The sequence below is a fragment of the Chenopodium quinoa genome, unplaced genomic scaffold (genome assembly GCF_001683475.1).
Source record: "Chenopodium quinoa cultivar QQ74 unplaced genomic scaffold, ASM168347v1, whole genome shotgun sequence".
Lineage (NCBI taxonomy): Eukaryota > Viridiplantae > Streptophyta > Magnoliopsida > Caryophyllales > Amaranthaceae > Chenopodium > Chenopodium quinoa.
The window spans coordinates 3787237-3909132 of NW_018743175.1; the positions used below are offsets into that span (position 1 = coordinate 3787237).

At 33.3% G+C, this 121896-nt stretch overlaps 12 protein-coding genes and 1 pseudogene across 17 annotated transcripts; 6 read left to right on the plus strand and 7 right to left on the minus strand.

The window, feature by feature from the left end:
• Positions 1 to 14459: 14459 nt before the first annotated feature.
• On the plus strand, positions 14460 to 17233 carry LOC110732554. The gene is made up of 4 exons (XM_021912508.1): positions 14460 to 14693; positions 14828 to 15028; positions 15695 to 15910; positions 16425 to 17233. The coding sequence occupies exons 1-4, from the start codon at positions 14691 to 14693 to the stop codon at positions 16728 to 16730; spliced, it is 726 nt and encodes a 241-aa protein (XP_021768200.1). The 5' UTR covers positions 14460 to 14690; the 3' UTR covers positions 16731 to 17233.
• An 8177-nt stretch (positions 17234 to 25410) lies between these two features.
• LOC110732556 (protein TORNADO 2-like) lies at positions 25411 to 28925 on the minus strand. Its single transcript, XM_021912512.1, has 2 exons — positions 26804 to 28925; positions 25411 to 25869 (listed from the first exon to the last, which is right to left on the minus strand). The coding sequence occupies exons 1-2, from the start codon at positions 27299 to 27301 to the stop codon at positions 25558 to 25560; spliced, it is 810 nt and encodes a 269-aa protein (XP_021768204.1). The 5' UTR covers positions 27302 to 28925; the 3' UTR covers positions 25411 to 25557.
• Positions 28926 to 28930: 5 nt separating this feature from the next.
• Positions 28931 to 33997, plus strand: LOC110732555 (RNA-binding protein CP33, chloroplastic-like). 3 transcript variants are annotated; one of them, XM_021912510.1, is made up of 4 exons: positions 28931 to 29416; positions 29550 to 29648; positions 32319 to 32612; positions 33408 to 33538. In XM_021912510.1, the coding sequence occupies exons 1-4, from the start codon at positions 29033 to 29035 to the stop codon at positions 33417 to 33419; spliced, it is 789 nt and encodes a 262-aa protein (XP_021768202.1). In that variant the 5' UTR covers positions 28931 to 29032; the 3' UTR covers positions 33420 to 33538. The 3 variants fall into 3 exon arrangements, with proteins under 3 accessions (XP_021768202.1, XP_021768203.1, XP_021768201.1); XM_021912511.1 differs by lacking the exon at positions 33408 to 33538 and adding an exon at positions 32728 to 33239; XM_021912509.1 differs by having other exon boundaries at positions 28935 to 29416; positions 33420 to 33997.
• Positions 33998 to 45355: 11358 nt separating this feature from the next.
• On the minus strand, positions 45356 to 59743 carry LOC110732855 (annotated as a pseudogene).
• Positions 59744 to 61111: 1368 nt separating this feature from the next.
• Positions 61112 to 62399, minus strand: LOC110732856 (RING-H2 finger protein ATL29-like). Its single transcript, XM_021912856.1, has one exon. The coding sequence runs from the start codon at positions 62003 to 62005 to the stop codon at positions 61112 to 61114; it is 894 nt and encodes a 297-aa protein (XP_021768548.1). The 5' UTR covers positions 62006 to 62399.
• Positions 62400 to 63387: 988 nt separating this feature from the next.
• Positions 63388 to 68382, minus strand: LOC110732557 (cinnamoyl-CoA reductase-like SNL6). 2 transcript variants are annotated; one of them, XM_021912514.1, is made up of 5 exons: positions 67776 to 68382; positions 67434 to 67597; positions 65115 to 65282; positions 64656 to 64990; positions 63388 to 63912 (listed from the first exon to the last, which is right to left on the minus strand). In XM_021912514.1, exons 1-5 carry the CDS (start codon positions 67906 to 67908, stop codon positions 63789 to 63791), a joined length of 924 nt encoding a protein of 307 aa, XP_021768206.1. In that variant the 5' UTR covers positions 67909 to 68382; the 3' UTR covers positions 63388 to 63788. The 2 variants fall into 2 exon arrangements, with proteins under 2 accessions (XP_021768206.1, XP_021768205.1); XM_021912513.1 differs by having other exon boundaries at positions 65091 to 65282; positions 67776 to 68374.
• Positions 68383 to 72767: 4385 nt separating this feature from the next.
• LOC110732558 lies at positions 72768 to 78119 on the plus strand. Its single transcript, XM_021912515.1, has 4 exons — positions 72768 to 73202; positions 74021 to 74156; positions 77417 to 77502; positions 77583 to 78119. Exons 1-4 carry the CDS (start codon positions 72864 to 72866, stop codon positions 77721 to 77723), a joined length of 702 nt encoding a protein of 233 aa, XP_021768207.1. The 5' UTR covers positions 72768 to 72863; the 3' UTR covers positions 77724 to 78119.
• Positions 78120 to 80754: 2635 nt separating this feature from the next.
• LOC110732559 lies at positions 80755 to 82207 on the plus strand. Its single transcript, XM_021912516.1, has 3 exons — positions 80755 to 81259; positions 81545 to 81717; positions 81855 to 82207. The coding sequence occupies exons 1-3, from the start codon at positions 80816 to 80818 to the stop codon at positions 81958 to 81960; spliced, it is 723 nt and encodes a 240-aa protein (XP_021768208.1). The 5' UTR covers positions 80755 to 80815; the 3' UTR covers positions 81961 to 82207.
• Positions 82208 to 84067: 1860 nt separating this feature from the next.
• LOC110732561 (RNA-binding protein 34-like) lies at positions 84068 to 89711 on the plus strand. Its single transcript, XM_021912517.1, has 6 exons — positions 84068 to 84955; positions 85051 to 85109; positions 86390 to 86459; positions 86576 to 86707; positions 86799 to 86927; positions 88986 to 89711. The coding sequence occupies exons 1-6, from the start codon at positions 84272 to 84274 to the stop codon at positions 89496 to 89498; spliced, it is 1587 nt and encodes a 528-aa protein (XP_021768209.1). The 5' UTR covers positions 84068 to 84271; the 3' UTR covers positions 89499 to 89711.
• A 520-nt stretch (positions 89712 to 90231) lies between these two features.
• On the minus strand, positions 90232 to 93874 carry LOC110732562 (uncharacterized membrane protein At4g09580-like). Its single transcript, XM_021912518.1, has 4 exons — positions 93260 to 93874; positions 91275 to 91545; positions 91019 to 91189; positions 90232 to 90740 (listed from the first exon to the last, which is right to left on the minus strand). The coding sequence occupies exons 1-4, from the start codon at positions 93457 to 93459 to the stop codon at positions 90615 to 90617; spliced, it is 768 nt and encodes a 255-aa protein (XP_021768210.1). The 5' UTR covers positions 93460 to 93874; the 3' UTR covers positions 90232 to 90614.
• A 9526-nt stretch (positions 93875 to 103400) lies between these two features.
• On the minus strand, positions 103401 to 107328 carry LOC110732564 (zinc finger BED domain-containing protein RICESLEEPER 2-like). 3 transcript variants are annotated; one of them, XR_002513500.1, is made up of 4 exons: positions 106995 to 107328; positions 106238 to 106418; positions 104127 to 104179; positions 103401 to 103693 (listed from the first exon to the last, which is right to left on the minus strand). XR_002513500.1 is itself a non-coding variant. In XM_021912520.1 (3 exons), exon 1 carries the CDS (start codon positions 105224 to 105226, stop codon positions 104585 to 104587), a length of 642 nt encoding a protein of 213 aa, XP_021768212.1. In that variant the 5' UTR covers positions 105227 to 106231; the 3' UTR covers positions 103401 to 103693; positions 104127 to 104179; positions 104283 to 104584. The 3 variants fall into 3 exon arrangements, 1 of the variants encoding a protein (XP_021768212.1); XR_002513501.1 differs by lacking the exon at positions 104127 to 104179 and having other exon boundaries at positions 106995 to 107317; XM_021912520.1 differs by lacking the exons at positions 106238 to 106418; positions 106995 to 107328 and adding an exon at positions 104283 to 106231.
• A 185-nt stretch (positions 107329 to 107513) lies between these two features.
• Positions 107514 to 109735, plus strand: LOC110732563 (inositol-tetrakisphosphate 1-kinase 1-like). The gene has a single exon (XM_021912519.1). It carries the CDS (start codon positions 108234 to 108236, stop codon positions 109239 to 109241), a length of 1008 nt encoding a protein of 335 aa, XP_021768211.1. The 5' UTR covers positions 107514 to 108233; the 3' UTR covers positions 109242 to 109735.
• A 9494-nt stretch (positions 109736 to 119229) lies between these two features.
• On the minus strand, positions 119230 to 121395 carry LOC110732565 (transcription factor MYB39-like). The gene is made up of 3 exons (XM_021912521.1): positions 120857 to 121395; positions 119802 to 120575; positions 119230 to 119384 (listed from the first exon to the last, which is right to left on the minus strand). The coding sequence occupies exons 1-3, from the start codon at positions 121120 to 121122 to the stop codon at positions 119381 to 119383; spliced, it is 1044 nt and encodes a 347-aa protein (XP_021768213.1). The 5' UTR covers positions 121123 to 121395; the 3' UTR covers positions 119230 to 119380.
• Positions 121396 to 121896: the final 501 nt, after the last annotated feature.

Consider the following 121896-nt stretch of genomic DNA (forward strand, 5'->3'; position numbering starts at 1 on the left):
TTGTCATGTGTGTAATCCTGTATATTCTTTGAAGGAACTTCATTACAATTTACAAAGTTACAATTGCTTTGTGAACGGCATAAACTTTCACTTTATTTATTTAATCAAGCATTAATCAAGGGGTTAGAAAAAAATCTTCACCTATCAACTCATATCAACCAAATTACTAATCACTCCGTCCCTTTATTAATATCCGGAATGGAGCTTGATAGAGGATAATGGGGCCTACTAAATTTGTCCACGTTATTCCATAAATCGACTCTTTCTTTTAAAATATAGTGCACAACATGAGACTCTCGTATTAATCATATATATTACACAATGTAGAGGAATGATTTTCTTATATATTATAATAACTTTCAACTATAGGAATCTCACTAAGCAACGCATTTTTTTTATCCCACTCTATATGAGTTATAACTAGTTAAAGCAATTTCTACATTTTGTTAACAATGTGCATATTCAAATACACAAAATATTTTATTCAATTCTCTTTCAATTTCAGCCATAGAAATAGTCAATTTTGTGTGTGTATGTGTGTGTGTTTTTTTGTGAGATGAGTGAATGAAGGAATTAGTCAAATAATTATCTTTTGGTCTTCTTGAATTATAATAGTAACTAGTTATGTTGATTGTAAATAGATAATTACATATATGTAACTAATTAAATAGGTTAAATCATTCATTATCGCATTGACAATGTAATTAACAATGACGATTCCCTTCAACTAAAGAATTAATAAATAAAAACAATGATGAATGTACTCATACTCCCTCCACTGTAATTTATCATCCCATCCATTCTGAATCGATTATATGAGGACAAAATCCAAACGAAAGCAACAAAACGGTATATATGGTAAATTTAAAGACTTTCTCACACGGAATAAAAATTAAGGCCTTATTTTAATCAAGAATATGTCATTTTTAAAGGCTTAAAGCTAGTCATAATCTCAAATGCCAGCACACTAATCTACTTACTAATGCAAAACGATACCTTCTAGTACAATACAAAAGGTTATTTTATTAAAGAGGGCAAGAGTAGTTCATCAAACATTTTGCTTAGGGAAATTAAAAATATTAAAGAAGAAAGGTACATTTGATACCAAATAAAACCTAATTAAACAGATTTAGCATTTAGGTCATAAAATACGGAAGGGATTCCCAAGCATCATGCTTGATTATATCATGTTTGTGAGCAATATAATCAGTGGATGTATGTAGTCAGTCCAAAATCAGTGACATAAGCTTACTTTAGTCAATTAACTTTATATTAATTTATTTCCTTAATCATAGTTTTATATTTTTTATAATATGGTTGAAGTTTATTATTGGTTGCTTTTATTTTAGTTGATGCCTTATGCGGAATGCACCCGTTGTCATCATGGAATTTGGACCGCCAAAAATAAAATGAAGAAATCATATTTACTGGTAAAAATCATCAATCTCAACATTTTTGTTTATATCAGTACATTATTGTTTTTGTGGGAAAAATACAATGGGAAAATATCTTTTATGGGCAAATAATTGATTAACATATAGCACACAAGTTCTGAAGAATGAGAATTGGAGAATAAAGGTAGGGACTTATGACCAAAGATGACAATCCTCAATATGTCCTTATATTTAGCCGTATCCTCAATATGTCTTTTTGAAAAACTCTTACCCTCTAGCACCCAAAAACGGAAGGTTACCTTACTAATGCGTACGTACATTTATGTTATTTACAGGGATGAGTGGGGACTCTGCCTAGTGGATAGATTACCATATAACATAATTATATTTATTTATTTACGAGCATTGCAACTAAGATCAACTCAAATTCCGTTCAAAAAAAAATAAAAATTAACTCAAATTAGTATAACATAATTATATATATATATATATATATATATATATATATATATATCTCAAATATGTCATTAGATTACTTACATTGTAGCAATTTTTAAACATTTAAGTAAATTTTCTCAAGTTAGTTATAAAATTTATTATTATTTGTAAATTATAACAATTAGCACACATTACCTAGCTTCATACGCCGTATGAAATATTTGAGATTAGTATAGTGAAAATACATGCATAGTGATAATAATTATTTTTTGTATGATAAGAAGATGTCCTAACAGATCGAAACCTTATAGATCAGATTAATTCGATTTGGGATAGAGGGTACGTGGGGAATAGGCGGGAATGGTAAAGAAATCCCGGCCTTCAAAGCGTTCATTAACCATGTTGTTAGCGGAATTATATATATCCCACAACCTCATTAGACCAAGTACTACATAATAATGACAACAATAATGAAAAATGATGAAAAGAAGTCATATGTGAGGATACAAACATTACATTATACATACTATATATGAGCATAAATACGAGTACATATCTTTTATTTACCAACATCGCGTTAAAAAAGAGGCATTTATAAACACATCCTAAAACAAATAGGACTTTAACAGTACATGAAGTAGCACCTTTTCTCTTGTAAGAAACCATATTAGCCCAAGTTGGATACATTCATCATTGCATAATATACTTGATGATGAATAATGATACGAACTACTAACAAAGTACTCCATATCGGTTATGGTGGACAATTTTAGAGTAAATAATTGATTTTATGATGTCAGTTATATTATTTGTAAAAATTAAAAAAAAATATATATATATATATATATATATATATATATATATATTTAAAAAATCAAATTTAAGCTTTAACCTATCCACCAAGCCACAACCTACAGGAAAATGACCTAATACATGATGAAAATGTCGACTTTCAAGTTGTACAATTCGTGATAATTTTAAAATGAAAGCTATGATTTACGTACACTGAATCTTTCTCACTGATTTTAATGTTGCAGGTATTTTTTATTTTTTTTTATATTATTATATTCTTAATATGTAGGTATGTTTCTCTCAATCTTAGATGAAGCTTCAACGACAATAAGGTAACATTGCTTAAAAATATTCAATCAGCATGGTGTATAATATAGGAAAATTTTCGTGTACGTGATAATAAATAGATATGTTTTTAACTATAACAACGGAAATTCGATAAATAATTCTTAGTTTATTCGTTGCAGCTTTTATGAAAAAGATAATCTCTTCTTTTTTATTTATTTATTTTATTTTATTTATTTTTTTATAGAAAACAGGAAATCCCTAAATTTTTAAATGTGACAGAAAATCATAAAGTTAATTCATTAGTTTTACAGGGGTTACTTAGTTCGTGTAACAAGGATTACTTTGTTATTGTTATAGGGATTACTTTGTTATTGTTACAGGGGTTACTTCGTCAGTATTAAATGGGTTACTCGGTCAATATTATAAGGGTTACTCGATCAGTGTTATAGCGATTACTTTGTTCTTTTACAAGCGGCCACACGGTGTGATCAGCTGATCAGCCGCAAACAAGACGACAGGCTATTTTATTTTTTATTTTTTTTTTTAAAGACGACCGGCTAATTTGTTTTATATAGGTAAAGTATTTGTATTCTGGTTAGAATTGTATCGATAATTACCAACTAATTTTTGTAAAACAATAATTACTAATTAATTGTATTATTATCCTTATACTATGAGATAAGTATTATCCATTTAAGTAATTCTTATCCAGATAACCAATAACTTTCTAAGGTTTGTCTTTGTAAGCCACACAAAAAAAGTGGTACGAATTGCTCAACTCTATAGATCAACTAACCATTTTCATTGTAAGCTAAAAACCGATCCACCTTAAAAGGAGGAGGATAAATGGAAAAAAATGGTCACAAAATGCAAATGCCCATTCCATATACATGCAATGTTACGCATGTCAAAATATGCCATAATGACAGTATGAGTCCATGACACCAATTCAATCACACCATCATCATCCTCATCTCCAAGCATCTACTTGATCAAGAGATGAGACTTTATATCGGAATCTAAGTATCTTATAAACTCTTCTATATACAAATATATTCTATGATTCTATCCATATACCATATCTCTCCTTATCCGCAATTACATGGAAAATTGAAGATATTTAAGACACCCACCCCTTTTTTGTTTCACTTATAACAACATATGTACGTACTCTTATACGAAGTAAGTCAGCGCAAGATCCTCAAAATTGGCCTCCCATAATGTCATAAAATCAACTTTTTTTTATTAGGGTAATACCATATGCAGCTCAATATACTTCATTTTTAAGTATTAAGTTAGGAATTTGTAGACAATTCACGAGTAAATCGGTCTGATAAAATGTTTATTTATTGTCAATTCTTTTCAATTTTAACTTCTTATATGCAGCCCTAGGGGTTGTATATATCTTTTTTTTATTATTACTATTTTAATTTTTTAATAATTATTTTTAGAAAAAATGGTGAAGAAATTAGTTTTGAATAGGCCAAATTAAATTGGAGGATAACATAACACTTAAGTGCCACTATGTATAAGTGCCACATGTATATGTGTCACTGTTTTTAAGATAGAAACTTTAATGCCATTAGCAACTTCTACTCTTCTAGTATACAAGATAAATAACACAACTTCCTTGTTTTACACGTGATAACATATTATGATTATTATCCGATCCCCAATCTAGTCAAAAAAGTTTTTCCACCAAGTTATCCTCCTGCTCTTTTTACTACTTGTAAAAGTGTAAAACTATTGTGTTCCTTGTCTCTAATAATCACCCAATCAAATATTAAACAGTTTTATTTAAAAAAAAAAGAAAAAGATAAAATTCAAGGTTAGAGTTTATTAACTTCTTTTAATATATTTATAAATGCATTTGTTATTTTATATATAAAGATTTCATTATATAAATCACTTCTTATTGGTTTGTAACTACGGAGTATAATACATCACAAACTTATGAGAAGTAGTTTGGTTTGGAAATGGGGGTGGGTTTCGTACCTCTCCTAATTGGATGAGACCAATCATTGGACTAACCTAATTTCCAGGCTAATAATCCGTATCAAATTATTCACCTAGGATAATAAACATACCTTATTGGTCAACTTTTGAATTTATCATTAAATAACAATTACTTCTACCAGTTACATGGTACAAATAGTACGTTTTTCCATAAACGTATTTTATAATAAGTTGGTAATTCTCATGTGACTGTTGATTTCCTTATGTAGTCATTTTGTATACAAACGTAAATTGTTAAAAAAAAAAAAAAAAAAAAAAATTGCCACAATTTTATCTTACAATAGTAGTTTCAAAATGCCCTTACGGCCTTACCGTAATGTTGTAATGCATGAGGTAATCATTTGAAATATTTCAAATTTTATAAAGAATCATTTATTATATTTGTGTGATTGTGAGTATATGATTTGCATCTAATATGAAGATCATTTTTGAGGACTAAATGGACTTGTCCCCTATTATGAATACTTGTAGTTAAGATGTTGGTTAATATTCTAATTTTATAAAAATAGCTTAAAGGTTTTTCAAAATTTATCTACCCTGTTATGAAGATTTTGGAATAAGAGGGATCAGTATATATGTAATCACACTCCAATAATTTTAATTTATATGAATAAAATAGTCTAGTTCCTAATTTTGTTTTATGCTCCCATAATTAAAGATGTGGAGATTGATAAAATAATTAGGAGAAAGATAAAGGCAAAACAAATAATAATGAAATGAATCCACAATATATAGCGTGCAAAAAAAATATAAAAAAACCACGATCGACGAGCACCGAAATAATGAGAGTACAAGGTGAGTAGTATAAGAAAACTCTCACTATAGAACTCACAAAGGAGTAATACAAATTAGAATAGTGGATTCGTGGCAGAGGAAAGGTAGTAGATGGGTAGAAATTTATAAGGAGGTGAAAAGCATAAATAATGTATGGAGAGACACTCATCGAGTGTATAGTATGTATCGGAGTATTAAAGGATATGCAGGTGGATACATCGCTCCCAAATGATGCTCAACACCTTATATTTATAGGTGATGTACTCTTTAAATTGCCACATAAATCTGGTATCTTCATGACCATTCATCAATTCTAAATTCTTCTACAATTCTCCATCAATTTTCCCAACGTAGTATGGTTTTCTAGAAACAACCTTGAAAAACCTTCAGATGTTATAAGTTGGGCTTATGGAATTTGGGCCACACTAACCCAACAATGATTATTGTAGCCAAGGGGTTTAAGTGACGCGCTTGAGAAGCCATTATATTTGTAGTACCCACAAATTTCTAACCAATAGAACTAGTTGACATTCAATATTTTATACTTCCTCTGCTTTTTTTTAAAAAAAAATTTATTTTTATTGCACCATGAAGGGTTTCACGCTTGCCAATGCATTACTTTGGCTTTAAAAAAAATTTAATTATACTTTTGTAAAAATTATAAAAAAGTTGATATTTGAAAAATATATTTGATTATGTGAATAGTGTAAAAGTCCTTAGGGTGCAATAAAAGAAAAACGGAAGAAATATAGAAGATGGTTTATCAAGCATTTAATTAAATCTTGCCAAATATCAAAGTAATTATTTTCAAAAAAAATATTTATCTCAATATAGCTGTGGGAAATATTTTATAATATGCCTTATATAAAGCTTGTAATATAATCTAGTGTTTTGAGTTTTGACCCTACAAGAACTGTTACATTATAAAAGAAAATCTTTCATATACAGGGGCGGAGCTACGTTGGTGCACAGTGGTGCACGTGCAAACCAAAAAAAATATATATATATATATATAAAAAAAAAATTGAAAGTTCAGTTAAAAATAAATAATAAACCAATCAAAGTTATATGAAATAATAGGTCTCTTTGATGTTACCAGCTATTACACATACGCTGACACTCGCACATTCTCTCACATGCACGCTGGCACTTTCTTTATAAATGAAAAGAGACCAGTTACTTAACAACAGGTCTCTTTTTTTTTTTTTTTTTTTTTTTTTTTTTGTTTCCTTCCTTCTTCTTTTTCTGCTTCTATTATACCTTTATATGTGTGCATCCAATTGTAAATTTTTGTTGTTAACATAAAAAACTAAAAAAGTAGTACAGTAGAATCTATGATTTACAAACTATAAAATAAACATATACTAATAAGTTTTACACTTAAATAAACACGAAGTGTTACACTTTCATTTTTGACAAAAAAACTACATTTAAATATAATATATCTCTCCTCTCATGGTCCTTACCCAACCCACTGCTACTTTTTTATTATTATTTTTTTCTTCTCACATCCATTACTTTTCAATAAACTATTAACCCTACTATATTTCTTTTACAATTATTTAATACTCGAACTACTCCACTTATCTCTTATTATATTTAAGTCAATTATATTGTCTAAGCTATGTCCGGTCAAAGTGTAACACTTATTAAAACATGGAGGGAGTAGTATTATTTTTTTGTAACATGTTATTTGTAGTACTTTCGGCATGTAAGATGGATTTTTTAAGTACTAATTGATTGTAGTATGGATTTTTGTATCCTATTTTTGGATTAAAATCAATTTGGTTGTAATATAATTTATTTATTTTTTTATATTGTATTTTCACATGTAATCAATACTTGATGGTGACTCACCATCTTGGAAATTCTGGATCCGCCACTGTTCATATATACATATACAAGTATATGTATACACAAAACTATGTTTTCTTTTTAAAAAACAAAAACCCTGTATTCCCTCAAAAAACAAAAAAAAAAAAAAAAGAAAGAATCCTTTCCTATAAAACAAAACTAGTATAAGTCCCGTGCAAATGCACGATTTTTACAAAATTTTATTACGAATTACAACATTTAGTTATTACTACAATAATTAATTTTAAAAATGAATTACATTACTGAACATAATAAAATAACTTCATTAATATACAATACATTAACAATAAAATCAAGGTCAATACCCGTGCGATACACTTTTAATCCCACACTTTGATAGGCACATGGGTAATTTACTTGATTATTTGTTTAATTTTTAGTGAATGGTGGAGAATTTATTTTTTGTTTTATTAGTACAGTTATACGTACTATTGTTATGATTATAGTCAATGGGTATTTTTATCTAATATTCCTATAATATTAAACAAAACAAAAAATACATAGTTATGTATAAATATATAATTTGATTAATTATTTAGGATTGCGTATTTGTATTATATTTACAAAAAATGAGGTGCAATGTTAATAAAAGTATAGATTCTTTACAACTTCATTTATTTTACTTTTCACTGAAAATTGTTGATGGGTTTATTCTTGAAAATAAAAAACAAAGTACAACATATGTATTAGACAAAAAAGAATAATTTAAAGTCTTGTGGAAAATTAGTAAATTACTACTTTAATACCCAATAAAAATGGTAAGAAAGATATGAAAATATATGAAAGAAATTTGAAGTCAAATATAGAAGTTAATATTTGACACACACACACGCATAAAAAAAAACATTTAGGCGGGAAAATTTTTAATTAGAAGATGACTCTTGTCATCTCTAAATTCGCTTTTAGTATAAAGTTATAGATTCATGTTCATCCTTAATAAAAAGATAAGAATTTGCACGTGTATTATCCTTGAAGAACAAGGAAGTATAATTACGAAGTATATTTTTTGCCAAAACTCGAAAAAAGTTAATGGGCGGTTTGGTTGAAGTTCTTTGAATGAATGTGTTGGGCTATTTAAGTATGGACTCTCATACCTGTAGAATCTCATACCCACTTCTTCCCAAGGATTCATAATCCATACTACCACTCAAGTATGAGAATCCTAACCATGATTAAACCAAACAATTTTAGATTGGTATAGAATATAGAATTCATACCACTCAAATATGAGAATTCATACCAATTCATTCCAACTTAGTAAACCAAATTACCCCTAAATATCTTCAGACACAATTTATATATTTTCAAATTTGATATAGTGATTTGTGAAACACCCAACAAATCAAATAAGATCTTGCATGAGTAGACTTGCTCTTATAGATTTATCGAGATCTGATTTTATTTGTAGAATATAAGGCACTACTCTCTTTAGATTATTTTTAAGGAATTATAATTTTTTTATAAGGAGGTGAATGAAGTATTTTGTGAGTTGTTTGAAACTCTATGAAAAACTTCTACAGGGTAGTATAAAATTAAACCTTGACTTTTTTTTTAATGGACAATCAAACCTTGACTTGGAGAACAAGATGTTTGATTCTCTAAAATCTTTGAAATATATCCCATATACTTATGATATTATCGCCTTATAATAGAGATTAATTAATATAACACTATTAATTAATAACTTTCAATGTCTCACATCCAAAAAAAAAAAAAAGAAAAATATTCAGTGTCTCTTATAGTAATATCATCATAATGTCCAAGTAAATCGAAACTATACACTAATTTTTCAAAAATATTTGAAAGAAAAAAAAAACAAACAACCAATCTTCGAAGGACACTTTTTTTATTTTCTTATCATATCATATCATATTATATCACTAATAAATAAAGCCGGTCTCGCAGCCAGGCCACGAGACAGCGACACTTGGCATTCCAATATTTAGCCAAGTGTCGCGCCACACAAGCAACAAATAGGTATTACTGTGACACATATGATGCTAAGTAAGTAAATTTTGGATAGATTTTTTAAGATATAAATGTTGTATAGAGTTTTATTATCAATATAATTCTAATATTTCATTTATACAAATTTTATCATAACTTTTAATAAATATCCTATAACTAGATTCTATTTCTATCATTAAATTCGTTTTTAAAAGTTCTTTAAAATAAGATTCATTTATAATATATTTAATTTATTTTAAAAAATAGTGAATATGTAAAAATAAGTTCTAATCAGTAAAAATAATTTTAGTTTGCTAAAAATGCTTTCATTTCAGTAAAATAATTTAAGTTCAATAAAAATAATTTCAAGTCAATAATAACATGGATATTTATTTACAAATAAAACTACAAAAAGTAAACTATTATATAAATAAACAATATGATATTGTATGTTTAAATATTCTGCATTATAAAAAAGGATTATAGGACCGTATTTAACATTCAAACGAAAAAGCTTATCGTAAAATTTTATTAACAATTCGGGCATCGCCCAGGCACAAAACTAGTCACTAATATATAAAGCCGGTCTCGCAGCCAGGCCACAAGATATCGATACTTGGCATTTCTAGTTTTTCGCCAAGTGTCGAGCCACGTAGGCGATAAATATGTATTATTGTGACACATAGGATGCTAAGTAAGCGGATTTTGGATAGATTTTTTTAAGATAAAAATATTTTATAGTGTTTTATTATCGATATACTTCTAATATTTCATATAAACAAAATTAATTATAACTTTTAATAAATATCTTATACCTCATTACTAGGGGTGTACAAAAACTGGACCGGACCTGAAACCGGACCTGAACCGACCTGATCCGGACCGGACCTGACCCGGACCTGTTGATTCAGGTCCGGTCCCGGTCCTTAAAAATCAAGGTTCCCGGTTCCGGTCCGGACCCGGTCTAAACCCGGGGTTTTCAGGTCCGGACCTGAAACCCGGAAAAATTGTATTTTTTAAAAAAAAAAAAAAAAAAAAATTCAAAAATCAAAATTACGCTGCAACCCTAACAAACAGCTATCTGACTATCTCCATTCTCCAAGACTCCAATCTCCAAACTCCCTGGCTGTCTCCCCCTCTCCCTCACGCTCACTGTCTCCAGTCTCAGCCCAACGCGGCAACGCCCACCGCCGACACCTCCTGCCTTCCTCACTCTCTCAGGCGAAGCCCAGGCGCCCGCCGGCCACCGCATGAGACAGCTACTGCGCGATTTTCCATTTCTCCGGTAAGTTATTTTTGGGGTTTTTGGTGGTGAGATTCTAGAGCTTATCTTGAGATCTTGCTGGGCAACAAAAAAAGGAGAACTTTTTGAGCAGCAGAATAGCGAAGAACACCGAAGGAGGCTTGGTTGGGTTGTTCTCTGGGCTAGCGAAGCTGCTGCAAAGTAGCAGAGCAGCGGCGGTAAAGCAGTGCAGCAGCGGTGAAGCGAAGCAGCGGACGGAGAAGTCGAGGTGACTTAGCTGTGTTCTGTAATCCTTCATTTTCTACGGGAATTCAGAGGCTCTGCTTTGATTTTTCTGGGCTGGCAGAACAACGGATCTGTGAAGAAAACCACCTAAGTGAAACAGCAGCAGCGGTGAAGCCGTTTAGTTGGAGTGTCGTTCGTGGTTGCTCTTTCATTGATTTGGTATTCTGAATTTAATTGATTATTTACAACTTTTGCATGTAGAATTTCAATTAATGAGTACTTTGCTAAATTATCTAATTATGTTTGGGTATTTTGTATTCGAAATAATGAATTAAGGTTTTTTATTAAAAAAAAAAAAACGAAAAAATCACAAAACAGGTCCATTCAGGTCCAAACCTGGACCGGACCTGATTTTTCAGGTCTAGCCCGGAACCGGACCTGTTAATTCAGGTCCGGTCCCCGGTCCTCATAATTACCCAATTCAGGTCCCCGGTCCAAACAGGTCCGGTCCAGGTCCGGTCCGGTTTTGGACCGGTGTACACCCCTACTCATTACTATTTTCGTCATAAAATTCATTTTAAAAAGTTCTTTAAAATGAGATTCATTTATAATCAGTGGCGGATCTTGGACAAAAAGATTAAAGGGGCCGGGATTTAAATTTTTCACTCACGCTCAAAATTAATCACTATGTCCTAATATTTTATAAGTAAAATATGTTAATCTAAGTTCATTAACTAATTAATTGCAATAATTTACCGGGGGTCAGGCCCCAAATGTCCCCGGTGGAAGGTCCCTCTGTTTATAATATATTTTAATAAAAATAGAAAACCAGTAAAAATAACTTTTAATCAGAAAAAATAATTTTAGTTTGATAAAAATACTTTTAGTTCATTAGAAATAATTTAAGTGCAATAAAAAAAAATCAAGTTAATAATAACATAGATATCTAAATATTTTACATTATCAAAAGGAGTTATATGATTGTATTTGACATTCAAGCTAAAAAGTTTAGGACAATCCGGGCATCGCCCGAGCACAAAACTAGTTATTTGATATATTTAAATAAAAAATTTTATAAAAAAAAATTTCAAAATTTTCCCTCTTGATCTTGTAATATAAGAGGTACTGTAGCAACTTAACCTAATGGAATATTTAAGCATTTGACAAAAATTGTTGAAAAGTCTTACAGATTATTTATAGGCCATTAAGAATTAAAAAAAAGTTTATGTCACTATCGAGTTAAAGCATTATTTATGCCATAATGGTACTCCGTAATGATTTTTTTCAGGTAATTAATGACAATAGTGTTATACATTCCTCCTACATTAATAGTTTTATTCTACGTAACAATTTAGAAAATGTAAAACATTAGCCCTCTACCTCTCAAAAATGTATAGAAAAAAAATTGTAACTTTTGGTGTGCTATGCCAAAGTTGCCCTTTAGAAACATAGGCTACATAGCATTGCAAAAGTATAAATTATTGAATGCATTGTATATTTGTATTGGAATTCTTTGCGAGGGACCATGATACAGAAGCTAACTTGTCAAATTCATATCGCATTTAGCTTTTGAAAGTATCTTGTATAGTAGTGGAGACAAACAATATAAACATATTAGTTATGACTTTTCAATTTTATTCTCCTAAAAATATCATCAATTATTTAACTATAATGCATGTACATTTGCATTTACATTTAGGGCGATGAGTAATGCAGCAAACCACAAATCCAAATGCAAGTTGCTGACTTTGCTACATGAAATAGTAGTATAATGGTAATAGTGTCAAGAAAATAGGCCCATTAATAAAGAACTTAAAACTAGCTAGGAGAATAGGCAGGAAATGGTATATGTATATGTTTATACTTGAAGAAGTAAAATTCAAAGAATCAATTTTTTATTTTTTTGGTTAGGAAATTCAAAGAATCATTATTAAGTCCAAATGTGCATCATATTTCAACACATTATATGGTTTTTGTAAATAAAAAAGGCCATATTTATTTTACTACGTCAAAGTGTTTTATTTTGGTGATTATCAAGCATTAAATCAAGTCTTCGAAAATGAATTACCATTGTCTACATAACATAATTTTTTAAATGCCAAAATTAGAGTATACATACAAGCTACATCACTTAATTAAGAAATACACTCAATCAAATTATTAGTCTTTTTTCAGGGAATGGGGGAGGGAGAAAATTATAATATTGAATGACAGAGAATATATCAAAGGCCATATCCACAAAATCATGTGAAAGTAACTAATTATCATTAAGATATAAAGCTAGATTCCATTATGAAAACCAAACTCTACCTAAATGAATGGCTCATATGTATTGACTCAATATTAAACCCCTTGTAAAATTAAATTATAATAAATTAAATGTATATGAAATTCCAAATAAAAAGAAATCAACAACAGTACACAGTAGACCAGCAAGAAAATACAAAGTGTAATTATACTTATTTTTCTTTTATTTAGTATATTCTCTTCCATAGACTTCATCAATTAAACAAGAACTGTAGGCCCCACTTCATCATTTTGGTTCATTTCTTGCCTAAAAACCCAAAATTAATTAAATTTCAGGATATAATTATATATTTTCTCAGTTTCTTCGTGGTTGACAAATTTTGACTTTAAATTTTATTCACATATCTGAGTGCCAACATTTATTTACCTATAAATATTTATTTACATATTTTTCTTAGTTAATATTGTCAACATCTAAATTTGTAAAGTAAGGTTAAACCGAAAGAGCTCATCAATCATAACTAAGTATAGCGTGTGCATTGTGCGCTTTAGGTCATCTAGCCAAAACCCCTCACAAATCAAGCCGGCTCAAGTTAGCAGGCTAGACAATTTAGGAGAGTGTAGAGAATGTAATAGAATTTCATCCCCAAATTGTTACTAATGAGGATTGAACCTCAAGTATTTTCATTTCCACTAGACCAAGCTAAAGATTAATTTCATGATATGAATTATTAATGTGGAGGAAGTATATATGATTGTATAAATAGTGTATATTTATGTACTTACCGTTATCAAAACTTGAGCCGAATGCCAATAATTGAACACCTAATTAACCCATAACTTTCACTTAATAAGATTTTATTTTATAATATTAATATTACTCATAAATAATAGAGAAGTCACTATTAATAAAATTATTAGGATTGATAAGATCAAAGGACATGAAAATGAAATGAAACGAAAATAGTGGGTATATAAAAAAACAGAGCTAAGGTCGGTTCTTCTCATGACTTCCTTGCACAAAACGTATCTTCATTATTTTTTTTTCTTTCCTTTTAAAATTTCATCCTTTTTTTTTTATTTATTTTTCCAAAAAAACAAAATATTAAAATTAATTAATAAAATATTTAGGTTTGGTTCCGAAGCTTAGGGTTTAAAGAAAGGATAAGCACGACTCTTCTTCTCTCTGCTTTTATATAAAAACTTGATCCTACGCCATCTACCACCTTCTCCTTCTTTCATTATAATTAAAACCCTCTTCTCATTTTCTTTGCCTCCACTCTCTCTTTAACTCTTTCACTTCATTTCTCTCTCTAAAAAAAAAAACTCTCATTTTCTCTCTCCTAAACAAGAATTACAGAGTACTCTGTTTTTTTCCCCTGTTTTTCAAGCTGGCGATCGTTAATCAAGAATCTGCTGTTCGTGAGATTAAACCCAAGAATCGTAGAATCATGGTACATTTTTGTCCATTTTAATAATACCCTTTTGCGCAATTTCATTTTTATTCATCAATTTCATTATAAATGTAGGTTTTTTCTTTAATTTTTTTCGCTCATTTTTGTTTTTTGTATTGAAATTGTGAAAACAGGGTGCTGGGGGTCCAGAAGATGAAGATTTTACTCGATGGCCGCCATGGTTGAAACCTTTACTTCGTGAGAAGTTCTTTGTTCAATGCCAATTTCACGCTGATTCTCACAAAAGTGAATGTAATATGTATTGTTTGGACTGTATGAATGGCGCTCTCTGTTCACTCTGTCTCTCTCATCACCACGACCACCGTGCTATTCAGGTATAATTTATTCATTAAATTAACATTTAAAATTCCTAATCTCAGTTTTATCAATTGGGTTTTTCTGGGTTTTCATTAAAATGTTGTAAATAAATGGTGTTTTAAAATTTTAACGTATTTGGTGTTACATTTTGCAATTTGGGGTTTCCCTGTTTTATACTCAATTGAAGAAAAAAAAATGTAATTTCTTTAAAATTTTGAGTTCTGATTTCTGGGTTTTTGTGGATTGTCCATTATCAAAAATGGGTATCTGATAATTCCTCTGCAAATTAATAAAAAAAAAAAAAAATCCCTAATTTTCAACTGGGTTTTTTTCTGGAACATTGCATTTCGTGTGATAGTTTCAACAATTGTAACATTCTAAGGTATGACATTTAATAAATAAGACTAGTTCAATTTATTTCATCCAAATTTGTGCATTTTACTTTACCAAAAATAGGACTTTTTGGGTACAAACATTAAACTTTTCTCACATTTTAATCAAAGTAACTTTCTTGCTCTCCAAGCATTTACTCTGCAAATTTTCGTCAGTTTTTCTTGCTTACCCTCAACAAATAATGTTGACTTGTACTACTGTGGTTGGCTGCTCTGCCACCAAATATTCTCTCTCCTCTATAATTTATTTTTCTTAATTTAATTATTTATTTTTTTTAATTAATTTTACAGATTCGAAGGTCTTCATATCATGATGTGATTCGAGTGTCTGAAATTCAGAAAGTGTTGGATATAAGTGGAGTTCAGACGTACATTATCAACAGTGCTAGAGTTGTGTTCCTAAATGAAAGGCCACAACCTAGGCCTGGTAAAGGTGTCACCAACACATGCCAAGTTTGTGAACGCAGCCTTCTTGATTCCTTCCGTTTTTGCTCTCTTGGTTGTAAGGTAATTTTTATTATTCACATTGCTAATTACTCGTATTAATTAATCGCATTCATGTACATTATCTGTGCAATGCCGAAATTGAATTATTAGTTGTTGAATTGGATTAAAAACTCGTGTTATTGGTTTTTAAGGGTCCGAACCTAATTATGTACCTTGGTATGCCTACAATGGGTGTGGTTAATGAATGACTTTGGTATTGTATCATTGTGGATTTTATTGGTTTAATTAATTTTAAATGTTGACAATCTTTGTTGATTTGAAATGTGAACGGACTAAATCAATTTTGATACTCTAAAGCATTTTGAAATGGGGTTTCTTGGTTTTGATTTATTCAATAAAATTGATTGATTTTGCTACTTTTTATAATGGGTATTGTCTAGTCTTGATATGGAAAATGCACCAATATTGCATCATGAGATTTGATTTCTTTGCTTGTATAAATTTTAGTTTTAATTTTTATAATTTGATAAAAGCAATGGTTTTGATTGTGGATTTTTTTTTTTATTGTCAACAGATTGTGGGAACTTCAAAGAATTTCCAGAAGAATAAGAAAATCAAACGGGCAATGGGGTCAGATTCTGAGGACTCGTGTAGCACGACGAGCACGACCACGAGCCACCACCACTCCCCCCGCCGTGGTAGAAATGAGATGATGATGGACAGCCACAACAACTACAACAACTACAACAACAACAACAAAGTGGTGCAAAGTTTTAGTCCATCAACACCACCTCCAACAGCAGCTAGTTACAGGACAGCCAAGCGAAGAAAGGGTATTCCACATAGAGCTCCTTTTGGTGGACTAATAATAGAATATTAAAACTAGCTTTTAAGTCCTTAGTCTCTAAGATAATTACTCTATATATCCCTTTTTTATACTTGAACTAGTTTTTCCATAGTGGTCCACATTCCTAACGCATTGTGCTTTTTAAAAGCCAGTGTTAGGTGATCTTATAAAATCACCCCCCTTCTCTATATGTATATATAACAATGATGCAATAGAAAGTTGGAAATATATGGATAGAAATGCAAATAAATAAGAAGGAAAAAAAAATAAAAAAATTAAGTACTTGTGTGTAAAGAAAATAGGTGCAAATGTGCAATGGTAATAAAAGTTGGGTAGAAAATTGTAAACTACTATATAGGTATTGCAAATTAGTATGCCTGTTTTATTTTTAGCTTATATGGTGGAAAGTTAGGAAGAAATGTACATATTTTTGTTGTTTTTGTCTTGAAAAAGATGGGAAATATGTACTTATCTATATGTTGCTTGTATATACATGGAATTATGGAAAATATTGAATTTCTCTCTTTATGTTTTGATTAGTCTTTTAGTGACTAATAATCCTTCCGTTTAGTAATAATAGTTAAACATTCGATTTTATATTTTTCGAACTTTGATAATAATATATTAATCACTTATTTGATGTAAATATCACCGTATGTGTCATAATGTGTACATCTTTCATATATTGGTGATCAAAGTTTGTGAAGTTGACTAATAGTCAATATTGGATTAGTTTAAAGCGAGATAATAAATATCTTGGAAATGGTACTCATTGTCCTATCCAAATAATGGTGGGGTCCATGGTGGCTGACTCGTGGAATGTGTGAAGGGGTACGTGGCAAGTGTTGATTGGGAAGATGGTAAAGTTAAGTGTGTCTTGATTCGTGGAATTCGGGAACTTAATTAAGGTCGACCGCCTTGAGCAGCCAATTAATAATAGTGGTAAATTTGGTATCTATATTATGGGCCGTTAATTGGGCTTTTTTCTTTTTACCATTCACACTGGGCCCACTCTTAAGATGTTTAATCGAGAAGGAATGCGATGGAGTACTTATCCTTCCAATTTCATTTATGGCTAGTGGGATTTTTTTTTTTTTTTTTTTTTTTGTACATGTTGCAACTTGCTATCCGTATTTCGTTAGTGCTAGTTAATTTCGTTACAAATCACTTTCCATTTTGCCAAATTACTATTGACAATGACATGTGGATGTACCAATCAATTGGTTGTTGGTGCAATGTTGATTGGGAGTTGGGACTGCATTTGATAGAGAGGACCCGTATTTGATTCCCCACAACAGCAATTGGGAGAGATTTGGAACCTAATCACCCAAAACTAATCCCCCGAATCAGAATCAGCCCAAAGGGTGAATCGGGTGGAACACCAAAAAAATAAAAAAATGTCAATGTACCAATTGGTATGTTTGTAATTCACTCGATCGATCTCTTGATTGGTTGTTGGTTAAATTATTTGGTTTATCCGTAGGTATGTGTTTGAATAATCTGAGAATAATTTAGAGGACACTTTAATGATTTTGCTCGTTTATTTCATTTTCACTACATAACCTAAGCATGTTTGACAAAGTTTTTACGGTTCACTTGATGATACTAAAGTGTGTCATGTTAAGTTGAATGTCTCATCTTAGCGTCAAAACTTGTATTTAATTGATTTCTTAGGAGAGTCGAGGATATTGAATTGCATACACAACTAGTACAAAATATTCACATTAAACATGTACAAAATATTTGGAAGATTTAGAAGAATCTTTGACTGATAACAATATTGACGTGGGCCGTCATGCTAAATTGCTATTTACCCATGGTAGTAAAATCACGACCGTGTGATAAGATCACCATTGACCTGAAATAGAAGTTGAAGGTCATACTTTGTTTGCACCCATCTAAATTTAGAAATTCAAAAGATATTTATTGCGCACATGAAGAAGGTGGTTGATGTTGTCAAAGGATTGTTTTGTTTTAGCATCTTCAATGCTTGTGATTCTTTGGATATGGTCGAAATTGGTAAGTTTGGCAAAACATTAGTTGATTTTAGTGGATTAAAGTTTGATTAAATCAAATCTCTAGTGCTTATTTTTGGTAATTTGTCTATTAGAAAAGAGGCGTGGAAATTTGAGATCAATTTTTAAGTTCTATTAGAGTTAAAATTTGAGTTTTTTTCATGACAAATGATTGTGAAATTGAAACTTAAAAGCAATTTTATCATATTATTGTCAATTGGACTTACTTGCCAAAAGTGAATAAGAATAGACAAATAAGTTAGTAATATATTTTATGTTATGTTACTTACGCAATCATATAACCAATAATAATTTTTCTAGACAGACAAAAGAGAGCAAACAATTCATATATATTTAGACTCCTTACTAGTCTCCCATCTTGTCGCCTAATTAATAACCGTATTTTTACTCCTGTTTACGTAAGTTCCAAAAAATATAAGCTTTATATGAATAAAATTTTATTGCTAGATATTATACTTTTAAATTTCGAATTTTACAGATTTAAGTGTTGAGGATGAGAAACAATAAAGTGGATTAGTTACAATTAAACGATTCCTACATGTACGGTACACCTTCAACTAGAAATTAAAAATAGAGACTTAAGTGACAATGACAAAAACTCATAATTGTAAGGTGAGCTTGGCCTTTATATTTTGTCACTTAGCCTTAATAATGCATGACCCACTATACCTATGAAATGTATTATTAAGAGCTCACTTCTTAGAAAGTGCTAATACACCACAAAAAACAAAATATGAAAATTAAAAATAATTAAATAAAATAACAAAATTAAAACAACAGATAAAAAATCCTTGTCGACTTGAGGATTCTAGTGGGTTCACCCAAATGACACGATTAAGACCCAAATGTTGAATTGGATTTATGCCATCTCTAATATTTATATCTTTATTTATATTCTTCTTTATAATTGAAAAAAAGGTTGAATGACACGTAAACCGAATTTCATACCCTACAACTTTTTTTTTTTTGAATTTTATTTTCTCCTTTTAATTTGGATTATAATTGGTATATACGAAGTAATATCTTTTCATTTCATTTAAGGAGTACATGATTTTTAGCGTAAGTGAAGGAGGTTGAGCCATGTGGGAACCAAATTCTAGGATGAGTGTACTAGCTTATTTATGCTTTTGGTAGCATTTCAATTTTGCAATGCTATCCTTATATATGTTTATTAGTCGTCTCGATTCATCAATCACTAGTATTGTCATTCAAATACCGACCCTTTTAATTTGTCCACTATACATGTCAATTTTACATTATTCTCTCTTAAAAGTGTTATATATATATATATATATATATATATATATATATATATATATATATATATATATATATATATATATATATATGTTTCTCTTTAACTTCAACTTAAAGTTACAAAGTAAACCACAATTCTATTAGGGTAATATTAAACTAATAATTAAGTCAACTATTGAATGTTAAAATTTGTACTTGCTATCTTATTATTAACGATGCTATTCACTAATATTTTAGAGACAAATTCTTTTTATTTTTTAATAAACATATAATGCAATGGACATGTAAAAGTATGATCAACAAAATATAATTTGAGCTTAGATTATTATTATGGAGTAAACTAAACCTTGTCAAATATATTCTGTTCGAATTATAATTATTTTGTTAATAATAAATTTAAAGCTTTTTAATTTGTGCTCCGTATCTGTATATAATCATTAAGATCAGGATTACTTTTTCCTTTTGTGTATTTGTTTATGAAATTATGATTTTCCTATTCTCTTGGGTAAAAATATGAGCCTTGCACAATTTGTCCCTACACATATACGAAATATTTCTAAAAAATATCTTCCTATGTGTATGGAATCTAGACTCTTAAGTGCATGCTCTATCATCCTTCCTCTTTCATTTTCTTTAGTCTTTACCTTCAATGCTATGAGTACAAAATATAGGATCCAATCCCATCAATTTGGTCTTAGTCTGTTACTTGTTTTTACATAATAAATTTAGCGTACCTATAATATTAGGCGCATATATATATATTTGATAACTTAGCCTTTACGATATGCTAATGAAGTAGGATGACTCTTAAAAGTTAAAACCAATATAAACAAATACATACTAGCCTTTACGATATGCTAATTAAGTAGGATGACTCTTAAAACCAATATAAACAAATACATAGTGAATAAATACTACGTATAGAATATATTTTAGTTGCATCTAAAACACAAGTGTTCTTACATGTAGTGGTCGGTATTAGATAGAAATTGAGGGTTTTATTCAATTGCATTCAACTTATTATACTTCGATTTGGAAAAAAGAGTGTTGAATTAGGAATGAACCTTAAACCTATTAGAACATGTCTGATACTTATTTGACTCGCGATACACCAAGTACATGATGTGTAAACATTGTTTGTGTACGCTAATGATTATTGTAATTCCAACTTTCTATTCAAAGCATTATGCAAATTAATTCATTTAGGAGAATCATAATGTAAAAAATATGCAAGTATAATGAAAAGAACATTAAGCAGAATCATAATGCATATCATTCTTCCCATATGTAATAATTCAAGACTTAATAGCAAATCTATAATATTCTCATATTTATAGGGAGTAATTAATAGTAGTTGGACTAAACAAGTAAATTAAAAAAAAAAACTATTACAATATCAAATTACACACTTTAATTATTCTTGTACAAAAAGGTGAATGCATAGGCGATCGCAGAAGCTGCAGCCATGCTGTTAGTGGGCTATGTATAACCAAAATTATTTCTACTAAAAGCAATTAAATTATTAAGAAAGATATTTCTAATTTTTATAAAAATACTAAAAGCTTAAAAATATGCATCCTTTTATTCCCCTTAAAGATGCAATATGCATCATCCATCCCCTTCACAAAAGCTTCATGATTGATTGGACCTTTTATATATATAGTTAATTTATACACCATACCATATAGTATATTAAATATTTGCATAATATAATTAATATTATGTAGTTGGCGTATTATCATGTCATGCTTCTTTATAATTGTGTAACAAATTGGACCTTCACTTAAATTAAAAACATTCATTCATAATTAAAGAAAAGGACCCCACTAAAATGCAAGGTTTCAACTTTCAATTGAATAAAAGTCCCAACTACATCAACTTGCTTGCCTTAGCCATGATGTCAGTCAATTTATTTAGTTTCTGTCTTTTTCTTTTCTATTCTATTATTATTGAAAAAAGATTGTTTTTTTTTTGAAGGTTTTTCTTAGTGATAATATTCATAAATAAAGAAGCTTCATTTTGTTTGTTCATGCCTACACCATGCTGATGATGTATTCATTTTTCACCTTTGAAATTGAAATAATGGAGGTCGGCTAGATGATATCTACGGGTTGTGTCACTTGTGACTTGTGAGTATATATAGCAACATACTTGAAGCTAGGCCGTTAGTGTAATTATTTCGATGACACCGGTCGATAAAAAAAAATTGCACATTAATTGACTTGTATATGTGAATATGATTTTAAATAATAAATCGTGACGTATTATTTTAGTCCCTTAATAAGAAATTATCTCATTGTCTTTAAAAAGAAAAAAATAAAAATAAAATTGCGACACATACACTGTCGAAGCACAACTATTAAATGATCGAAGAAATTTAAATCAATTAATATGTACTTCGTAAAATTAAATAAATATTCTTCCAATAATACTCAAATTGTCGAATCTACAATTTAAAAAAGTAATATATGAACTAATTGAACATAGAGCAATGAGCCATAATAATAATATTAATAATGTGATTTAATCAAATGGTAAGAGAGTAGATTGCAAAATGCATAGTTACCTATCGTGCGTGGGACAATTTGACAGTTTAATTTGTGCAAATGATGAAGTAGCACCACTTTAAATTAATTAAAAATATGCATGCCATTTGCTCCATAATTCCTTAAAAATATAAACAATAATACACGTGATTACTTTACCTTAGTTAAGTTAATTATTACCTACGTATGTATGATAGTAATTTCATTGTATTGAACGATACTCGGCTTAATAGATGACATACAATGGATCTTGGTGTGTTCACTACTCTTTAGTGATGTCAAGTGAGCTTGCATGTACATGACGATCGATCTTCTATCTCTAAGACATTATGTGAGCAGATTTGATATCATTTCGATCATAATGAATAGCGAACTAACTTCGATATTTTATACGAGTTATTATTATATATTTTTCCTCAAAATAATAAATAACGACATTTCAATCCAAGATGTAATTAGACACCATATAAAAGTAGACAAAAGATATATAAACTTTAGAAGGAATTGAAGAACTATATGGTTGGAGGAGGGCCATTCATAAATAATAAAGTGATACTCCGATATACGGAGTAGTATTTAAATTGTTTTTTAATGCACCAGGAATCTACTTTACCATATCTACAGGTGAACAAAAATGCAGCATATAATTCATCAAATAGATTATAATTGAAATACTGTCTCTAATGAATTAAGGCCCCTTTATAATATTAATTAAAAATATAGATAAAAAAGTTGGTGGGTAGGGGAGAAAAAATGCCAAAAAAGCAGCAATGTTCCAAGTAGTCTATGACATTTAAGATTATGTTCTGATATTAATTAATTAATTATCATTAAGAGTAGCAAATTATTCAACCTTAGCTAACTTGATACAACATTATCCTAAATTATTAAATGAAAAAAAAATGTTTCCACCTAATATTTTGGTTTGGATAGAAACGGTTCATAGTTGATGAAATGGCATAAATGAGTTGTCAACTCAAAATTCATTAATTTGACTTTTATATTATCATGTTAGAATTATATATGTGGTTAGGGTAAAATCTGACGGCTGAATGTGTACTTACAGGAATATGGTTGGGAGAGGAACAGCTACTGTTATTTGCTTTGTTTTGGTGAGTATATGTCCATGTTTTTCGTTAGGTATTGTGAGTTTGTTAACTATACATATCGTCATCGATGTCATATCATATGCATCATATTCTTCTATATGATTTTATTGAATCAATACAATGTATCATATATGTACTAATCCGTCAATTAAATAATACACGATGTATATTACGGAGTACTATAAACGATCGACTAATAGTTATATCGAATTGTATCATTTATGGATAACATTTCAGGGTTTATAGCAATACAATCCAATTGAGTTTAGCCGTTGACATTACTCCTTGTGCAATTTTTTTGTAACACAATTTGACAGTAACCGTTGACCTTACTGGTGCTTGCAGGTGGAAGATATAGTCTGTATTGAATATGTAGCGTTGACTGAGGCAATACATTAACTAAAGCCAAATAGAAAGGACGAGTTGACTTATTCTGTTATTCATGGTGGAATAAATTGAATAGAGATAAGTGCGAAGTCATTAATTAAAGTCTAACCATTTCCGATAAATGAAATTTGCAGCATTATGGTTGATGCTCCCAAATACAAAGAATTATGCATCATTTCAAGAAATCCATTAGTTACTAGACTTAAGTTGTTCTAGGCTAAGCTACATTGAGTACGAAAACCAATGTCTTTGATTTATTATCCGTTCCAAATTAATGGTTACACTTTCCAATTCCCATGGAATTGGGGATTCTGGTCAAAATGTTTCAACCCCCAAACATGGAACACAAATTTGGTTAAGTAGGGTAACTCATGATAAATAATGTGGCCCATTATATGTGAAGAGGCCTCAAGCTCATTGGGCCAGATTAAAATCCCACGCTAAAAGCTCAGAGAGTAATGGCTACAAACAGAGTAATGTTGACTTTGTGCCAGGCCCAAAGACAGACAGGCTCAGCTTGTGAATTTGTTGAGGAGTAGTAAATAGGCAGGTTTGTATTTGCTTATTTTAGAAATAATCATAGCAAATTCCATCAAATCCTATCTTAAGTTTTTATTTGTGTTTATATATCATTAAATATTTTTAATTTCATATATACTTTTTCTGTTCTATTTATCTCCCCAATTTGACTGGGACAATTGTTAATGGTGCCTTTAATTATCAATGTGTATACGTTATAAAAAGTTTATATTTTTGTAAAAAAATAACCAACATAACTATGTAACTATGTTTACCTTATGTGTAAAGCACAAATATCAGTTAATGTGATGTATGTGTATAGTGTGATGCGTTTGGTTTAGTAGCCAGGCTAACAAACTAGATCCGACTAGCTAAGTGGCTAGTTTTATGAGCCTCTCCTTTAATTGGTTGGATTAGAGTAGCTTCATGCCTTCATGTACTTTTTTGCTCAAAATTAGTAACATTGCACTACATTACTCGTAAAAGAATACATGTGCATGTGTAAATGTATAATAATGCATACCATGTCCTCAAATTTTCTTAACGTTGTACAATAATTAGATAAGAGTCGTGTTTTCCTGGATGTAGTTTGCTACTTATATAGTTTTGTGTGTAAGTAGCAATTTCAACTTTAGAGCTAAATTCTCTAATGGTAACATATTAACATCATATAATAAGAACATATAGCTTAAAAAAACATTTGTTATCATCGAAGCATGTTCACCTTTAGGCGCCCCCCCCCCCCCCCCGCAAATTTCGTTATAGAGATAATCACCATTCTTTCAAAAAGTTTTCTTCTCAGTCTCCCATAAAACCCCACCACAAGAAAAGAATATTACACTTCTCCCACAAAATCTACGCAAATCTAAAACAAATACAATTAAAATTACAAATTTGAATGAAATTACAAGAAAACCATATCAAACAAACCATGATGTAGCTTAAACTAAACATAATATGTCCAATTAATCTTAATATAAAGCAAAGGTTTAGGTCACATATCTTACTATGTATAACCTTGCTTATATTTTCGGAAAATCTCTTCTGTTTTGGCATTCCTAAAAGCACAACAACCAATAAGATAAACACAAATAAGCGCGAATAGTGTAACGATTAAGATGATATTAGCCTTCCTCCATTGCCTTGCAATACTAGCAAGTAAACCAGCTTTACAAGATTCACAAGAGTAGCAAAGTTGGGTTTGGTCATTGTTCCATGCTAAGCAATCCATGTCAGCAGCAGTGTCAATTGGGCTTATCCAAAATGTTGGGTTTATGAATGTGTAACCACATGCTGTTGGTGGCTTGCAACATCCTGTCTGTATAACATAAAGTTTGGAATAACATCAGTGCTAAGTAAAGAATAAATTGTATTTGGGTAATTAATTAAGATTTCATTTATATATTGTAATACAATGTGTTAATGTGCATAGATTCTTATATAATGACATGAGAATTTGAGAAGTACTATGTAATAATATGTATGCAATGGGTTGGGGAATCTTCTGCCTTTTCTGCTTTTTAAAGATCTGTGTTTATAAATCATAGTGTTCTTAGCTTAAGGAGCTTAATTTGTCATTAGCATGCCTGACAGGTACTTTGTCCCCTGTATAAAGCTAATACAAATGTTTAATTTTCGTGAGCAATTAGCGATTATTATGTGATGATATATTTACTTACGACGATAGAGAGTTTGACCACATATAAGTCCAACAAGGTTACATTTTAAATGTGGAACCACTAATCGCAACACACATTTAGGTTATACTTCTAAAATAGAGCTTACATTGTCACTTACTTATCTCATATAATGGCTTAAAGTGTTTACTAATGCCTCTTTTTTCCCCAAAATTAACTCTTAAGTAATTTTCAAGATTAAGAAGAAACTAAAATAAAGGCTTTTCTTAAAGACGTTAATTTCTCAACTTTTGTATGGCTTGTAACAGGTTTAAAGTCATCACCACAACAATACATACAAAAGGTCAGATCTAAGTCACATTGGGGAAAAAAAAAAAAAAAAACTCGAGATATTAATCAAGATTAAGAACTCAAAAATGCAACATATATATCTTCATAATCAAGCATCAACAAATATTCTATGCATGCTTTCTTAACATATATGTTAATTAATTCTTCATGTCCACCTATATTAAGCTAGCTAATCATATAATTAACAAACTAAACACATGTAGTAGTAGTAATAATAATAGATATTTTAAGAAAAAAACTAGACATTGTGTTAAATAAAATTACCTGTATAGGAGAAAGAGGAGCATTGAAGAAATCTTGAGCCGTGGTATAAGTTTGGTTCAACTCAGGACAAACGCTAGTAGAGCTTAAACAATTCTTAATCACGGCCCATTTAAACGGTCCATGGACTCTCCGTCGAAGAAAACCGGAAAAACTATCGATGCGATACTCTAAGTAAGCCCGGCTAGGGGCCGGGTGACCGGACCCTCTAGAGGTAACCATGAACACAAAAACAACCAAAGAAGCTAACAAAATAATCATAATAAGCATACCAATAAGGTAAAAAATAAGTAAAGGAGCGTTACGCCAAAACCCGCCAACGAAACCGGCTAGGGCAACAATTAAGGTCAATGCACCTATAATAATAACCGGCCATTGTAAAATCTTGATACATGAATTTTCAGGATCACTAGCTAGCCATATACCGGTACCGATAATCGGTATTGCAAGGAGTATGCCTAGGAAGTTTATGGCTCCTATGACATTGTTGCTTAAGGCCATTTTATTATTGGTAAGATGTTTGAAAGGATTTGATTTTGTTGTGGAATAAAAATGGGGTGTTAATGTGTTATGAGGAGCTTTTTGGGTGCATGAGAATAGAAGCTTAGGTAATGTGTAAAAGGTTTGTGTTTGGGAATAAAAAGTCCAAGTATAATTGGATTTGATGTGCTTTTTGAAATTGAGATGAGCTTTTGTTCTTTATTGCCAGATTAAAGGGTTGAGATATGATGCCCTTTATTGTCCTCGAGATTGGAAACTTTGGAGCCCAGTTTATGAAGGAAATAGTGTTGTGTATTGGGGTCTACTCTAGCTAGGACTTAAGAGTACGACAAGATAGTAATGGGCTTCTTGGTTCTTCTTGTTTTGGATCACCTAGCAATCTGGCAAATGCTAGTTTGCAACCCATCTGTCAAGGATCTTGAGTACCCCGAATTAAAAAAAACTTGTGTATGCTTATTATTGGTTTGCTCGGGTTTATAATTAAAAATGCGTTTTGCATAAACTCATACTTTTTCCGGGTTGAGTCAGGTTGAGGCAGTGGATCAAGTTATTGATGATCCCTCTATTTCAAACTTTAAAGGGATAACAAAATTTTTTTATTTAATAAAAAAAGTATATAGTGTAATCACTATAATGATGATAGTAAGTCAATTGAGCATATTATTACACTTTTGCAACTGTCTCATCAATATTAGTGATATTTGCCCTCAAATCTTAACAAATGGAAAGATTATTTGTCAAAACATCTCAATTAGATTTTTTGAGTTAAAAACCAACTAACACGAGAACCTTATTTGCCCAAACCTAGGTCAAACCAAATAGAAATTAAACTCATAAACTAATTCGAGTGAGTTTGACTAGTTAAATATGCTATTAATATAACTTAAGAGTCTAAATCAACTCCGTATAATAACAAACATAATAAAAAACATACGTAGTAACACAAATGAAATGAAGATGTCAAATTTCACAAAAAATTTGTATCACAAATGCTTTGTATCGACTATACAATTTTAATCAAAGCAAGCTTATTGACTCAGACCCTTTCAACCATTTTGACATATCTATTCTATTTTAAAGACTTAAAGAGTACAAATGTACATTCGTTGAAACTTTTATCAATTGGACCTACTGAATTTTTTGTCTTGTGTGCAGCTGTATTAAGAACCACCCTTTTATCCAAACTTATGTGTCTCTTTGTAAGAAAAAAAAATCCTCCCTTAAAACAAGTAAACGCCGCGTTTAAAAGCAATTGAATTCCTAGGACTTGTTCTCTTCACCTAAAACAAGGAGATTTGGTCTGATTTTTATAAGGTCTGAGGTCTTATCTGAATTTTTATTAACTGATCTGATCTAATCTAATAATTTGACTAAACTTTGACCGCATTTTTATACTAATCTATAAAGAAAAACATCATTAAAATAGATCTTGTTATATTCGTCTCATTATGAACTTTTCAAATATGTAATTTTCATAATTTTTTGTAATACGCAATTAACGATATTTAGTGATAAGTAAATTATAATTAAAAGTTCTAATTTGATCTGAATATCTCTGATCTGATCTAAATTTATTAAAAAATAAAATAAGTATCTGAAACAAGTAGGAGAGAACCTGCCCCTAATAAATCTATGCGTTGCATTTTAATGACTACGACTCTATGAGCCAACAAAAATTTAGGAGAAGAAACACATCAAAAATCCAGGAGTTAAGGAAAAAAAAATAAAAAAATGAAGGTAGGATTATCAATGGAAGCAAGAGTAGCAACAACCTCTATCCTCTTCTCTCATCTCCACACTTCACTCCCTTCTCCCACTCTCTCTAAACTTCCATTCTTATCTAAATCTTCATCACCTTCTCAATTTCATCTTCGCATTTCCAATTCTACCCTTTCTTCTCCTCTTAAATTCCCCCTTTACCCCTCAAATACCCCCTTTACCAGGCCAAACTTTGAACTACAATCTGCAGTTGAAGCATTAGAGGAAATTCCCAATGAAACCCAGGATAATAATGTTCAAAAGAGGAAACTTTATGTGGTCAATTTGCCCTTTTCTCTGTCTTCTGATGATTTGAAGAAGGTGTTTAGTGAGTGTGGTACTGTCAAGGATGTTGAGGTAATTTCTTAATTTAGGGTCTGTTGAGAGTCGTAAAAGGCAGTGATGTAGACGGGGTTTGATTTTGGGTATTGTTTTATTTCTGATTTTTGACTCTGTTTGATGTTTTTTTCTTTGTTGGAAATTGTTTTAGTTGATTAGAAATAAAGATGGGAAGAACAGAGGATATGCATTTGTTACAATGGATTCCGGAGATGAAGCTCAGGTTGTTATTGATAAATTTCACTCCAAGGTATAAATTTTCTTGGGTTGAATTTTGTTAGTTTGTTACTTTGTTTAGAATTATGTATTGAATTTTTTGGTAGAATTGAAAAGAAAATTAAAACAATTGAAGTATGAAATTATTGCAATTGTGTAAGATTGGCACCAAAAAAGGGGTGGGAGGAAGAAGAAATATAGGGTGTGTAAGGGTTCCTATACATTCTTACACAATCTGGTGGGCGTTTGGTGTGTGGGAATGCGAATTTGAGGATTAGAGAATGTTTACTAGTAAGGTTTTAGTTGCATACATTATCCCCTGAGTGCGACCTTATGCCGGATAACTGGGTGTTGATAAATGATGATATTGTTGCTATAATGCTTGACGAGCAGAATTTAATATCACTGACATATAGGACATGAAGATGAGAAGATTATAGTTCTTGGAGTAATAGTATGGTGACCCATAATTAACAAGTGCAATATCTAGGTGATGAATTGTATAAAGTGTAAGTTGTGGAGATAATGGAGGAAGATATTGATTCTTTAAGAGGGAGCTCAAGCTCATGCTCCACACAACTTAAGAGCTTACAAGTTACAACTTTGCCTACCTATATGCACATTGTGTGTGTTTTACATGAAGTGGTAGGACTTATGTAAATTTCTACAAATACAGTTCTTCCATTTGGTTGTTCTGTACACGTGTGCATTGTTGAATATATTACGAAGTATTTTATATTTCTTGTTCTACCCCAAGTTCAGGAAGCATTCATGCATTCTTTACTTCAGTTCAGTCTTGAGACCACTTTTAATTGCAAAATATCTTCTCCACCTGTTTGCCTCTTCATTTCACTGACATCTCATGTCTAGTTTTTAGACATTAAATCTACAAAAGGAATTGAGTCGAGAATAAGTGCCAGATTGCAAGTGTGAACCTAGCCTTTTCCTAGATATTGTTCAAAAAATTACAATTAACTCCTTTGGTATGAGAATGATTATGTTTGAAGTCCAAGTCAGGAACTGAGGATGTTTTGTCAAGTGTGAATAGTCTAGTTATGTCATAGTATGATATGATGCCATGTTTTTTGCAATACTTTCATATGCACTTGGACTTCTTACGTACTAGGTTATTAAATTTTGTGAAAATAGTACGTAGTGTATGGATAAAAAGATAAATGAAATCCGTCATACAATAAATTGCTTCCATATTTGAATGGAAAGGTTGGGTAAAGTTTATTTTTCGTGACCAGTTGATTGTTGTGCAGTTACTAATTATTGAGGTTGCTGAATAAGGTTATTTTTAGAGTTTAGTTGACTTGCTCTGAGTTGGTTCAAGCAGCCTTTTATGCTGTTAAATACTCAACAATTATCCATGACCAATTGTGATTTACTAATTGTATTCAGAGATTTTAGTGTTAAATAATAAGTCCTGGATGACAGCTTTATGTGGTACCAGTGTTAATATAATCAGCTGCAACTCTGCTAGGGAAGCTAATAGGGGGCAGAGGGGAATCTGTGGATAATGTGGTTATATGCAGCATTATTGTCTGAAAGTCCTTTCTCACATACACAATTTTTTCGGTCAAAAAATAGGTCTAGTCTCTGATAAATTAAACGCAATAACATCTTATGGTAAGGTCGAAGAATTGCTACAGAAAATTTTCAGGAATGATCTAGTAGGTTTATATGTGTTCTATGTCAACCTAATATTCCATTGTTCATTCTGTGGGAGTATGGTCGAAGAGGGCAGACTTGAGTCCTAGAAAATGAATCTTTTTGCTACACAGGTTTTTTTTTTTTTTTTTTTATATTTTTTTTATTTTTTTTTTTTAATTTTAAATCTCTTTTTATGCATAAACTATTTCTGCATGTGAGTGCTTAGGCTTAAACGCCACAGCCAGACTGATTTTAAGGACTTAGCTATAGGTGGATCCTAGATTTCTGTCCATCTAAGGTACAGAAATGCAATGCTTTCTTTTGCAAATTGCTGCTGGGTGCTGCACTGAAGATCTTTGAACCTCAGATTTCTCTTTTTCCAATTTTCATATTAAGTATTGTACCAGGAAATGATCTGCTATTGTCATTTCAGAAAACTCTATCATCTTGTTTTGTGCAACGAGATTGTTGTTTTTGCTGTGGCTGTATAATTAATTTGGTTTTTCTCAATCCTCTGCACAGAAGTAAGATGTGGGAATGTGGGATTGATAGGCTAATATCAGGGTGTTGTGTACCAATGCATTCATAATTTTGGCAATGTGTTTTTTATTGTTTCTCAATCGTTCATCGAAAGTATTATTGTCAATCAACTCCTTATGTTTGGCCAGTAAGAGTTTACGACCTATTGAACTTAATATATCTGTATTTTCTAGTATGGCTCACTTTGATTAAATTTATAACTACTCAAGCTATCCTGGTTATATAAAAAGAATGATAACTTTTTCTTTGGAATCTAGCTGCTTTTGTCAACTGGCTATATGGCTGTTGGTCTTGGAAGTGGCTATACATGCTGTCAGCATTAGAAATTGTTTTCAAGAGATTATTTACCAATAGGACAGAAATTTAATCAGGTCCTATTACAAATAAATAATAAAGCTTGATTCATATTCATTGCAATAAAATGGATATTCACATTCTTATCTTATGTTGATACTCGTATTTCACTAATTAGTAACTACATCACACAAGTTATGCTTTTATGCTTCAGGAATTGTTTGGGAGAACTATTAGGGTGGAGTTTGCAAAGAGTCTAAAGAAGCCTCGACCACAACCTCCTGCAGTTCAACCTGTTAAAGAGACAGTATATAAACTTTATGTATCCAATCTCCAATGGAAAGTGAGATCCACTGACCTCAAAGAATTCTTTTCATCTGATTTCACTCCTGTTTCAACTAGGGTTGTTTTTGAGAGTACTCCATTTTTAAGATCTGCTGGTTATGGTTTTGTCTCGTTTAACACAAGGGAAGATGCAGAGGCTGCACTCACTTCTTTGGATGGGAAGGTAAATTATTTGTTCTGCTCTTGACCCTAATACGCCCTCTGTTTTAAATTAACAGTCATAGTACAAAGTTTTTGATTTTTAGGCTTTTTTTTTGTTTTCTTTTTCTGTCCATCAGATTTGTTAGATTCTTCCATTATATTGCCTGCGATGAATTTCAACCTGCATTGTGCCACTGTGATGCTCTTGGACTTCAGCTCTCCATTTGAGGCAAGTCAAGCAAGAGCATTTAACCATAATGAAGGCTGAAATGAATTTTAAGGCCAAAACCTTTTGCTTCTAGCAGCATGTGGCCGTGAAAATTTTTGATGTGCCTAAATCCAATGCTTTCATCGATTCATTGTAGTCCAATGCCATGCAATACGGAGGAATTAAGGGACTAGTAGCATCTTTTTTTTTTAATTTTTTTTTATTTAAGGAAATACGAGTGCAGATTGTTGCTATTTTTAAGCAATATAACAACTTTTTCTAGGCATCGCAACATAGTAAGAGTGATTATATATCTTCGGGGGCTTATGTTTGGGAAGCCAATCATAATAGGCTAATAGCCATTTGAAGCTATTTTTGTCATGCCTGGCTTGTTTCCGGAAATATATGAATAAAGTTGCATGTATCTATAGTTCTATACTCTATAGCCAGCTTCTTCCGATCCGCACTCCCCTTTTTTTTGGTGTACTTGATCAACTTTACCCCAGCGCTCAATTTTTTTTTATCTATAAACATGCAACAATGTTTATAGCTTTTGATGTTGAAGTAGTTTCAAGCTGCTTTTCTGCAAATTAAAATTTGATAAATTAGAATTTCATGTAGGAGCTAATGGGTCGTCCAGTACGCCTAAAATTCAGTGAGCGGAATAGTGATGGTGATGCTACAAATGAAGGAGAAGAAACAAATTTGGATGAATCTTCAGCTGTGCTTGGTGAAAAAGAACTATCCGAAGATCAGTCTGACAAGTCATAGAGAGAAAAATCTTCCACTTGGGCATGCTTGAACATTTGCGAAAAGAAAACCTTTTCTCCTTTTGAAGTCGAGATATGCAGTCGTGTTCACTGAGATCTGGTCTGTACATTTTTGCTCTATTCCATTATTTTTCTGTAGTAGATGCTTATGCAATCTATGTCATAATCTTTTATAACTCATACGCATTACCTTATATAAACCTAGTGTAGAACCTGTAATTGCATCCCAACTTTTCATAGGTATACAAGATATGTATAATTTTCTATTTATACAGACTTGTTGGGACTTGCAAGAAACACCGAATTTTCTGTATCCTCCTAAAGTCCTTATATTCATATGGGCAACGTTAGTCGGTTAGCCCTTATTCCAGAAATTGTAACTTGTTTTGCTTTCCTTAATCTAGTTCACTTCAGGATATAATTATTGTATGGCCAAGTGAGCATTTCCTATGTCTATGTACTCTATCTTAACTCTAGCAGATAGAACTATGGAAAATACATTTGTGGGGGATCAGGAATCTCACACTGCAGATTAGACTCGTAAATTCACGCACGCCTTTGTAGCTAGAAGTGACGAACGTGTCGTTGGGATCAAGTCATATTTAGGTAATGAGTAATTCGATTTGTTTTAGGTACTCAGAAGTGTACTGTCAAGTAGCTTATTATGGAGTTTAGAGTTCCCTATCTCTTGTTCTAATGTGTGTTGCCATTAATTACGTCGAGATGATTGTACTACCTATCGTTTATGAGGCGAAATTGTCGGTGACGTCTATGGCTCTTGGGTGAGGTTTTGTTACGGGCAACAATAACTATACTCAACCACATTCTTGGGTTTTTTTCTGGCATCCTTATCATTTCGCATTGAAATATATGGTTATCATGCTTATTAAATGTCTACTTTCCAACTATACTACATTAATGTGCAAGGCAGTTGTACCCTCGTGAGCTCTTCATCTCTCTCTTTCAGCTTCTCAGTTATGGTATATTATTTGATTAGACAATGTTTGCTTACATAAGTCTTTGGTGAAACCGTGTCACTAATTTTCTATTATGACGCATAAAATTAGCTTAAAGAAAGGTAAAAATATCACAATAGCGAGCTTATTCAAGTTATTTTAAATCGTCTCATACTAAAATTCTACTTGTGTAACCACTTTTAAAGTTTTGCGTATGCCTAACCATGTCACCATGTGGGCGTTATGTGGTAAACACGATTGGACAAAATTGTCTTTTTTTTTGTTGTTGAAGTTTTTAGAAGGCCATTAAAAAAAAAAAAAAAAATAAAAATAAAAATAAATAAATAATAATAATAATAATAATAATAATAATAATAATAATAATAATAATAATAATAATAATAATAATAATAATAATAATAATAATAATCGTATAAGAACACATTTTCTTTTGAACGAGCGTTCTTACTTAAGTTATACAAGTACTATTTTATTTTTTTTATTGACATTTTATTGGGCTCATTTTAATTTTATAAACTAGTGTGTGGCCCGTGTGATGCCTCGCGTTGCTAGTTTGTACTTCTTTAATTTGATAATTATGTTCGACTGTTTGTATAGTTAGTGTGTAGTCTAGACGTTGCCTCAGGTGTCACTTTTTTTTTTTTTTTTTTTTAAACCTCATTGGTATTTATTTTCTAATCTTGTGAAAAATAAATAAATTATATAACCTCTAATTTAGTTAATAAATGAAAGGAATATATAATGTTATGTGAAATTTAAAACATTAATTAAAGTTGGTTGAGATGGTAAATGTATTACCTTTATGTGTCGAAGATTACGGGTTCGAATCTAGCTCAAAGCATAATAATGAAAAAACGGAGAAAATGATAAAATTCATTGATTACTGACAAATTATTAACTCACTTGGTAAGTTTCTTACATTTGATCGTAGAGGTCTGGGGTTCGATTCCTACCAAGTGAGGGTGTTTTGGAGTAGACATTCTTTTACCCTCCCCTCTACTCCCAAGTGCCTGACCTGCAGATACTGGACTAAAAAAGCGTGAGGGTTGAGGTTTGATCAGGGTCTTTCTTATCAATTAAAAAATAAAAAATATTAATTTAATATACATAAGCTTTAATTTAAGAAAATTAGTTATAAAATGTAAAAATTACTAGTAGATGTAATTGATAAAATTTACTTATAGTAAAAAGAAACTAATTAATAGATAACTCGATTCAATCGGTTATGTTCAGTTATAATCAGCAATAATTGTATTCGTCAAATTATAAATAGTGATTTAGGTGAGTCAATTAACATTGACAAACAACACTAGTAGAAAAATAGAAATGAGCATCGAAGAATGAGCACCGGTTTTTAAAAACCGGTGGGCAAAAATACAATGGCACCGGTTAACTGATGCTTTTTGTTTTAGAAAATGAAAACCAAAAAAAGAAAAAGAAATGGCACCGGTTAATCGATGCCCCTTTAATTTTATAAACCCTATATACCCCTCTCTCTCTCATCCGCCTCTCTATGTCATGCTCTCCTTCTCTCTCATCTCTCGTTCTTCTCTCCTTCTCTCTCATCTCTCGTTCTTCTCTCCTTCTCTCTCATCTCTCGTTCTTCTCTGATCTCTCATTCTTCTTCCTCATCTCTCGTTGTTCTCTCATCTTCTTCTTCCTCATCTCTTGTTGTTCTCTCATCTCTCATTCTTCTTCCTCTTCTCAACAACCATCGGCCTTAGTCGAAGTTTCGAAACCAAGCACAACAACCATCGCCGTCGCCGCCGTTAATTATCCGAACCATGCAAGCATCAACCACCGTCATCAGAACCAAGCACAACCACAACCACAACAAACTTAAATGAATTTTCGATTAGAAAATCAGAAATTTGAGGTTAGGGTTTCTGGGTTCTTTAGCTTTGCGTTTTGGTTCAATTATTCATGTTAAATTGCCATGATTTTTTTTTGGTTTAATTGATGTAGTATGATCGAAGTTGCGGGTTTCTGGGGTTTTTTAGGGTTTCTAGGTTCTGGGGTTTTTTGGGTTTCTTTGGGGTTTTTTCGGTTTATGGGTTCTGGGTTTTTTTGGGTTTTTTTCGGTTTCTGGGTTCTGGGTTTTTTCTGGGTCCTGGGTTTTTCTGGGTTTCTTTGGGTATTTTTTTTGGGTTTTTTGGGTTTTTCTGGGTTTCTGGGTTCTGGGTTTTTTATAGGTTCGAAGTTTCTGGGTTCTGGGTTTTTCTTTGTTCTGAGTATTATAATTACTAGATCGTTCTGGGTTCTGGGTTTTTCTTTGTTCTAGGTTTCTACTAGATCGTTACAATTTTTTGGTTTTTATTGTGGGTTTTATTAATTTTGGTGTTTCAATTGATGCAGGTAGTATTCCTTCAGAATTTTTTTTTGATGCAGGTAGTAGTTTACGACTCCACATAGAAGAAGGATTCAAGATGTAGATTTTGGTGTTTTGTTGTTCATTGTTGCAGTTTTTTTTTTTAATAAATTGTAAAATAACAATTTTTTAGATGAATATATATGTGATCAATGTATATTACGATTTTGGTGTTTTGTTGTTCATTGTCTGCTGACTTTTAAGTGAAAAAATGCATTTTTTTTAAAAGGCATAATGGGCACCGGTTAACCGGTGCTAGTAACCACAAATTCGCATCGGTTAACCGGTGCTATTAAATAATATTACCACCGGTTTTGAACCGGTGCGACTTTCTTCTATTTTTCGCATCCCTCAAATGAGCACCGGTTTAAAACCGGTGCGAAAAGCCGGTTTTGAACCGATGCTCATTTCTATTTTTCTACTAGTGCAAACTCGTGTAAATGACAAAATGTCAACCAACGCTTTAATGATAAACACCCATAGAGATTAGAGGTACTTAAGAATCATCACAATTCAGACAAAGAAGGTCAAGAACACATCAAATTACCAAGCTAGAAAAGTACTCGTATTAGCCTATTAGGTAATATTCCTACAACTACCTACATTAAAATCAACACATCACAGTGATTATGCTATAACCTAGTGTATGGCCCGGGTAATTGTTTGTATAGTTAGTGTGTGGTTTGAGCGTTATCTCAGGTGTCACTTTTTTTTTTTTTTTTTTTTTTTTTTTTTTTTTATGTTTGTATTTATTTTCTAATCTTATGAAAAATAAATAAATTATATAACCTCTAATTTATCTAATAAATGAAAGGAATATAAAATGATATGTGACATTTAAAACATTAATTAAAGTTGGTTGAGATGATTAATGTATTACCTTTATGTGTTGGAGGTTACGAGTTATGATCATCTCAATAAGTACTACTACAATATATAAATTTTATAATATTTACCTATAGAGAATTAAAGTTATTAATGATTAAAGATTTAAAGGTCAAGTAATAAAGAACAAAGAAAGTAGTATAGATAAGTATTTCTCTAGCTCATCCATTCTCTTTTTCCCTTTTTTTTTTGGGTAATATTGCCGACTGAGTCTTCCCAATTACATATTGCCTAAAAGGCTAAAACTCCTAAAAGCTTAATATCACTATACTTTAGTGCGTGATTAGCCTCTTTTGCCTAATTGATACTATTGATTGGCGCTTTTTCTTGTCCTAGACAAGAACTAAAGATTAATTATGTAAGATAAGAAATAAAGTGAAGGAATATAACATCTAACTAGAAGAAATAGATCAATGTATTTATTTTGAGATTATGCAAGAATCATGTTGATCATTTGGTGTCAGTTTCAACCTAAAATCAATCTTTTTGACGTGGAGAAATTTGTGATTCTCTAGTATTGTCTATATAATAACATCATTATGACCTACACAAATTACAAGATAATGACTTTGTTTTTGTTTTTATAAATTGACTAGTTCATGAACGTAATAGCTAAAATGGTCCAATTTTTAAACCCACGAATTGAGCAAGTATGCACAAGTTTTGGATGGTTTTTAAGATTCAACTAATTTTGATGGAGATAGGACAAATTAAAGAGTGATTAATTGATTTTTAGCGGTATTTATTTCATCTTGGTTACCATGCATCTCCCATCTTCACTTAATTTCTTCTTTCATCATCTTTCTATTATAAGATTCATTAAGTAATTTACATTTGATGCTTTTTGATCACAACATTTGTACATTTCCTAGATTTTTCGGCTTATGTTTATCCCAAACGATCGATAGGTTTAAAAAGGGAATTTATTTATTTTATTTCTAGTTGTTAAAGGAAATTTTCATGGTAGAATTACTATATGTATTTTGTGTTTATTACATATGGCTAGATAATTCAATATGTTGAACGATTTTTCCATTTGCTCTCAGCTTCTCTATGCCCATTTACATACGGTTAAAGTTTCTCTATGCCCATTTGCAGATTGCTAGGTAATTCGTGTGGGTACAAAGCATGATCGCGGGCCTAGTATGGACTTCAAGTACTCCAACTTAGCTTGAATAAAGTTTGCTCGTAAGTGTCTCTTTAGTGTTTTTGCATAGTATAGTTTGTTGGTTGTCTTTGTTTTACCGTATATCTTTATTAGTACTCTTTGTAAAAAAAAAAAAAAAAAAGGTTTTTCTACCCGAGTGTCTCAAAGGAAACAACCAAAGGGTGTAGGGCCAATCTTGACTACTTCAAATCCTTACTCTTCAATAGTCACCAATCATGATAATTTAATTTGTGTACCTTTCATCAAAATGGTGCTGTTGTAAGTTGCAAGTACCTTTCGTAGGGATCGTTCTTGCAAATTCTAAACCTTATCAATAAATATGTAGATCATAAATGCACACGCCAAACAATTTATAACGACAATTTTTTTGTATAAAACTGTCTCTCAGTAACTCAATTCCTTGAATGATCTAACATCTAATATTCTTTTGGGACTGTTTATATTAAAGTCAAATATCACTTAAAAATTGGTATAAATTTAAAATTATAAACAAAATTAGAGTGATATAGGGTTGAAACCTGATATATAAAATCATGATAATGTGTACGGTTCAATTCAGGAATGAATTTTTATCCTCTTATTTTGATATCATGAGGCATGTTATGAGCCAAACTCGTCCCAAGGATCTGATCATTTGAACCTCATACCTTATGAATTTAAAGGTATTAGGTTTAAATTAATAATTCTATCAACCAAACATTTAGTACGGTCTACATTTTACATACGAAGTATATCAAACCAATACCTTGTACCAGAAGTCCATAAATCGAACCCTCCTACCCGTGTGCTCTCGTGGTAGATTTAAGTCCTGATTTATAGTTTCTATTTGCTAGATTCAGTAGTTCATAGTTTTATTTCCATTAATTGATGAAGTATATGTATACAAATTTGGTAAAGAGACATTAATGTTGTAACTTGATATATGTGGAAAAAAGAACCCTTAAAAAAGAAATAAAGGTAGCAGAAAATTGGACATTCTGATTTATATCCTCGATCTAGTCCATTAGGGCAGAATATCCTAACGGACATATATGCTGTAACGCCCACAATTCCACAACCAAAATATGGCTTCCAGCTCATTAATTATTCCATTTCTTTTTTTATTATCTACTTTCTTATAAGTATTGTTTGGGTCCAATTCATCCTAATTGGGTCAGTCCACAAATGATCCAATTTGAACCCCAAAGCAAGGTTCAATTCTCTAATCCATATGTCAAGTCATTCAAGGCCCAGTCAAGGTGGAAAGCCCACTTGGTCTAAGGTCCATTCATCCATTGAGCAAAGGTATAAAAGCCTTCAATTGTCTCTCTCTACATTCATTCAGAAAAAGCCTCAAGCAATTAATACTCTTGCATAGCTTTCTCTATCTAACACTGTACTGACTTCGACATCGGAGGGGTCTTCCTCGGCACAATCCCGAGGCCAGTTTACGTGTGTTTGCTGTGCAGGAAACCCTCGGCCCCGTCGTAACTTGGACCGAGATCAGTCTTCAACCCTAGAAAAGGGCCTTGTCGAAGGTCCTATTATTTTCATCGGAAACAATTTGGCGCCGTCTGTGGGGAGTGACATTCAAAAGCAAGCCAAAAATCAACCAATCTTAGCAAAAATGACTAAGAGCGGAAAGAGTACTAAGAAGAACGACCTTTCCTCTTCGAGAAAAGGTCCAATTATGGTGAGAAGGAATCCACCTATACCACCATCACCAGAACCTTCTTCTTCTTCTTCGAAAGCTCCCTCTTCCCCGAAAAGGGTAGCGTCGGAGAGTTCACCATCCCATCATACTCGCCAGCCGACTAGCTCATATCGGCCCAGTCAATCCAATGCAAAGAGTCCCCCTCCAAGTTTCCATTATCGGTCTCAACCTAGAATAACTCCTCAAACGGGGCCCTCCACGGAGGAAGTGGCACGTGCTGTTGCGGTCTTCATGGACCTCATGAAGGCCTAAGGAGGCACCTTTCCACCACCCCGTGACCACTCACCTCTTATGCCAAGAAACCTAAGACGGAGGACCGGCTAAGAGGAAAATGGACGAGCTCCATCCTTCAAGGAGCTCGGGGATAAATGGGAGGAGGACACTTGGAGGATCGAACGGGAGAGGAAAAAGAACTCTCAGTTCTTTAAAAACTCCAAAACTCGGGACTCCCGAAGTTACAAAAGCAGCAATACCACCTCCGCGTGGCAAGAGCCTGCTCGCCTAAACGTTCACGAACGTCTTGGCCCAAGGGAGGTGAGCGTGCATAGTCGCCTCACCTACCCCGAGGGAATTGAGCCTTATCTCGAGTCGTCTCATCCGAGGACAAAAACCACTTCAACCTCTTTGAGAGGGAGGAGCGAGGTCCCGTCGGTTAGACGTAAGGGAAAGGCCATGATGGTTCCCACCAACTCACCTTTCCAAAGCAGGATTTTGGAAGAACATGTGCCCACAGGGAAAATTCCGGTACACATAACTTATAAGGGTACTTCGGACCCGAAAGACCACATTGTCTCTTACGAGGGGCACATGTACCTAAACCCCAGGTCCGAAGCGACCTGGTGCAAATATTTCCCGACCACCTTAAAGGTGTTGCACAAGCGTGGATCACCAAGGGAGTAAGGGAAGGCTCTATAACCGGCTAGAAAGACCTTTCCAACAAATTCAAGAGCAAGTTTTCTACGGCGAATCACCGGGAGAAGACAACTGTAGAACTGATGAGTCTGCAGCAAGCGGAGGACGAGAGCCTCCGAGACTATCTGACTCGCTTCAGCAACGAGTCGTCCAAAATCACAAGACTGGACCAAGGGTTAGCCGTTTTCGCACTCCAAAACGGCCCGCAGGCAAGAAAGCTCCTTGACTTCATGGTCATGCATCCCCCGCAGACCTTGGAGGAAGCTCTGGATGCCTCGGATAAATATATCCGGGCCGAAGAATGGAATAAAAACAAATCCCAGTCTCAATCCGAGGCTGGGAAGATAAAAGGACAGCAGTTCAAAACCCAGGGCCAGAGGAAAGGGAAGGCGAAAGCCTTAGAACCATCATCAGCTCCTTGTCATCCTTGTCATTTCCGGAGGAACATACTCTCGGAAAGCATTAAAGCGCCACTTGAGGGGCTTGACCCATCAAGTAAATCATGCTGACATCCGATCACCCCACTCTCCGGTGCCAAACTTCATGTTCACAACTAAAGACTGTCGGGGGGTGGCATACCCCCATGATAACCCGCTGGTAATCGTTACGGGCATCGCGAACCACAACGTTTGGCGAACTCTCGTCGACGGTGGAAGTGGTGCGAATATCCTCTTTCGGAAGGCATTCGACCAGCTGAAGTTGGAGACCAAGCACCTGACTCCAGTACCCTACCCGGTATCTGGATTCAATGGTTCTTCAACATATCCTGATGGGAAAATTTCTCTTCCTGTCACCATCGGCAAAGACCGAGCAGCTCGGAATATCATGGACGAGTTTTTGGTTATGGACGTTCGGTCTGTGTACAACGTGATTATGGGGAGACCCATAACTCACAAGATCCAAGGAGTCGTCTCGACGTACCATCAGATGATGATATATGTCTCGGACGAGGGACGCTCCAAAAGAATTCAGGGCAGCCAAAAGGAGGCTCGAAGATGTAACTACCTCAAGCCATCCAAAAGTTTCCGCGACGACAGGGATGATGAGGAAGAAAGAGAAAAGGAACGATGCACAAAGAAGCCTAAAGGCTTAGGTGCTTTGGCCCAAGGCACCCCAACATAAGGAAAATCTTTTTTAGGAAAGAAAAAGCTAGTTCCTTATCTGAGCCGAAAGACTCAGAGCACCAGCCGAGGTCTGGGAAGCCTGCTGATATTAACAACAGGCCAGATTGTGAAGAGTCTAGTGCCAAAGCAATGGAGCTGGACCTGCAGACTGAGTCAATAGAGTTGACCGAAGGAGACCTTGAAAAATGTGTCAACATCGGGCTCGGACTCCATCCGAACTTCCGTGTTGAGCTTATCCAACTCCTTCGGGACAACCAAGATGTGTTCGCTTTCTCAGCAGCAGACATGCCCGAGATTGACCCGAACCTCATCTCTCACAAGCTTAATGTCGACCCCACCTGTTGACCGGCTAAGAAAAAGAAGCGGAATTACTTCGCAAATAAGAACCGAGACATCGCAGCCGAAGTAAAAAACTCCTGGAGGCAGGTTTCATTGAACCCTGTAAGTATCCGGAATGGCTGGTCAATGTGGTGATGGTTCAGAAAGAAAATGGCACCTGGAAAACGTGCGTTGACTTCACGGACCTAAATAGGGCCTGTCCGAAGGACTTTTATCCCTTGCCAAGGATCGATCAGCTAGTCGACTCAACAAGTGGGCATGCCCTGCTTAGTTTCATGGATACATTCTCCGGGTATCATCAGATCTTATGCTCCCCGATGATCGAGCAAAAACGGCCTTCGTTACGAGCGCCGGTGTGTATAATTACATAATGATGCCCTTCGGATTGAAAAATATGGGGGCAACATACCAAAGGCTGGTTGATCAGGTTATCACCGAGCAAAAAGGCCGCAACATGGAAGTCTATGTTGACGATTCAATCGTCAAAAGTAAAGAGGACAAAAACCATGTCGCGGACCTGGCCGAGACCTTCACCGCCCTAAGGAAACACCAAATGAAGCTAAATCCGAAGAAGTGTGTCTTTGGCGTGAAGTCAGGCAAGTTCCTCGGCTTCATGGTTAGCAAAAGGGGGATTAATGCCAATCTCGCCAAAGAGCAGGCAGTGCTCGACCTTCCCGAGCTGAGAACAAAGAGGGACGTTCAGCGTCTCACTGGGAGAATGACTGCCCTGTCCAGGTTCATTTCTAGAGCCTCGGACAAGAGGTTACCCTTCTTTAAAGCGCTGAAACTCCCAAAAACCAAAGAGCTCATTTGGGAAGACGAGCAAAAAGAAGACTTTAGACAACTCTGTGAACATCTAGGTCAACTCTTGACGTTGGCACGCCCTGCCGAAGGAGAAACTTTATACTTATATGTGGCAGTTAGCCTGGCCACTATAAGCGCGTTTTTGCTAAGGGAAGAAGAAAAAATTCGACAGCCGATCTACTTCGTCAGTCACACTCTGACAGATGCCGAGACTCGTTACCCCTTACTCGAAAAAGTTGCCTATGCAGTAGTGGTAGCCGCTCGGAAGCTGAGGCCCTATTTTGATTGCCATCAATTAGTGGTCTTAACTGATCAGCCGCTGGAAAAAGTCCTCGACAATGTTGAGAAATCTGGTAAGCTCGCAAAGTGGGCCTTCGAGCTCACTGAGTTCAGCATCAGCTACCAGCCGAGAGCAGCCATCAAGGCTCAGGCCTTGGCGGACTTCTTGGCCGAGCGTTTTTATCAAGAGACCCTAGACAAGGAAAAGAAAATGTGGACTGTTTTCACGGATGGATCCTCCATCGTAAATGGTTCGGGGGCAGGGGTAGTCATAATAAATAATGAAGCCGAATATGAAGAAGCAATCGCTGGCTTAGAGTTGTGCATAGCATTGGAAGCCAAGCATGTCTGTCTAAAGACAGACTCTCAGCTCGTCGTAAATCAGATCCGAGGTGAATATGAGGCCAAAGAGCCCTCAATGATAGCTTACCTTGCAAAGATCAAAACAGTTATTGCGAAGCTGAGAACCCTTGAAGTCGAGTTAATCCCAAGGGGTCAGAACGCACAAGCCGACGCACTCTCCAAGCTTGCAAGTTCAACTCTAACTAAGCTGAACCAATCTGTATATGTGGAGGTGCGCTGAGAAAGAAGTGTGGACCAAGAACCTGAGGTTTGCTGCGTCTCACATGAGCTGAGCTGGATGGACCCCATCCTAGATTACAAGCTTCGGGGAGAAATTTCCGAAGACAGAAACTTGGCCTCCAAACTGAAGAGAATCAGCTCAAGGTTCATCGTCTTTAGAGGAGAGTTGCTGAAAAAGTCCTTCTCAGCCTCACTACTAAAGTGTGTGGGACCAACAGATGCTGACTACATCCTTCGGGAGATCCACCTTGGCATCTGTGGAAACCACATTGGGGGAAGGGCTGTAGCCCACAAGGCATTGAGGGCAGGGTATTATTGGCCCACCATGATCCTAGATGCTAAGGAGCTGGTGAGAAATGCGAAAAATGTCAAAAATTCGCACCGTCATCCATCAGCCAGCTAGAGATCTTCAGCCGATCTTGAACTCGCTTCCATTTGCGCAATGGGGGCTGGATATCTTGAACTCGCTTCCATTTGCGTAATGGGGGCTGGATATCTTGGGGCCAACATTTCTTCGCCTGAAGATGATTCGTCCGAAGTTGACTCTACTTGAGCAGCCTCGGTTGGCTCTCCTTTGTTCTCTTCATCTTCATCGGACTACAGAAGAAAGAACAAGGGGGCAAAGAGTCATGTAAGTTTAAAAAAAAAAAAAAAAAAAAAAAAAGAAAAGTCTGGAAGTCTAACCGAAGTCTTCAGCTGGCGCTCGTCTTCAAAAGCCTTGTCTTCTTCGGCTTATTTCTCCTCTTCTGCCTGAGGATTAGCAGCAGGGGTAGAAGGTCCAGCACCGCTTCCAGAGGCCTCGGTAGCCTTTTCCTCCCTCACAGTAGCAGCAACAACAACAACTTGTTCTGCGGGGCTCAAAAGGAAGAAGGGGTCACGCTTCTTCCACCAGACCTTCTGCGCCTCGTATTCAGCAGCGCTGACTATTTTGAAGCTTAGTCTTGCGCAGAGAAAGGGGTCGGTTAGAGGACTCGGTTATGTCGAGGGCATTCTTCGTCACCTGCCTTGCAGCGTTGATCCCGAGCCGATTGTAGTTAATACCACAATTTCCTTCGTGCAGCACTGAAATGCCGAAATTCAAAGGTTAGTCAGCAAGAAGAAAACAAGCAATAAAAGGAAAAAGAGAAAAGCAAAGGCCTTCGGCCTCAGTCGAACTCTTTATCCCCTTGGTATTTTCGGCTGAGGCCGACAACAGCAAGCATCTTCTCTTGGAAGATATAATGGTAGCAGGGCAGCCAAGTTGTGGACACTTGGGCCTTTCGGCCCGTGCCCCTTGGGTTATTCTTCTTATCGATGAGAGTCAACAGCTGCTTCTCCTGATCATCGAACTCGACAGGTCCGATGCTCCTCATCTGGGTATCAGGTTCGCTCAAGTACCTCGGCCCCCCAAAATGGTTCGGATGGTCCTCTTCCAAAGGCGTCCGAACCCAAATCCATTGGCCCCACCAATCCTTGTCCAAAGTATCATTCGGCCAGGTGGTGAGGTGCCCCCCCTATGGGTCTCAATTCGCCACCAGCCAGTGCCATGATGTTCGTCTGATTGTTGGTTCGGCACCAGCTTATGGAGTTTCCGAAAAACATGGAGGCTCGACACGAAGCCATAGAAGAGGCACACCCAGAGGAATGTCATCACCCTTCGGATGCTGGCAGGGGTCAATAGGGACAACGAGATGTTGTACCCGTTCAGTACTTCAACCACAAAGGAGTGCAGGGGGAACCAAAGCCCGAACTGCAGCTGCCGAGTATACACCCCGATGTACCCTGGTGGGGGGGGGGACGATGGATTCTATCCTCAATAGTGGGCATTCGGCACCAATAGGAGTATTCCTCCATTATGCCGTAAAAGATCTTAATTTGCTCGGCAAAATGGTAGGGGGGACTCTCATTCACCCACTAGTCATAGGGAGGGGTGGTCATCAGCCCGAAATTCTCAAGGACGTTGCCCCATTCCCTTGCTCCAGGGGGCAAGTCCCAAGGTCCGGCCTCCCAGCTCCCGCTTTGGCCGGAGGTACTAGCCTCCCCCAAATCTCGGGGAGGTGCAGATGATAGGGGCACCGCAGGAATCGCGGCTCTGCTAGAAGAAGCTCCAGTCTCAGCCCTAGGACGAGAGTGGGGCCGCTCAAAGGCGGCATCATCTCCAGTGGTCGATTGCGTCGCGGAATCAGTTGAGGAACTTCCTCTTCCTCATTGGCTACCATAGGTCTCTTTCCTCGGTCTCGAGCCATTCTCTTCAAGAGAAGTTCGGGAAATCGGGAAAAAGGGGAATGCTCTAAAAATCAAAGAAATCCAATGAAACTTCGAAGAAAATTACCTTTGTCGAATGCAGAACTTGCCGATCTTTGAATTCGGGGAAACAAATTCTATCTTAAAGCTTCGGATTGCTGAGTATAAGTGGAAAAAGGAAATCGGGTTAGTAGCAAAGATTAGCGAGAAGCAAGTGTGAATGCGCGAAAGGAAATGAAGAGAAATGTGGGACAAGTGGCTTAAATACCTTCCAGAAACGGGAATTTCGAGAGTCCGTGTCACTAAAATCCCCACTAATTCCACTTCAATGATCAGCCGTTCATATTCTCCTATCATTAACTGCCCACTAAACCTTCCAAATTCCCTAATTATTCTCCCAAAATGACAGTTATTTGCATCAATAACTTCCAAAATTCAAATTCAAATTTCAATCATTTGCTTCCCTCCAATTTTGAAAGTCAAAACCTGACCCGTCATTCTTCCGATTCGGGTCTGGGGGGCAAGTTGTTTGGGTCCAATTCACCCTAATTGGGCCAGTCAACAAATGATCCAATTTGAAGCCCAAAACAGGGTTCAACTCTCCAATCCATATGCCAAGTCAGTCAAGGCCCAGTCAAGGTGGCAAGCCCACTTGGTCTAAGGTCCATTCATCCATTGAGCAAAAATATAAAAGCCTTCAATTGTCTCTCTCTACATTCATTAGAAAAAGTCTCAAGCAATTAATACTCTTGCATACCTTTTTCTCTTTAACACTATACTGACTTCGGCATCGGAGGGGCCTTCCTCGGCACAACTCTCGAGGCCAGTTTACGTGTGTTTGCTCTGCAGGAAACTCTCGGCCCCAACCCCTCGGCCCCGTCGTAACTTGGACCGAGATCAGTTTTCAACCCCAGAATAGGGCCTTGTCGAAGGTCCTATTGTTTTCATCCGAAACAAGTATAATTATTTGATAAATATGGCTGAAATTAAATTATCAACGTATAGCATTGCTTATTATCAAGAGTTGCAACAATATATGCAGTGGAGAATAAATTGGTCAAATCCAATTCGATGAGTTGCAACGATACTTGCAAAGTTGTATTGGCCACTAGCTATATGGATTATAAATGGAGGTGCCGAGGTGGAAGATAAACAAATACTTTTATATCATATATATTGGATTGAGTTCGAATTATATTCAGGCGATAATGACATTAGAACCTGATTGAGGTTTAATTATTTTTTGAGGTCTATTTATTTGGTTGCAAACTTGCAATTCACTTTATGCTTGAAATCTTGACCATTAACTAAATTGCATCTTAGAGTCGTTGAGTCAAACTCAACAGTACCCTAGCTAGATCGATCAGATTTAACAAACGTGGTAGAGCGATAAGGTTTGCATGCTAATACGGAGTATTAATCAACATGAGATACCCTAATTTCATGCAATGTAGTCCGAATGTTTGACCTCAATGTGTACACAAAGCTTGACTAAAACTTGTTGACTTCAAGTGTCTTAACTTGAAAACTTTTCAAGAAATTATTTAGACATACATAATTTCCTAAACAGAAATATGCTGCATGTATAGTTTTTTAAATAGAGAAAATTATTTATTTTACAAAAATTACTCCAAATGTTTTAGCATAGAGATAAAAGGGTATTCGGTTTTTTATCAAAAGAAATTGCAGATGAATATTATTTAAAGCAATTTCATTATAATTTGTTGTATGACCAAAATCGACTTATTTTATACTTTAGGGGTAAAAATTCATTTTCTGGCGAAAACGTTTGATATCTTAAAATTATCAATGTGAGACGATCTCACTCACCCAAGACTTCTATATACAAAGTATAAAGATCATGAAGAAATGTTTGCTAGAAAACTCTAAAGATTATATAAAATGCCAGTTCAACCTTTTATATACTCCTATAGCCCTATGCATATTCAGAAATTTGCAAAAAAATATGTTTAGATAAAAAATTCATATGCATTTAATTATAGGGTTATTAATTTCTATTTGTGGTCCTATTTCTAAAGGCATCCTATGCCTGGGCCGCCTGGCCTTCAAATCTTGGAGTATTTGACAATATTTTCACCTTCTTTTTTCTGCCTCTTTAATTTCTAAACAATTTAGTTTAGGCATGCTAATTAGATTAAAGAGATTCTTTTTATTTTTTCATTGCCTAATTGTGGGACATGTATAGTAATTGGGGATTTTTTTTAAATAGTTGTGTAGAATGTTATATACACGGAGCTGACATTCCTTAGCACTAACATTTTGATCTGTGGTATTTGTTTAACCATATATAAGAATTCATGTGACAAATTGGACCATTTAGAGAGGTGGATACTTGATCATGGTGAGTGTGGAGATTATGAAGAATCATTTGCTTTTAGCAACATTAACTTACTATTATTAAGAGATTATTGACCTCTCGCTCATTTGATTTAATCTCATGTCATCATGTGCATTTATTCTTAAATTATACTCGTATCTCAAAGACAAAAATAGAATCATTTATTCTTAAATATACGTTTAGATATTTTAAAAAATTGTCACGTGAGATAGGTATATCGCCCCTAAAAACTCATAAGCTAAGATTTGATTAATAGGTATATCGCTCCTATAAACTCATAAGATTTGATTAAAGTTATGTATTGCAATTTTTGCAAGTTATTTGAGTGTTGCTGATAGAAATTAAAGAGCTAGGCCTTGAGAGTGTTGAGTGTAAGAAAGTACAAGAAGCAACTCAATTAGCGTAATAATTGGTTTTGCTAATCATCGAACTTTTCGTGTATGACTATATATATGAGTAATTAATTAGAAAGATAAGTTTTGTTAAACATTTAAAAGACATGTAATTTCTAGACCAATTGACATAGCATAATTAATTATGATTGTATTAGGGGAAAAGCAGAATCAAATCAGAGAGCTGACTTTTATCAAGTTCATTAATTATATTTTTAAGGCAAATTATTATTCTTTTAAGACATTTTTATGATTTAATTGCTCCTTTTAATACATAGAAGTTATGAATAGAAGGTTTGAATCATGAAAGAATATATGCTTGTTGCTAGTGGGATCAACAATTCAACATACTTTCGGCAAATAAATCATCTTAATTAAATTATTATTCCTGATGCACTTTCTTGCTGAATTCCGTGTAATTAATTAATGTGATCAAATTTACTACTGTAGTTAGTGTGTTAATTAAGTTTTGTTTAGTCATTTTAGTAAGGCAAAAAATATATATAGCTTGCATTATCTTGTTCCATCCTAATATAGACTAATGAAAATGTGAAATACAAGAAGTATTAAATTTTAATTTATTATTGTTCAAAGTTGATAAGGTTGAGACAGTAAATTCTTGATTCTTTGGATAGAACAGAGGATATGTACATGTGGATATTAGGTAGTATCTCGTCCTGTTTTTTTGGAGTTGTAGGTACTTTGAGTGTAAAGTAAAATATGTCTATAATATGCTTCGTTTACTCTTTTATTTGAGGATTGGACATGGTTATTATTTTGTATTGTAACGAAATTGTAACTACTAAGTGACACAATTAGAGAGTTATATAAAATTATGTGTCGATGATGTGATACAATATGATATAAGATTGAGTGTAAAAGCAAAAAGTTAGGAGAAAAATAACATTAATAAGCAACCTACTAGTTAGTATCCCAATACTCAATCAATTTTTCCAATTATATGCATATTCAATTAGCTATTTTGCATTCTTTGTTGAACTAATTACAAGAAAATGTGGGAGGGAGGTTTGTTTGTAATTGACACTTCATAGGTTTATTAACATGATATTGTAATGTTACGGTAGTATCTTAATGTCTTAAAATGATTGTAGTGAAATTTTACATGGTTGTACGTAGTTGACGAGGCGTGCAGATGTAGTACCTATCTATTGATAATGAAATCAATTTATTTATTGATTAGTGCAAAGGGCATAAAAGTAAATTAAAGCTTCACAACACAATTCTGGCCCATTCTTCCCAATTATCATAAAGAAGATTGCCCTCATGGGCCATGCTACATTCTCCACTTCATACACAAATAAATATGGAGAAGTGTACAATATTTGGGAAACCACAAAACAAAGACATTGATTACTTTAATGAATTCTCAACTATCACTAACCTTAGTCAACAAAATTTCTACCCTTCTCTTTCTTTCTCAAAAGAAATGCTAAAGTAAAGCTAAAAAAAGAACAACAACACTAACAAAATAAATAAAACAAAAGTATTAGATATAACACCTTACTACATAGTCACTTCTCATAATAGTCCTAAGATGTTTATAAATTCACATCATTCTCACCTTCAAAGGAAACTAAAATTCAATTTTTATAACTTTCAGTTGTCATCACAGTAACTTTTAATCCAACATATTCACATGCTAATCTTAATTCTTATCAGCACTCTGGCTTGACATTGTAGTTTTTCCCAATCCTTGGAAAATTTCACATTGCATTTCATTTTCAGTTTTTCATGATTAACCAAAATATTTATATAACACGGAATTCATTGCTTTAGATTATTGTGATGTAGCAGGAGAAAAATAGTTTTAAGGGTTTTTTAAATTTTCATTAAAACACAACTTGGTGCGAAAGGAGAATATCTATCACGAATAGGAGGGAAAATGCCCATTTTATGTATATATCATACAATATCTACTACTTCCTCCGTTTTTTTAGTTGCATCACTTTAGTTTTCACGGACTCACAATTTTTGGAGTAGAGAGAAGAAATAAGCAGGGCCCATGTGGTAGGAGAGAGATAGAAAGAATTTAATAGTTAAAAAGGAAAGTGATGCAACTAATTTAAAACTTCCTTTTTAGTAAAGTGATGCAACTAAAAAAACGGAGGAAATATTAGATTCTCCAAAAATTCAAGTAATTGTGTATTATAAATATAGATATTGTCTCCCTCCATTTCTAAAAGTTCTTCCTATTCAAATGTACATGTCTGTCAATACACATCTTTGATCATTAGTATCTCTAATTAAGTATTTAAAAAATATTCAAATTTGATATTCTTCAAGTATTCATTGAGACAAATCAAACAAGACCCCACATAACTATTTTTTCTTATATAACTGGATATAACTTTGAAATACTTTCAAACTGTGAGTAGGCAAGATTCTAAACAGGAAGAACTTTTAGAGAGAGACTAGTTTTTGTAAAAGATTATCATAGATAATTTCACCCTTTTATAGTGAAGTGCAACACTTAAGAGTTTAGATAATTGAAAGAGGTCTGAATAATTTATTGTTTTTCTGATTAATCAGTGGGAATATTAAATTTGAAAAAATATCACCAGATTTGTCATATGTTTGAAAACATATTACTATGTCTAGCAAGAGATCTTCTAAAGCATCATAAAAATCAAGGTTAGGGCATGAATTTTGTTCTGCCTCAGATTATTAAAAGCTATAAACTATAGACCCAGTTTACAAAACTAATGATATTGTGGCTGAAGAAAGATGGAATGATGTGAACCTTAACAAGCCTCAAGCTTACCGCATGCATGAACTATGGGACACACTGTTATGTAAATTATGAAAACCTTTAGATAATCATGTAGATATTCCCACAAGGAAAACATACCTATAAGAATGAACAGACCTAGAACCCCACAATATTGTGGATGAACATTGATTGCCGATGTCAGAAGTGAGATTGCAGCAAGAGTAAAAAAAGAAATTCCAGTGCACACCATATTCTCCCACATGGACCTAAGATGACAAAATGACAGATATATGTTACAAAAATCTCTTCAACTAAAAAACAACACCAATGCATTGTATATTCAAGGACATGTTTTACAGGGCCACACTGTCAGGACTTCTTATACATCTGCAGAGAGTAGTCAGAGACTCTCAATCTGAGGTTACTAATAATAAATCGCTACTGATTATCTTTTAATTGAATATGGTTGTCAAATGGGAAAATTAAACCATAACAACGAAAGACAAAAGTCTTATTAATCTTCACCTGATAATCCACTCCTGAAGTTGAAACGAGACGAGCAAAACCCAACAAGATCAGTGGACAAGTAGACTGAAGGGCAGTCTTCCATCCTCTGAGTAACAGTAATAAAATCCAAAGGATTACAATCTAAAATTTGTTCTAGTTAGGTTAATATACTAACAAACATGAGTAATAACAAATACAAAGCAAACAAAATGGATGCCACATATGTCAAGCATAAAAACAACAAAACCGACTCACCCTGAAAATACGTTACGAGCGTGCCGCGAAACTAAGGCATTAGCCACCACAAATGATCCCACTCCTAGATCCATCTGATACAATCATATCAAAAGGGATAAGTTACAAAGGACTTTAAATTCCTATATAATTCATTTTTTAGCATAAGGATAATTAGTGAATATTGGCCGATCAAAAGTAGACTAGACAGAAAGAAACAGTATATAAACATTGCAGTATCTCACAAAAATTTAAAAGCCGAAGGTACTCCCTCTGTTCCATGATGCACTGTTCTAAAACAAATAGAGAGGCTCTGAAGGCAACAAGGAGTATAGGTCACTAAGTGACAAGGAGAATACAGAAAGGCCTTGATTACAAAAGGCATTGCATTTATCTTCTTATTCTATTTCAAGATGTAAATACTACCTCCAATCACTAAACTTAGAACCAAAATTCTTCCATGGTATTTAAGGGCTGCAATTAGCAGGAAATCCAAAAGACCTTTCCCATAAAGATCACCCCAACTTAGTAACCAAAACAGATATTCTGAAAAGATATTTTAACAACCATTTCTTTTCAATTCCAAATTTGTGAGTCGATTTACTAAAAGGTAGAAAAGATTCTTACCCAGCTGGTTCCATAGGTCTCCGTCTTTGCGTATTTTCGAGGAAATATTTTGAAGTCAACAGCAAGTATACATATACATGTAATTATCATCTGCAATAATCATCCTTGTGAGACAAAAGGGACCTTATGAGAACATAATCATACAGTAATTAAGCTTCATCAAATAATTACACTTAAACAAGGTGAAAATTTTACCATGGAAACTCTAAACGATGATATACTTTTCCTTACTGTATCACAAGGTTGCTGGCTTCCAGAAGAAGATAATGTATATCTGCCCATATGCACACAGAACATTAAAAGGTTATAAATCATCAAATTCATGCTGCACCAATAATTTATGCTATTTTGCATGACATAAGAATTAAGAACTACCTTTTGACTAGCATACAGAAAAGAAGAAATAATGTCAGCAGTAGTGTTACTTTATGTATCCATTCTGACAAAACCTGGGATCAAAACAATCTTTTGTCAAGTTGACTCATCCTTCTGTCACAGAACTATTATATAATAATGTGTACAATCACTAAACATATATCAAAGCATATAAATGCGAGATTTCAACCATCTGGAAATGAAACAACATAAAAGTTTTACAACCCCATTCAGAATCCAATTGCTGCGAGAAATCACAGAGATGGGAATTTGATGCATTCTCTATCCCATTGTTTTGTACTGTTTCAAAGATTTCACAATGCTAAGAGCAAATGTAAACTAATTTCCAAACTAAAAGCCAAACAGCCTAGTCTTAAGCAAAACAATTTGCATGGACATGGACTCGTGAACAATAAACATAGAGGAAATCATTAGCACACAGATGATTCTTGCACTGCAATTCCCCAAGCATTAATATAAAACAGGCCAAATAAATCACTTACCCTCTATGATTTTCCATTTCTGCACTTTGTACAGTAAATTCTTATTACAGAGGTCTACTTTGATATTTATTTCAATTTACAAAGTACATCTACTTTTTGACTTCAACAGTTAAGGGGTCCATGATTTGCTAGTGCTTCACTTCTTGAAGATGAAACAAGAATAGAGGAGAACGGGACTAGTGCAGGATATAGACTTTCTATAGTGTAAGTGTACCAAACAAATTTAACTGTTCCCCGATATTCTTTCACAGTGAAAATTTGTAAATAATAGGTATAACATATAGCATAGTAGCATACATAATATAGGGTTCTATAACTTAGTAGTGTTGTTAGCAATATATTTTCATATTCCTCAACAAGTGATTGTTTGCATAAAAATGTTACTTGCATAACTTGCTCACGTAAAATAAAGTATAATACTTATTTACTTTGGTAAAATATACTTTCTCCGTTTCATAAAAATTGCAACACTTTGTCCAAAAGCTCTCACATTTTTAGTCAAAGTGTTGTAATTTTTCTGAACGGAGGTAATAATACTTATTTATATATTTTATTACATAAAAAGGGGGGAAATAAAAAATAATATGTGATGATACTCCATCAATAATGACTATTCTATTCTTGTTAATAAAAATGAGATGAGATGAAGTTTCAATATTAGGTTATGGATATTTTTCCATCTTGAGTTAAAAAGGCTTCCATTCATTCATTCCATTATGAATGAAAAATTGTAATCAATAATCCAAATTGAACATTGAATGGTGTTGAGTAACAAACACAACACCAATATACTACCTCCGGTTTTTATTTGTTGCAACAAAGAGTAATATATGTGAGACATAAAAAATTCATTCGTTGCAACAAATAAAAACCAGAGGTAGTATTATTATAGTATAATATAAAATCAACAGCATAATGGAATTTTGCAGTAAGTAATGAATTTGGGAATAATCAACAACACCAATGGAGATGAAGGATTCTTGACACCTTAATAGGAACCCATGATGTCAAGTTGGTGACTATTGGAAACATCTCTTGCAGCTCTTCAAAAATAGCCACATAACACCAAACACATTCTCAAGACTTTCTAGACCTATTGATAGACTTAATATTGTTCCAAACCAACTTATATGACCCCGAGAGACACCCCACACATTCACTTTACTTTTAGAAAAATATCCCGAAATAGGCCCAAAAGCATGGATTATAACCTTTAATTTTGGACAATTTTTTACTTTTTCGGACCCATAAATGAAACAAGTTGGGGTGCTTTCCATGAACCTCACGACGGAGGCCATTTTGGTGATTGAAACCGTCCACTTTACCTTTACACTATCTATTTAGCCATTTACGACTTACGCCTTCTTTGTTAACTCAAGACCATCACAAGACTTCATATGACTCACTAGTGGTCATATATGGTTCCAAACAACATAATATGACCTCGAGATGCATCCCCTACAATCCCAAGAGTTTATGACACCGAGTCTCGAAACCTACAAAATCTGTCCAGTTTCGCGTGTTTATCTCTAATTTTGGACAATTTTCGACTAATCTGGACCTGTAAAAAAAATAAAAAGGTGTTTCCCATGGGCCCCATGACACCACAAGAGGCCATTATGATGGTTGGAACCGTCCACTTTGTTTTTAAACTATCAAGCTATCCGTTTACGTACATGTATCCCCTTATTAACACTCAAGGCCCCACGGGTCTTTATGTGACATTGCAACCGACTAGTGGTCATATATGATTTCAAACTGCATTATATGATCCAAGGATTCATTCCCTACCATCCCAAAAGTTTTTGACACTAGGTCCCAAACCCTTCGAAATTAGTCCGATTTCGTGTATCATAAATTCTCACCTCATAACCCTTCAAATTAATTTGCTAATATAAATCCACCAGCAAGGTGAAGGATCTAAGTGTCATTTTGGTCTCAATTGATTAGCCAATTAATTTGCCTTCTTACATAGAGAAAATGAGAAATTTCAAGCATACATCCTCAAACCATGGATGAATAGTCTAAGGGCTTGTTTAGTTCACCTTATTTTTGCTTATCTGATATGGTATGGTCTGGTTTGATTTGACTAAACTTTGACCTTATGTGTACGATAATCTATAGAGAAAATATATATCAAGTGAGTCTTGTTAGATTCGTAATAATGTGTAATTTATTAATATGTAATTTTCATAAATTTTTTCATTACGAAATTGAAGATATTTAACGATAAAAAATCGCATATAAAACGATGATCTCTAAATTTATTTTTTCTGATTTGATCTGAACTTAAAAAATAAGTTGAACTAAACAAGGCCTAAAAAGTTCAAATAAGTTAAGCTAAGGGTTAATTAATTCTGATGAGATCAGATAAGAGTCAGTAAGTTCCAATAAGGTGTAATAACACCTTATATATGGTCCAATAAGATAAGATAAAATAAAGGTTGATAAATTTAAATAAGTTTAGATAAATTCAAATAAGATAAGTGTGGGATTAATAAGATAAGTGAAATTCAGGTGATGAAAACACATATGAATCTAACTTACAGTGTGAATTAAAAGTATGGGAACAACAATGAAGAGAAAATCCACAGCCATTGACACCATGTAGGCACTGGAATACTTTGCAGTAGCCGAATCACCATCATCTTTCTTTGATGACCTCTGCGATTTAATGGAACCTAAGAAAAGATCAGTCTTCTAAGCAGTTGCAACAAACAGTAAGTAAATTCCACACATAATGCAATTTCTAAAGCATAAGAATGGACAAATATGGATATACTTTTCATGTTGTTTACTAAGTAACCTCCTCACCCTTTGACAGGCAATAGTGCAATACAACAAAAAAAATGCGTCACGCAAAATTTTTATATTGAGATAAACATACTCCCTAATTAAAAGGAATATATAGCTGTAGTAGTGAACCTTGGTCAAAGATGGGAAAAATGAAAATAACAAAACTTCAGGAAAAAAACACAAATCAATGCTGCAAGGTTGAACTTAACTATCATGAAATGTATACAGAACAGAAACAGGAAGTCACAAATATGGATAAGATAAGCCATATGATCTTTTAAAACTTCATATATCACATATGAGAGAAACAATAAGAGCTTGTATCGTGCAGAACTAAGACCAGTACATATAGTGACATCCCAATGACCCCATCCCAATGATCCCATCCATTCTAATACAGGAAAATTTACTATGAACTATCAGCATATGCTGGAGGAAAAAATAATACATAAAATATCCTCATGTTATTTATCAAGTGACCAGGTTGAACCTACATCCTTGTTTAAGCTAGACCTCCAACTTCTAAAGATGAGAAAACAAACAACATGGGGAAAAAGGACTTTATAATAGCTATGCTTTTGGAGTTGGAATTATCTACTTGAAGTTGGAATTATCTACTAAACCGTCAAGGGCTTGATAAATGCAATGATAACTCAGAAGAAAGCAGGAGAAATTTGTTAAGCTCGATAACTAGGATACTTTTGGAAGTTTTAGTTCAAAGAAGGGTTCTGTCAATATAACTGGATTTAAGTGCTTGAAAATCCAAAGTTTCCTTCCAACCTAGCAGAGAGTATTTTAATTCCTATCTGACCATGTTCAACAACTAAAATTGGAAAGACAAATTTAGCATAATGTAGTGCCAAGAAAAGTTCTATAGACTGTGTTGTATACTTATGGAGCATAATCAACAAAGACAGCAATAGCCCAATACCTATAAACAGGCTCCCACCCTTGGCAAGTAAAAAGATCCGGTTACATGAAGTCCTTTAATTGCAATGTCCCACATACCTTTACCCAATGAGCGAACCACAAGCATGGAATTAACTTCAACCATCTTCTCACAATCTCAATTATCATTTTTCACTCCCTAAATATCATATCAAAAAAAAATCCAGAAACAGGATTCTCCTGCATCATATGTTCCGATACAGAGTCGTAGTAACTAAATTCATTTCAATAGTATAACAGAAACCCTAAATTGTTCTATTCATTGACACAACAATAATCCCAATTATTGCACAACAGAATTCAAATATTTACATAGAAATCAATCAGTAGCTAATTTTAACAGCTGCTGTAACACTTCAAAAAATATACCAGAAACGATGAAATCCAATTGCACGCCGAAGAAGCACAATAATCTGAGAATTAGTCAAAAAAAATGCAACAAATTCAATTAATTACTCCATTCCAAAATTGAAATCGTACAATAAGAAATCAACGAAGCAGAAATATTATAGAAAACTTACGGGAATCACGAATGAAATTGAAAAAATGTCGAGCAAAGATGATCCAGTTAAATTGCTAACAAACCTAAATTTGATACACACAATAATTTACAAATCAATCAATTCAGATTATTCAAGGTTGAAATCAAAGGAGGAGAGAGTAAGTTGAAGAAGAGGTTAACTGCTCTTTGAGATGCTTGTTATGGTTAAATGACATTGTTGAAGAGAAATCCTCCATTGTTGATGTTGAAAGGAAATGCTACTGTTCTTCAAGTTTCTGCACTTTCTTTTGGTAGTTGTATCACGAGAAATTCCCATATGAAAATGTATACAAGTATTACTTATGTTCGAGTATCGAGGAAATGTGATTGTGCACTTGTCCTCGGTATCGAGAGGGAGTCCACTTTACGAGTATTAGAATATTTATTGTTCTATCTCAAAATTACTTCGTACATGGCAAAAGGAAGAACTTTCCTTATAACACCTCATATGCGCTTAACTCTATCATTTTTTTTTAACGTGGAATACTCAGATGTGTTGTTTAAAAAGATAGAACTCAACTATATTAGTATACTTTTATGGAGTATTAAGTATACTAATACAGTTTTTTTAAAAAAAAATATATCCTTAATGCAATATACACGTAAAAGTATCACAATGAGAAATGCACTTTACATATACAAGTACAAAATGCAATATGTAACTCTAAAAAAGATATCCAAATTTAAAAAAAAAAACGGATTTTTCATGAAATACCACTTAGTTTTTCCAAAATTCACCATATACCACACAAAATTTTTTAATTCACCATATACCACTGAGTTTATGTACATTAACACAGAATGCCATTTTTTCTAACTGTCGTTAGTCTGCCGTTAACGCCGTTAGTAATTAAAGTTAATAGTGCCACGTGGCTTTCACTTATTGGCTTTTAATAAATTCGTTTAATAATCTAATTAACTCTTAATTAATAAAAAAAAAATTATTTTTTATTTTTTCCCCTCCACCTTCATCAATGGCTGCCTCTTCCCCTCCACCTCCATCCTCCCCTGCCCTCTCTTTTTCCGGCAGCTCCCTCCTCCTCCTTCCCTCCCTTTTTTCCGGCAGCCCCCCCTCCTCCCCCTTCCCTCCCTTTCCCGGCAGCTCGCCCTCCTCCCTCTTCCAAAAACCCCAATTAACCCAAAAACCCCAACCCAGAACCTGTAGAAACCCCCAACCCGATCCCTATTCCCTAACCCATAAATCCCAACCTTTAAAATTGATAACTCCGGCACCGGCGATTCTCACCGATACGGTGGACAGTTTTAACGGTTGTCGGAGAAATCACCGGCAAAAAACGGCCGCCGTTAACGGTGGTCGTCTAAGGAGAGGGGCAAAACTATCCTCGGGAAACTCCCATAACCTCTCCCTGCCTCAATCTTAGTATTAAATCAGATAAACCCTAGATTGTGAAATTGATATTCAAAACAACAACTTAACCTCAGAAGCTGCTTCAATGGAAGATAGAAATATCAGAAGTAGATTCAATGGAGAACGTTAAATGCGCTTCGACGGGAAATTGATATTCAATGATTACAAACAATAACCATCTTACCTCAAAAACTGTTTCAATGGAGTGAGAGTAAGCTCAGAAGCCGCTTTAATGGAGAACTCAGATTGCGCTTCAATGGAGGAGGCGCATTTCATCAAACAGTTTGGGGGATAATTTTCCAGAAAGAAAAAATCAATTACACAGCCTCAAAGGGTCCTTTACATTTTATTTTTTTTTATTTTTTGATAATTAATTAAATAATTATTTAAAAGTTAAATAATTTAAAAGGCAACCAATTACAAGCTGCCACGTGGCACAGTTAACGTTAATGACTAAATGAGTTAAACGGAAATGGCATGTTGTGACATTTATGTTAAACTCAGTGCTATATGGTGAATTAAAAATTTTTGTATGGTATATGGTGAATTTTGGAAAAAAATTTATGTGGTATATGGTGAATTTTTGTGTAGTACTTTGTATTTCTGTGTGATATATAGTGCTATTTTATGTAGCAAAACATGCAAATCTTCTACACAATTGATAAAATTGATTATACAAATATAATCTAAGCCTACAATATAATCCTAAACTAATTAAGTGGCCAAAACTTGAAAGTAGACCAGAGAAACATATAAATTGAATGGTTATAATGGAGATAAATGGAATGGTGTAGAAAATATAGATTGTTATACGTTGTTAGCTACTTGTGCAAAATCAGAAATTTCTCCAAAAACCTGATGATTTCTTGGCGGTATGCTTGTATAATCTCCAATTGCAGTACAACTTAATGTAACAAAATGCCTGTTTGTGATGGTTTCTTTGATATACTTTGGTAATCTTAACGTATATTTATAGTCATCCTCTTTAGTCCTATTTCTGTATATTGAATGTCCGGTAGAATGTGATCTTGGAAACTTTTCACTTATGAACGGAACTTCTCCATTTCCCTTATCATCGAACAATATCCCTTCATCAATAGGCTCATCATCCTCCTTAATCACAATGCTAATCGCGTCATCATTATCCCTGGGATCATTTCCACCGACAATTTCATCTACATTATTGTTTCCGATACTAGTTCTTGTACTCTCAATGTTGGGAAGCCTCTCGGGTGATTGCCTCGTGTCTAAGGCATCAAGGTTTCTCCGACAAACCGGACATGATTTATGAGACTCGAACCACAAATCGATACACTCTTGATGGAAGACATGGCAACAAGTCGTCAAGAGTCTAAGGACATCATCATCATCAAACTCGCACAAGCATATAGCACATTCAAGGCCGTACTTGTCACGTCGATAATCTTTTACACTTGAATATGTAAATGTTGGAAATGAGTTTACAATGCTTAAGTCTAGGCCAGGAGGAGTAAGGCTAGCTGGATTAATAGGGGTTCCACTAGGAGTTTTCCTATTATTCAAAGAATTAACTATATTTTCTAGAAAACATCTACAAAAATATATGGAAAAGAAACCTACAAAGAACATGACTAATAGAAGTATGGTTAACACGAGTGAAACGGGTGGAGTAGGGTCTTGAGGAAATGGTGGTTCGGGAATAGGCGCATCCGACGTCGACATCAGCGTATTGATGATCAGAGGGTTTGATTATTGGCCGGAAATTTATTACTCCGGCCTCAACTTTTTGCATTTGAAATTTTTTGATTTAGATATTCTACCTTGATTGAAATTTTATTTTTTCTTCTTGTGTGAGACTATTTTGTGAGGGCTGGTTTGAGAAAAAAGAGAACTTGTAGAGCAAATATGCATGAGATTAGAGCGTGGGTTCCTTAAATAAAGGTTTGACATGTAATTGAAGTTGAAGTGTGTAAGAGCTATTACCTACCATTTGTGTTGAGCGAGTCCTTGTGAGAAGAACTAGGAAATTTGTTGAGGAGGCTTTAATTCATAAACATTGATTTATAATATAAGAATAATGACATTTTTATCAAGAGATTAGTGGTTAATAAAGAGTTTGGCGGTGTAAGAGTTAAGTCTATCACTTGATATAATTTAATTTCCTCAAAGTTGTTACAGAAGTATTGCAAGTTATTTCTACTTATAGAATACACTTACTATATTTGATTTATAAAAAGAAAAAGTAACCAACTATATGGGAAAATGGGATTGGTACATAAATTCCTCTAATCTAGAAAAGTTGTATAATTTCTCTTTAGGGGCCGCTTAGAATGCGGGTAATAAATTAAGGGGGTAATAAAAATCAAACTAGGTAAATTACAGTTAATTAGAGGTATTATTGTAGAGATCAGAGACAAGGTGTTTATAAATGAATTAAGGTTGTAGTAACATAAGAAAAGAGAGGGGTGGAGGAATCATTACCCTCAAAATGAGAGTAATAGGTTACCCACTCTCCCCCTAGTGTAACCTATTACCCCCACAATAAGGGTGTAATAGTTCCCTTTCTTCATCTATCACCACACCATCACCACTAGCTCTCCCTCTCCTATGTTTACTTTAATTTTACTTGGTTTGACTTTTATTACCCCCTTAATTTAATACTCCCAATCCAAGCACCCCCTTATAGGTTAAAGTTCAAATTTTAAGCAAGTGATGAGAATCGATTCCAAGATCACCTGGAACCAGGAGGGGAGCTCTAACCACTTGAGTTATCCCTTATATAAAAAAATACTTATTCATCAATCAAGCTAGTGGGTGGCGCTTACAATTAATGATGCACGTTATATGTCCAAGGAGGTTCCACCTCAAAAACCATATGGCAATGAGGGGAGTAAGCCTTTAGCATTATAAAGTTAACACAATTTTCTCTTCTTTTCAATGTGGAATACATATCCCAATACTCACTCTTACTTTTACACTTAATTAATGTAGGACAACATTCCACACTCATGATGTGGATTTTCTTATAGGCTCAACATATAAATTGAGCATAATAACAAAGTACTTTGTAATTAGATTTCGTAATGTACCCTTGAACAAAGGAATGAAAGGATTATCGTCTGATAAATTGATGTTTCAATTCATAACAATTAAGTTCACACAAACGTACACCAATATATGTAATACATGTATAATACTACCATATGGATCTAATATATTGTAGTTGATATTATATCATATTAAAATAATGCGCTAAAACTTAAAATCTACAAGTACTAAGAAAACCTATAATTATTAAGTGATGTACTGATGTACGTATCATCGCGTTGTTGCTCTGATTTACCTATATATATATGTGTATAGATATTATTTTTATTTACAACATAGGACCACTTATTTGTACTCCCTAGTTGTGTAAAAAAATAGAGTAGCTTGCGCTTTGATTTTTTGCTTTGAAGATGATTAATCTAACTTGCCAAAAGACCTTCTATATTAGGAAGTTTAATTAATTTGAAACTATAAGTTGATTCTGATCTTGATCAATAGGATGAGATTCGAATTCCACGATCGATTTCTTCAACTTCTCATTGCTAATCTTCTGTTCAATCATTTTGGCGTCATCTTGGAAACTATACACATATCAACATGGAAAAATTCTTGTTAGATAATTAAAAACTCATACTATTTGCCAATGTTAACGATAAAGAAGAAGATAGTCATCTCCTTAAAATTGGTACTGATTTTTTTTTTTTTTTTTGTGTGTGTGTGTTTAGAGAGTCGTAAGGGCGGGGGTGAGGGAAGCTCTAACCACTTGAGCTATCCCCCACTCTTAGTACTGATATTTATTATAAACTTGTTAAAGACAATTTGTTATTAAAAAGCTAATATATTATCATTGTTTTAACTCAAGTGATGAGACTATATGAGAGTCACGATGATATTAAATATGTTTGGAACATAAATTTTTTTATGTACGATTAATATTAGATGTGATTGTACTCTAACTCAATGATGAAAGTAATGGCAAAAGTCCACCTTGAATGTAATGGGAGTTCAATGTTTGGTATGTACTTCATTCATGTGTTAAGAATTCCTCAGTCTCCCTTTCAGATCATATGTTTCTAGTCAAGCTCTTTTGTAAAGTTAAATTAACATCATTCTTAGTAATGTTACATGTCCAAATCATGAATAATGATCAATGTCTTAAAAATGATAAGCGATGAAGTCGATGATATTGACTTTTCTTTTGTTATCTATTTCGTAAGTCTTATATATTGGCATGCAATACAACAATAGTCTTTTTATATAATGGTACTCTGTATTAACGTGACAAAAAAGGTTAATAGCGCTATTAATTAGATAGATTTTATACCTTTGGGCATGTACTGGTGTTGATGGCAACAAGATCTTAGCAAGCTGAATCGCATTTTCGGGGCGGTTAATGACATGATTAAAGCATAAGTAGCGTCCATAAGTTGAAATATCTTCAAAGACATGAATATGAGCATCCACCAAGAAGCTCAAATCAACGGTCACAAGCACTCCATCTTGGTACATCTCAGCCGCTCCTTTTAAGTAAGGGTGTCTAATGGTAAGATCGGGCCCCACCAACAAACCAGCGTTGATTGTTATCATGCTAATTCCACGGTCCATTGCCAACGCCCATGCACTCTTCTCCGCTAAAGTCTTTGATAATGCATGCCACAACTAAAAAGAAGAACAAAAATTCAATTGAATTTAGTACTACATTATATTGCTATTTGACCTTGAATATTCTTAAATCTAGATGAGTGTAATATATTCTTACCTTAAACTTACGACAAAAACTTACATCGCTCCAATGTCTCTCATCAAGGTCTGATAACATTGATTGACGATCTTCTCTCCAAAGAATGGTGGCGGCTGATGATGTGAAAACGACTTTGTCAATAGTGTCCAATTGTGCGCATGCCTCTAATACGTTTTGTGCGGCTCTCACCTCTGTGTCCACTGTATACTCCTGAAATTATAAAAATTAGTATATTAATTGTCAGATTCGTCACAATTGAATTTTGTTACAAAGGGGACTATTTAAATTATCAAAACTTAAACTTTAATAAATATCAATTGAGTGACTTTGAATTTGTAGTACTAGGATTTCTGAAGCGTTGACCAACAACCAATTAAGTAATGACCAGTATTATATACTATTATAGTATTAGACATTTTCTTCCCAAACAGAAAAAGCCCACCGAAGAGGACCATTCATGCTGAAATTAATAACATGAACAAATGGCTGAATTTTGATCCACAATTATGGCTGACATAAAAATTTAAAATCTTGTTATATATCCTTGTTATTTCCTAAAATTCCACAATTTGTTGCCAAAACATGCATGTATTTTCGCATTAAATGTCATATTTCGTAGTATATTAACTGCACTTGGGCACCCTCAAAACGACAATCACCTTAACTAAAAGTTGAGAACTTAAACTTACACACTCTTAAATGTTTGCTTGAATTGTATGTCGTAGACAATGAATTTTGAAGTGCATGACAATTAATTTGGTCTTTTTGATAGAAACTCATCCAAAACATTGATCGTATATTTATTTGTTACCATTGATATCTTTTACACCATTGTGCGCGATAAAGGGGTGTTAAATTTTATACCAATTTGATTCAATGACCATAAAATGATACAATACAAATACGTAAAATGAAAAGTAATCAAGAGTTGACCAATATACTTTTGTTATTATTTACACGGGAGTCATATGAAATTGTCTACTTGCGCACATTAAAATTTGAAAATAAAAGGGGCAAAAACTTGGAAACAATATAAATTGAATGCCAAATTAAATTGTATTCTTGATAACCATCTCTTTCATGGTAGATTATTCAATGAATCCAGTAGCTTTCATCAATGAAAGAAAGGTTGCAAAAGCATACACTCTAAGTTTGGTGCAGTGTTTAATCACATGCAAAAGCTAGGTAATATTTGTAAAAAAAAAAAAAAAAAATGTAAAAAAAGAAAGAAAAAAAAAAACAACAACTAGCTATGATATAGACATTGAATCATTTGATTGGATGATCATGTCATATAACATATGATATACATACTCCGTATTAATAATTGAATACACATGCAATGATGTGGAAAGGCATATAATATGGTTGTATCAAATTTATTGTTCCCTCTTACCTAATTTATCGGCTTTGTAGCTGTAATTGCCTTTTTTCATAAAAAGTTTCAAATTTTACTCCAATATTGGACTATTGATACTTCGTATTATACTATAGTCACTATACGACTATAAATGTATAATACATGTGATTAAGGTATACTTTCATTTCTCTTTTGCTCATTTATTTAGGCTACCATCCAAATTTACCTAGGCTACCATCCAAATCGAGTTACTTGCAAGTTGCAACTCTCTTCCACGCTTTCCATCCATATTTTAGGAGATATATAATGTATCGAGATGAATTTTGTGTTACTCCCTCTGTTCTTAGATAATAGTATAGTACTAAAGTTACTTTTTTCTTTTGTTCGATTGTCCTAATACTTCCAAACAAGTGGCCACTAAGCTTTTTAAAATTCTAGTAAGTTAAAACTTGAACTATTACCTTGACTAATACAAAGAAAGACAATAATTGTATGGAAGTAAAGGAACTATGGACGCTAGTAGCGAATTTAGAGATTGCTTGTATATCCATTCAAAAAAAAAAGAAAAAAAAAATTACTTGTATATGTGCATGGTAGGGTCAATACATGTTTGATTGATTTTACAAAGTCAATACGTCAATATTTGCATTCAAAATCTAAAATTCAAACTCTATAATATGAAATTTCTAAACATTTGACCCCACAATCCATAAGTTTATCGGCCCTTGGATATTAATTATTGCATGATATGACGCCATGTTGGAGTGAAGATATAAATTTTAAAAAATCCAAGGATAATTATAATATATATACCAAAATTCCCTTAAAAATTAACCCGCAATCTAATTTTTTATGATTTTGATTATATAAAAACTAAGGTGTTATATATCTAAACCATATACTATTAAAAATATAACTTGCTAATTATAGATAGGGTATAGAAAAATCTGGAATTGAAAAAAAAAAAAAAATACATAGAAAATGGGGAATAGTCAACTTACATCATAGACAGGTTGATCATATGGAAGTTCAAAATTATAGAACAAAGCAGAGCAACCTTTCAAAGCATCAAGAATACTATGATAATCAAAAAGATCACAATCATAAATCTTCAGCTTTTCATTTCCATGATCATTACTCAACCCCTTCAATCCTTTCAACTCACCTATAAAAATTTATCAATATGTAATCAATAATAATGCACCAACCAAAATATACAATGAACACAAGTTAATTAATCTCTTCGTTTCTACATGTTGTTCCTACTTCGACATAGTCTCTGTCAAAGTAAGAACAACATTTAGAGACAGAGCGAGTATAACACATTATAGCTAGCAAAATACCATGGGGTTGAACAGCAGCATGAACAATGTAACCACGTTGAAGAAGTCGCCTTACAAGACTAGAACCAATGGAACCAGAAGCATCCATAACACACACCGTGTTCGAAATAGGAATAAACGATGCAGGTGCCATATTTGAGTAATAATAATCAGATAATCAGATAGAGAAAAAAAGGATTAAGGATTGTTAATCACTTTTTTTGTATGTTGTTGGTTAAATATAGCTAAGAAAAGAGAGGGTTTATGTGTGTATATATTTATGTGTTGTGTGAGTTTGTGTATATCTCCAAAACTTAGAGTATAAATATAAATAATAAAAAATAGTGTAGAATTATAGAAGTTGGTTCAACATGAAAGATAGGCTATGTTTGTGCATATATATAAAAATATAAAGTATGAAAATATGGAAGGAGAAGAAAGGGAGAGCTGGCATTCAAAGAGTGTGGGTTGTGATAATAATATTAAGTAGTGGCGAAGGAGGTGGTTGTTAGAAGGGAGAAAGGGAGATGATGTGAAGGAAATAAATGTTATAAAATATGATTAGTGTTTAATTAGTCAACGTACATGGCTACTTAGGAGAAGAAGATTAGATGATGGAAAATAAGGTGGATGGAAGTTGGGAAGGGGAAGTTATTAATTAAATAAATAAAATAAGTATATTGTTATAGGAGTTAAGCTAATTTTGGGATGTAGAAGTTTGGTAGAAACGTGTGTTTGTCAAAGGAGCCACATTTGCAAGAAACCAAACTAAACCAAGCCTCCGATGTTTCAATTTTTGTGTAGGGACCGTTTTGTGAATCGGAGGATATGTTGTATGTATATGTATGTTGTAGAATATTTGAGATGTGTCTTAAGTGTGTTCGATAATTTATACTCCCTGTATTTTTAAGTGTCTCTATTTAATCGACACATACATTATTCATTATGAAACTTTAACTGATGATATCCTTAATTATCAATTATTTGTTAGACTGCTACTTATAATATCAATGCATCATTGAAATGTTACATGTTGTTTGAAGTGACTGTAACATATTGATAGCCAATAACGTTTGTCAATTTTAATGTAAATAACAAATTAATAATGCAATAACTAATTAACAACTTTATAATATGTATGTATAGCCTTAAATGACACTTATGTGATATAGCGGATCGGAGTATGAATCGTATTACTGTTACGACTTACGAGGTAGAACTAACCTAGCTACCAGCATTCCCTTAGTTGTCCGAGTCAATGTGCTTTCTTGCTAAGCTAGTGGCTATTAAGGGGAGTACGATGTGGGGCTTGATTGACAACTAGTTGGGTTTCAAATTAGCTAGCTTGGGTTAGGTAACGGGTTAAATGGGACCAAGAGGGCATTAATAGTTGATTATAATTCTTGACAGTATAATCAAAAGATTGAGACCTAACTAAATAACTATGGATGAAAATGAGGTGGGTCGAATGTCGCAAATTGCTTATTCTTTTGAATATGATAGTAATTTGTTTGCAACATTTTGTACTCAAAACTCTCTTTGCAATGCATGGTTAATGATTTTTATTTGTTTCTTTATTTCATCTTCAATATGTGTATAGATTTTAATCCTAGCTAAGTCCTCTTTTACCCTCTTTCAAAAAAAAAAAAAAAAAAAAAAAAAAAGGGTCCTCTTTTACCCATGAAAAAAAGGAAAAAGGACATTCTCTTGTTATAAATATCTCTAATTTACTATATCATCATTTTGTATAAAGGTAATATCGTAATAGAAATGAATAACATTAGTAAATCTATGTAATGTATTAGAATTTTTTCTCTAATCTTGACTTAAATTTAACACGGAATTGAACCATTCCTTTATAAAATTATTCGAAGAGAACTCTGTTCATCTTTATTACTACTACTTACAATTCATTATTCACTTGCCGATCTAATAAATTTAGAACCAATGACCATTTGCGATGACAACCACGAAGTACGTGTGGCACACATAGTAACAAGGCCTACAACTACAAGTCTACAACAACATACAAGGGTATGTAGTTTGGTAACGGGGGTTGGTTAGTTCCGTGGGAGGGATAACAGGAGAATAACAAATGATGCAATTTATTGCAGTGAGCTGGCCATATTGCCTACCAATTTAAAGATACACACCTCTTACTCTTAATTTACTCTCTTATAGTAGCTTTAATTTTACGGACAACAGAAAACAATAGCTGGCGTATGTTGCCCTTTGTATTTAGATCTCCTTCAATTTTGTTCAAGTACTATAACATCTTGAAATCATTAATTTAGTCACAACATTAAAAAGAGTAGTCGTACTTAGATTATATTCGTTCGTCATTGATGAAGTCATTTTTTGGTTGGTTTTTTTTGTTAAGAATAGCTTAACCGCATTTTCTCAAGATTAAGAGCATTTGGTATAATGTTGTCGTAGTAATGGCCGGAATCAACTAATTATATTGTTTCTATAGTAAACAAAGTACCTGCATTTGTATATCATACTTCTTCCGTTCTATTAATATTGCAACAAGGAAGAAATTACGCATCCCAAAGCACATTTTATATATATGCTAAATATCTATAATTGTGTAAGAGTAAAAATTATAAAAAGTTGATATTGTGAAAGTATTTTATGAGACGAATCCAACAAGATCCCACATGACTATATTTTACTTAACGTATAAATCATATTATATGGTCAAACAAGAGTGATAAATATTGTAAAAAGTCCGTTGTTGCAATATTAATAGAACGGAAGAAGTACAATTTTGTGTGTGTATAAAGAGAGGTTGAATCACAAAAGGTAAAGAAATAGACGAGATTATATGTCATACCATAAATATGTACCATCTCAATACCTTAACTAAAAGACAAATAAAGTGCATAAATCAATAGTTATTTTTAATTTGACGGTTTAATCTTAATTAAGGCTTAAATAAATATGCTTAAGTTTCTTTCTGTCAAAACTTTGCTTAAATATCAACCTCATCACCAAACCATCAAATTACACTAATAATATTCATAGCTGTTTGATATTGAACGTTATGCCTCTGGATGTGCATTAAACTATTAAAGTACTTACATAAATGTAAGAATTGAGGATATTTGAAAGTTTTGGTCAACATTGACTTTTGTTGTTTGTCTTCTTACCACGACTACTGCATCAGTATGACAGTATATGACTCGATCTGCATTGTTTTTAAGTGCCGTCTTTTACTGACTAGTCACTCGGTCTTCCCCCCAAAGTCCCATACCCATTTACTCCTCCAATTTTGGCTCACTTAATAATCGTATTGTAAGTTATTAATACAACTTGTAACTATTATTAACTATTCGTATCATTACAAAATATGAATTTGGTAATGTGTATTAATCATATTTTCACTAACAACATCAAGGTAGACAGTTATGTAGTTGTTTAAAAATTAAAATTTTACTAGTTTGTGTCATGCAACATTTTGTTTACACGGGACATCAAAGTACGTGTAATACTAGTATATATCGTGGATCATTTTTATATATGGAGTATTTCGAATCGTAATGCTATCATATCAGATCAATAAAATAATATCATGAACTAATTGACTCACAAAATAAATATAGAACCTTACCAACCACTTTTCCTATGCTTAGTCTCTAGCCTCTTACTAGGTTTACAATTTATTTTGTTGTCTACATCGTAAAAAATAGACTAATTTCAACCCATGATTTAGTTTAATTCACTTGTTGTTTTTTAACTTCAATAAATCTGTGCAATATAAATACAATTCGTCTTTCCTTGGTCTCTCTGTGATGGAGTCGTCATTTGTTTGTTTACTAGTTTGTTTCTCGATTTATCATTATAAAATTAGTTAATTGATCATTCAAATGATATCATGAAGAAATTGACTTACCTAATAAACAAATAAAGAAAAAAATAACCTTAACAACCACCCTTCCTTTGCTCGGTCTCCTCTTACTAGGTTTATAATTTATTTTGTTGTCTATATCGAAAGAAATTTGACTATCTTCGAACTTTTTTTATTTATTTCACCTTTTCTTTTTTAAATTATTGCGTGACAACCTTGACATTCAACCATCACAAGAGTCTGCACGACAGAATAACCATAGGTTCAAATTTCATCCATTTCTCCTTCGGGTGGAATATTTAGCAATCAAGGATTCATGAGTTTCAACATAGCTTAAGTTATGATGAAGTCGTAGTACATGTTGTTGGACTTACTAGGTATTATGATTGCTATGAACAATGGACCAATCAACCCAAGAATATTTGCATAGATTATATACGGGTTGGCCCATAACTCCCTATGGGCTATAACAAGCAATGGTCCAATATAGCAACTCAAATACCATATCCATTATCTATGAAGCTAACATATAAGAGCACTACTAATGGTGAGCTAAAAATTTGCTCATGGGCATTTTGAGTGGGCATAAAATTTGCTCATGCATTATAATGGTGAGCAAATGAGAAAAAGCCAAAAAATGCTCATAAGTATTTCTGAAAATGCCCAAGACTTGAGCATTTTTTAAGATGAATAGTGCTCTGGTGGGCCCCACAATTTGCAATGGTTATATTTTTTGTAATGCAAATTCTGAAATAAATATTTATTAAAAAATAAAAATAAAATTACAAACGGTCATAAAATATAATTCTCTATAAATAGACATGCATTTTGATATATTTTGGTATAATTTCAGAAATACCATAAATCCTCCATATTCTTTATTTTAACGATAAAAACGACACAAATAAAAAAAAAATAAGTTACACAAATTTAGACTAGTTTTTATTTATTTGGAGTAATATTGTTAAAATATAAATGAAATTAATAAATAAAGAAATGTTGTGTAGGAGAGAGAAAGTAATGGTGGGGTATTGAAAAAGTAAGAGAGAAAGAGGAGTGGACAAACATTTTTTTTGCTCACTATTGGGAGAAAAATTGTGAAAAAAATTGTGAAAAAAATTTACCCATCAGCAAAACAGATTTGTTGAGAGAGAAAGTGGGTAGAGAGACAGTGGGTGGGCATTTTTTTTTCCACCATTAAGATTGGTCTAACCGAAGAAAACCAAGTTCTATCGAAGAAGAAATCAATTGAAAAAAAAATGACTGCAAATTCAGAATCAGAACCTCAAACATCTTCATCTTCTTCCTCAAATTCAACTATATCAACAACAACAACAGCTGGTTCTTCTTCAACATCTGGTTTAATTTTGTCAAACACAGAAATTATACTATCTTTCCTCAATTCATCATCATCATCTTCATCAAATCTCCCTGAAAATCTCCGGCAATCTGCAGTTTCTCTCTCCTCTCAATCTTCCCTCCCTTATCAATCTCTGAGATCCATCTGGGTTGCCTCTAACCCCACTACTAGACCCTCTCTCTCTCTCCTCCTTCGCGGTTCTTCTTTCCTCTTCAACAGCCCTAAACCTCGAGAAAAGGTATCAGCTTTACTCTTCCCCTTAATTTTATTCTTTGAATTAGAGTTTTTCTGGGTTTTAAATTTTGCAATCAATTCAACCTTTTATTTTCTGTTTTGGTGATGATTGACTGATACTTAGATTGGGTGTAATAAACTATTAAATGTTTTTGGGGTGAAATTGCATTTTGTGGGCATGTTGGATATGATTAGTTATAGCTGTTCAAATTCTATAGTGTGTTTAGAATTAAGAAGTAATTGTTTGTTGAGTGTATTTTCCATGTTTTTGAGTTTTAATTATGATTGATGATGTTATTAAAGTAAATGTGTAACAAGTTCTAATTTTGTAGTTGGTATATTGATTATTCAGAAAAAAATGCAGACTATCTATTTTTGCTCTTATGAATTTTGATAATTGATGAATTAGTATCTCTTCCTACATTGCTGTCTCACTATTGATGGTGGTATATGTATCTTGATATATTAGTGTTTTTGCTGCATTTTTTAGAATTATTGAGTATGATGTTGATAAATCTATATAAATAATTTACAGTAATTTGAGGCCTCTGTTTAGGTGATTGGTTTCAGGGTGTGTATTCTGAATTTTTTATGATCATTGGATAATTGATGAAGGAATTGAAGTACTTGTAACAAGTTTTAGTTTTTCTGCTGTGATGCTTGAATGCTTGTACTTGAGTTTCATCTCATTTTCCCTAAAATACTTTGATGTTCTCGGGAATGATTAGAGGCTAGAGATTGGCGTGGCCAAGTTTATTTTATTCGTGTAGCTTATGCTGGTTAGATATGTGTCTGATGCTTGGGGATTTCGGTTATGTTTAGAGTGAAGAGCTGAAAGCAAGGTTGAAGAAGCTAGAGGAGTTAGCTGAGAGGAAAGCATATGCAGAGCTTGTGAAAGATATTACTCCAAAGGAGCCAAATGAGCCCTTTTCAACTTACAAGGACCAACTTGGATTTGGTATGTGGCTTCGAACTTTTACTTGCTTAACTCATGTTCTCTATTTAATTGTAGCTCAACCTGCATGCTAAAAATATGTCTATTGTAATTGATGATAACAAGATATTTGTTACAAACTTACGACGTGCTTTCAATTCTGTTAATGTCGGTTCCTTTTGTTTTCTCTCTTAAAAAAATATCTGGCAATTTTTGTGAAGTTGCTTGGTCAGATTTCGCCTTCAATTTGTTTCAAAGGTGTTAGGTTCTTCTTTGAAATGAAGTTGACACGTCAATTGGACTGGCCGACAGCCAAACCCTACTTTCTTGTGAACCTGTGATAATATGATGTACTAAAAGCTAGATTAGACTGATTTCTGTTTCAAGTCTCTGGAAAAGGAGGAGTTCCTTGATAGTACATTTGGTAGATTTACAAATGATTTGATATCTAGATAACTTCCTTGAGAAGTTCTACATATAAACAAATAGTTATGTCAAAGAGAAGATCCACTGTTGCTGGCTTGGTAGATCCAGCACTTGGCAGTATGCACCACCTGCCCCATTATTTACAATCTTCTGTACTTATCTTCAAATCTACCTATGGTTTCAGTATCCTACCAAGATTACTCGTTTTTCCTCATTCATACTGTGGATAAGTGTCTAACTACCTGCTTCTCATTTTGGTCTATGCTCAGTAAGTCGGTAGGGGTGAGCACGGATTGGATATTGGATATCCGATCCGAAACTGGGTTTCCGTTCGGATATCCGTATCCGAAAATTCCTATATTTGATATCCGTATCCTATCCGAAAATATTCGGACATCCGATATCCGGATATCCGAAAATTTCGGATCGGATACCTCGAATATCCAATATCCGGCCTTTTTAAAAAATATTCATTTAAGGGAAATTGATATACTAATTTAATCGCCAAATTTTTTTTGTTAAGGCAAATTGATATACTTAGTATATTGAAGTTGAGCCAAAAGCAAATTAAACAACTCCAAAAAATAAAAATAAAATTAATTCATTGCAACAACTAAGGAGAGGAACAAATAGATTAGAAAATTTTAAAATCAAACAATTAAATTCACCAATTACAAATCAAAGAAATTTTAAACTAATTGACATTGAGAAGAAGCAGAGAAGAGAAGCTGCCGGACCGCTGGCGGATGCGACGATGGTGTGCTGCGGGTTGAAGCTAGGCAATTGCGTAAATGGGTCGTGGCTGGAAGGAAGCCGTGGTGTTGCGGGTGTTGTTGCGTATTATCGTGGATGTTGATGGCGGTGGCTGGAGGGAAGCCATGATGTTGCGGATGTTTGTTGCAGATCGTTGTCGTGGGCCGCTGGTGGTTGCAGTCGTGAGGAGGGAAGCCGAGCAAGCTGTTGGTGGTTGTGGATGTTGATGGTGGTGAATTGAGGGAAATCAGAGTACAGAATTTTTCACCAAAAAAAAGATCTGATAGGACCATAGGAGAGAGAAGATAAAGAGAAGAAAGAGAAAAGAGAGTGAGAGGCGGTGGAGGGTTTGCGAAATTGGAGGGTTTTGATTTAGGGTTAGCTGGGTTTGGTATTTGGGCCTTTGGGGGTATTTAGGCCTCTGGGGTATTTAGGGTTTGCTGATTTGAGTATTTTTTCGGATTTTAGATCGGATATCCAATACCCAAAATTTAATATTTCGATATCCGAAACTGATTTTGGATCGGTTATCCAAAATTTTCGGATCGAATACGGATCGGATTTTCAGATAGTTTTGCTCAGCCCTATAAGTCGATAGTCATTATCATCCTTGCTACTGTGGTCAATGAGAAACCCATCCAAGGCTTTTTAGAATAACAAGTGACTACACAATTTGGATGCACATACTTGATCAGTCAATCTTGTGTAATGTGTACTGTAGGAATCGTCTTTTTTCTGTTTTCTGCAACATTTCTCTTCACTGTCTAATAACTCCTTTTAAGTTATAGGCAGTATGCAATTTCCTATAAACACCAATCCAAATTTGCCTCTTGTGCTTGTGCTGGAGTAAGGATTAGTCTTGATTATGAGTATATGACCTACCAGAATCCACTGAAGGCAAGATCCTCCTTAGGTCTTGAACTCCTGATGTTTTCCTATATGCTTGAGTGAGAAATTCAACTTCAAAAGGTATTCAGCTCCATCAAGCATTACCTCGCCTTTAAACCCTTTTTTTTTTTTTTTTTTTTTTTTGGGGGGGGGGGGGGGCGGGGGTTTCAAAATCTGAAATTTGGAGATTCATTTTCAAAGAATCCAAACAACGGTAAAATTTCAAGAGACATGTGATGTACAAAGTGTATATTTTCCAAACAATTGCTTCTTAGATTCTTAGAATGATCTTTATTCTTACATTTGCATAATAAGGCCTCGTTTGGTTGACATGAGAAATAAATTCCCGTAGAAAGTTGTATTTCATGGGAAATCATTTCCCCCAAATGAAATTAGAATGATCTTTATTCTTACATTTGCATAATAAGACCTCGTTTGGTTGACATGAGAAATAAATTCCCGTAGAAAGTTGTATTTCATGGGAAATCATTTCCCAAATGAAATTCCTAGGAATTTCTTTAACTTGTTTGGTTGTGCAATGGGAAGTTGGAATTCCCATGAACTTTGAATGACCAAGGGGGGGTTAGGTAATTCACTTCCTACATTTTGTGGGAAGTGGAAATTCCCATGAATTCCAACTTCCCCCATTTTTACTTTTTTATATCAACCAAACAACTATCCAAATTATAAAATCCCATGAATTTTAACTTCCCCAATTTTACTTTGTCAACCAAACAACCCCTAAGAATATCACTAACTTCAGCTGTTCTGCAAACTGGAAAGAGTTTTGGGCTCTGTTAACACTTTTATTCCTCTTTCATTGCTTGGCTCTTGTCCCTTTGATCGTGACTTCAATCTACCTCTGTTGCTTATATGTTTAACTTGGAAACAAATTAACTCCTCTAAGCTCCTACTCTGTTTTTTTTTTTTTTTTTTCCTTCTCCTATAGATTTTTCATACTACAAAAGAGAGTGGAAATACATAATGTTTGGTTAAGCTAGCTTGAATGAGAATGATATTTTACCAAAATGAAAGAAAACTGTCTCCGCATTATTATATCCATAATTTAACTCGGAAGTTGAACTATGAGCATGCTTCTTGTATTTCTTGTTCAGATTCTGCCTTTTTTAAAAAATATTATCAAGCATGTATCTGCTACTTGCTTGCTTGCATGTGGTTTAGATTTAGCTTAGCTAAGATCAGGTTATGTTTTGCAGGTTTACATGTCGTGGTCATAATGTTTACTGGTTACCTTGTTGGATACATTGCCTTCAGGGCATTGTTTGACCGTAACCCGATCATGGTAAGTTGATGGAACTTTCACATAAATTATGCTTATAATTGAAGTGAAATTGCTAATGGCAGGTGAATTTTTATTTTCAGAGTACTGCAGGAGGCATCCTAGGTTTGGTTCTTGGCATGCTTGTGGAAACCCTTTTATTCATCATTAGAACTACTGATTACAGTGAAAAATCATCTAAACCTCGCCCGCCTTCTAACTTGAAGTTCAAGAAAAATCAATAGGATCTTAGGTTGAGATTCCCCTCAGGCACGCCTCCTTCTCTTTCTCTTACTTGTGTTCCTCACTTAAAAGAGATAGGTGTTCTTGATTTCCATGTGTTGTTGTATACACTTTTTTCCCCAATAAATAAGGCTTATTTAATTGTACACACAACGGAGTATATAATTAAGCTAAATGTAGCTAGAGTCAAAGCACAATAGAACCTTCAGTTTCTTGTATACATTAAGAAGCCATATCAAAGTTTAAATCTTTACTTAGCTGAGAGGTTTTTTCAATCCTCACGGAGAAAAACTGATAAACTGCACATGTGTTTTGAAGATTGCGTTGAAAAATAGCGATTTTTTTTTTTTTAAAGGTTTATTGAAAGAAGCGGCTTTACCTGCCAATTTTAATTGATTTGATGAGCTTTCTCTAGTTTCAACTTTCAAGTAGCTCATGTGAGATTGTCTATTTTTTTTCAAACGAGTTTCAAAATCGTGTTTGGATCAATTTCGGTTCAATTCAAATCATTATCGTATATTTTCGTGTACAGCATAAACATGGATCGGGTAAGTTTTATCCTTGATCTCTTCAGGTGGGAGACTCGTAAATGCATGGGAATCGGGTAGCATGGCAATATCTTTTTTGTTGATCTTACAACTTTCTATAAATATAAATCATGTTTATTGTACCCTGTTTTGGAGATTGAAGAAACTTTTCAACTTGTTTGGTTGGGTTATGGGATTATGGAAAGTAGGTTATACTTTAGTATCTTGTCTAGAATGTCTACGGTCTTGCGATCGGAAATCTGTCATGTGATTATGGGTGAGTAAACTTCGCATGATCCGAGTCTTCACATGCACACTACAAAAAGTGTTATCGGGTTCGATGTACCTGTACTTTATAGCTAGATTAATGCAATCCAATCTTTTTTTTTCTAATTTAAAAGTAATTTAAGTAAATGTTTTTACTTACGTTAGCAAATCACTCTTGTTATGGACCAAAACAGGGAAGAAATAAGAGGTATTATAATGCTGTTAATTTCAATATCAATAGTTACTATACCGATCAAACTAGATATGGGAGTCATATTCAAAGAAAACAATCAATATCCAACACAAAGTTAATGAGAATTACCTAAACCTAATATGATCGTCACATTATTTGATAGACTAACCTGTTTATCATATTTTGTTATTGTGTATGTCATGTATCTCTATAAATTTGATTATAGTCCAATAATACAATTCGAAATAGGCACAAGGTATACGTCCACTCGAATAGACTTTGTCGAATTCTACCTGATTATGATGTACTTGGTAAGAGAGTGTTGTTTCTTGAATACGTTCATAAGGGGAATGGATCGGACCATAGTTTTGGTACCATTTCAATGAAGTAAGGACGCCGAGAATCCACTTGTAAGAAAACCATTTGCCATAGAAAGCAACCTTCAAAGTTTCTTTCGTCATAAAATTAAAAATTTGAAAAGACTTCCATTGTTGTTAACACTCTCAAGTAGCACCCACAATTTGGGAATATGGTAAAATCCAATTCTAAAAATGGCAATAGTAATGGCACAAATATGATTGTAGTGGGGACCTAAATAAGAAACCATAAAAGGGCACACAGTTTGGACATATATACATAATACAACAGTGATCGTACCATTTGTGCGGTTCATCTTTCTTTGTGGCGAAATCTAATTAGAAACCATAGAAGTGCACACAGTTTGCACTAGCATGTGTGCATGATTAGCTTTCTTTCTAGTGTTAGGTTTTTGGACAGTTTCTAAATTTAATCAATCTACTACATTGTCATTTGTCAACATACACATCGCAGAGTTTTGAATAGTTGAACCTAATGCAATTCTGCTTGACGGGCTTTGATTGATCGAATTAGGTTGTCTATCTAATCCTAATTAACCCAATCTTAAAACATATGTGTTCGACAATAACTTTTTAGATGAATTATTTCGACTTAATTCCCAGATACTATTTTATGACAATCAGGCAATGCATATACTCGTACATTTTAAGGTAGTCCATTAAAATTTTACTTCTTATTACAGTACCATAACTAGCTTCCAGACTGTCTTTTTGCAAAATTATGAAAATCAACTTCTTTTTTTTTATTTATTTTTGTTATTTAAATTACTATTTTGAATTATTTTTTATATTGAACCCATTAATGGCTTTAACAACTTGTATCTTATACTTTGTACCTAATAGTTAGTGCGCCAATTTAGTTGCAAACGAGTGAGTCAAGCAAAGAAGTAGAATGTTTATGTTCATTAATCTAATTATAATTGAATCAAAACTTTATCAAAGCTTTACTCTCTTCATTCAAACTTTACCCAAGACACTTTTAAGTTTGTACTGCTAGGTAAAATGAGTAATGAACTCCAAAATTTCCCTATGCAATGATTAAACTTAGACCATCTTCAATGGTGAGACTTTACTTTAGGTATCAAAATACAAAATGAGTTGTTATTTACATCCAATGGTTATACCCAATCCACTTCTCAATTTAGCAACTCATATGATACATAATTTCTCAATAGTGAAACTTTCTTTAAGTATACTAATTGTCATTGTTCAATATGACCCACTACATCCAATTAAATAAACAATTTAAAATTTTTACAAAAACATGAAAAATTAAATAAATAAATTAATCAATAAAAAATTAATAATAGCCCACTTTTTTCCATCAATTAAGACTCAAAATTAAGTATCTAAACTTAATTACATTCCCTTTAAGTCTCCCCTTATGCTCTCAATCTATCCATTTATCCGTACATTGCATAGCCTTTTGTCGTTACATTCCAAGTGGCATCTTAAGACTTCCAATTAACATTTTCCACGTGCCACGTATACACTTTTTTCAACCATTTCCCATTTTAATAAAAACAGTCATACTCTTATTAGTTACTGTATTACTCTCTCTCCTCGACCACCTCCCACGCGTGTGCCTTACGTTCAGCAAATCACGTGACTCCTTACACGTGTCACCTTCCCATTAACCCTTTCTCATATATATATCCACCTCAAAGTCCACCTTTTCTACTCAGATCTTCGCCTTCTTCTCTTTTTTTTCACTCGAAAAAATAAACACCATGAAATCTGCACTTCTAAGAACCGGTTCAATCCCGGTTCAAACCCTGAACCAGATACCTTCACTAAACGGAAGTTCTTGTTCTTCTCCAAAGATTTCATTCCGGTCTGAAAATTGTGGGTTTAACAAGATTAGACGGTCTAACTCCGATACTGAGTTGACTCGTTCCGAGTTGATGATCAGCTCCCGTTTAACCCGAGTTGGATCGGTTTCTTTTCCCGATTTAGGTGTTATTGCTGAAGAGGAATTAACCGGACGATTCGGAATCGGAATTGGAACCGGAAATGGTAAAGGGAATAATTATGGAGGTAAAGGAAAAGGTGGGAGTAACAATAATAATAATGGTAATGAAAAGGGTAGTGTTGGAGAGTATTACCAACAAATGTTAAAGTCAAATCCTGGTGATTCTTTGCTTTTGAGAAACTACGGGAAATATTTGCATGAGGTAACGTTTCCGATTTTAATACTTAATAGTCATGTGAATATTTTATCGTATAATTTGACTGTATAACGTGACAATTTAATCTAGGGAGTTTTTCTCGTCTGTTAGACCTTATTAGACTTATTCGTTTTGTATGATTATAAGTATTCACTCTATTCAAAATTAATAATCACGTGAATATGTGATCGTGCAACTTGAACAAATTAAATAGTGTGACAATTAAATTTTTTTACGAGAATGTAACTATGTGATGATTGTTTGATTGATGATGTAATTGTATAAATATAGGTGGAGAAAAATGTGGAGAAAGCAGAGGAATGTTATGGGAGAGCAATATTAGCAAGTCCAGGAGATGGAGAATTATTATCATTATATGGGAATTTAATTTGGGAAACTTCAAAGGATGAAGATCGAGCTCAATTTTACTATGATCAAGCTGTGCTTGCCTCACCTGATGATAGGTAATCAATTGTACTGTATTGCCTATTTTATTCATTTTTTGCCTTTCTAGTTTTCATTATTTGTGTATATCGGTTAAAAGTTTGTATTTTTATGTTGACTTGATTCTTATTACAGTATATTTTTTTGGTATTGATAGCATGGTATTAGGATCATATGCACACTTTTTATGGGAAGCAGAGGATGATGAAGAAATAATGAAGCATGGAAGTGATGCTGTTCCTGCTATGATTGGAGCTCACTAATCAATAATTCAAGAATTGGGCTCCTTAACTTTTGATTTTGAGTTTTAACCTTTTTAGGGCATTTAAATAAAGTCATTTTGTAATGTATTGAGTTTTCATGTTTTTACTAACCTCTAAAACTATGTATTACTTACTATTAGTAGGGAATAAATAGAATGATGCATGTAAAATGAGAGATGCAAGACTACAATTAATATATGTATAATTTTTATTTATATGATTAAGTAAATATATATATTATCACATCTATCTCTGAATTAATGTTTTTTTCCACTGTTGTCAATACTATATCTCCAAAGTTTTTTATTTTTTTTAATTTTGATATTAGTAGTAAATTTTGATTTTTCTAAGATTGAACAACCAAATATAGAGTAAATACACTGTGTAGATACTTTGAGTTATGATTTATGAATACTACATATCTGTTATCGGTAATTCAATATGTAAGATGTCTAAAGATCAACTAGTTGTAAGAAAGAGCTAGATCAAATCTCAAAAAATAAAATAAAAAGGCATTGATAAGAGTATTGAATAATTAATAATTAGATAAATGAGAAGCAAATCAAAATCCATCTCTATCCATATAATATGGGTATCATGTGATCATGTTCCTAATATAGAGAGCAAGCTAAGAGAAGAGGAACTTTTTTTGAAAACAAGCTAAGAGAAGAGAACTTGTAAAACAGAAAACTACAACAAAAAAGAGTTGAAGAAGAAAGAGATTTATTTTTTCTATTTATTTCAATTTTTCTTATGATGTTGAGGTTTATCAGGAGTTTTTATTGAACGTCGCTTGTAACTTTGCACATGATTTCATTAAGCTTGTAAAGATTTGATATTTGATAGGCATTATTTAATCACTGTTTTTTCCAACTTCCTACAATTTGTCATCTTTACACCAACTTAATTAGTAATTGTTGATATTTTTGTGCATGTTAATTATTGTCATTTATTATTTAAGGATGTGATTGGAATTGTCCTTTTTGGCTGCTTCATCAAATTATCAGTATCTAATTAAAGAATACTTTAATCCATCATGATCTTTGGATAATGATCTAATCTTATCAATTAAGTGTTTGATGATGTTGACTAATTGTTTAAGCACCTAGACAGGTTATGAGATTTTCCTAACGACATGATAATACTTTCGTATATGATTATATGAATACATACGCTTGTAACGACAGGTTACGCTTGTGCATAACATTACAAATGTATTAATCATGACATAAATGCTAATCTTTATATTCCTCAAAAACAAAAAAAAAAAAAAAAAAAAAAAAAAAAAAAAAAAAAAAACTAATCTTTATACTTATTGGGCCATTTAGATTGATACGGAGTAGGTGTTTAAGGTGGCCCAAATGTTTGATAAGATTCACCAATCACCATGTTGCCCCGGCCATTTACTCTTATTATTGTATAGATACAGTGGAAGTTAGTGTTTTTTTTTTTTTTTTTTTGAGAAAACACAGTGGAAGTTAATTAGTAATTTAGTACGTAGTTGATTAAGGCTAGATACCTAGATTGTATGTGCAATGTGTTATTCTTTATTGATATTTTTTTTTCCTCAATATTCTTTCATATGACACATTGAACACTCAATTGATGCTCCAACATTATTACTTCAAATTACCAACACAAGTAATGAAGTAATGCTTATCCTGTTGATTAGGGTTAGATGGTATATACGAGAGGTAAATTTCACTAATTCTCACAAGTGCTTAGTGATACATTCAATTTCAACCTTATTTGCCTTGTGACACGCCTTGAATTCTCAATTGATGGTCCAATATCATTGTTAATCTCATCGAAATATTATCTATAATCAATGTAAAGCTCTACTAACAAATATAAATGAACTACAAAAACTAACAATGATCCTATCTTAACCATACCAATGCAAGTAATGCTTCTCGAAACTCTATATCTTTTATATAATCATCAAAAACATTATCAATAATCTCATTTCAGCATGGTACACCAATACACTATCAAGGACATCAACTAATAGTATGGTACACTATATGAATACTCCTTATCAACTAAATACCAGAATACTCCGTAATATTTAATTTAAATATGAGATCAAATCGTGTTTACTCTGCCATTATGCCAGGTGGTTTTCCTCAATAGTCAAGGGCCTAAAATTGATTCAAGTCATTTAGCCCGCCCCAAACATAGAAAACGGGCTAATTTACAGCCGTCTTCAACCTTGCACCCCTTTCTTCCCTCTTCCGTCTTCTTCTTCTTCTTCTTCCTGCGTATTTCTCTCTCTCTTTCTCCTCGAACGCAAGCTTCACAATTGATAACAATGGCGAAGAAAACTAAGGAACAACCCAATAAAACTTCAACTCCAAAATCTGAAGAAAAATCCGCAACTTCTAACAACATTTTAGACAAATTATTCGGCGAAATTCCTGATACCGAAGTCTCTAATTCCTTGTTTTCTTCCGAAAATCCCTTTCGAAGAAAGCCAACAGATTCAATTCAAACATCCCAAATCCCTGAAACACCTATTAATGTCGAGGTTTCGAAGTCCGAATCCAAGACAAAGAAGAAAAGCAAGGACGAAAATTCTTCTGTTGAGGTTAAGAAATCGAAGAAGAAAGATAAATTAGAGAAAAACCCTAATTTGGGAAGTATTGTTAATGGGTCGGAATCAAATGTGAATTTAGAGGAGAAAGAGAATAAGAAGAAGAATAAGAGGAAGAGAGATGAATTGGAGAGAGAATATGAGGTGAAGAAATATGGGGTTGCACCAGATGAAGAAGATGAGAAGAAAGAGAAAGTGGGTGGTGGGAAGAAGAGGAAGGCGTTGGATAATCCTGCAGAAATGATGGTTTCTCAAGAAGGGTATGATGATGAGAGTAAGCTTTTGAGGACTGTTTTTGTTGGGAATTTGCCATTGAAGACTAAGAAGAAGGCTTTGTTGAAGGAGTTTAGTCAATTTGGGGAAATCGATTCTGTTCGAATTCGTTCTGTTCCTACATTGGATGTGAGTTTGTGGCATTTTTCTTAGTTGTAGGGATTTTATTTTGTTCTTGGGTATGATTTGGTTTGTGTTATTGAAATGATTTTTTGTTGTTACAGAGCAAGAAGCCGAAGAAAGCTTTGGTTATTAATGGGAATCTCAATGAGGCAGTTGATAGGTAATTTCTTTTCATGTATAAAAGATGAACTTATTGGTTTGCTTTGTGTTTTTGTTATATACTGCAGTAGATTATATGTTTTGTTATATTGTGTTTTGAATTGCAAAACACATTGATTTACATTGAGCAAAGTACATGGTGATTGGATAAATCATAAATGTCAGCAAGTTGCAATTAGTTCTAGCCATATGTGATGAAAGCGTATTGATCCTGTTGAATGTTTGATTTAGTATTTCTTACATGTCATTCAGACTGTTTCCTAGGTAATGTTTTTGGAGAAGTTTTGATATTAGATAATTGAATATTGAGGTTAGTTGAAGAATACATTAGGGTTTAAGACAGCTACCAGTGTGATTGGTAGAAACCGAATTGCAAAGACATTGTCGTGGTAGGTAGGGAAATTAAATTGTGTTTGTTTGGTGAATGGCTGTGGGGATGGGGATATTTTGTACAAGAATGTGAAGAATCTTAAATCAAAGAACGAGCTTATATCACATGAGGATGATTAACAAAACATCCTTTAATCCCAGAGTTTTGATGCAAGAACAACCAAACTGATTGCCATGAAGCATTACAAAGAAAATTTGCTTTCATGACATCCAAAAGTGGATTAACCCACATTAAAAGCTGAAAATAAAAGCTGAAAGTAGTAAGAAAGACAGCAAATAAAGCAGCGGCAACTGTAGACGACATAGGGGAGTCCAAAGGGGACTCAAGAGGGGCAGCAGTAACAGTCTGTCAGTCTAATCAGTCCCCATTACGGGCAGCCATAGCGTTGGCCAGCTCATCAGTGTAAGTCTTGGTGAGCGAAGGAGGGGAATAAAAGTGGTACACAGGTTGATCATCAACTCGGTGTCTACACAGGTGAAGAATCTTTTGTCAGATAGTTTGTTATAGCTTATAGGGCATCGGAGATATTTGCTCTCACCTCCTTTATTCATCAAACTTAATTTTTTCCCCTTCACATATGAAATGGAGAATAAAGGAGTAAGACTATGTACTTTTCAGAAATAATAAGATAGAGAAATTCAGCTGGTCTTTGTTTCAGATGAGGGTTTTCAAGTGAGAAGAAAGAAACATTCTTGACTTGTATAAAGGGTTTATATCTCGATTGTATATTTGTATCTAGTTTGCTTGGCTGATTATCTGGTTTTGCCATACATTAGAGTACTTGTTCATGTCTTCATGATATGCTGTCTTCTTCATGTGTAACTGGCTAAATGATTTAGATTATCCACGTACAATTTTCTTTGTATTTTCTGATAATGACCTTTATGCAGTGTCAATGCCTACATTGTATTCAAAACAGAGCAAGCTGCTGAAGCCTCACTAACCTATAATATGTCTATGGTATGTATGCTGTTTGGTGGGAAAATTATCTGCTGATGTTTATATCTTTTCTTTCCTGAGTAAAGTTTCTGGTTGACTGCCTTTCCTTTTTTGACCCATAATTAACTTTGGTTTAGATTGGAGGGAACCATGTCCGCGTTGACAGGGCGTGCCCACCTCGGAAGAAACTGAAAGGAGACGACGCTTCAGCTACTCTTTATAATAATAAGAGGACAGTTTTTGTGGGTAATTTGCCATTTGATGCTAAGGTATATGCTTGATATGCTTATTTCTTTTCTTTTTAAAATTGTCTATTTCATTCATATTGCTTATGTTGCTCATTGGCTGCTTTTGAAACAGGATGAGGAACTTTATCAGTTATTTTGCAACACCAGACAACTTGAATCTAGCGTTGAGGCTGTTCGAGTGATTAGGGACCGACACACAAGTCTTGGAAAAGGGATAGCTTATGTCTTGTTCAAAACAAGGGTATGCCTTGTTCTCTGTCTATGCAATATCCATCATGTGCCTAATAAATATTGATTTGCTGCAGAGAGAGGATACATTTCCAATTGAAATGAATTTATTGCATGAACAGGCAAATCTACCTATTAATTTTGACTTTGCATCTTTTTGCTGCTGCATGTATTTCGAATTATGGAGGTGTTAGGACATCATTGAGAGGTTGCCTGTGTTTTCCTTTTGCAATTTATTTAATGATTTAATTGCATAAAATTACGTTTAACTAGCAATTTGTTGCTGGAAAATTCAGAATTTTAGAAATAAGGAAGAGATGTGACGAAAATTGGAGAGTTGATCACTTGATTGCTATTTGATGCAATTAAATCACCAAAATTTGGTTTAAAGTCCTTGTCTTACGGGAGTGGATGGACAATTCCTATAACAATATAAAGCAAAGTAAAATAGAAGTCATTCACAATTTTCTTTGTGGTTTATCCCTCTTTGATTTTCTCTTTGTATAGTATTTAATTACCCCACTAATTTCTTCTCCAAGCTTATTCTAACTTCTAATTGTGCATTGCCTGCACTATTCCTCCTCCTTAAGCTATTTAGTTACATATCCCATGATAGAATATGTATGTTGTTGCATGGAAATAATCAGCTTTTATCAGTCTGCTAATATTGTTCAGTGTTTTAGTAGTCAATAGCCCATATTTGATAAATACTTATATGTGTATCAACTATTAACCATAAGTAAATTTATTTAGTTCATCACATATTCTTCTGTAGGAATTATGAAGATCCATGTCCATCTAAAATTAAATTTTGGCAAGTATTAGTCTTCACATCTTTCATTGTGACTGTATTAGTGCGGATGTCTTGTATATTGCTACGCTGGAGCATGGATGTGTGAACTTATGTCTCCACTATCCTTGTCCCTTGTTTAGGTGAGGGTGTGCAAGGACATGTACCCCTTGGTATACTTGAAGTTTAATGTATGCATCAAAACCTGAAGGGCCACTTTTTTTTATTTTTTATTTTTATCCAAATATACTGGGATTTGGGGCTTGTCTGTTGTCATAAGCAGTATCACATGCTGTGGCTTGACTGCCTATTTTTCTTTCTTTTTTTTTTTTTTTTTTTTTTTTGTCGATATGCTCAATTGTTGTTCCTTATTACCACGATTGAAGTGGAACCTGCATATGTGTGCTACTACTCCCTCTGTATTTTATTACTTGCTCCATTTCTCCATGCACGGAGTTTTAGGAGAAATAGTGAAAAGTAATAAAATATGATGAAAGTGGGGTTGGTTGAATTATTAAAAATTCTTTAAAAAGCAAAAATGAGTATAAATGAGGAGGAGAGAGAATATGATAAATATTAAAATATATTATGAGGGGACCATTAGTGGGGAGGGAAATAATGAAATATTATTTAAAAGTTTCCAAAAAAGAAAATGGAGCAAGTAATAATTATGGCCGCAAAAGAAAAGTGGAGCAGGTAATAAAATACGGAGAGAGTATATTTTATTATAAATTTGTAAAACACTGGTTGTCACAGGCATTACGAATTTATGACAATAGGTGAAATTTTTTTATTTAAATATTTTTTTTTACCAAAACATCACTTCTACTGCGTATATTATTTTCTCTTTGCTCAAATATTGCTGATGTTTACATGATGGCTTGTGGACTCTTAAGCAGTTAAGCTTATTCTGCCGGTTTCACTAGCATCTCCTTTCTAGCTTTTTCTGAGATTGACTCTTAGATTAGAGGAATATGAGTTGGCTTAGGACTTCATCTTCCAGTGATATATAGTATCTTAGTCATTGTTTTCCACCACATCATACATGTGTAAATGTGTAATGCAGACTATAGGCGTGATAGTTACATTTGTGTTGATGCTTGATAGATTGTTTTTCACATCATGTTTTTTTTTTAAATTTCTGTGATGTTCATCAGTTCATCTAGAATTCTTGAATTAAGTGAACATTTTGTTTCTTTGTTGCTTTTACTCTTGAGTATACAATTTAGTACGTAATTTATTGGGTAATCACAATTTCTTAATGATGACTTTCTTGTACAGGAAGCTGCAAATATTGTTTGTAAAAAACGCTTGAAGCTCCGAGACCGTGAATTGAGGATTTGTCACGCAAAGTCAAGCACCCAATCCTCCACACCCTCTAAGAGGAAAAGTCCAGGAGACTCGGAAAGCTCCCCTGCAAAGAAATTTTCAGCAGGAACAGATACTCGCTCCCCTGCAAAGAAATTTTCTGCAGGTGCAAAGACTCCAGAAAGTCGCTACAAGGTTGGTGCTGGTGGTGATACCTCCTACCAAGGTTTACGTGCAAGTAAATCCGGGGAGCAAAAGAAAGCCCCCATAAGAAGAACTGCTACAAAAACTTCTTTTAAACCCGCAATGAAGAGTGGAGACAAAATTAAGCAGAGGACAGATAAAAGACCATCAGTAGCAGCCAGAAAGGCCAAAGCAATTGCTATGCAAAGTGGCGGTGCTTCTATCAAAACAGGGAAAAGAAAAATGGATGCCAGAACGCCCCAGAGTTCCAACAAGAAAAAGAAGGCTATGAAATCCAAGTGAAAGGGCCTTAGTGTATAACTGTTCTCTGGCCATTTTTTGTCCTTTTGAAAATTTGTTATAGTTTTCACTCAAAAAGAGAGACCTCTGTAGTCTGGTCTAAGCAGTTAATACAGCTGTGTACAATGTCCAAAATGATACATTGCGAACCATACTCACAGTGCTGTATGTGTAAGTGTATTATGGCAATATATCATCTCCTTTGGTTTTTCACAAGCCCGAATTTTTTCTATACTGAAGCTTTTGAGAAATCTTTTGCACCTACACTTGTGGATTTGCCTTTAGAAAGCAGCTACGTTTGGGATCCCTAAAATTGAAATGTGGCGTATTATATGAAACAGAATGTCTATCCTTGTAATGATTGTAGAAGAATCAAAACTTCAACCTTTAACCTTTCACAAAAGCATAGTGCTATTATGAGTGTTATCACACTATGTGAAAAGAAAATTATTCCTGATCAACCAGCTATGTTGTGTGGCAAACTTTAATATGTTATACGGAGTACTTATAACAGAATAAGAGAGGGGTTGATCGCAATCCAACTCGAATGCATTAAATGTTTTTTTTATTTCTCCAAAAATAACTCTGTATTATTATACTCCCTAGGAATTATGGGCAGGTAGCTCTAGCCTTCTCAGCTGTGATTCCTGTGAATCAGCTGAAAACCAATCACATTTACAGCTGTCATTCCTATTAAGGTCTTAAATTGAACAAATACTGTAGTGAAGGACCAAGGACAAAATTGAATATGAAAGCACTGAAATTCCATAAAACGTAAAATGCTGTCAAATATTTTACATTGCAAAGTAAAACCAACCAACAAATCTACTAGAACTATTATCCACAACTTTCACAGAATTTTAGCTATCAGCACAGCACAGGCCTTCTTATAATGCAATTATGGAGCAGAGGAGTCGACAGGTATGATATTCTCAAGAGTTATCCAAGGTTAGACATCAGGCCCTAAGCAGCTTTCCCTAAAAAAAACCCTCGGGCTCATTCCTTCAGCAGTGGTGCGAGGGACAGCGAGCAGTTTATGACCGTATGATCTGTACAGAAGTAAGTGATCACAAGTAGGAGGTTCAGCAGTATCAGCACTAACTGAGACAAGCAAAATGGTTATGTCTTGTTCTTTGACATCAAGGTAGGGGTGACTGAAACAATCCCAATGAGGAAAAGTGTTGCTATTGACTGGAAGTCATACAGATCACCTATTGATCGCAGTTCTCCAAGAGCTATTCCAGCCTGCCAATCACAAAAGATGAAATCGTATCACACACAATATCTCCAATATCCATGGTTTAAAAGAGGAGATTATGAAAAGAGCAAATATTAAAGATGTACAACACAAAATAGGAGAAACTTAGTCAAAATTCAACGCACGAGGGGCTCTGCGCAAATTAACATGACTGAAGGGTGATTTCAGGCAGACATAAGTCATATATAACTTGACAATTTTTCATTTTCACTAAAGAAAAAGGAAAACTAATTGGTTCCATTATAGATGTGTAGGAAATACATACTCTGACGGTGACAAAGGCAGCAGGGATCAGTCCAATGAAAGTTGCCAAGAAGAAGATGTGATAAGGGATATCCACAATTGGAGAAGCCACATTGATAAATGTATTTGGCAGTGTGGGTGTTACTCTTAGGAAGAGCATGTAATTCAATAAGTTTTGACGTCTCTTTGCAACCTGAAGGTAATGGAGAAAGTATAATCAGCCTGAGAAATTGTTGGTCATGTTTAATAAACAGTTTATAAGCAGAAGTAGCTGTTACCTGAGCTTGAAAGAAAGTCAGTTTGTCCGGCCATAATGAAAAAACAAGAGGTCGTCCAATCAATTTTGACAAGAAAAAGCAAGACGAAGCTCCAGCCGTAGCAGTGAAAAGGACCAGCGCCAAACCTCTAAATACACCAAAAAGAGCTCCAGCTAACAAAGACATAAACACAGTTCCTGGAATCATGAAAGTCTGCATGAAAATGTAGACCACAGAGTATCCAACCAATACTTGCAGCGTATAGTCACTTGTGTAGCTCTCGAGATGATCTCTAAAAAACAAAGGATTAACATCAATATAACAACAGATCTTCAGTACATCATTTCTTCTTTCAATATCTGGCATTTCCAGGAAGCAATTTTTTGGAAAAAGAAAAAGTGACTCATAAATTAAACAAACACTTGACAAATGGAATAAGAAACTGAAGAGTAGTGGTATTCCAAAGCTGTTTGATGAATCTGGAATCATGACTAATGAAAGAGGACACAAAAATCTATACATTGCATATAGAAAAATGCTTACTTTATAGTGTATGCTATCAGTTCTAACTAGATCAGTCTAGGTGACTACGTCAAGTCATCAACAGCATCTCAAAACCAATTAATATAAACAATTATAAGGTCTATCAAAGACAAACCTCACAACCAGTAAGCTAAACAATCTATCACATCCAACAGCTTTAGACCCCTCAGTTTACTCTTGAAGTCACACTAAAAGTTTGAAAATAACTCAGTTTAAAACTCCTAAGAAACACTAATTCAAGCTCCAGCAAAAAACGGCATGACAAAGCCTCTACATTTAGCATAAAGACAGGCATATGTTAAACCAGCCGAGCCTCTCAACCCCGGAAATAAGCACAGCATCACCAAATACCTAATGTCATGTCACAAAGCAGGGATAGTGAGCCCATAGCAGCATCAGAATGCTTTATAATATTTGGGTCAAAATGTGATAGCAAAAGACAATGCTGCAAGTATAGTACGCAACACTTGAAGAGGCCATCAAATACTAAGTGATCAACAGATCAAGCTCAAGACAACGTAAAAAAAGTAATATCACAGTAGTGATGAGTCTGATGACCTTATTTCGAAAATCACTTATTAGTATGGCTTAACCCCCAAACTTAAGCCATAGAATTCTGCAGCTTTGTCAGAATGACTACTATCTGAAGATCATTTCCCCATTAAAGCAAAGTTCGTCAAGAAAGCTGAAAGAGATGTAATGAGTAATGACGCCTTTCATACACATAATAGCTACATCAAGTTCACAATACTATATTGAAAAGAAATTGGAACTGTCTCGCTACGCTCATCTGATGAATTTGCAGACAAACATAGAGTATACATTGTGATTGAAAACTACATCACCACCATTAATACAAAGTTATAACAATCAGAAATTCAGATTGCAACATTACCAGAAAAATTACTAAATTCCAGAAATCACAGGCTAATTAGGTATACTACTAATAATAATTTAGCTAATGCAGCAAAATCTATTGAAAAAAGCTGTGCATGCAGCTGAAAACAGATCAATACTAATTTGGACTACATGCCAAAACAGAACAAAGAAAGATAACTGTAAGTAGAATGAATTAAACAATCACATATTCCCAATAATGTCACAATTTAATTTTTGCCGTATTATACAAGAATTTGCAAATTCATAAAAGAAAAGCAATGAATAGTAACGGTATGCTAATAATAGAAACAATATTTGAACTTACCTAACCAAACATAGTCCTAACAAACAAACAGCTTATAACCCATTAATGGAACACTAAAAAGATTAAATCTTTCCCCCCTTTTTGAATAAGAAACAAAGAAAAATCCCCATATTTCAGATCTAAAAGAAAATTACAAGAAAATTAAACTCGGAATAATTTAAAAAATAATTTAAAAAAAAAAAAAGGTCAAATTTAAGCTAATAATCATAATGTAAAACTCAAAATTGCTGAAAAATAGATTAAATTTATCAATGAATACCTAAGAATTTGTAAATCCTCAAGGGTTCGAGGCAACTTGAGTAAGCTATAATCAGAAGACGGCATAGTTAAATAAACACCCAAAAGCCCTAATCCATATGCAAATACAACCCCAAAAGCTGCTGAAACTTCCCACATTGTTAATGGATACTTTGAAATTGATTTTTCTTCACAAACTAATCTTTCATCTGATTTCTCCATTTTTTATTTCAAATTTTGTACAAACTCCACAAAAATTAAAACAAAAAAAAATCAAAATTTCTGAAATTCGAGGTGTTTTTGGGTTTTCTGGGATTAAATTGTGTAATGACCAGATTTAAGAAGATAAAGAAGATTTGGTTTGGTTTACTTTTCTAACACTTCTCTGATATTTCTATTTTTTACGTTTAAGCTTTGTCCGATTTTGTGAGAAATTTTTTGAGGATATTCGTTTGCCAAAGAATAGAAATATCCTAACTTATGATTATTGATTATATAGGATTATAATTATTGACAAGATTTGTTACCCTTTTTTTTTTTCCAAATTATTGTTTGGTGGGATTAAATAAAAAATTCAAAAAAGGGTTTAATTGGGAGAGATGATGTGGTCCAACTTTGGTCATTTGTTTTCTTGTCTTTTATGATTTGTGGGTTAACACTTGACGTTTAAATGGAGAAGTTCAGATGTTGATTTCATTTCATGTTCATATTAATGATGTCTTCACCATGTTTTTAATTAACATAATAATATCCGGGGTGTGTCAATTCTACATTCGGGTGTTTAGGATAACATCTAAAAAACCTTAATATCTCACGCTTCATTCGAGTCATTTCTTTTTGGTAAGTCATTCAAGTCATGTGTAGTGTACGTGTTATTGTGTTAGTATGTGACCAACTAACAAGTCTAGGTCATCCGAGTATACATTAGACGACATGCCGAAACACTAATATAAGCTCATATGCATGGCTTAATGCATGCTACACCAGGTGGATGGAGCAGTCTCAGGGAAAAATAGCAAAGAACACGTGAAGAGGGGTTGGAAACCGACGGAGAAAACAAAGGAGATAGCGGCCCCAAGTACAAATGCGCAAATCGTGGGGTAGTTTTAGTTTTTTGCATGTGCTATTATTTGCTTAAACTACGCGTTATTTTATGCTTATATCATAATAGTACAGTGGGCTCTTATAATTACACTTTTGCCCTCACTGTTGTCGCTTTCTACACCAATTAATTTGCAAAGCACTTTTCTAATTCTATATTTTTGTTCTAACAAATGGGTTTTTGCTTATGTATGTTTGAATATAATGAAAATGTGTTGAGGGTTTATGTCATAATAAATTAAATTGTGGAAAAATAACAAGTTTTATTACGAAGTATTTTTTTTAAGTACATTATACATTTTAAATAATCTATTTTCTTTTACAAATACTCCGTATAAATTATTAAGTTATCATTTTGGGGCTTTGGGACTATATCCTATGATGTATGTAGCTATTTTTGCTTAATCCTAATTTTATATTTAATTATGGGGATTATTTTGTCCAACAAGCACACATCAAATGAGAATTTGACCACATATAACGGTATAACCACCTTACAACCAATTAGTGATAGACAGAGTAGTTAATCAATCTTTTAAACATTACCGAGTAGACAGTTTAATTTGTACCTCATTGGAAAATATATGTCTCAATAAACTAGAGGAAAAAAAAAAAGAGTTCTGATCTTCTGAAGTTCTGATCTGTAATTGAGATAGGTTAGGACATGAATATAAGACGCATCAATGCATCATACATTCATGTGTTTGAAGTTTGCTCAAACGGATTATTAGTTGTAATTTAGTATGTAAGCCTATTGGGCCTATTTATTGCCCAATCTTAATTCTATACCAGGTGCTTGTCCATCGACTCAAGCCATTACCAATTTCATTTACCATCTAAGATTAACATAAAAAGATAACAAAATCATCCTTCTTCCTTCATTTACAACAAATGATTTATTAGACCTTAGCAATGTTTCATCGGATGAAGAAAACACGGCCTAATAAATTTATTTCAGGAAAATTAAATCGAGCCATCAAATTAAATTAAGTATATGAAAACAAGGTTCAAATTAATAATTCAAATCAGTGTATATGTTTAGATAAGTTAATTCAGAATAAGAAAGAAATAATTGAAGTTTCACTAATGAAAATCAGGTGAATTTAACGCACCATTGTCACGTCGACTCTTGATTTCTTTTGCACAATACATGCATTGTTGTTAATCACCCATAGCCATAAAGGATCTCATTTTCATGCATTAAATGCACACAACAACTTCTGAAGCAATAATACTTATTATCAACCTAACTTTCCATCACTCTTCTCATCCATCCATCTCTCTCTTCTTATCATCCACAACCATAAATTCTAGCATTTACATCTTTCCTCTTTATTCTCCCTTCTTCCAAATTCCTTTTTTTATTCTTACAAATTAAAACTCTTTGTTTCTTTTTAAAAAATGGCAGGAATAGTTTCCAAATTCTCATACCAAAAGCTTAAGCAAGAAGTCATTTTTGAAGAAGATCCTCATCAAAACAAAAGTAAAAAAGATAGAATTTCCGAGATTATTAGAAGATCATCATCATCAATAAGATCAAGAAGCAGTTGGATTAGTAAGCTGAAATTAAGGAGAGAATTCAGGGTTAAATTAGGACGTTGCTTTAGAAGATTTTTCAGAATCAGAAGAAATAAAAAGCTTAAAGTTGCAAGATTAGCATGGGCTAATAAGGTTTACAAAAGATTAAAGGAAGGTCATTCTCATTTTGGTGATCTTTTTGCTGGTAATTACTTGTTTATGCAAGTCACTCCTGGCTCCTTCGTCAAGAATAACAAGACTCATTGCGTGTCATCTCACCAAATTTATAATCTTAGTAATAATAATAAGCTTTCTAAATATCCCCCAAGTTATACTAATAACTATGTTGTATCTTCTTGAATAATTGCATAATTATATGTATGTTCATGTAATATACTGTATTTTTAAGTTTATTACTGTACTACGTACTTCATATAATGTATCTATATACCGAAAATAGTTTGTGCTATGTAACAAATAACTTATAGTTCTAAAGAAAAGTTGGAAGAATTTAAGAGGCAAATGCGTGCAATTAAGATATTAGATATAACAGCAATATCGATCTACGTCGACTTTAATTTGTTTTTCTTATTCTACGTACTAATGTGTTCAAATCTATGCTACTAAAACAAAAGTTGCTACAGTATTAATTTTGATGTTTAATTATGTTAAGCTGTCACTTGTTTGACACATTAAGGTACCTTAAATCCTTAATTAACAATTAAAAGAATATCTTTGTCTCACATCATAATTAATAATATATGGTACGGTACTCTTCTATAGTTCTATGTGCCAAGTGCCATGATTGTTTTAATTAATCTCATATTATCACGTATAAATGTATAATCAATAAGATGAAGTTGTTAATATAAATCCAACTTTAAGAATACAATCGTGTTTCCCCTTGAGCGTACGGTGTACCTATTTATTAGGCATGCTTGAGTGTAGCCGTGTAGGTATGCCGTATGCATAATAAATTTGTAGATTTTTTTTTATTTTTTATTTTTTTAATGGAATAGGAAGAGGTGATTTCATTAAATAATAATAGTCATTCGGCACTAATAATCATCCCTTAAGAGATCTAAATTCTCAATACAAGTATTTAACATCCTAAATAATTTTAGATGTATTTGCATCGTGATGGAGCTCCTAAGTTTGCAAGACGAATCTTCTAAATTTGCACCCTAAACCAACAGACACACAATTCCACAAAATTGCAAGACGAATCTTCCAAATTTGTATCCCTGCACACACGAAAAACAAACAAACAGACGATACTAAAAATCCCATCATTAGGGAATTGACTAAACCTTAAAAGCTAAGGAGGGACTAACTATAATCACCATACTGTTGGTGATCTTTATTGGCTAAAAACATTAAATTGAAGAAGAATTTGAGGCTTACCATCGCTAAAATTGATGGCAGCCCCTAAGTTTTGCTATAGTGGCTAGGTTTGAAGAGAGAGAACGGAGAATTTTTTAGGGTTATAAAATCGCTATATAAATTTGTAGATTTTTGTTGTTCATTATTATTACAAAGTAATTATATATAATCCTTAAATAATAATCTGACTTAATAATGAAATTTAATTTTGGAGACGGTAGCTAGTTGAAAGTTACTAGTACTATTCATAGTTACAAATTATTGAAACGAATTTTGTACAAGTTGGAGAAGTGTGAACATGATTACATGATTAAATCATGTGAATTAAACCCTATTATACGCTTATATAATACCATAGTACGTCCACATACATTACAGAGTGTCATTTTAAGTGAAGCATATATAATCATACACTATAAGAAAACAACTGTTTTTCAACGGACACGTAATTTCGTCGGAAAATTCGAAATTTTCGACAGATTTTTATTCAATTGGATATTTCCGACGAATTCAAATAATCTATCGAAAATTATTCCGTCGAAATATTTGTACTTTCCAAAAGGCTATTTCCGACGGAAAATAATTCCATGAAATTTTAAACTAAAATGTAAGGACTCAGAGAGTCAGAGCTCTCACACATTCGATCTCTTCCTCACTAGGGCAGGCACACAATCCCACCTAACAAATTTAATTAATGTGAAAATATAGCTGGGAAAAATGCTTTGATGCTCTCTTAACTATAACAAATTTGTCTACAAAAGTTTCATTTCACCTTTTCCTATTTTTTTTACTCCGTATTGACTATATTAATTTAATCAACTAAATTCCACTATCTTATTATTAATTATATTTTAAATAAAACAAACTCTGATCTATTATCTTAATTTTTAATTAATAATCATTCCCTGCTATTCTCTAATGTAATTTTATTCACGACCTTCCTCCAGTGTGCAAATTGGCTACAAATAAGACTTTTATTTAGAAAAAAAAAGAGTTTAGCGGACTTAATAAGCAGTTACATAGACTGCCACGCGACCACTCACTTCATAAAACTGATTCATTTATTAATTTATTATCAGCCCAACTCCCACCAGCTGTCTCTCTCCTTATTCTGTAGTCTTCCCTAAAATTCTCACTACCCTATTTCATCAACATTAATGCACCCCTCTCTTCATTTCTCACCACAAAACACATATTTTTCTTACACCTTTTTTAATTTTCACCCTCAAAAATAAAAATGTCATGCAAAATTTCCAGATTTTCATACCAAAAGCTAAGAAAAGAAGTTATTCTTGAAGAAGAAGATGCTGAAAACAAAAAACAAGTCATTAAAACTTCATCATTTCCAAGAATTACCAAGTGGTTTGGTAATAAGTTGAGAAAGAGAAAGCTGAAGTTTAAGTTTTCAGGGTTTAGAAGATTTTTCAAGGTAAAATCAAGGATTAAAGTGGCAAGATTTAGATTATCATGGGTTAATAAGGTTTTGAAGAGATTAAAGGAAAGCCAATCACATTTTGGTGATCTTTTTGCTGGTAATTACTTGGTTATGCAAGTTACTCCTACTGATTTGAACAAGAACAAAAACAAAAACACTATTATTGTGGGTAATCCTTACGGTCCTAATAATAAGATTACTAGTTTTGCACATTTTACTTATATGTACTGAACATGTTTATTTAGTGAAAGTCTAGCGATTAAGGGATGGTAGATTTATGACTAATAATTAAGGGATTATATATGTTTTAAAGGTATTTTGGTAATTTTAAGGGTATTTTTAAGGATGCTCTAGATGTACCCTAAAAAATAAGGGTAGTTTGGTTATTTAATTTGGTCCTTTGTATTTGGCATGCACTTGTACTTCCAATATAAAGATAGAGGTTTACAACAAGATTATCCGAAGAAGCTATGTTTGAATTAACATAATTTGATAAAGCTACTCACTTTTAATTTAATGGATGTGCATCTGAAAAAAGTATGTAACTTGTCTTTGCTAAGGTTTTTTAGGCAAAGACCTAGAATTGTTTAGTTGTAAAAGTGTTTATTTTATTTAATGGCACACTTATTTATTTCGCCTGGTTTTATTATGCATTTTAAGTTTTTCAACATTTGTAATGTATGTAGACATGTAGTATCTGATTCAACCTTTTCTAAAATAAAAAATATTAAATTGAGGGGTGTTGTATATCCATTTCTAGCAATTAGAAAAAAGCCAAAAAGCCAAAAAAAAAAATATTCGTATTGTACGTAATAATTTTGTGTGTGTGAGTCAAAGTTCGTTTTAAGTCATGGGTGTATGTACTTAACATACATGTGCGGATGTGCCCAAGTAGACTTTCTTTTATCATTGCATGTCTGTTCAAATGAATGTATATACGGAGTATGAAACTATGATACAAATTACATAACTATTATAGACTTGTAGTTATGTATATTTGGGTAGTTTAATAATATAACGCGAAATGGAGTACGAAATCAATAATATAATAGTAAAATATATACCAGAAATGACACGTGTCACTTTCTGGTGCTGTATTTTCCTTCCAAAACTCCCCTCCCCTTTTAGCAAAAAAACTTTTATCTTTACATAATAAAAATGTTTTATTTTTGGAATATTTGTATAATACAACTATAATAAAAATTATTCCAAATCTTATATATTATCTTTACATAAAATTTATTTCTTTTTATTTTTTGTTCTTAATTTTTCCATACACATTTATCAAAAATATTATTCCAACTTTTTTTTTTTAATTATAGAAAAAGTAAGCCACTGGTTTAGGTACCAAATACTATCATTACCACCTAGACACCTCTTACACGGAGTATTATTGAATTTTTCTCAAAAAGTCGTAATAAAATTGATTTATATAATTGATATTAAAGAAAATACTTTAGAATATCACTTTAATTTTTTTTTCCAAATACCTCTAATATGTTGTTTCTTAGACTAATGGAGTATTAGATATGACTATAAAATTAAAGTTGTGTTCGACAACTATATCATAGGTCTATATCTAGGAAAATGTGAAATATCAATCAATTTTTTTGTTACATTAATATCTTAGTAAATACAAAAAAAAAATATTATCGTATGCTAAATTATAAACACGTATCCTTTTTTTTCGATAAATAGTTAACATTTACAAATAAACTTTTAAGCTAATAAACAAATAATGATCAAACTAAAATTATTGGATACCAAACACATTTTTATATAATAACAAAGAGCGACAATATCATGTAGAGCATCAATTCATAAAATGAAAATGTACTATTAATAATATAGGTTAGTGATGCCTAATTGTGGATTATAATTGCCTTTAATGATTCGAGTAGTATTTATTTCCATTCAAATTATTTTATTGGATATAAAGGTAATATTTTATTTGTAATTTATATATTTACATGTATGTTGTGCTAATAGTTTTACTGTAAATTTTATTCTATTGTTTGATTAATATTTTCATGTTTATTAAAAAGCATTTATAAATAAGTCTTTAGTCACATAGTCACTAGATTGTATAGTTTTATTGAGAAATAATATACACCATTAGTGTAATATAATGTATAGTTGTATACTACTTTTAAATATTTTCAACACAACTATAATCAACGATAATTTTTTTTTTTTTCTCAATTGTAGTTTTAATAATTTTTGCCTTATTCTTTTATTTTTCTATATACATGGTATTTGTTTATTTCATATAAGTTGCCTCATTTTTATATGTATTATGTCACAATTAATTATGGAAAAGATTATTATTATCGTGCATCGCACGAATACTAATCTATTACTTTGTATATATAGAAGTTGAATCTAGACAAACAAAAACAAATCATTTAGATGACACTCATGCCAGCCACGAGGCCCATAATGTTGTGACGATGAGGTCAATCTATATCAATATCAATAAATTAAATATCAATCATATCTCCAAAATTTTGGAAGCGATGGATTTTTCTAGTAGAATAAGACGACGACTCGACGACTATTGAGAAGGTGAATAGTAGCTATTACGTATGTGCGAAGCAACAAGCTAGCTACTTCGTAATTGGAATTTGGAAAAGGTTTAAGTTCGCTTGTTAGTTATTACAGGGTTCAAAATCGATTAACAAAAAAACTCGATTCATAAGGCAGAAGCATTGCCATTGGCCCATTGAATATTATCTTAGCATACGTTCTCTCATAGGACTCAATGAATTGAATGTAATCTTAACAAATAAGGATATTAAGGAATGGTAGTTTTTATTATCATTATCTTTTGTTAAAAAACTTATACTATGTCACTCCTAGTTTTATTTTGCTCCTTGTTTTAGTCCCAACTTGCAAGTGCTTGTTACCTAATTATAAATTTTCCCTCAAAAAAAAAAAGGTATAAATTTTGTCAATTGAAGCAATGTTGCCACTATGTTTGGGCTTTGGCCGACTTGAAATATGTCCACTATTGAAGTCTCTTATTCAATTCCAGAGGATTGGGCCCTTGATCTCTAGATCTACACGAATGCATGTGAGTACTTTTACTACAATACAAAAACACATACTAAGTACATAGTCATGTGAATAAGATTTTAGGGTGACATCAAGTTATTATTGTAGTTCAAAATTTTGATGTAATTATGCACATCAACTAAAATTGATATGGGGTCGGTATTATTATACGAAATAGAAAGAATTGTTGATGTTTAAAATTAATTGTTTAAAGTTTTGAGAAGTCGCATTGGTGTAGCTGTGCAGTGGTATTTAAAACTTACAATTACTACATTCAACTAATTTTACAACATTTAACTTTTGTGGCTCTTTCTACACCAAAAATAAGGAAGAAGTTTCCAAAACTTATTAAGGTTGCCTTTTAAGTACTTTTTAAATTAGCATATAACCATGGCTACTACTTAAATAACAATGATTATTTTAGGCCTTATATAAAGATAAGGGTAAATTTCAAATAGTGAGCTAAGTGAGAATCGAACCCTATCTCTCAAGGATCCCCTACACTTAGTAAGTGTATCCAACTTGTGAAAACTCCTTCCTCACCAGTGTCACCACATACCAATAGGATACCACTAACTTTTCCACTAAGAAAAAAGAGACTTTATCAACATGTAAAGTACGTATCATATGATAGCAAATGCAAGATCCAAATATATGTAAGATCTATCAACAGTCGACATGCATGGATTTGATATTAAAGAGTAAAGTGACGAATTCCACAATCGCAAAAGATTTTCAAGTCCAATGCAAACAAATCAACGTTGGATGATAAATGAACTAGTTGTTTATAGGATGAAAAGGATTGATACCGGAATCCATGAAACTTTCAAGTATTATTCCTACCACTTGCCGTGGAATCAACAGAATTATTCCTTTGGATAAAGCATTATCCAAACTATAATACCAATTAGTACGTACTATTAAATAATATACTCTTAATTCTTTAACTTTGATGAATATCAAATGTATATGTTGCAAGGAAGATCTTTTGGTTCTACCTTTTAATATCACAAAGGGAGTAGATCCTTTGCCGAATACAAAGGACTTCTTTATATTTGGTAGGACCATTAGTCGATAATATATTTAGGTAAATCAAGTTATGTTAAATTCATGGATTTTTGAGGAAAAGTATATATATAGCCATATAATCTCTGACACATTTAGTATTCCATCTCGCTATAAAATGTATGTTAATTTATTTTCCTAAATAATCTGATAAAGTATATAAATTAATCCTGGGCTTCAATCATAAGTCTAAATTTTTGGTTGAGATGATCTTTTAACATGATATCAAGAGCCAGCGTGACACATAACACGTGACACATAGATCACGATTGCACAAAGGCTCTCATATGTAGGGGTGAGCACGGATCGGATATCCGTATCCGAAAATTTGGATATCTGATATCCGATCCGAAAGGTTCGGATATCTGATATCCGGATATCCGAAATTTTTGGATCGGATATTGTGGATATCCTGGTATCCGATTCATTTTATTAATAATTTAATATTAATCATTTTATACTAAATTAAGCTCCTAAAGGCAATTTTTTTTTTTAAAAGGCAAATGCATACGTATATTTTAGTTATTTTGTTGTTTTAGTCTTTAGAGGAAAATTACAACCTGAACAAATTGAATAATTAAATAACCTGAATAAGTAAGTAATCAAATAACCCGAACAAACCAAAGTGACTGATTGAATAACCCGTGAACAAACTCACATGATTAAAAAAAACTTGAAGTCTAACTAATTATAACATATTACAATACAAAGAAATTTTGGAGAACTTGCATACTAATTGACACATTACAAAACAAAGAAATGTTCAAAGTCCGTAAATCCCAGAGTTGGATTGCTAATTCACTAGTTAATGTAACAGAATTCACATCATGAGGATCCCATGCTCCACCAGTGGCAGACTAGCAGTTAGGTAATGAAGCACACCAACTGATTTTCTTGTGACTGTACTTAGAAAACACAGGAACATTCAAATAAAGAATTAGACAATCAGATCTAATACTTTTTAGATTTCAAGAATTATACACATGAAGTTAAACAGATAATCAGCTATTTGAAGTTAAGAAACTTAATCAACCAACTTCACTGAAATTAACTGGAGAAATTTTCTGATTTAAACATGTTTATCACTCAAAAATGAATTCAGACAAATTCAGCTTATGCAAGAAACAAAGATCTGCCTAGAAATTTTTTCAAACTACTACTCAACTTCTCCAAACAAAATTTGAATCAGGAAAATATACAACTGAAAATCAGAAAACAGTCACATTACATCAAGTCCTCAACAACATTCATAGGTCAGAGTTATTAGTCGAAAAAAAAAATGCAGAAACTACAACATTAAAAAAAAAATTACAAACCAATAAAATAGTATTACCTTTAATTCTAAAAATAATCATCGACAGAGAGGATCAACAAGAGAAGACAACTCTACATTAAAAAAATAGTAAGTTATACAATAAATACATACAAATAATTGCAGAAAATAAAATAGAAAAAACAAGAAACATTTTGTAACATATCAAAGTTTTACCCTCTTCAATTTGTTGAATATTATCAATACTTTCTTCAATCACAAGTGGACCACGTGTACTACGCATCCAATCTTGTGCACATATCAAAGCTTCAACCATATGTGAAGAAAGAGAACTACGAAACACATCAAGTACTCTCCCACCGGTGCTAAACGCAGATTCAGATGCAACCGTTGGATAATACATCCCTAGCCATAAGACCAACAATAGGATATCTCTCCACCCTTTTTTTCCACCATCCCAAGCATCAAAATTCTTACTCGTGATACGCTCTCTATCATCCATTAAGTACTTGTCCTAATCACTTTTTTGTATCAAAAACCGTTTGTCCACCAATATCCCTTTCAAACTCATAATCCGCCACATCATGCCAATCATTACAAGTTTCCAAGTCTCTTGAACTCAAATCAATATTTTCATAAACATTTGGCACATTTTGACTTTGTAAAGAAGCATAATGTTCATACAACAAATTCAAAGTATTCATGACCATATCATGCAATTTTGCAGCCTTCATAGAGTCATATTGATCATTAATAGCCCACTTCACATAATGCATTTTTCGTCTAGGATCAAGCACAACAGCAACATATAACATCAAGTTAATGTTATCCACATTTTCCCAATATTTTTCATGCTTTTTCTTCATCCCATAGGCCATTAACATTTCACCACTATCAACACTTTTACACTTTTTTTTAATCATCTTCCAAATTGTCACAAGTTCAAGCAAATACACATTAGTAGTAGCATACAAAGATCCAGAAAGTCTCAAAGTGGCATCATAAAATATCTTAAGAAAGGGAAGCAAAGAAGTAACACGATCCCAATCGTTATCGGTAGGAACACCAGAAAGTTTTGTTAGTTCAGCAAGAAATTTACCACCATCAGAATTTTCCAACAAATCAAAAGCTTTTCGATAAACCATAGCATATCCTAACATCAAATAAGTGGAGTTCCACCTAGTTTCAACATCCAAACAAAGTTGACGTTTTGATTCAATTTGTTCTTGATTAACACAATTTCAAAACTTTTGCAATAATCTAGCAGGGGAAGATCTAACAAATCTCACAGCATTACGTATTCTTTTTATTGATTCATCACATTCTTTCAAACCTTCCCTCACTGTTAAATTAAGAAGGTGGGCTGCACATCGCATATGCACAAATTTACCATCTAAAATAGTCCCATCTTTCCATCTTTCCAACCTCCTCCTCAAATATTGAACCCCTACATCATTTGAACTTGCATTGTCTACGGTAATGGTCATTACCTTCGTGATACCCCACTCAGGCAAACACTTTTCAACCAATTTACCAATAGCCTCACCTGAATGGCCACTAATTGGACAAAAATTTTAAATTTTTTTGTGCAAGTTCCAATTATGATCAATAAAATGGGCTGTTAAACACATGTAAGACAAAATTTGACAAGAGGTCCATGTATCGGTAATGAGACAAATATGAGAAGAACACTTGCTAAAGTAGCTTTTCATATTTTTTTTTCATCACGATAACAATCTCTAGCAACTGTGAAACGAGAGGGAATAATGAAATTTGGTTGAACAACAGACATAAAATGGCGAAAACCCTCACGCTCAGAAAACCTAAATGGCAATTCATCCATTATTATCATTTTAGCAAAAGCTTTTCGACCATCCTCCTGCCTAAACTTCCAAAATTCTAATTTCCCTTTCTTTTCACATTTTTTATTATCACCAATACTATCTACTAAAGTTTGTTGACTTTTATCACTAAAAAAAGCAAGAAGCCTTTGTGATTGCTCAATATTAGGGGGGATAATCCTTACACTTTGAAAGATGAATTTTCATAACACTTGTACCACTTTTAGAGTCACCACAAACATCAACATGACAATACAAACATTTTGATATTTTATCCTCACCTTTTGTTATCAACTCAATGATCCCAAAGCCAAGACCTTTTTTTCTTACCTTAATTTTCAGCTTCTACATCATCACTAGTCCCAGTTGAAGGTCTTTTTGCTGAAACGGGTGGTGGTGGATTTTGATCTCCAACAGGCTCGGTAGCAGCAACACTTAAAGCCAAGGGATCCTCACTTGACGAGTTAGTTGGGACAGCACTTTTGGCAGTAATATCGTGATCATCCATTATCTAAACATAACATTAACATTTGTATAAATAAAAAATTTGTCAAATATAAACCAAAATGACTGCAATTCCACTCTAAGACTGCCAAAATGTCTAAACAACCATGTAAAGCTATAAGTAGGAGCAGAATAAATTAAAAGAACGACAGAAACCACAAACTGCCAGAAGACTCCCCAGTCTCCACTCTCCACTCTCCAGACATACACTCTAAAAGTCTAAATTACTAACACATCATAGACCATAGTAGCAAGATCTCAAACTACAATCAAGCTAAAATCTAATTAAAAACCTAATTTACACAAAATACGATAAATTTCACAAATGAATTTCAAAATACAAAGAAATTAAACAAGAAACTAAACAGAAAATTAAACAAAACAAATTAACAAAACCCACATCAACATACAACAAAAAAAAAATAAACAGAAAATTTAACAAGAAACTAAATAGAAAATAAACAAGAAATAAACAAAACCCACACTAAGTCACTAACATGTATAAAAAATATACAGAAAATTAAACAAGAAATTAAACAAAAAAATAAACAAAACTCACATCAACATAAAACAAAAAACTCACCAAAAATAAAAAACAGAGGACCTTCAAGGGCGGAGAGCACGAGGTTCAATGAAGCTTCAAGCCTTCAACGACGAATTTAAAAAAAATAAAACCCTAGAAATTCAGAAATTTTTAAAGTCTTTAATTTGCACTAGATTTGGGAGTGTGATACTGAGATCTGAGAGGAGACTTTGAGAATTGAGAGGAGAGAGGCAGAGAGACTGAGAGAGGAGAGAGAGAGAGAGACTGCGTGAGAGGGGTGAGCAACTTTCAAATTGAGTGTTTAGGGAATCAGGGTTCACTGGTTAAGTAAGTTTTCCACTTTTTCCAACCTTTTTTTTGTTTTTTAAGGCTGAGAATTAGAGAATATTTGAGAAGTAAAAAAAGGAAAAACAAGTGATTTTTGGATATCGAATCGGATATCCGATCCGAACTTCTTGCGGTCCGATATTCGATATCCAAAAAATGTTTGGATATCGAATATCCGAATCCAAAATTTGGATATCCGATACCCATCAAAATTCGGATCGGATATCCATAATTTTCAGATCGGATGCGAATCGGATCATCGAATTTTCGGATCTTCAAATAGTTCTGCTCAGCCTTAGTCATACGAAGGAACGCGATAAATTATATAAACTTTATATAGTAATGTGAGTTTGGACTAATATATACAACCCTAACCCTTACCCATACTATAACTTTATTACACATTATACTCATTGACATTAAATCACTGTTGCAATGGTCATTATTTCATTACTTTTCCCATAACAAAAAAACAAAAACAAATTGCACCAAAAAAAAAAAATAAACCGAAAACAAAAAAACTTGTTCCATTAATCACAACCGTTAATCGTTAAAAACAAAACGAGGCACAACCGTCCAATTGATAACGCGTCCGAAAACCATCACCATAAACCCTCAGATCACGCCACGTGTCAACAAATCTCATCATTAACCATGGTTAACCCACTTAGAGTTAAACTAACCCAAATTCACTCTCATTTGATTTACCCAATTTAACCCTAGCCTAGTCTAAGCTATTTATGCCTCTTCCCTCTCCTCACAATCATTTCTTCATTTCCTCTCTCTCCTCCATTTGCTCTATTTTTCCTCTCGTTTTTCCTTCGATATTCTTGATTATTCGACGTTTAAGCCCTAATTTCTTCGCAATTGTGCTAGGGTTTTTCCCTGCATTGTTATGATAGTTGTAACATTTTCCAGAAATCGATTCAATTTAGCTTACCTTTGTCGTTAATGGCGGAAGATCCTCGCCGTTTTTCGATCGGTTACGCTTTGGCGCCGAAGAAGCAGCAGAGTTTCATACGAGAATCGTTAATCAACCTCGCTCGTGACCGTTTGATTGATTTGATCAAAATCGATACTGGAGTACCGTTGATCGATCAAGGACCGTTCGATTGCATCCTTCATAAGTTGTACGGGGACGATTGGAAGAAGCAGCTCGTCGATTACAAGGCGAAAAACCCTAATGTCGTGATTTTAGATGCACCGGAATCAATTGAACGACTTCATAACCGGATTTCGATGTTGCAGGTTGTTTCTGAGTTGAAATTCGTGCGAAATGACCGCGATACGTTTGGAATTCCGAAACAAATCGTGATTTATGACGTCGAAACGCTTCGTGATCATCGGTCTTGGGAAGGATTGAAGTTTCCGGTGATTGCGAAACCCTTGGTTGCAGATGGAAGCGCAAAATCGCATAAAATGTCGTTAGTTTACAATCATGGAGGATTGAGCAATTTGAAACCTCCGATTGTTTTGCAGGAGTTTATTAATCATGGAGGAGTGATATTCAAGGTGTATGTGGTAGGTGAATACGTGAAATGTGTGAAGAGGAAGTCATTGCCAGACGTTTCGGAGGAGAAATTGGAGAGTTTAGGTGGTTTGGTAACGTTTTCGCAGGTTTCGAATTTGGCAAGCAACGAGATGACGGATGAGAAGTACTACAAGATGATGCACTTGGATGATTGCGAAATGCCGCCTCAGGAGTTCATCACTGACATTGCGAGAGGATTGAGGGAGGTTATGAAGCTGAATCTCTTTAATTTCGATGTGATTAGGGATACGAGGCTTGGAAATCGGTATCTCGTGATCGACATTAACTATTTCCCAGGGTATGCGAAGATGCCGGCGTATGAGAGTGTGATGACAGATTTCTTCTGGAATGTTGTGGCGAGAAGAGAAGTGATGGAGAATGAGGAAAGTGAAGAAAAAAGTAAATTGGTGGATAACATTGGTTGCTGATGATGAAATGCAGGATAAATTTGTTACAGTAGGTGACAGTTTCTTCTTCTTCTTCTTTCCCCTGCCTCCAAAAAAGTACAAGAAAGTGGAGGTTTTAACAATTTCATTGGATAGGGTGATAGTATAGACTGGCGAACAATTAGGCTTTCTTTATTTTTTTTCAATGAATTTTTTGTTGTAGTTGCTGATGATGTTCTTTTTTCCTTTTCTTTTTATACCTGACTAGTGTTTCTTTTGTTTGTGGAGACATTATTAGTTGGGTGTTGGATATCAAATGATGTATATTCCATCTTGGCTTCGGAATTGAGGTTTTATCTGAAATACTCTTGAAATGGGTTGTAGACGAAAAAGGGAGGCTGCTTTGATGTTTTTAGGAAGTGTTTAGTTTGTTCTTTCTTGACAAGTTTTGTAATCTTCTTTCCTAAGGAAATGTTCAAACATGTGCCTATTTTGGGCACTTTAGATCAATGAATTTATCCATTTGGTTTATCCAATTCTTCGCGCCTTTTTCCTACTTGTTTTGCAATGATAGTGTTGCTTTTAGTTGGTTTTAACAAGTATTGCTGCATGGAATTTATTGGCAAATGAATCACGGTTCTGGATACATGAATGGAACTAGCATTTAGGTTGGTTGTCTGAAGCAAATACTCTGTATTAGGTTTTAACATGTCTTTTATTCAGAATCTTGTTAGCTTGCACTTAGCAGCTTATTGATGTGTTTACTTACACTGATTAGAATTGCTATTACTGACATATGCAAAAGTGTTTAATTTTGGTCTGTTGAATCCAGTTTGAATCTATAAGGAGGTTGGGTATCATCCAGTTTATACAGATAACTGGCTCCTTGGCTATTAGATGCAGAGTGAACTATTGGCCTAGTTTCCTGTACTGGTTTGAAGCTTTATAAGTTTGCCCAAGTGTTTTTTCTTCAGATATTAAATTGAATACTTATGTTGAAAATGTACCATGTCTAAGATAATGCACTGCAGCTTTATAGTTTTTGTGGATGCTTAACTTCAAACAATCTTAAACTGTTGGTGCATTTTTCATCCTGAAGGTAGTGTATGCTGATAAAGATATTTTTTTATGACACTTTGCAGTTTGCATCATGTATCAAGCTTTGGTTAAACTCTGTGTGGTATTCCTAAAGTGGAAAGGCAGGGGAGTTTTTATTTATTTTGTTTTATGAAAATTTGGCTCACTTGGTCAATTGTGGATGTGATGAACCAGTGGTTAGTTATGTCTGCTATGTAAATTAGTTGTTTTACCCGATTCTTCTCGATGAATTTCAATGCGCTGCATGGACTAAATCTTTTCAGATGTCTATTTCATATGGCCTTAAAGAATGAACCCCATCTCTGTTACATTTTATTGTTCCAACTTCCTACCATGAAAGTAATTTTTGCTAGGAACCTTGAATAGTGAGCAATTGGTATGATGTGGAGATTGCTAGGTAAGTTTTACATTCCTTTATGACCCAAAGCTTCTGCTACTTTAATGCTCAGTATGATTCTCAATATTGTCATTGTGGTTTCTGTTGACCAGAAAATGCTCTTAACTGGCTTCAATTGACATTTTGAAATGTTGGATGAATTTTGAGAGGTGGAAATCTTTATAATGTCTTGTGCTGAATTTGATGATTTGTGATAGTTTGATGTCAGACCTTTTAACAAGTTTCATGATTAAATTGCAGTGTCATGTATCGTTAGTGTTTTAATGGCACTTCATTGGTAATTAGTTTTTTTTTTTTGTTTTTTTTTGTTTTTTTTTGTGCGTGTGTGTGCATGCACGCGCACGCCGTTGTGGTCAGTGCAAGTGTGAAGTGAAGAAGCAGGTTATGGAGTAGTAATTATAAGGTTTTCGGGTGATTATATGTGTTTTTTTTTTAGAAGTATGACAATCTATGGTTGTTAGCCAGCCTTAGATCTTTGATACAGCTTAACTGGAAGTATATTATCTATTTGGAACAGCGAATAATGTTTATATGTGTGCTAGGGTCACAGATTGTGATTATGATATCATTCTGATCAGCAGCTTGCATTTTTTGTATGTACTTATGAAAAATGATTTCTTTCTGACCCAACAGGTATATTGTGAATCGTTTAATTTCTAAGATCCTTACTGTGGATGATTTGAATTAATTCTGTTTTGGAATGTTTTGGTGTTTGTTTCTCTTCTCAACTTTTTTTGGAAGATCCAAGTTTTGAGGCTAGGATGAGAGTCACTATTAATAAAAGCAACTAGACATCTTAGTCCTCATTTCCAAGAGTATCTTTCCGAATTTTGGGATTCCTTATTGTTGTTTAATTAATTTAAACACTATTATCATTCATGAAGTATAATGCTAAGAGTGGCTAAGGACATATATAGTGTGGTAGAATGTTGACTGACAGACTTCTTGATGAAAATAGGCATCTATGATTTCCATGTGAGGCCCTCAATGTACAAGGTGAAACCTGTCAAGTAGGTTTTAACTGTTTTTTGCTGGTAGGTTCTTTAATATCAGAATTCCACTCAGCTCTGGACTCTGGTGATACGTATAAAGGTATTCTGATCGCTAATATCCTCATATGGTATTTGGAATATAAGACAGTACTGTACAATTTTTCTGATTATGAATTGCCATGATGGCTAAACATCTTGGTAGGGTGGTTTATTCTCTCATTCTGATTTTTTAAAGCAATATTTTGGGATAAGTCTTTTCTTAATCTTTTTCATTATGATCGTTGTTTAGGTGGTTTCTGCAATGGTTTGGGAAAGGTTGGGAGGAGGGGGGGGGTGATGTTTGGGTGGTAAAAGGATTAGCAGTGATTCTGATATGACCTAGTTAAGTTAGGACTTCTTTTGCATTCAGGAGGGGTTTAATTTTTCTTTTTTTAAATGTTGTTTTTTAGCTATTAGTGTTGATTTGTCGTGTATCTTATGGCATCTCTGTTTAAACTTTTCTGATTTTATATGGGATGGATTTTTTTTCCCCTCGTTTGTAAATACTGGCCCCTTTGTTTCCAGTGGAAGTTAATGTACGTAATTGGTTGGATGTGTGGAGTGCTTTTGATGAAGCCAGCATAAAAAGTGCATGGAAAGCACACGAGAGACATTCTATTTTATCAGGTTTGTTTTGTTTTTAATCTTATTAGGACTTCTTTGTGACATGGGATCATTTGACAGATTGATAGCAATCATATTTTAGGTCGTCAAACTGATGAAATTTAATTAGGGGTGAAAAAGTATGCTGATAGGCTATGTTATTGAGTTGCATCTCACATATTCTGTGGCTTTTTTTGCCAAATAAGGTTGTGGACTTTTGATGGAAACATATGGTAGATTGCTTTGTAACTTGGAGGAATGGCTTTTTTAGCTATTGAGTTTGCTATAGTTGAATAGCTATAGTTTGCTATAGTTTGCTATAGTTGAATTTTCGGTTGTTTCTTTTGGTACCAGAGTCCTTCATGATTTGCTGTTCTGTGCATGAGTTGAATAATGATACTCTGACCAGAGCTAGACTTAATTAGATCAACTGAGTACAAGACACAATGAGATTTTTAAATTCTTGATGATTTATCGATTTTGCCAGAGTGATATTTGTGACTACTCGGGATGATTTCAGGGCATATGAGATGACATTCTTAATCATGGCATGCGTGTTATTGCTAATTAGAAAACATGCAGAAGGGTTTGTTTTTGTGGTGTTGATGGATTTTGCCTTATTTTGTAGATTCAGAAATTGGTTTCCCAATTCTTCTACCTAAGTTGTAGATAATGGATATTGGTTCGATTCTGTTTCATTCTACTAGAATATCAAATTATCAATTAATGGATATGGTAGGGAGCTGCACTCATTTGGGTTAGTGTAATTGGAAGTACATGCTGAGATTCTAATTAGAGTGATGAATTTTTTGTTGGAGTTACGTCCATTTGTGGATTTGGTGGGCAGCTGCTTAGCTGTTTTGGCAGTTCTCACGGGGAAAGAATTATGTTGTTGGAGGCTACCTTTGTAACTATGCTTTTGGTGGCGGTATAGCATTCAAGCCTTTGAAGGTGTTTCTTCCTATCAAGAAAATTATGTTGATTCTTACTTTTTTTTGTCCTGCCATCTCCATCTAGGCACCTAGCTAGTCCCTTCTACGATTACACGATTTGAATTGCTAGAGGTGCTTTAAATCATATTTTATGCGTTTATTTATTTCATCCCTGGTGTTAAGGTGTCAAAAGATTGCTTTAATGGGTCCTCAGCACTATATGTCATTTATCCATTGTTTGATCTGGTGTGCCTTCTGAAGAAACACCCCCCCCCTCCCCTGTGCGGATGGGGGGTGTCAGCATATGACGGCTTGTTGCCTGCTGTATGGTGTGTAAAGAAGTGAAGTTTTATTAGTTGAAACTTGGATGTCCCTTTTCTCAGTAATTCTTGTCTTTTTATGATAGAGTTACTGAATTGCGCTCTTTGAAAGTTATGCTGTGCTGCTGGGCCATGGTGGCTACTGAGAGTCTTGAGAGTTCCGATAGATTTACTAGAGACCGCATTAGGATGTCTTCAGCTTTGTCAGATTTGTTGATATTCTCAGAATCTGAGGTATGTTAATTTTGTTGTTATCTTCATCTTTTTAGCAATTTTATGTATTGTTTTGCTGAGTTATTTTGTTATTCATGTGTAATTTCAGTTTCATACAGAGTTTGAGAAGTGCCTAAAGTTGTGTTAGTTTACACTTCACAGGGTTTAAAAAGAAACTAGTCTAAACCGAATTTTGTTTCTTATAAATCAGGTTTAAAGAAGCCTGTAAAATAAATTTTGGGCCAATACACATGCGAACATACATTTTGGCACACTCCTTGTTTAAAGAAGTTGGAATTCTGTATATAACCCCACTGTTTCCTCAGATTCCTCAGATTACGATCTCTCATACCCTGGTGATCTTGACTCTTATATACTTCGTACGTTTTATTTCAAGTACTTATATCGGATCCTCCATATTTTAAAATTTGAAATGGATACTCGCACTTCATGTTTGTACTTAGCATACATATTTAATTTAATATACATTTGTGTATCTCTTAAATTTCACTACTAACTTTCTTTCAAAAAAAATAAAAATAAAAATAAAATTGCACTACTAACTATATTACTAAACCAAAATTATAAACATGAATTGATGGATTAAAAGATTGTTGTAGTAATGGAAGTACAGAGTATAGACATCTCAAATCAATAAAAACAAAGGTGCTTTTTTTGTGTGGCTAGCCACACTATGTGGCCGGGTTACTTATTTAAGGGTTACTCAGTCGGTTAATGGTTGCTAATTCTGTGGTTACTCAGTTGGTTTGCGTGTTTTCTGTGTAAGAGTAACCCCTGACCGACCGAGTAACTCCTGAATAAGTAACCCAGATCACACGGTTGGTCAGCCACATATGAAAATTTGTGTAAAACTAGAACCACGTATATTGCATTTGTTTCCAAATACATGTAACATTATCATTTCATGTTTTTATGATATATAACTTCGATTATTAAAATATTTTATTTTCTATTACCGGTTCTATTAAAATTTAATAATAAAAGATTTATTAATACTAACTAAATAACATTTTGTTAGTGTAAAAAGTTAAAATGATGCTTATGTTGTGAAACGGACTATATTATATGAATATTATTTCTTCACGCGAGGTGTAATACTCGCCAGAGTAGCTGGTGTATGTTAGTTGCTTAAATTTGTAATTATTTTAAATTCAACATAATTTGACCTAGTATAACAAGCTAAAAAGCATTGGCAAGGCTGTAAAAACCTTACAATCGGGGGCTTAGCAAGATGGCATTATCATAGGTAAGGAAGATTGAGAAAAAAAAAAAAAACAAGTAAGCTACTTGTAAATAAAGGATGAAACTTGAAGCACAAGCGGATTAGTTACCGTTATTGTGTGTTTCAATTAATTCCTAGCTTTCTTTACAAGTTCTCTAACAAACATTATTACTTGTCCTCTTCTATCTTAATCTTCATTTACACGTTATTAATTAATTCCTAGCCTTGAGTGAACCATGTCATTTATTTATATTCCCCCATCTTGTGATTTATAAGCCTTATAAGGGGGTTGTGGAGGGATTTATGTGGCAGAGCAAGGAGCTATTCTTTCTGATCGATCTTCCTACCAAACGACTCCTAGTTGTAATTTCTGTTTCATATTCCCTTCCTTCAAAGGAAAATTAAATTCGAACAACTTTAATTAGAGTTGGGTAGAAGGAATTGAACTTTTAAGTTAATGTTCAGAATATAAAGTTCTTACAAATGAGCTTGATTATAAAATGGTCCTATTTACTAATGTTCCTCTTTAATTACTTCCTAATTCGGGCAATTTTAGTACGGAGTATTCTTTAGTATATGAGTTGTGCCACTAACGAACCATCAGTGCTTTGCTTTCCCTTCAAATTATGATCTCTTTTCAGTTGTCTTTGATAATTAAACTTGGAAAATTATGTGCATGATTGGAGCTTCAAAATTGGAACAAATTTCGGTTTTAGACTAATCTTTAATCAAGGATACATTGATTTTTTTGACAAAAAATTATGATCGTGGATTGTTTTATTTGTCTATTCTTTTAATAAAAAATTGTTGTTGTTACCAATTTACTGTGAAGCTTCATAAATCGTTTTCATTGTCAATTCCTTATTGGCCTATTTTTCCACTAACTGCCTAAGTAAAACATTTTCGCAAATTTTTATATGTGGCTAGCCACACCGTGTGGCTAGTATTATTTATTTAAGGGTTACTCGGTCGGTTAGGGGTTATCCAGTTAGAGATTACTTATTCAAGGTTTACTCGGTCGGTCAGGGGTTACTCTCACACAGAAAACGTGTTAACCGACTGAATAACCTCAGAATAAGTAACCCTTGAGCGACTGAGTAACCCCGACGAAAAAGCGCTAACTGACTGAGTAACCCTGGAATAAGTAACCTTTGATCGACTGAGTAATCCCTGAATAAGTAACCCCAGACACATAGAAAAAGCACCGAAACATTTTAACTAGGCTAATTAGTTATCTAGAAGGGAAAAAATGTTAATTAATTAAGTTAATTGGATGAATTTTTGACTTAAAATGATATTGCTTAAGCCGAAGGTTGTGCTTTTCAACTTGCTTGACTAAGATGGATTATAGATTATGACTAGTTAGTAACGAAACGTTTAATTTAACACAATAATTAAGTGTAATATTTTGTGGAATGTGTTGGGATTATAGGTCATTAATTCTCCGACTATCCTTATCTAATGTTTGTACTTGTGTTTTTCAACTACATGAGTCGCCACTAATTAATCTTTCTCATACATAAAATATGCATTTTTTGGTCGAGGTCAATTTCAATTGCTTGTATTATAAGGATATCATCTTACCTAATTTGTAACAACGCAACCAACGACAAGACCTTAAGTGACAAATAACTGTAGAAAATTCATCCACCTCGAATTATACTACTTCTACTAAACATCATCAAATGCTCTACTATTTCCTTCTTTCGTGAGCAAGTTTTGTCTTTGACATGTTTATTGTAAGATCGGGGTGACTTTCTACTTTGTATAGAGTTAATAAAAACTAGACTTCAAACTCTTAAATAAGACGGGTGTATAATATATACGTAGTATTACACTGAAGTGGATATAAAGTTATCCTAAAAATGAATAAAAATCACCACGATTTAAATTAAATGACACTTAGTTTTTACTGATAAAGTTGCTCCCTTATAAACAAGCTTTAATTTACGGTTTCACAGAAGAGAGGTACAACCGCTGGACATTATTGATAGGTTTCAACCATACAAAACCGGCTGTCTGGGCTGTCGTCACTGCCAGGAGGACGGAGGCTAGGAAATATTGTTTGGGATTATACATTCAAACTCTCCAAATTCCAAAGTGATTTTGATTGTGAAGGAGATAGGAGAATCTCTATAATCTATTATGCACGCACCGGGATGCATGTACACAAAAGTAGGTAGAGGAAGTTTTAGTTCTTTTGAAATGAGCAAAAATAAACCTTTGGGATCAACTAACCCTAAATACGTCCAAGTGCATGTAAGATTTTCAAGGAGATATATAGAGTGTGTGTATTATTAGTGGGCATCATCTTAAAGGATCAATTCAATCAAAAGCTTAAATTGATGGTTGAAACCCAGAAATATGTTTTTATACTCTATCAAGTATATTGTTATCAGTTATTGTTGAAACTTGTAAGACAACCATACTTGTATTATCTTAATTATCACTGTGTTGTTAGTCTAATTAGAAAGCTATCTAGGGTACATATAAAGTGTTTAGTGGCACATTGGCTGGCTAATAGAAGCATGTGCGGAGCAAGCCGATAAATTTACCATTATTCTTCAAAAGGGTATATTAATCAGTAAAAATTATTATATACGTCGTCTAGGTGAAAATTAAAGTGCACTCAAAGTTATTTATTGGTCATTTGAATTTTAAATTAATAATTATCAAAATGTGCAAAAAGTGCCGTGCATCACCTAGGTCTTAGATTTATTTTGAATGAAGTCATTATTATTGGGGTATTTTGGCCACGTTTAGTTATTAGTTTATGTTTTGTTTGTTGAGTTTTGCCCCTCGTATGGAGTTATGAAAAAAAAACCCTACATTATTGGTGTAGCTTGGCCACATTTATCGATTCACTATCGTAACAAATCTAGAAGAGAGCATTGTTTGTTGCCTTGTTGGAACAAATGTATAGCTAAGAATTTTGGGAATCTTCATTATTTTCATTTTGGGTTGATTTGTGTTTCAAAATTTTTTTGGGTTGATTTAACATATTGAGTTGATTTATTGATTTAACATAAGATGTGGACAAAAAAAAAAAAAAAAAAAAAAAAAGAAATTCCAAGAGCTATCAAAGGTGGAAATTTCTACTCCGTAAAACATTAAAATTAACGAAGTTAAAAAAAAATAAAAAATACTTCACAAAGTCAGCTTTTAGGAATTACTAAGATAATTAAGTCAACCTTCATGGAGAAATTATAAAAAGTGAGAAAGAGATTATCTAAATCTTTATAAAATTTGCTTCTTACAATTTGGGGAGTAAAAAACTTGTAATTATTCTAGAACAGTGCGTAAGTCCAAGGCTTATTGCTATAATATAAGCTCAAATTCAGCTAATCTTATCAACTCCACGAAAGTAGTTAGAGGTTTTCTCTAGACAAGTGATGTTTCTTACGCTTTCAAAGTTAGTGAGCATTAGACCTTAGGTTCATTTGATAACATAGTATACTAGTAAACTTATTCTCCTTTTGAGACTGAAAAAGTGCAAATTAAGTAGAGAACAAGTAAAGGGAAGCAAGAACGGATAACAATTGTTTAATACTTAATTTCCCGATGCCTCTATTAGAGTCTACTATTCCTTTTTGGACGGATTAAAATTAAAGTCCCATTGTTAGAATCTTTTCCTTTTTAGTAAGTGGTTTTTTTACAATTTTAACCTCATTCTCCTGATTTAATTCCCAAATTATCAATTTTTACTGATTTTTTGTGCCAAATATTTTTGGTATTTATTAATCCACCAACATATGTTCTCTCTCCTCATTCTTCTTTCTAGGTACTTCTTCTTATTTTTGGCATTTATTAACCCCCCCTTTTTTCTCACTTGTTATTTAATGCACTTAATATACTTTGGTACTTCCAATCACATGGTTTAAGGAATCTACAAAAACCTTAATTCCTGGGAAAAATGAGAAATGAGACTCTAATAAAAGGATTGAGGGAATATATGTATAACAAAGTAAATAAATCATCACTACTTATTTTCTATGCAACATATATGGAAGATCGAGTGAATAATTTAATACAACAATATTCTGTGTATTTCTACAGCTCTATGTGTACAATAATAAACTCATTACATGATAATCTCTACAAAACAATGAAAAATTTGATCCTTTAGGGCTTTATACAAGTATGTATATAGGCCTTTTTAATTATATGTTCAATCACCCCTTAATATACCCCCCCCCCCACCCACCCAAAAAATGAAAAAAAAAGAATTTGAACAAATCAACTTATAAAGTGTTTAATTAACTCAACAAATTAATTTCTCTTGAATTTCATAGAAGAAGATACGTCCATGCATGACGAAGTTTGTGCTTACTACGAACCACACCGTTAGCTGCATGACAAGTAAATGAGCCACGTTAGTATTTATTATATTGATGATAGTGTAACAACATACGGATTTCTCCGTATATAATTACTTATATGTACGCAACTTTTTAGTAAAATACGCTTAAAAGAGTTCTATTGTCAAAGTTTTGTTACGAAAAATGAAAGTAATTTTGTACTACCTTCGTTTTTTATTAGTTGCAACTTTAAAATATTTTATATCTCACAAATAATACCCCAAAGTTACAAGTAATAAAAATTGGAGGTAGTATATGAAGTAGTCAATTGTATCTTAGTGAATTACCAGTGAATATATATTAGACAAACCATTATATGAAAAAGGAAATTATATTATACATATATAAAAACACATATTGACATAATTAATAATGCAATTAACAAGACAACAACAACTAATACTTACTTTATGAATTGTTTCCAGAAATCACTGTTGCCATCATCCAAAAGCTTATCCCAACCTTCGAAGAAATCATCAGTAGTGGGGCCCAAAGCAGAGGAGCCATTGGTAGAGTTTGTGTTGCTCTCAATTTGGTTTACAGTTGAAGCCTCAGGTGAAAAATTAACCAATGATGGTAATTTATTTTCATCTAGGGTTTCATAAGTAGTTGTACTACTTAAACTCTTGTTACAATTTGTATCCAAGCTTGTGTTATATAACTCTGGTGTATTATTATCATATTTATGATCAACTATTGCTTGTTGGCTTGGACCGACCGCAAAATTTGGAACTTGGCAAAAACCTTGAGAGGTTGAACACATAGGGTTACTAATATTATTAATGTTAACCATACCATTAGAATATGATGATCCTAAGTTTAATGCCATGGTTTGGTCCATATTTGGGAGGGATAATGATGATGATGACGTCGATGATGGATTATTTGCGTTTAGGATTTGGAAGATGTTTTGTAGGACTTGGAGCTTGGCTACCTCAGCCGCGACGTTTGGTTGTATCCTAAGAGCATTGTTGATGTCCCAAGGATTCATCATTGGGCCTAAATTTTGTGGTGTTGAAAGAAGTTGGGAGAGATTAGCAAGGAGATTAAGGTCATTTCTTGGTTTGTGAGTAACTGGATCAATACCCATTTGTAGGAGTTTTTTCCTTAGGTGGGTGTTCCAATAGTTCTTAATCTCATTATCAGTTCTTCCTGGTAGATGAGCTGCTATTCTTGACCACCTATCAAAATTTGACACACAACAAGTAAAATGAAAACTTAGTTAATTACTAATTAATCACATGAAGAAAATGCAGAGAAAAATTGTATCCCCAAATGAAACTGTCTAGTTTTAAGAAAGAATCTTGTTCCTGAAAGCAGATGTGTTTGGAACGTAGTTTTTCGTGTTAGATAAAAAAAAAAAAAGACCTCCTTAGAGAATTTGTTGGTGGTTTAGGTTGTTGACTTTGATTATTTCTATTTGAAAACATTGTATTAACTAAAAAAAAAAAAAAAAACTTACTTGTTGCCAAGAACAGAATGAAGCTTGATAATCATGTCTTCTTCCTCTTCAGTGAAGCGACCACGCTTAATGTCCGGCCTCAAGTAATTAGTCCATCTCAATCTACAACTCTTACCACACCTATTCAACCCGGCGGCTTTAGGAAGAGCCCGCCAACTTCCAAGACCATGTTTTTGGATGTAAGAGACGAGCAATTCATCTTCTTCTGGTGTCCAAGGACCCTTCTTCAACTCACTAATATCATCACAACATGGAGACCTACCCATCTTCGATTCGTTTATAACTTTTCGGTGTTTTGGTTCTTCTAATGCTAGTTGAAAGAGGAGAAGTTGATCGAGGAGAAAAATTAGGGAGTAGGAGAGTGTAAAGATTAATTGAATTGGTTGATATTCTTGGTGGGACTTTGGGTGCAATATATATAGGCTAGAAGGATTTGAGGGTGTCAAAAGATGAAAAATGTCATTTTCAAATTAGGTTTACATTGTATATTATAATAATGAAAACTATATAATAATATAATAAAAATGCATGGATTAGAAGAGGGCTTCCTAAACGAAGGCAAGGTTGTTCTTGGGAGAGGGTATAGTTTCAAGGATTTGAAGCCAATAAAAAGACAGCATAATTAAGGATTAGGTATTGCAACTGTCATCATATTTGAAAGAGTGATAATTGAAACTTTCTATGATAGTTAATCTTAATTTGACACCTTATTAATTTAACCTATGGTAGATTTCTGTATCATCCTTGATTATATACGAAGTATATGTTATGCTTTTCATATTACTTTTTTCCTATTTTTGTTTCATGCCTGAAATTGCATGATTTCCTTTTTCTTCATTCTTTTTCTAGTGAAAAGTAACAATTGAAGCAAAGATTATGCTTTTACTTTTCATTAATTTTTTTTACTTATTAGTTTATTTTTATTCTTATCTCCTTATTTAGATATCTTGTAATAAAAAGCATTTACCTAAAATTTAATTTTGCCATTGAATATCAATGTGTTCCATTTTCAAATCATAATTATTTATACGGAAAACATG

Bases quoted from the DNA above. Each gene is read 5' to 3' on its own strand.
- LOC110732554 (XM_021912508.1), top strand. The intron at 15,029-15,694 runs GTATAATTTATT...TTAATTTTACAG, and splicing joins ACGACCACCGTGCTATTCAG to ATTCGAAGGTCTTCATATCA. The intron at 15,911-16,424 runs GTAATTTTTATT...TATTGTCAACAG, and splicing joins TTTGCTCTCTTGGTTGTAAG to ATTGTGGGAACTTCAAAGAA.
- LOC110732556 (XM_021912512.1), bottom strand. From the start codon at position 27,301: ATGGCCTTAAGCAACAATGTCATAGGAGCCATAAACTTCCTAGGCATA. The intron at 25,870-26,803 runs GTAATTTTATTT...TATGTTATACAG, and splicing joins CTCCTCTTTCTCCTATACAG to ACAGGATGTTGCAAGCCACC.
- LOC110732555 (XM_021912509.1), top strand. From the start codon at position 29,033: ATGAAGGTAGGATTATCAATGGAAGCAAGAGTAGCAACAACCTCTATC. The intron at 29,417-29,549 runs GTAATTTCTTAA...AAATTGTTTTAG, and splicing joins GTACTGTCAAGGATGTTGAG to TTGATTAGAAATAAAGATGG. The intron at 29,649-32,318 runs GTATAAATTTTC...TTTATGCTTCAG, and splicing joins TTGATAAATTTCACTCCAAG to GAATTGTTTGGGAGAACTAT.
- LOC110732856 (XM_021912856.1), bottom strand. From the start codon at position 62,005: ATGTCGACGTCGGATGCGCCTATTCCCGAACCACCATTTCCTCAAGAC.
- LOC110732557 (XM_021912513.1), bottom strand. From the start codon at position 67,908: ATGGCACCTGCATCGTTTATTCCTATTTCGAACACGGTGTGTGTTATG. The intron at 65,283-67,433 runs GTAAGTTGACTA...TTATAATTTCAG, and splicing joins ATGATCAACCTGTCTATGAT to GAGTATACAGTGGACACAGA. The intron at 63,913-64,655 runs GTATAAAATCTA...ATATGTGTATAG, and splicing joins ACACCAGTACATGCCCAAAG to TTTCCAAGATGACGCCAAAA.
- LOC110732558 (XM_021912515.1), top strand. From the start codon at position 72,864: ATGACTGCAAATTCAGAATCAGAACCTCAAACATCTTCATCTTCTTCC. The intron at 73,203-74,020 runs GTATCAGCTTTA...GGTTATGTTTAG, and splicing joins GCCCTAAACCTCGAGAAAAG to AGTGAAGAGCTGAAAGCAAG. The intron at 74,157-77,416 runs GTATGTGGCTTC...TATGTTTTGCAG, and splicing joins CAAGGACCAACTTGGATTTG to GTTTACATGTCGTGGTCATA.
- LOC110732559 (XM_021912516.1), top strand. From the start codon at position 80,816: ATGAAATCTGCACTTCTAAGAACCGGTTCAATCCCGGTTCAAACCCTG. The intron at 81,260-81,544 runs GTAACGTTTCCG...GTATAAATATAG, and splicing joins ACGGGAAATATTTGCATGAG to GTGGAGAAAAATGTGGAGAA. The intron at 81,718-81,854 runs GTAATCAATTGT...TGGTATTGATAG, and splicing joins CTTGCCTCACCTGATGATAG to CATGGTATTAGGATCATATG.
- LOC110732561 (XM_021912517.1), top strand. From the start codon at position 84,272: ATGGCGAAGAAAACTAAGGAACAACCCAATAAAACTTCAACTCCAAAA. The intron at 85,110-86,389 runs GTAATTTCTTTT...ACCTTTATGCAG, and splicing joins CTCAATGAGGCAGTTGATAG to TGTCAATGCCTACATTGTAT. The intron at 86,928-88,985 runs GTATGCCTTGTT...TTTCTTGTACAG, and splicing joins ATGTCTTGTTCAAAACAAGG to GAAGCTGCAAATATTGTTTG.
- LOC110732562 (XM_021912518.1), bottom strand. From the start codon at position 93,459: ATGGAGAAATCAGATGAAAGATTAGTTTGTGAAGAAAAATCAATTTCA. The intron at 91,546-93,259 runs GTATTCATTGAT...TTTGTTTTTTAG, and splicing joins GAGGATTTACAAATTCTTAG to AGATCATCTCGAGAGCTACA. The intron at 90,741-91,018 runs GTATGTATTTCC...TGTGATTGGCAG, and splicing joins CTGCCTTTGTCACCGTCAGA to GCTGGAATAGCTCTTGGAGA.
- LOC110732564 (XM_021912520.1), bottom strand. From the start codon at position 105,226: ATGTTAGGATATGCTATGGTTTATCGAAAAGCTTTTGATTTGTTGGAA.
- LOC110732563 (XM_021912519.1), top strand. From the start codon at position 108,234: ATGGCGGAAGATCCTCGCCGTTTTTCGATCGGTTACGCTTTGGCGCCG.
- LOC110732565 (XM_021912521.1), bottom strand. From the start codon at position 121,122: ATGGGTAGGTCTCCATGTTGTGATGATATTAGTGAGTTGAAGAAGGGT. The intron at 120,576-120,856 runs GTAAGTTTTTTT...AAATTTTGATAG, and splicing joins CATTCTGTTCTTGGCAACAA to GTGGTCAAGAATAGCAGCTC.